Source organism: Anoplopoma fimbria, chromosome 7, assembly GCF_027596085.1.
Source record: "Anoplopoma fimbria isolate UVic2021 breed Golden Eagle Sablefish chromosome 7, Afim_UVic_2022, whole genome shotgun sequence".
Taxonomy (NCBI): Eukaryota; Metazoa; Chordata; class Actinopteri; order Perciformes; family Anoplopomatidae; genus Anoplopoma; species Anoplopoma fimbria.
Window position 1 is genome coordinate 16,634,859 of NC_072455.1, and position 144,179 is coordinate 16,779,037.

At 40.3% G+C, this 144,179-nt stretch overlaps 6 protein-coding genes across 8 annotated transcripts; all 6 read left to right on the top strand.

The window, feature by feature from the left end:
- The first annotated feature begins 4,475 nt into the window (after positions 1–4,475).
- LOC129093567 (sodium/potassium/calcium exchanger 2-like) lies at positions 4,476–40,223 on the top strand. The gene is made up of 11 exons (XM_054601620.1): positions 4,476–5,377; positions 20,432–20,480; positions 21,448–21,556; positions 24,727–24,741; positions 28,768–28,818; positions 32,181–32,279; positions 33,733–33,815; positions 38,365–38,499; positions 38,629–38,718; positions 39,108–39,274; positions 39,974–40,223. Exons 1-11 carry the CDS (start codon positions 4,476–4,478, stop codon positions 40,221–40,223), a joined length of 1,950 nt encoding a protein of 649 aa, XP_054457595.1.
- Positions 40,224–55,182: 14,959 nt separating this feature from the next.
- sepsecs (Sep (O-phosphoserine) tRNA:Sec (selenocysteine) tRNA synthase) lies at positions 55,183–64,988 on the top strand. Its single transcript, XM_054601688.1, has 12 exons — positions 55,183–55,288; positions 56,524–56,639; positions 56,727–56,881; positions 57,372–57,490; positions 58,043–58,201; positions 58,448–58,601; positions 58,707–58,809; positions 59,012–59,141; positions 59,728–59,819; positions 61,750–61,843; positions 62,046–62,136; positions 64,310–64,988. The coding sequence occupies exons 2-12, from the start codon at positions 56,526–56,528 to the stop codon at positions 64,554–64,556; spliced, it is 1,458 nt and encodes a 485-aa protein (XP_054457663.1). The 5' UTR covers positions 55,183–55,288; positions 56,524–56,525; the 3' UTR covers positions 64,557–64,988.
- A 3,521-nt stretch (positions 64,989–68,509) lies between these two features.
- lgi2a (leucine-rich repeat LGI family, member 2a) lies at positions 68,510–72,330 on the top strand. The gene is made up of 8 exons (XM_054601568.1): positions 68,510–68,712; positions 68,942–69,013; positions 69,771–69,842; positions 70,334–70,405; positions 70,678–70,749; positions 70,910–71,079; positions 71,250–71,414; positions 71,513–72,330. The coding sequence occupies exons 1-8, from the start codon at positions 68,534–68,536 to the stop codon at positions 72,328–72,330; spliced, it is 1,620 nt and encodes a 539-aa protein (XP_054457543.1). The 5' UTR covers positions 68,510–68,533.
- Positions 72,331–75,152: 2,822 nt separating this feature from the next.
- On the top strand, positions 75,153–82,931 carry LOC129093596 (serine/threonine-protein kinase/endoribonuclease IRE1-like). Of its 2 annotated transcripts, none has more exons than XM_054601661.1 (7): positions 75,153–75,206; positions 76,896–78,818; positions 78,924–79,087; positions 79,168–79,391; positions 80,163–80,292; positions 80,367–80,467; positions 82,105–82,931. In XM_054601661.1, exons 2-7 carry the CDS (start codon positions 77,321–77,323, stop codon positions 82,322–82,324), a joined length of 2,337 nt encoding a protein of 778 aa, XP_054457636.1. In that variant the 5' UTR covers positions 75,153–75,206; positions 76,896–77,320; the 3' UTR covers positions 82,325–82,931. The 2 variants fall into 2 exon arrangements, with proteins under 2 accessions (XP_054457636.1, XP_054457637.1); XM_054601662.1 differs by having other exon boundaries at positions 80,367–80,455.
- Positions 82,932–90,892: 7,961 nt separating this feature from the next.
- Positions 90,893–105,110, top strand: ccdc149a (coiled-coil domain containing 149a). The gene is made up of 12 exons (XM_054601593.1): positions 90,893–91,053; positions 92,722–92,883; positions 93,039–93,077; positions 93,855–93,962; positions 94,055–94,171; positions 95,553–95,725; positions 96,643–96,715; positions 96,889–96,973; positions 97,597–97,741; positions 98,001–98,077; positions 102,346–102,450; positions 103,914–105,110. The coding sequence occupies exons 1-12, from the start codon at positions 91,003–91,005 to the stop codon at positions 104,465–104,467; spliced, it is 1,689 nt and encodes a 562-aa protein (XP_054457568.1). The 5' UTR covers positions 90,893–91,002; the 3' UTR covers positions 104,468–105,110.
- A 6,586-nt stretch (positions 105,111–111,696) lies between these two features.
- Positions 111,697–138,106, top strand: dhx15 (DEAH (Asp-Glu-Ala-His) box helicase 15). 2 transcript variants are annotated; one of them, XM_054601206.1, is made up of 14 exons: positions 111,697–111,948; positions 113,552–113,885; positions 115,060–115,253; positions 116,432–116,591; positions 117,874–118,092; positions 122,007–122,174; positions 128,178–128,264; positions 128,653–128,802; positions 129,287–129,395; positions 133,524–133,715; positions 134,749–134,871; positions 134,955–135,145; positions 136,023–136,192; positions 137,461–138,105. In XM_054601206.1, the coding sequence occupies exons 1-14, from the start codon at positions 111,944–111,946 to the stop codon at positions 137,576–137,578; spliced, it is 2,220 nt and encodes a 739-aa protein (XP_054457181.1). In that variant the 5' UTR covers positions 111,697–111,943; the 3' UTR covers positions 137,579–138,105. The 2 variants fall into 2 exon arrangements, with proteins under 2 accessions (XP_054457181.1, XP_054457180.1); XM_054601205.1 differs by lacking the exon at positions 111,697–111,948 and adding an exon at positions 111,986–112,133 and having other exon boundaries at positions 137,461–138,106.
- The last annotated feature ends 6,073 nt before the right edge of the window (positions 138,107–144,179 follow it).

Consider the following 144,179-nt stretch of genomic DNA (forward strand, 5'->3'; position numbering starts at 1 on the left):
CCCTTCCTCCCCACCACAACCCACATGACATGCGGCCAGTCATCACTTTTAGGCTGGAAATGCAGCCAGATCAGGAGTGGTCTGTGCGGCGGGGTGGAGGAGAGGCTGCATGTGCACCGGGGGCCATTGTTGAAAAAGAGCTGACAAGGGCCTGGATGGGATCTCATTTGATAGGCAAAAATATTGACAGATCCAATTTGAAGAACTGGGGTCACAGGCGCAGAATTCATTTTATGATTATTATGTCTACCGCTCTGGTGCGTGTGCTCATACAGCTAAACATATCATTTTAAACAAATCGTTTGGATATTGTTACAGCCCTTGCCTGCTGAATAGTCGGTATATAGACTAACTTTTTAAATTTCCTGTCACATTTCCCTGAGCAAGGTGGACGCAGAAGATCAACACAACTTTAATTAATCCCTGCTTTGACTTTTGCAATCTTTTCTGTGACTCAATTCAGATAAAAAAGCCTATCGATGTGGCCATTTTCTCTTCTGTAGTCTTCGTCAAAACATTTGCACTAAAATTAATGTGAACATTAAGTATGGCTGCGACTTATGAATGTTTTCATTTCTTTTTTGTATACTTTTTATTATCATATAATCCGAGCATTCTTTTTTGGGTCTATAAAACATAAAGACATCCTACATTTATGCCTTTTAGTTTGGGTCAATCTCCTTACTTCAATTAGACCCTTCTTGCCCTCTAAACTTGTACTATTTTCAAACACCAAACCTCAAGTTTATCATGCAGGCTTTCTGTTTAAAGATTTCAAGTCTTAAGGCCAAGGTCACAGACTGATTAAATACTCATCATGAAGAATATTGTGGAATCTGTGGAATGGCCCTTAATTCAAACTTTTTTACAGATGGTTCAGTGATAAAACCTCCGTCCTTAGAGCCCTGTCTTATCATTTCAACCATCTGATCTTATTGATGATGTAGCCGGCCTACGTGTTCATTCACCAGTTCATTAACCAGTCAAATCCTTTAATCAGGACAGTCACCAGTTTGCTCCTGTGGAAAAAACTTAGGGCTGGTTGGCGAGGACGCCCAGGGGCGATAGATGTAGTGACGCAATCAAACTCAATCGCTATGAGTTGTCTTCTGGGCTTCGGAGTGTGACACATTTCACTTGCAGGTCCTGTGACAGGGAATTATGATTGACATTACACAACGGAAGTTGAGCATCCAAGGTTGAAGGGATAGTTTGACATTTCTGGAAATGTGCTCATTTGCTTTCTTGCTAAGACTAGATAAAAAGATCGATGCCACCCTCATATGTGTCTGGTAAAACAATTGTAATGATGGTAATTACAGAGGTGTCAAATTCAAACAAGTATTATTTAATTACATAGCGGAGGACATTCAATGTTTTTTATAAATACTAAGTGAAATTAAATCAGCTAATTAAGCTTGAAAACTCTGGACCAATACGAACCACAACGGATAGTCGTCACAAAACCTCTGACTATTGATAATCTGAGATAACTCAAGTCAATGCGTCGGCCTCTGTGTTTCCTGTTAGGTAACAAGAGGCAGCTACAGCTGGGAGGAGATGAGCGCAGAGGAGAGGGTGCAATCAATGAGGTCAGTGAATCATGATTTATTATACAGCGCCAGGCCATTAGTGTCACACATACTTTGTCACACTGTGTCGAGATTGCGTGTCTGCGTCTATCAAACAGAGTTTGGCCTGTAGACTAATGCTAAGTGGTTGGGGGCTTTCTTTGTCATGAGGGGGAAACGTGGCGACCCAGGGGGCTTTGGGCATGAAGGTTATGTCAGATGAAGGCTTGGTATTGGCTGACATATTCAGAAATGAAGCAAACTGGTATATGAAGCATGCGTTACCTTTTTAATTGATGTTCACTCTCCCATTTGGAAATGGAACAAAATAGGTTTTGAATATATAAATCAAGATACTGAAGGAACAGTTCAACAATTTGGGAATTGCCTAGAGTTAGATGAAAAGATTAACCTTACATCTGTTTGCTCAATATCAAGCTGAAGCCAGCCGTCGGTTAGCTTAGCTTAGCATGACTTAGCATAACTTCTAGCCTGGCTCAGTCAAATGGTAACAAAATCCACCTACAACCTCTAAAGCTCGCAAATGTACACATTGCAACTTGTTTGTTTATTCTGCATGAATACAGTTGTGGTAGTCTCCAGGAAGTCACTGCACTTGCCCAAGAAGTAGTCCCTCACAAAAACCCCTATACCCAGAAAATGTCCTTTTAACACTTTGGTTTGTGTACAGAATAAAGAAATGAGTTACAATAGATGAACTTAAGAAGTGCCGGAAGAGAGATTTTGTTTAATTTCAGACAGAGCCATAAGATAACCTGCTGCTGACTATATCTTAATATCGAACATACATGGAGATTGGTCTCAATCCCCTAGTGAAAACTGAATAACTAACATACAAATTCCCCAAAAGTAAAAAGAATATTATACTCTATCTTAAGTGAGAAGGTGAGTAATTTGTGGGAGGAAAAAAAAAAATCAATGATGCTGCTGCTTAGGTTGCACCTTCCAGTGTTATCTTTGAGAGAAGGATCCACCCCCTCTGCATATAACCTTGAAATGACCTAAGGCGTTGCCTACACAACAATCTGCAACGGAGCTGAAGCACATCCACCTGTTCTGTCATCAGAGGAATAATAATAATAATAATAATAATAATAATAAAATAATTTTAAAAATAATAAACCAGTGGAAATACTGCCTTTTAGCTGTGTAACCACGGCAACTCCTCCCTCAAAATGCAACATCACCAAAGCCCCCACCGTGTGAAGTGAGCAGGACAGGATGCGCTGGCTACCTGGCTTTATTAATAAACCGAGTAGTTCACTGGTCAGCCCAGACCAGCACAATATTCTGCTACATTTGCAAGGTATTTTCGACCAGGGGATTTTTTTTTAATTTTTAAAAAAATCTCTCATCTGAGACTGGGTGCTGCTGCTGCTGCTGCTGCGAGGTGAGCGCAGTAAGATATCTTTTTTTTTTTTTTTCCCCCCTCCTCATCCATAGCTCCTCCTCTGTCGTCGGAGAGCAGAGAGCGGTCACACATTGCTCAATGAGAGCAAGAGGGCACCGTAGAGGATTTAATTTCAACCTGCTGCTGTGCCGTGCGGCTGTTTCCTCGCCTCTGCCAAAGGTAAGGTCTGTGTCTCCGTCTGCAGCCCCACAATGTTTCGCTCCTCTCTCGGTGGAAGAGGATGCTCCAGCTGTAAAGGGCAAAGGCAGTGTTGAAGGGCAGACAGGGGGGGGGAGAGTTGTCAGTGGAGCTGCCATCTCTGACGAGCCGTTCAGCTGAAAGGCATCATTGAAAAGTCAAACAGGACAGGATGAGTGTGTGTTTTTATGTGCTTTCACCTGCAGCAGCATCGTGGCGTTTACCGTTTCCACTGACTGATGTCCGTAAACCGTCGGCCTTCATGTTTCCTGTTTTTTTTTTCCCCCCCGATTTTTAAATGCAAGTTGTCACAGTTTACAAATGAAATGGGTAAACCGGTAGAATCATGTAGCCTGAGTTGTTCTCTGTGTGTAGCTGCATCTTTTGCTTTAAAGTGTGAATTACTGAATGTAAATCACTGTATAGAGTTAATGGTATGCAGCTAATGTATTTTTTTTTACTAATGCCACATGATTTCAATTACAACTAAATGTTAAACCTTTTAATACTTTTATCCTATACTATTTTTTTTTTACCATAATACATATTTTCTCTTGATTATAGATATTTATCTCAGAGTGCAATGAGAGAATGCCATGGGGTGGTTGAAGCACCCAAGATATGCATTTTTATTTGCAGTATTTCACATTTCATAACCTTGTAACTGGGGATTTCCTGCTAGATTTAATATCTGAATATCTACATGTAGCTTTTTTTGTCAGTCGTCAGGAGTATTAACCCTGATTTATAGCCGACTTTTCCACAGCAACAATAATCATTGGTTAATATAGCTGTTGTTCATATCATGTTTTTATTTATTTTTACATTTATATAAAGAAAGGCATAAATTAATTTTCCATCACACATTTCCAGTTATTGCATTTATAACTTTATATAAAAAGAGAAAAGCAGCTACAGCACACATTTGAGACTGTGATGATTTACTTATACATGAATGAAATAATGTTTAGTTCTCTGTCGCATTTCACTTTGTAGCATCAAACTGTTTCAACTGACAAAGCAGAATCTTTCAGAATTTTGAGATGAATTTTACACTCTTCAGTTTCTTTCCTGGTTCAATTATTCATTTTTCTTCGTTCTGTTGCCATTTTCCAGCAGAGGCTAATATGAAGACATCATTTGGCAAACCAGACCCCGGAAAGAACCTACAATCTTTTCAACTCATTTGAAACTGGTGAACACACCATGCATTGTCTTCGGTAAAAAACCTGCTCCCCGCTCTCCCCTCATCCTACCCAGCCATTGAGAGTGAGGACACCACAAGCTGCACAGACATGGGTTCAGATCAACCCTGCATGGATTCCCTAGAGAGAAGGCCCACGCTGAGTGCTGCCTGTAAGCGGCAGGCCTACCGGTGTCTGCGGAAAAAGCTGAGGCCATTGCGAATCATAGGGTTTGTCCTCAGCCTGGTGGCCTTAAGTGCTGTCTCCTTCAGTGCCTTCACCTGGAGCTCAGGGGGTCTCAGTGAGCCAGTGCTCCCCCAGGAGAGTCTCCACCAGTCGGCCCCCCACAGGACTCTGCTTTCCACCCAACATCAGAGGGACCCCAATGTGTCAAACGACATGCCAATAGCCATGAAATCTTCATCAAATAGCAGCGAGGGCCAGGGGGAGTACCCTCCAGACATTTTCACCCTTGATGAGCGACGTAAAGGAGCAGTGGCCCTCCACATGTTTGGCATGATCTACATGTTCATTGCCTTAGCCATAGTGTGCGACGAGTTCTTCGTCCCAGCGCTGACAGTCATCACAGAGAAGCTGACCATTTCGGATGACGTAGCGGGTGCCACCTTCATGGCGGCAGGCGGCTCAGCCCCGGAGCTCTTCACCTCCATCATCGGCGTCTTCATCTCGCACAGCAACGTGGGCATCGGCACCATCGTGGGCTCGGCCGTCTTCAACATCCTCTTCGTGATCGGGATGTGTGCCATCTTCTCTAAGGAAATCCTCAACCTAACATGGTGGCCGCTCTTCCGCGACGTCTCCTTCTACATCATAGATCTGATCATGCTCATCATCTTCTTCCTGGATAACTTCATCTCCATGTGGGAAAGTATCACGCTGCTCTCGGCCTACGCAGCCTACGTGATCTTCATGAAGTGCAATAGCAGTGTTGAGCGCTTCGTCAAAAATTGCATGAACAAGAACCAAGTGGTAGAAGTAGAAGTACAGCCCAAGGTGAGTTGGTTTCTTGATCCATATAACTTTTCTCCCACTTCCATTCAGCACCATCTCCTCTGAAAATATAATTTTATATGAAATGTCAGACTATGAGGAAGTTACAGTAGGTGTGCAGTAATGAGTTTTGGTAATTTTGCTGATAGAACTGACCTTCCATGTCTCCCCTGGCATGGTAACACACACTCATCCCTTAACACATATCATGCAGCGGTCATGTTATTTTGATGTCAGGCTGACTGTGCCATGCTATTAATTCCATGCATTTTCTTTTGTTCTCATCAGCCTAACGAGCATTCCAAATGACTCCAGTGTCTCACAAATGTCCGGTATCTTAGATCATGCGATAAGCAACAAACATAAACTGATCATTGTCCATTCATGTGGCTTAAACGATGCTACACAGGGCTGGGCTACAGTATTCCACTGTGGGATTAATAAAACAGTCATATGTGTAATTCTGGGTTAAGCTCTACAAATTGTGTCGCGGTCTGACAACCAAATCCTTTGGCAAATCTCAAGAGCTGTTATTTTTTTCCCAGTTAAAGATTTCCCACAATAATATTGTATTTAAATAGTTGTGTAAACCACATGCAGCATGATAAGGTGAACCACATGCAGTAAATGGCTTCAGGACTGCTGTTGTAGTTGTGCTTGCTCTGTCCGTTGCTCCACATTTGCTCTCAGGAGGTTCTTCTTTATGTAAAGTATGTCGGTGCAATGTTTTAATTTTTGCTCAATACCATAAACAGGGAATACTTCATAGACAAAAAACACAGAAATCATCTTTTTACTTAAAAAACATTCCCCTCAATGACACTTGAGGGCAAAAGACACTGCAGTGCAATTTGATACCGGTGTACAGATTATCCAGACGGATTTAGATTTCTTTGTGACATGAGATGGAAATGAATTTTTGTGAAAGTTGTATTGTAAAGCTATAATTCAATCTGGATTTATTCTAAATACATAAAGGATATTTAAACGGCAGGTTTCACAATGTTGGGGGGAGAAACTCTTGCAGAAGCCAACATCGCCATTTGATTTGCAGTGTGTAAACCCAAAGGCTAAGATTAAAGCGTCTAAGCATCTAAAAATCAAGCATGAAAATAGTTATTTTCTTTAGCTCCAATTCTGCCATACTAATTTGATTGAGGGCCTCCGTGCAAGAAAAGAGTGAGAACGGAGCTGCACAGGCTGAGTGCCAGAAAACACTCAGGTGACCTTGAGCTGCAATGGATTCTGGGTACTTTTGCCAACAGGACCGCGTGTGTGTGTGTGTGTGTGTGTGTGTGTGTGTGTGTGTGTATTGGCAAAACAACTTTTGATGGGGGGACGAAAATGTGAGACAGATGAGTCGATCAAATCCCACCATCATGTCTCATCTCCTACGAGGCGTACAGCAGATTTATCCCCTCCTCTCTCTTGCATTGTGGGTAACAATCTCATGGCTGCACCTCTCGGCACCCTGCATTGAACATATAAAACATAGAATACATTGAAAAAAAGAATAAGTCGTGAGTCTAAAGCTTTTATTTTACTAAACCTAGATTGAACCTCTTTTATTTTGTAGTCTGGGTCTACTGGGTTAATAGAACTAAAAAAGGCACAAATATTATTAGAATATAATCATCTAAACACCTTTTTTTTAATCAAGCTTTGACACTTTGGGGACATGTGTATTTTAAGACACCCGTTATTTTGGGATTTAATTGGCAATTTAGCAGGCGTGTATGCGTGTGTAAATTCAAAAATGAGTAATGAAGAGTCAAGCAGGAGAGCAAGGACAAGTGTCCTGCAAAATATGATTGAGGGTCTGGTTTTCTGCTTTTTTTGTCTTTCTATTTTTAAGTGACATTCACTTCTATAGACTGCGCAGCTGTTTTATAAGTTAATTTAACTGTCATAACTGAGCTCCAAGGTGTCCTTAATCCTCCATACACCGCTGTCCAGGCATAAAGTATTGCATTGTAAGGACAATAGCGTGCTATTTGGCGCCATGCCCTTGAACTAGACATTTGATTAAAATGAGCTTCCCTGGGATTATTTCATGCATTATGATATTGGAACTTCCCCGTTGTGTGTTACATTGCCGCCATAGAGAGAAACACAGGCAGTCTGCAGCAAAAGAGAAGTGGTGTTATCCTGGCACCATTAGGATAAAGAGTGGAGGTTGCTTGGTTGGTAATTGCCAGTTGGCCATCAATAATGCTATAAATACCATGTTAAATTAAATTCTGAGCGTAACATGGTCAGCAGTGTGATGTTCTGCATTTAGCACTCCTCTGTCAATTTAGTACTGTCTGCAAACGCTGCCTTTCATCTCACAACAGAACTGCTTGTACTGCGTTCTCTTTTTTTTTTAATTGACAAGAAAAGTTTATTTTGCGAGACGTGTTTGTTCTAACATAAAAATAGCTGGCTTTGTTTTACTTATTTTCCCGAAAATAATGCCTTCGCTCCCAGGCAGAGCGTCAAATGGCGAGAGGAGGGCTTGCTTTTCCATCATTTGACAGATCAGAGTAGTCATTCTATTTTAGCCCAGGGATCAGGTGTAACATTATCAATACAACACAAAAAGAACTGTCACGTCCAGTCCGGATGCTAGGTCTATTTAAAGCCATTGTTTTACATCAGTTCAATGGTCAGCCTCATCAAATGTAATCTGCAATAATCTTTCAATCCAGTTAACAGAACCATGAATGCTCCATAAAGCCATGCACTTAGACTGACTTGGAATTACAGCAAAATAATATGGAAAAGGATTTTGCTTTCAGCACATTAAGTTTTTGACAGATGGGAGGAAGTTCAAAACTTCACATAGTTTGGGGAGTGACAGCATGTGGATTCTTCCACGCTCTTTCCATGAATCTTAATTGTGCCTGCAGTTTTTAAATCCTTATAAAATCCTTTATTAACCCCTTCCCACTGATGATGACAACTTGACACATAGTTGTAGAGCCTCAGCTCCACCACACCATGCTGAGAACTAAGAAGGATATTTTTTTTTCTCTTAATGTGACTGTTTATAAATTATACTTTAACCTGTACTAACTGATTTTATTTATTGCCCCTTGGGGTCAGCTGAAATGAGCTGTCAGCACAACATTTCAGCACATCACCTTTTTAAAGGTGCTCTGTCAACACTTTTTTCCTTAGTTTATACTGTTAGCGCTGTTAGCACTGTTAGCGACAAGCTGCCAGCTCAGGCGCCGCCATGTTGAGAGCAGCTGAGAGGCAATCAAAATTCTCCCAATCTTGTTTTATGTACCTTTTTTAAAGGTTTCATAATGTAAAAAGGGAGATTTTCATGTGTTTTTATGATAAAACAGGTCTAGGTGCCATAAATATTGTAAAAGTATAAAGTATTCAATCCACAGAGAAATGAACACAGCCGGTATTCAGAAACTGGGCCTTTTAAAAGTAGGCGTCAACAGTAACAGTAAGGCTGTGATGTCACAACTATATATTCACCAGTAGAAGGGAAGCTTAACTCAGTTTTTGCGAGGGGGGCCTTAAAGAGATGAGTGCTAAAATGGAGCATTTCAGACAGAAGGTGAATACCGGTATATTCAGACAGTTTCTATGAGGATGTGGTTTTTTTTAACATTAAAGCATGTTAACATATTCTCCTAGAAACTCAAAATACAAGTGTAAACCTAAAAATGGGCATAATATGGCAACGTTAGAAACAATTCTTTACAAATGAAGTAGACACAAAGCTTTCATTTCACATACACATAGTCATGTGATCCATTGTAAATTTAGAAATTTTCATTATAGCAGCTTTAACTATAAATTGGTAGAAATCATCAGTCGTTTTGCTAAACTCGTGTAATCCTGCTTCAGAGGTGTCAGTTCAGTTGATCCGAGTGCATGACGTGATTTATTTTATTCACCTTTTAACCCAAACAGATGTGGGAAGGATGTCTTCACCTATTAGTTCTGGTCTGATTGGTGCCTAATACCTTTGTTTACCTAATGAGTGCTTAGTTGCTGGTTAATCCCACAACAAGGGGCACTCTGCCTTAGCCCAGCAAGTTAGATTGCCACCTTTGCCACTCCGTCCCCAAGACGCAACCCTGCAGACAGGTGATCATTTCCCTGTCCTTATCTAATATTAACAGAACTAGATACTGATTTCATACTCCTGTGGACTGGACAACAGTAGCCAGTGGCTTGTCTACAAAAACATTGCAGTGTAATGTAATCCAATGCAGTATCCATGTAACAAATACTACCTTTGTGAAGTTTAATAAGTTCAGTTGGGATGATAATCTTTGAGGTTTGTCAGTTGAATGTGTGTTTGACTGCATATGCAGCGTGCTACTGTTATTCTGACACATCTGTCATGTCTGTTACCCCTCTGGATTAGTGCCAAAGGGTGACTACAGTGTCAAACATCCTGGCCCTGTACACTAGAAGGGTTTTAAGATCAACAATGGAGCATTTTTCCAGTATCACCGCAACTTAATTGTTGCATGTTGTCTTACAGTTAAACTTCATGGTTCTGTCAGTGACTTAACGGGACAGGAGTCGACTTGGACCCTTGCACAAAGGACTGATTACTGATCACTAGTATGGGCAGAGGGGCAGAAGGAGGTCACCAACGCATGATGCCTTTTCTGCCCTATCTGAACACATGTCACGCCCACACACTCCGTAAATCCTTACCACACAGACTGGAAACACTCAGTTCAAGGTCACAAAAGAGCTAGAGGCTTCTTTTTTTGCCAGCGCAAGATGGAGGAGCATGAATATCACTAGCTCTAAAACAACAAGTGTGTGTGTGTGTGTGTGTGTGTGTGTGTGTGTGTGTGTGTGTGTGTGTGTGTGTGTGTGTGTGTGTGTGTGTGTGTGTGTGTGTGTGTGTGTGTGTGTGTGTGTGTGTGTGTGTGTGTGTGTGTGTGTGTGCGCTACAGTTGGCTGTGCATGCTGATGGTGTCCCAATAAAGCATTATATACCCTTTTTCTCTTTCTGTCTTTATGAAAAAATCAGACCATTAAGTCAATCAATGGTGGCATCACAAAGCTCCACAGTGAGTTAAGAAAGGTAGCATTTCCAATTCCAATCTGTAATGCTTTTCTTTTAATAGCTATTGTAATAGATTTTACCTTCTTTTTAAAGAGCTCGGTTAGGATTGGCATTAAGTGTGATTCATTAGGAGCAGCGGTGCAGACTTGCTCTGGCTGTACACAACGTTAGTAGGGTCTTTTATCATATGCACCCTAGCCCCCTCCTCAGGACCACCTCGCCAGACTGGCCCTTGCTGATCTTGTTATCTATAGCCTCTCTCATTGTTTGCATGATGGACTGACTGGCTGATTTTGAAAATACTGGCTCCGACAGATCAGATTAGCCAGCACTTTGTGCACTTCGGTTGTATGAAAGGCGGAGAAGTGACGACCCCCTTCCACTTGTTACTATCATCGTGACACACCAAAAGTCAGTTTGTCAGCAATGATAATGATGTCATTCTGTCATTTTAAGGCGGCCACATCTGACAACACATCAGAAACAACTGTACAACTGGTTGTCGAACAGCGAATAGCATCTTTGAAATTATGCGTGATGGCATAAGAGAGAGCAAATGAAATGCAAGTAAATCAAACTGGAGCAAAAAGTCTCATATACTTGTTTCAATTAAAAGAGCTTGAAATGTATAGTCTTGGTAAGATTCCACATCCAACCACAATACTAGATGCCTGCTACCGTCAATGTGTATCGAGGCAGATGTTGGTTCTGCTGAGATGGAAGGTGCGACCTCTGATGTATTACCAAGCTATAAATAGCGTCACAGAGGCGAGATCTTCCAACAGGATTCGCTTCAAAGATCACTTACAAAGCGGGTTCTGTGCAGGGAGCAGACTGTTTGTGTTTCCTCCCTGTGAATTTAGACATCCGGGCATCAGAGCTGATGCTGTACACTTTTTGTATATTCACACAATACACCTAGTGTTTTATGCTGCAAGGGTGTTTTTTTTTAATTTTTTTATCCAGTCCAAACTGAGATAACTACCACCTCTCACACGTTAATACCAGGCTGCACTGCATGAACTCCGTCACTAGCTGTTTATTTAAGTCCTGGATGACGTGTTCATGGGATTATCTCCCATTATGACGGATGTCTACCTAATTTTCAGCAAAATCCAGATGTGCACTGCTGAACTGCTTCCAAATTATAAACTGCATCCGTTTCAGATTGCCTCTTTGGGCTTGAATGGATTTTGCGGTAATAAAAGCAGTTGTCAAGCTAATTTTTAGAAAATGCTGTTGAAATACAAATTTTACCTACAGTAAAAGTATGGTTTGTAAACATGAACAGAATGAGGGCTACCGTGGTTGAACAGTATAATTTGTAAGGTACGTGCCCTTGTCCTTGATTTGCACAGTGTATTTCTGTGAAAGCACTGAAGGTGTTCATGTTTGTATCCTTCAAAAGGAAAGTAGTTGTAGAAGTGACCATGAATGCCCAACGTTACTGAGGGGCCGATAGAAACAACAAAATAAAATCACTCTACAGTGAATGCATGAGCATAGTTTAACATGTCAGAAAGTAGGGGGAAATGGTTTTAATGATCATTTGATGCAAAGTTGAACTGTAAAAAAGCTATGCTGAACTGTCTTTGTTTATGTGGTTATCAGTGTAGTTTTAAGGTCATTTATGCATATGGGTCTGCACACACCTGTATATAACTACTCACAGAGGAGAAATGGAATCGTTTTGGCGCTTGAGCTTAGCCAGCGACAACAGAGCCACCGTCCAATGATTTAAAAATAGAAAGCCTGCGACTTTGATCCCACCATGACGATGATGAGTCCAAGTTTTATCATCCGTTCCAGCTGTGGCTCCGTGTCTAAGGAGAGCCAGTAATTAGTTTTCCTGTTTTGGAGGTTTTTCCATGCTGTTGGGAGGTTAGTCCAGTCAATGGAGATAAAGGTATCGTTCAGAATAAAGTAATGGACTAATCAAAACACACAGTGTCGGGTTTTAGGAAACTAAGGTAGAGGGCTATTGAGCCAGAGTTTCCTCTTTTACCGCCTCTCGTCTGTTGTCTACAATTATTCTGGGAGCTCTCATTGTCCTTCGCCAGCGCCCTACTTTTGTCCAAACTCAATTTAATTACATTCAATGGTTATAATCGTGAAAGCAAAGTTCTCATTTGCATCACAGGTGCTGATGGCTGCATTTTAAGGCGTCCTCGATTAGTTATTGTACTATTTGGCTTCCCCTTCCATTCTTATCAGAGTGGACAGTGGCTCTTCACTGCCTCCTCAGTGTTGTGAATGGATAGAAGGTCACCCTGTCACTTATTACAGTGTCTATGTTATTATCAAAAGATCAATGTAGTCTATTTAGAAAAACAAAATCCTAAAGCTTGTTATTTTTGCCCTAAAACCATTGTACATGCAAAGAAGAGCCATTGTGAGTCGGTCTCCTTCAGAGTCGTGAATAAAACAAAAAGACATGTGGACTTACCCATTGATATCAATGGATTTCAAGTTTATGTGCAAAAAGTCTTCATTTTATTTTTATCTTATCATTAAATGTGCACATCGATCCTGCTCTCCCTTATCACACTTAATGTGGTATAAAGGGGCTATTTCATATCTACCTATACTACAGTGCTTTAAATTTCATGATAACGCTATCGTTAGTTGTCAAGTGTGTATTGTCGATGCAGAGATTCCCATATAAGTGTAGAGCTGAAGCAATTCACTTAAGCAATTTTGATAATAGATATCGTCCAAAAAACTCAACATTTCTTGGTTTTATTGAGCAATTAATAAATAAAATAATCTGCAGATTATTCAATAATAAAAGTTGGTTTCAGCTCTCCTGTGTTCAAGTAAAAGCAGGTTGTCAGTAAAACCTCACCCTCAATCCTTCCCCTTCTGATTGTGCACGTATATGAAATGTAGTGGTGTCAATTTAAATCATTGCTCTTGGCTTTACGGGTTACCCATTGTAATTAATGATAAACTCAAGACAATAAGTCAGTATCTCTAATGCAGCAATAAACTTAATAAAATCTGCTGTGAAAAGCCAACCCTATCACACCCTTCTTTTTGTTTTTTTTGTCTTTTGTGACATGTATGAGTCATGCCATTACATAACTACAACTCCTCCTCCTCATAGCGCTCTTCACACTCAAAAACAAGGACAATGGTTAAAGGGACAAAACCCAAGTCTTCCTGCAAGTAAAGAGGGTTTCCTGAAATAGCTTACGCAGACGGTTGATGAAAGAGGCTACCTTTAATCTAGCACCAGGGAACTGACAGTGACACAAACTGCCGGATCGTTCAAAGCCGCCCGGTTTTATGGCCCACGCAGAGGGGTGGATCTCAATAGGCCCAGATCATTAAACTGTTAGTCTTTAATGCTTAGGAGGTTGTATTTTGATGTGACGTAGACAGTCTTAATAGCTCTGGCTCCAGCTTAAACTGCTGTGTTCATTTGAGGCCATTTGTATTTGATTTGTCTATTGTTTGGATTGTAGAGGTATACTAAGCAAGTATTCACATAACCAGATGTGAGGTGCGCTTATGTGGTTTTAATGCTCAAGGTAGCCATTTTATATTGCTCTAATTTGGAATGAATGTGATTATTTTCACACATATATGACCCTCAGTCAGTAGCTCAAGGTCATAAAGGTCAAGGCATACGTATTTCCAAATTTGGTATTGTCGGCCCCTGATACAAAGAAACTTGAAATTAGAGATTGTTGTTTTTTCCATTTTTCATTCAAGGGAGTGCCTGAAGGTGAAACGTTGAGGCTTGCAAGAAACTGAAAGCCTTATCGATCAAGGGCTATTTTTGAAAGCAGGGTCAAATTAGCTAATGTATCAGCACTGTAAAAGCATCATATGAAGGACATTGTCTTCCCCTATCTCGTTTGGTGTATGACACACACAAACCAGCAAGATGGAGACCGTGCGTATGGTTGGGGGTGGCCTAGGACTGGCGGGCCATACAAACTCCTTCCTGGGGGGGATGTTTGACCCTCAGCATCGGCATCGCAAAGCTGCAGCAGCAGAACATTACATCAGCTCTTAGAGATGTGGCTCATGTAATACCCATACTTTGTGAAATCCAGGGAAAGTGCTAGTCTACATATCTCACAGTTGCAGACAGACTTGACCGCACAGATAACCGCCGACAATTTTAAACCAAATCTAAGGGACTAAACTCTTAAAATAGAAGTGATTGCAATCAGACAGTCTCTAATGATCTAATGAGAAAATGCTGTGGTGCTCAGCGAATCTGCTGAAAGCCTCTCCTCCTCCTGGCTAAGAGGGCTACGACTTGTTCTGTCCATCACTGATGGACAAACGATGTATGCCCCTCAACCCAACCCCACCCCCACTCAAGCCCACCAAGGTGACCTGAAGGGCTCTATCAGCATATTACCCCATCTGCAAATGTGACTGGCTGACCTGACTGGCGAGCAGGAAGCTTCCTCTGCATACTTTCACCTCCACCTCCTCTTCCAAATATGGGTCTTCTGTGTGTGCACTTTGCCTCAGATGGGAGGTGACTGACTGCTAATCTGCTATTGGCATGAAAAGATCAAAACCGGAAAATGAATGAATGTATCAAAGGCCTGATATCGTATAACTATGTGCTATAGAGATCGTTTTTTGTCTAAAACAATAAAAAAGACATATTATTGAAACACAGAAAGTGTGAAATTAACATGGACACTGGAGTTTATTTTGACTCAATACCTCACACATTGTCCTGTTGTCCAAAAGTTTTACACAAAATTTGTATAAATCCGCAGCTGAAAATAGTACCCAACAAATGCACGATTGACTCTTGTTTGAGTAATGTTTGCTAAAAACTACTGTGCCAAGCTGGTAACAGGAAATTACTGAGCGTTTTTTATTTATTTATTTGTAAGTCATTTTCAAAGTAAAGTAATGGTAGAGTTATGGATGAACTTTCGGTTGGGTTCTTCTACTGGGATTTGTTGACCAGCCTTATCCTTTAAAATAAAAGCAATTCAAAATGGATCAGTTAGCTGGATGTTGAGACTGAAAGTACTAATGAAAATGGCTGGCATCATATGTTAAAAGTAAATCTGGAAGGTAAGCGGGTCGACTGGTTTGGGAATAAAAAAAAGAAAACTTAAATGTACATTTTGTGTGAGGCTGCACGGTGGTGTGGTGGCTAGCACTGTCACCTCGCAGCAAGAGGGGCTGGGTTCAATTCCCGGGCTTGACGGCCTTCTGTGTGGAGTTTGCATGTTCTCCCCGTGTCAGTGTGGGTTCTCTCCGGGTTCTCCGGCTTCCTCCCACAGTCCAAAGACATGCAGCTAAGGTTAATTGAAGTCACCCATAGTTGTGGATGTGAGTGTGAGTGGTTGTTTTTTTCTATATGTCAGTCCTGCGATAGACTGGCGACCTGTCCAGGGTGAACCCTGCCTTCGCCCAATGACAGATGGGATCGGCTGTCATTGGCCCCCCCCGCGCGACCCTTGACAGGATAAGCGGTGAGGGATAATGAATTAATGAATGTACATTTTGTGCATATCAAGCCCAGTGAGTGCATTAAAAGTCCCAGTTACATTTGTATTGACAGAGGAAACAGCTGTTCAGAGATTTTTTCCAACATCACCTTTAGTATGCGTACTAGAATACATGGCATATCAGGTTTAGGAAGTGTCAAAACTAGCCCAGGTTGCAGATCAAGCATGTTTACTTGGCTTTTACCTTGATTTGTATCTTGGTTTCAGTTAACAATTGTGGGCAACTGGAGCACATGTGCCTCTACTTATCAGCTCCTAGTGGATCATTTTCTGGAAAGTGCTGTGGATGCTACAGTGTATACATTTAATCTTTATAACCAATACCTGGAGAAAAAAAACAGGATTGCCCATTGGCCTAAGGGCAACTAGATTTGGACCACTGTCAGCGATTGAGTTAGTGTGGTTGCCCCTGTTGGGAACTTCATCTCTCTGTAAAATGTCTGTAAGCATCAGGAGCTGACAAGACAGTAGCACCCAGTACTGATATAGCTGAACCAAAACAAAAGACAAGAATGCAGATAAACAGGAGAGGCCAGTTAAAAAGAAATCTGGGGCAGACAGTGCTGCAGCAGGTGCACAGTGGACACACTACAGAATGTAAATCCAAGAAGAAAATAAAACTTGTTTGTTTTTTGCTAAAATCTCAAAAACAAACAACCCTGCTCAGCCTCTCATTGTTTAATGCATCTGCAGATCAAAACCAACTCTAATCCGACCGTAACAACAAACTTAATATTTGATCAGGTTTGCAGGAAGTCATTATTCTACCTCTTGTATTTACTCAGCTACAACATTACGTTGCACTTGTAAATAAATCAATTATTATTAACTGAAGAATGAATGACTTGACAATACATAACAAGACCATGGGGTTCTGTTATGGGAAATGACAAAAATCTCTTGTTCCTGAACAAACCCAGCTCCGGGTGATTACATTCACTTGCAAAAAATGACACTGCATTTTTTGTTCCTCTATTTGTCTCCCAAAAAGCCTGAGACTGATGGTTCATGGGAAGGGGGCGTAAGAGGAAGTCATTTTGGCTTAGTCCTGGTGAGCATTGCCTTGTGGGAAATCAGCGTCGTGGCAGCTCCTGTAATTAGTTCTGCTTGTTAGAAAAATGAAGGGGTTACTAATTAGCAAGTGGATGGCTTCTTGACTTGTTGTGCATCTTTTCCCTCCTTTCCTTGAAGATCATCATTATCGTCTCCAGGCAAACTGGAGAGAGGGAGAGAGAGCGAGACAGACAGGGAGGGAGAGAGAGAGAGAGAAAGATGCAGCTCTGTCATGCTGCTCAACAGTTTAGCTCACACACAATGAATCTAGATGGACAAATCTCCAAGGGTGTTCTGTCATGCTCTTACAGACAGACTCCTACTGTAAGCACATGCAGGCAAACGCCTAGAGCTGTGCAAGATTTGACTTTGCAAGTTTGCTCAACAAGCTATGCAGTGGTTTTGTCACAAATCTTCACATGCACAGGCTCACAGATGTGTGTGTATTTATAGAATATCCACATCTATTACAGTTTCAATATGTAGGAATTTATCATGCAATGTTGGTCTGTCTTAATCATTGGCTTGTGCAGGAACATTTTTCTTCACATTATCTGGTGAAAACCCATTTAAATACCATGTAAAGGGCCTGTATGGGTTTGTTTGTCACTAATAGTTGAAGTAGGGCTGGGAAATATATCAATATTATATTGACCTCATAAGATCTGAGATATCATTAGATTACAGATATTTTACCGTAATATGGCACAGGTGTTGTTTTTTCCTGGTTTTAGAGGCTACATTACAGTTAAGTGATGTAATTTTCTGAGCTTACCAGACTGTACTAGCTGTTCTATTATTTATCTTTACCCAGTCAATCATTTTATCCACATTACTGATGATTAATGATAAAAAATCTCATTTGTGAACCCTTTTTTTGCAGAATTCATATCAAACTATAACACAATGAAGATATTTCATTTTCTCAATATCTTGAAGGGTCTTGACGGGTCAATGTATTGCTTAAAAAAATTACAGTAAATGGCTAATGTAATGACAGTAGAACCTAGTGTAACAATTAGAAGCAGTGTCCCCAATGATAGTCTTTGAAATTTGATTCTGTCAGAAAACCAAGCAGCGCTAAAAGAAGGATATTAAGTGGAAGAGGAGATATGGAAAGTGGCTCATAAGATCTATAAACTGTAATGCCGATTGCTGTTATCACTATTCATTGTATATTCCGGGTATATCAAGGATTTAAGGATCAAGCACAGCTATGATTTAATCAAAATCCACCATTTGCAAACTAGAAAGTGTAAAAAAAAAAAGCTATTATTCTCCTGTGTAATTTGGCTTGGATGTAGAAGCATAAAGGAAATGCAAATCAAATTCATCCAGAAATAGATCCCTTTTGTGCACACAGATTGCTTATGAGAAGACCGATAATCCGCCACTGAGGTTTTAAAGTCAGGACTTGCAGCTCTTTGCTTCCAGCATTTCGCCAATGTGCGCATATTCCTGCGAAAGTTCCCCCTCTTTAAGCTGTTGGCAATTTGACTGGTGAAAGCGGAAGTACTTTTGCATGATGTCACACTCTGGATCGATAATTCTCCGTAACACGGGCGTTACATGCATGCGGCTGCAGAAGGGACATTTATCTCCCTCAGCTGATCCGCTTCCAAGAATGATCCTAATGTGACATTACGTAAGAACTGGAAGGCAGAGCTGCCGGTATTAGAGAACACACGAACTCCAGAGAACATACTAATCTCCCTATGTGATTATTAGTCATAATATTTAACGCTGGCTTAATGAGCGACGCACGGCTTAATCTCTATCTGGCACATTCACCTGTTCTCTCCTAACCATCCCGACTTTGCCTTTGAGGAGGGTGATAGGGAGTTAAATAGAATAATTATACCTTGAGTGTAAGATATGAAATGGGGGAAAAATGAGCTTGTGGTTTAATAGCTCTGTGTAAAATCTCAGGATTAGCTCAGTTTCTGCTACATTCTGCTAATGTATGGTAAATTATGGGCAGTTAAACATGAACAGTGGGTACTGACATCTATAATGACTACAGTGGTGAATAAAAATAACTATCCCAGGATGATCAAGTAAAGGAGAATTAGGTTTGGTTTAGTAAGTTTTAAATTTAGCTATGATCAACAAAAGATGAATATAAAATATTAATTTTGAATCTTGAAATGTGTTTTTAAGCTTTCACCCCATGAACCGGAGTTGACACCACACTCCTTTTTTCCTTCGTCGTTATCAAGAGATTTGATATTCAGTGCGGTGCAGCGTCATTTAGCATGCAAATGAATCACTGGGTTGACAAGCACGAAGGCCCTGTCTAAAAATGTCTGTTTGCCCTGAATTTTTAAACAGTTTTTTGATCAAACTTGATCATTCTTTTTGCATTTCATTTGGCATTGCTCACTTTATCGGCACACACAAGTGCCTCCACATTTCACATTTTATTTCAATTTTTCTTTTTTTGTTTGAAACCGTGTAGGCTGTGAAACAAAGCCTTGATATGCTAAGATCTGAACAAAAGCTTTGTGTTTGTTCCTGGAAACGGAGGCCTTAAGCGACTGTTATTTAACACACACACAAACACGTTTTTGGAGATGAAGAGATGAGTGCAGCTCAGTCAGGCACTTGGTGAAAGGCTTTTTGTTTCAAAAATAGATGTTACAGTATACTGCACATGCCAAATAGGCCCACTGAGAACGATGGCAGAGAGCTGAGTGAATGTGAAAAGACTGGAGTCACTTTGTTATGATCTGACACATGCCCACTCTCAGAAGCTTCACATTCAGACTGGCATCTCTGGACCTGCACGACAAAGTTTTAGAGTTTTTACACAATTCAGGTTCAAAACATGGTTTTGTTTACTTAAAGCAATATTTTTATTAAAAAAATATAATGTGCTGATTTGTAAGCCTTAGACGGCGATTGTTGGTAGATTTTGGTGCCTGTGCATAGAGCCAGACTAGCGGTTTCCTCCACTTTCCAGTCTTTGTTCTAAGCTAAGCTAACTGGTTGGAGCTCCATTAGCATTAAAGGAGTAGCAATCTTTTCAGCTAGCTCTTGAAGGTGTCTGAAGTGCATTTTCCAAAATGTCAAACCATTTTCTCCTTTTCCTAATTTTTTATTCATACTACTTTTACATTGAGTACCAATATACACCAGAAATTCAGATAAATATTGACGTCCTTTACTGAAATGAGTGGAATTGAAATGATGCTTTCAATTGAATTTCGAGGAAATTCAAATAGACAATGTAATCCTGCTCAGCTTGCAACCGACACAGTAGGCAGTCACAGCAGTGGGGAGGAATCTGTCCCTCAAGTCTTGTCTACTTACATCACAGTCAGTCATCACCATCAGTGTAAACTGTGCTGTAATGTCTCTCACTATTGTCTTTTCATCTTGTCTGTGTGGTTGCGTGCGGCATGCTTCACATCTATGTCCTGTTTTCTCTTTCTCTCCCTCTTTTTACTTCTACTTCTCTCTGTGTTGGATGAGAAGGCAATTCCTGTGACGCCAGAAGATGACGGCAAGTTGTCGGTAGGTCCTGTCTGATTGACATTCTTTCAGTCTGCTTCTGTGTTTGTCCCCGTTTCTGTGTAGACGTAGTAGCGTAACTTGTATTTCTCCCCACCATACTGTGAAGACGTGTACACTGTTATCTCTAACCTTCAGCCTCCCTGTGTGCAGAGAGTAGCTCCGTCTGTCTTCTGAAGCCTTTTCTCCACAGTTACATTTTGCACGCAGCATGCAAAAGACAACCGAGGAAGGAGCATGTGCTTAGAAAAAAATCTGACTCTTTTAATGCTTTTGTACTTCCGAAAAGCACGCCTGAGTGTTAAGTTTTCATCCGGATTGTAAAGGAAGCAGATAAAACGGAGCAGCAGAAGGAGAATCATCAGGGCCACACCGAGAAGCCACATCTTACACAAGCCCTGCCAGACTACGTGTGTCTCCCTCGCCTCCCGCTCGCACCCATATGGGCCTGTGAATTTGCACCTGACACCTCCTGTGCCTACGTGTCACCTGTGGGCGGCCAAAGGAGGACACATTCCATACAGCTGCCGCCTGACACGGAGCCTAATTTCCCACAGTTCTCAAATTCAGCTGCAACTGCTGGAGTGACCTTGGCGAGGGTTGTTTTGGGAGAAAAAACGCATATGCCACTTGAATTGTGAATGCCCGTCTCAACCCATGGGGCTTATATTTTTCAGAAACCTAGGCACTTTATGGTAGTTTTACTGGGTTGCAGGTTCCACTGATGGGTTTTATGCAAAAGAGGATTAGGGAATCATATTCCAAACAGCTTGGATTAGAAATGGCTCTGGTAAAGTGCTTACAATTGATAGATTGATGTTAAAATCATCATATGTGCTTAATGACCGGAATAAGAGCTAGTAGTTGGACCAAGGTCATTTTCTTTTTACTAGTAGGAAACGTGTACTAGTTAAAAAGTCCTACCCAAGTCAAAAGATATTTGATTGACATCTTGTTTTTCCTCTCACAGGCCAGGCCTCGTCTTCAGAGGGGAGGTAGTTCCGCCTCCCTGCACAACAGCCTGATGAGGAACAGCATTTTCCAGCTGATGATTCACACGCTGGACCCTTTAAGTGAAGGTAAGACAGTCTGCACCTAGAAAACACAACTCTTCAGTGATGAATTTCACATCTGTAAGTCTCTAACACAGGGCATACTGCACATATGTTCTTTTCACTGTCTGTAATTGTCCATTTTCAGGTTGATCTTGCCTTGAATTTTTCACCGTTCTTGTCTCTTTCATTTAAAATGACCTAAATCCTTTTTTCAGGTCTAATCGTAAATGTAAGGAAACCAAGACCTTTACTGTCAGAAAACTGTTATGGGTGCATAAAAGATGTTCATACCCTGAACCTGAGCCCACATTCTTGGCTATGAAAAACAGCGTCCATATGGTGTTTTTGGCCAAGTTTTTAATTAAGTCCACAGTCCAAATAAAAAAGTATTGGCTTCAATGCATACACAAGTACCCCGTGTTATGTACCCCTTCAAATCCAGTGTCTCCGTCATTAACATTTAGAATGTGCTTCTAGCCCTAATGTGCCCGTACTGAATTGATCCCCTTTTTTAAAAATAGTCCGTACGAGACAAGGCGAGGTTCTGTGTCAAAGCACAGCTGAGGTGGAAGATCATTTCCCTTTAATCCAAGATCAAGGCCTATTGGCTAAGCTAAAGGAAATGTAAAACAGCCGTGTCAGTGCACGACGCAGGGGATGAATATGTTAATACACAAGGGGAGGTGCAGTGTCATCCCATTCTCAACCCCTTATGAAAAGACAGGAATGAAAAATTCACATTAAAGGGGAGCAACACGGGTTTTGTGGAATTTGTTGGAGGTTTGTTTTGGCTTTCATGAAAGGTCTTTAAATTGGAAGCAGTATGTTATATTATGAATCCTTACCCTTAAAAAACAACGATTATGTTGAACGCTAATTCCTGTGGTTTTTATTTCTAAATAGAAACTATTTTGTTTCTATTTATCTACAGTGTAAATTGTTAGATTAAAAACATCATAGCCAGTGTTACTAAAGACAAAAATACCACATTGAACAAGGCCAAAGAGCCATTCATAAGTCCGAAACAATGATCAGACTAAATATTTGTACTACGGATGGATGTGATGGCATTAGCAGATGTCTGCTCCGAACTGAGGAAGCATTTCAGCTTTCTCTGAAAATTACTTTACATTCCTTGAAAGCCAAACCTAGAATGAGTCAGCTCAGGAAAGATTAATAAGCTTTGCCCGGTGGCCTTAAAGTGCCCATTAACATGCATCAAATCGTTGTTGTTGTATACTGAATCCAAGGTGTGCCGTTTTTGAGTGTATCCATCTTACCATCTCAGTGATTAAAACGTAAATCATAGTCTGCTTCAGCATGAAGGCAGCAGAAATGTGTTGATGTTCTTCCAGATTTGACTGATGAGTCTTTTGGCAAATTTCTGACTGGAAATGAATGCACTGAGGCAACAACTACAGTGTGACATGACACAATGATTGAATTAATTGCCAGAGAGAACAAAAGCAACACATCGGGCTTTATATTTTGAAAAATCTCCAGATCGCAAGTTGGAAGTTTTCACACAAACTGCAACATTTAGCAATGATATTGGTCTTTTGTACATTTTAGAATGCACTTATCTAATGTATCCTTTGTTTAGTGTGTTAAATTATATCATTCATCCATTACCGTCTGGTCTCCATAAAGGTTGGCCCCATTCTAAAAATGAGTGACCATGCTCATTGCACATTTACTGATATCAGTAATGCAAAGAAGCATTTTGTTGGTGAGTTAGCAGCGTGGAGAGAGACGAGCTGGTGCATCCGGAGGTTGTACTGCTTGTCCTTGCGTGTTCTTAAGGCTTTAAGTGTAGCTCAGCGGAAGCCGGGGGGAGCTGCCAGGACTCCATCCATACATTTTTTATAGACATTTCTCAAAATAAAGTCGTCTGTGCTTCCGTGGCAAAGGGAAAGTCAGAGGTTGTTTTGCTATTGCTGGGAACTCGATGTGTTTCACATGTTAGACTCTTCGAGTGGGCAACGTTTGTGTTTTTATGTTTTTTCCTGCCTATAATAATCAAACTTTTTGCTACTTTATTGCTCCCTTTGACAAAATAAATTAGGTTTTGAGTATTATCCTACTGCCTTTCACCCAGTAACCACAGCTGGCAGTGATACATTTAAGGTTTAATTTCTGTAAACCCTGGCAGATTATGGTTAAGGTAACATAATACTAAATACTTAATGCAGGAATAACCTTGGTTGATGTTTGTGGCTGTCTGTGAGTATGTGTGCGCGCTAGCATGTGTTTCTTCATTAAAGAAATGGACATTTTGAGAAATATGCTTGTGCGCTTTCTTCCAGAGAGTTAAATAAGAAGATTTATACCACTCTCGTACCTGTCATGCCTCCCTGAAAGAATGGGGACACAGCTGACGGAAAGTATAGTCCAATTGAAGCTGTGGTGGGGCTTTATTGTTGCGCATGGCAGGAACAGCCACTGTTTTTTTTTTTGCTCTTGGAAGACAAAAATGCCCATTAATTCTTCCCAACTCTCTAAATGCACAGCTGGTTCTGGCTGTTAGTTATTACCATACCGTTCACTCACCACGTTTGCAGGCTACTTTGCACAAAGGAGACCAGACGGGGGCTTCACGAGGGGGTTCAAGCTAGTTAATGCTAATTCTTGAAAGTTGCTTCGTTGAACATGGTGCAAAAAAAAATCTGCAGCCATGGGGCCCATAGAGCAAGCACACCTCGTACTCTGGCTCATTCACAAGAAAGAAGGAATGAAAAATAACTTTATTCAGCTTCTAGTGCATTTCACAACTTTTAGGAACTTATCTTGTTTATATTGTTCACCTCAAAAGAATGATCGCTAAGTCACAGGCGTCTTTTTCAAAATGGAAAAAGTAGTCTTTAGCCCCATGGCATCATTGATGCACCCGGATATTGCAATTTCACCGTAAGACCACTATTTAAAATTTGCCTCATATCCTAGCTCTCATGACGGTGGTATCAATCTTCTCATCTAACTCTCGGCAAGAAAGCAAAAAAGCATACATCCAAAATTATCAAATTATTTAAAGCTCAAATCATCTGTTTATTAGCAAAATATAGCATAATGGACTTTTGACTCTCATCTTAGAAGAACACCTATCAGTGATTTAATGTACACTATCACACTAAATATCACCTGGATTTATCTCTTCTCTGTTTGTCTTCCTATCTCTCTTTCTACTGTCCCCTCAGAATTTGCTGACTCTGGTGAGTTACTACTCTAATTTCTGTACCTCCCACCCCCCCCAAAATATGTTTGTTCTCATTCCAACAGCCTGGAGGAAACTCTCTTGCCCAACGTGTTCCCCTTTGTATACATCTCCCCAGCGCCGCTGTGCTGAATGTGAATTCTGTACTGTCCATCCCTGCAGACTTTCTCCTTCAAGTATTTCATTCTCTTCTGTGGATGTATTCTCCCTGGAAACCCTCTGTAACCATTTCTGCATTTTTTTCCCCATTGTCCCAAATCCTCTCTCTCCTCTTATGAACTCCTTTTAGTCCTGGTTTTGTATTATTGTGACAGGAAAAGATTTTTGTTTTTTCCTGTTGTGTTGTCCTCAAACCCCTGGTTTGTGAAGGTCATTTACCTTGCAGACCTTTAGCTAAACATGGCAGTGGTGTAGGAAGAAGATGGAGATGTCACGTGGTAGGTCTCTCAACCTGATGTTGTGCTTGGTTCATGAATTTGTGGATTGGGCAGATGGAGAAAAGTTGTGAGCTGTTTTCTCAGTCCTTCTCACATGCCCTTCGTCAGGATTCAGTCAATAAGAGCTGGACAGAGCAATTAATTCCAGCGTTTTTACATTTTTTTTTACCTCTTTGGCAATTAGCTGTTCCCACCAAATTGTTATCGATTTAAGTATTCACATGCTCCTTGGGAGATACAGTAGATTATTCAGCATCCGCATTCAGATCTACGGCTTTCTTGTTCTCATTATCGTGTATGTCCTTCAGTTCAATTATAGAGCTTCAATCCTGCATGTATTTATTTGGAGAGAACACGGTAATAGTCTGGTACAGTTAGTTCCTGGCACAAGTGCCCACATCTCTTTTTCCATCAGTGTGGAGCTACAAACAATATCACTTAGGAGCGGCATCAAATATTGAACTACAAAGAGAGATGGGGAGGGAGACGGGCAGAGTGGCTGTCTGAGCTCTCAGTGGATGGCTGAAACAAGCCTCCCAAAACAGCACTCAGAATTCAGACTGCGTGCATGCCTTTGGCTCAGGACCCTCAGTAAGAATTATCACCCTGAGATGTGAACTCTGGTGTTGAGCCTGTGCATATCCATAGCTGAGGTTGTCCTAAGTACGTATGAAATCCATACCAGAATTTAAATATAGATGAATATTTGGCCTTGTTGATTATTTCAAATACCTGACAATCTCTCACTGTTTACATACTCTGTGACGATGAAGTGCAGTACACTGGTATACATATAGCAGCACAGACCAGCTATGTCATCAGATGCTCTCCTATAGATCAATATCTCACTTAGATAGACTGGAAAGATTGCTCACAATACCAATGTGGCCTTGGGCATCTTTGTTGATGTTAGGCAATTTTTATTGAGCAGACATCAAACCAAGGGCCTCCACAGGCTGGACATAGAAAGGACAAGGTCGTTTGGGTAAACCATGATGCACCCATGTTGGCAGACAGAACACATATTGGGTAAACTGGGGGGCTACAAACGAGGTTTGTGAGTTTATTATTTTTTGAGGGTGTAACTCACACTCAAACCAGACAAAATAAATTGGTTAACTAGGAAAAATTGGGATGATTTTTCTATGCTGTGACTTTCTAATTTTTTTTAACAGCCGTTAATGATGAGAGGTAAATCCATTCATCCAGCCAGTTTGCCCCATACCGCTGCTTCTCCCTGCCAGCAGTATTGTCTGTGTGGTGACCCAGGGCCCCATTGATCACATGGTTCAATAAAGCACTCACTGTCGCTGACCTCACACCCCTTGTGCAATGGAAATATATTTACCATTCATGCAGATATAAAATATTGACATCCTGCTATAGGTTTTTATTACTTGTTTTAAGGGTACACATTTTTAGCACTACATTACATTTAATACCAACTTCAAGATCACAAAGGCATATATATATTGTTAAACACACATTTATTTTTCATATATTTGGCATTCATATTTGAATTCAGAGAAAAAAAGGTAATGTACAGTCATAATCCTACTTCCAGTATGTTATGTAACTGAGACCAGCCAACCAGAACCTATCAACCCATCATCCCCATAACTCGCATTCGTACACACATACACATGTCACACATACACATGTCACACCCCCACCCGCAACCTCTGAGCTCACCCTGCGCCGGGCGGGTGAAAGAATCAATGTTAAAAGCCTTTTTTGCTGCGGCACAGATTGTGAATTTCCCTGACACCCCAACCACCGGCAGACAGAGCGGGCATGCACACACATTCTCTAGTGCACAGCTCACTAGAGGTTTGGAGGTCGCACCGCAAGGACAAGAGGGCCCCTGGTAAACAACAACAAGCCCTGCCTCTGTCTGGTTGCAGAGAGCAAACAGACGAGTGTGCGGGCAGTGATTGTTGTTGTGGGTTAATTGCCCTCATAGCAACCTCGGTTAGAGGCCGGCCTAACAGTGATGCTGCACTTTAAAAAACCCAAATTGCCTAATCATATGGGATTGAGGCACTTGTCTGTGAGTGCAGCAGATGAGCAAGAAACACTGCAATATGATGTGTGTTCTTCTCGTTAGATTGTGTTTTCTGGGTGTCGCATTTGCCATGAGATTCTGTTCCTAATCCTCTCACATGTGAGTGGAGTGGTCGCCCACTGTTGGATATTAGTGTGAATGCATGTGGGTTTCTGGGCATCAATATCTACTCTACTTACTGTACTATACACCTACTACATGTAGAAAATCTGTGCTTGTGAAGAAAGTTAATGGGCCAGTTTACCCAAGTTACAAAAAAACATATTTCATTTACTTAATCTTTCATAAAGTATATATTTTACAAGAGCGGTCTGGCCAAAGTGGTACTGCAAAGTAGTCAACATGGAAAATAATTTACTATACATATATAGCTCAATAACATAGGACTTATAGAGCTATAAAGGAGATAGCTTGGCTATTTTTAATGTGGCATTTAAGGGCAGTGTTATAAATTCAGTTTGTCTTATAAATCATTCCAGGCGTAGTAGTATGAAAATGCAGTTTTCCTAACTTCAGAACAGGCTCTTTGTTCTCCATCACCATTATAATTCACCATGATGATTTGGTCTTGAAGAAGCTTTAAATGGGAGAAAGTATGTTTGTTGGAAGTCAACAAGAATGGCTTTAAAATGAAAAGTTACATTTGAATCTTCTTCCATATCAGCGAGGTCTATCCAAACTAAATTACAGTAATGAGTTCATGAGTCAACATTCAAAATAAATCATAAAGTAACTACCAGTTAAGTGAGAATATTTAATCACCTCTGCACTAAAAAATATATCCTCATGCTATTTAATTATGTTGAAACAGGCAGAGCAGCTTCAATCTCCAAAATCAAGCGCAGTGCGGGAGGTAGAGCCTTATGGTCCGGTATTTTATTTTCTGCTGCTTCACGTTCAGCTGTTGCTGCAGGTTTAAATTCCCGGCTAATTCATCATGCAGATGTGCTGACTTACTATTTACATAAGCACAAAGAACTGCTACAGTAAGGGAATCAAATTAATTGTTTGGGTTTCATTGTGGAAATAAAGTGCAGAATCATCAAGCCTCTGAATAAGCTTGTGTGCAGAGGAGAGGAGGACTCATCTTTTTGTTGCATGTTGACCCAGTAAATTCTCTTCTGACTTTCCTGTTCTGTTTTTTTGGTTTTTTAATATATCATTGTATGAACCTCTTATTGTTTTTTTTCTAGTATATTGACAGCCCCTTCCCTCTCCCTTTCTCTCGCAAATCTTCTCTAATAACTATCCAACCTGTGCCATTGGCAGGCTCTTCATCAGACTGACTTAATGTAAAACTATGATGTATTTTATTTGTAATTCAACACTTGCCGCTTTTTAGCACATCTGCAGTGATGACTCCGAGAGACTTTGTCTTTCTGTGTGTCACTCCTTGTGCCCGTGTGAGTGTTGGACAGTATGTGATGTAGAACCAGCGGACCTGTCTTGTTCTGTCATGTTCACTCTTTTCCTTTTCTCTGTGTTCGTTGCCTTACCCTTGTCTTTTGCTGTGATGTTGTAGAGCTTGGGACTTATGGGAAACTAAAATATTATCACTCAATGACTGAGGAAGGTAAGCCTGAAAGTTTTCAATTGATTCTTTGAGTCAGCTTCTGTCATCCCTCTTGGTTTTTCTCCATCTTAATCATTAAACAGCTCCTCCAATCCCATTTTATTTTTTGCTTGCGACATGACATACAGTTTGTTTTGTGTTTTAAGTTTGACAACTTCTCTGAGATTTCACTGATACAGTGCAAATCATGGTAGCTATGCCATTTTTTTTTTACTTATTATTTTCATTTTCATTTTTTGTCTTTTTTTTCTTCCCAGAGAATATGTACAAACATTGTGTGTTACTGTGTGTAGTGCTTCTATGGATTTTATCTATTCATTAACAAGATATTTCAAAGAAAATTGCCGTCATATGTTGCATATGTTTGACTTTGTGAGAAAGCCACTGCTTCTTTGAATTATGGGTCCGATTTTATGATAATGCAAATAAAACTACAAACACAAAGCACCACATACCGTCCCCTGAAAACACAAGGCACTAGGTTTTCTTTTTCTTTTATCTTTTAATTTTTTTTCTCTGACCCTGTTACCCATCTGCATTGTTGAGAAATACATCATCCATGCCTCAGCGCTCACTTGGAGATTCCACTTGTACCAGCAGCGGGTGCACACATGTAAGACCTACGTTGCTGAATTTGTCAAACTGGAGTGACTCATCCACCCAGTAGTTGCGTAACAGGCAGTGCTGACGGGGAGAATGAGCGGCTGTGTAACGACGGCTAGGGAAGGGCTGAACTTGGTTTTTCTCAGAGACTTGCAAATTGGAACTGTCATGGTTCTTCCTTGTTTGCCCTTAGAGCTATAGAATAGTGGCATTTCAAACCATACCCACAGGCAATATGCAGGAGTAAAAATGTGTATGACATTAGTTTTAAAATGATTACGCCATAAATTATCTGTGAAAAGAGATAAAAAATAATTCAGCCACTAGAAATCTTTATTAAACAAATGTTAGCGAGATATTTTTTTCCTAGCTGTTGTCTCTCGGTGAAAAATATCCATTGTGATGATCTGACAACTCCACAATTTAGTTCTACATAACTGCTCTCTGCCTTTACAGGTCTTTGTAGATATATTTCAGTTAACTGATTCTGAACTTCATGCTACAGTGGTTTTCTTCTTAATTCAAGAATTTCCTTTGAAACTCGTCAAAAAGACCCACCCTGCCAGTTCTATTAACAAGCAGAGACAATGATCTCACGCCCACATCTGTATAAACGAACATACGCATACACAACCCACTGACAATGACCGCTTAAGGTGAGTGATGTCAAAGCAGTGGAATGTGTGATGCCGTTTTGTCAAAATGTACAGTATACGTGTGTGTGTGTGTGTGTGTGTGTATGTCTTCTGTGAGCATGTGCGTGTGTGAAAGAGAGAGGCAAGGAGGGGTTGTGCATTGCCAAATGACAAAGAGACAACGAAATGATAGAAAGAATGGTGTTTGATAAAAAAAGACAGAGGAGCGAGAAAAACAGGAGCGATGGAGAACTGTGGAATTGGATAGAGGAGACAGAAGGAAGGCCGGCGGTGACTTGGTGTGGTTAATGATTTTGCCAGAAGGTCACAGACAGCATTGACATGGTCTGGTGGAGTATGTATCGACGCGTCACTGTGTCATGCACTGACAAATCAACCGTGCCCTCTTGAAATGAAAAAAAAATCTTTCACATTGATTACAATGGGTTGATTGGGAGTAGGTAGGACATGCATGCAGAAACTGACACGCATAGGAAGTCAGTGAAATTAAATATGGATACTTGACGCACAAGAGGTTTTACACCAAAGGGACATGATAGATGAGATCTCTAACATTGCCATCAAATATTAACATCTAATATGTATTACATGGGATTATAAAAACCTACACTGCATGAGTTTTGTGCATATGGTGCATAAGTTTCTTCTTGTGGGAGTACTGTGTTGTTGTTCGTGTGTGTGTCGTTGGGGGAATTCCAGTCACGACTCGTCATTATAAAATGGGTAGAAGTGCCTTGCGTGAGCTCACAGCTTATGCAAGCCTCAAGGTCATGGTGTTCAATTGATGACCGGTTTTAATTCAGTCTGCTGCGTCACAGCATCATCTCTCCAGTGTTATTGAGTCGATAAATTTTGTCGGCAACAATATATTCATCACCACCAGTGATTTTTTTCAAATATTGATCAAATTCTCTAACTAGCATATGTCTCTTGTGTGTTACAGTATTTCTCTTTGTCCGAGGCTTCGCACATAGCTACTTAACCTAAATTCAGGAGGCGCTTCAATAGGTTGCTGCAGGAATGAGTCCTAAAAGCTGGAAATTAGTTAGCTTTTTTGCACTTCCAGTTCCCTCTTCACAGGGTGTTTAGAATCAGTTTTTGGTTAAATGCCTGAAATAAGGTCTATGGTTAACACAAGCTTAAGAGATGTTAATTGTTTGTCCTACACTATAAAAAAAAGCCAGTTAATATCTCTCTCGAGAATGTTGAAGCTTTTACGTCTTAAAAGAGGAGGTTACTAACAAGTGGCTAAATGCTACAAACATAATCAAGCCTTCACAGCCTTGTTGTGTTTACTCATGCTTATGTGACCTTGATGTAGTTCATTTAAAGCCTGACGTTTTTTTTTACTTTTGCCGATTGTATTCATTTTTAAACAACATAAAAAGTGGTGTTCATTTGTGAAGATTATCATTCTGAACAAAACGTGTAAGTATCATAAACTTGTGTTTGCCACAGTTTACATTCTGCAATAATCTAAAATCCAATAGAAAAAACATATTGGTTTTTTGTCGGGGGAAAAAGTATGATGCTTACTTCCGGGGTTTTCCTACAAAAATACGTCATCCCTGCAGCACGCTATACAAGCAACACCAACATAGAAGCACTTTAATAAAGGTAAAATCAGGTGCTTCCTGTTTAATATTGTAATATTAAACCTATAAATGTGTTACTTCTGATATGCCATGATGCTGTCCTCAGCTAAATCTTGTGTTGCTTTTAGTTCCCAGCTAGCCTCTGACCTCTCTTGTGAGTTTCTGATCTGATATGAGAACTGGTGAACAGGAGTGAATCCGAGCTCCAGAAGGCAGATATCTTCACAAGAGATTCTCTCCCTGCTGGCTTTGCCTCCACCAAGGACCAGGACATTGCAGGATCATCAGTATATGATATGCAATGTCATATTGACTCTCTATGTTGTTTAAGCAGCAGTTTTGTGGGAAGACACCACCCTGTATGCCCTGTGCTTTTGAAATGTGACCCATCTGGGGTCAAAGGTGACAGCGAAGGAGCTCTCACTGGGAAGAGGACGAGAGGCTTTGAAGATGCTGCGGTATGCAGCCCTCTGCTTCATGTTTAACCACTGTGGCGACTCTGTTGCAGGTAAATTTCGAGAGAAGGCATCCATCCTTCACAAGATCGCTAAAAAGAAATGTCAAGTGGAGGACAGTGAGAAGGCCAATGGAGTAGCAAGCCGTTCAGGTAAAGAGCTGTGTGATGTTCCTAAAGGAATTGTTTGACATTTTGGGTGAATAAAGTTGTTCACTTTCTTGCTGAGGGTTAGATGAGAAGGTCGATACGACTCTCATGTCTGTGTGATAAATATGGAGTTACTACCAGCAGCCTGTTAGCTAAGCTTAGCATAAAGACTGGTAACAGGGGAAACAGTTAGCCTGGCTTGTCCAAATGTAACAAAATGTGCCTACCAGCACCTTTTAAAGGTCATCAATCAACATGTTATAGCAAATCTGGTTTAATACATAAAAATGAAAACAACATTTGGATGGACAGATTTCTGTCTCAATACTAAGCTATGAGATTAGTATCAATCTTCTCATCAAACTCTGGGCAAGAAAAAGAATAAGTGCATTTTCCAAAATTAGATGTTAGATGATTATTCACAAAGATCCCTTTGCTGTTTCTAAAACTTCATGAATAGGCAATACGCGGCTTAATATTCCTTATTTGTCTTTAGGATTGCCCACTGAAATAGTTAATGAGTGTCACATCCAATGTTAAACAAGCATGACATTATCAAGAACTGCCAAATTGATTGCAAGTGTTGTCTTCAAGCAGTATTTAAATCAATCTCAGTCACTGCCAAGTGTAATTTATGTGGGTTTTTTTCACTTCAAAGAGCATCGGACCAAAGGATAAACAGGAGGCAAGAGAATGCACTTTCATGGCCGCAGTGTAGTCACAACAGCAGAATCAAAGCGAGGCATTGATGTTTATCAACAAGGCAAAATTATGCTAACGGCACGACATTAACATATTACCATCTTAATCAAAATGCATGACTGGTAGAAGGCATCCTTTACTTTTCGAGCCTCACATATCGTAAAAAGGTGTCTGTAGTAAAAGAAGATTTACTGTCAGTGTAGTTTAGTGTATGATGACTGCGATTAGATCCCATCTTTATATCCCTGATATCACAGCGACCAAGCTAGGGAGTGATGTCATGTGTTGGACGACAGTGGTATCAAGTCACATTATCTATCTGAGAATCTTTCTAATTGTGTCACAACCACACTTGGATTAAAGCAATTTCCACAGCAATTATAGTGTTATCATCTGATTACATGGCTCTCGGCTCTTTGTATTTTAATAAAGGCTGTTAAGTAAGTCTGGCCTCAAATGAAATGGAGTAACGTCAGCCACCAAGATATGATGAGGGAGACGGAGGATGATAACAGCCCCGGACATGCACATAATTGTTTATACACAGAAAGATGCTCAACGTGAACAAACATTCACTGGTTACTGCTTTTTGAAGTAGCTATAGCTGTCAAATAAATGCATAAAAAAAGTGGTGGGTTGACCACTAGTAGCTGTCTCACAACAGCTAACACAAATGTCTTGCCCATTTGAGGCAATGCAAGCTGTAGTCCCTCTACATGTTTCTCACTTTAATTATCGTTTAAACTTCTCACAGATAAGAACCTTCCGAACAGCTCCAGTGTGGAAGTGGAAGTAACACCACCCATGAACGGAACAGCAGGTCAAGAGGGGGAGACGGTAAGCGACTTTTTCCCCAAAAAGAATATTTCCTATCCAACTAATGATGCCATGCTATGAAAGGGCAGAAAAACGAGAGATGGATTTCAAAGTTTGAGAGACATTTGCGGATATTGTATGCCTCTCATCTTTTTCTGTGTTCCACCTTGAGCGTGATTGATGCAAAGGTTGCATTGACTATGGCACAGGTCACTACTGCTGATAATTTCCCAGCATGCACTCGGGCGAGTCCCTCCATCTTCAGCCAGACCTGCCAAAGACCCGCCTCGTCCCACTGAGTTCTGTAATCACGCTCCTCACTCACCTGCTGCTCCCCGCCGCTGGGCGCTCGAAATGAACACACTCGCACACATGCCTCAACACACACACACACACACACACACACACACACACACACACACACACACACACACACACACACACACACACACAGTCTTTGACATGCAGCCAGGCACATAGAGCCTCCGAATGGCACCCGCAGCAGTTGTGCTGGCATGAGCGATGACGGTGGGACGAAGCAACCCGCCAGGCCAGCAGACGGTCCTGGCGTAAAAAGGGCAGCCATTCAAAGGTGTACACTGAGAGGGAGGCACGCAGAGGAAACGAGCATGTCGGTCATCCTGCTGGATTATCCCTCGCTTCATTGGCCAAGAGTAACCCCAAGACAGACTGAATCCTGCTTCCATTAAATGAGCAAAAAGTACGGTTTTCAACTTGGTTTTGGGGGCTGAAATATTTAGTCTCAGCAAAATAATTTTATCTACCATCATTTTTTACGCATATTAACTCTAGACGCCCACATTTTCCGAATATTTTTATATAGTAACAGCCCTGGCCAGAGGCGTTATGTTTTGGGTTTTGCATCCGGTCCAATCTTGTAAACCCAGTATCCTAGAAATGCCTGGAGGGAATTTTTTTCTAATTTACTGATTAGAATTTGGTGGTGAAAGGTCACTGTGACCTCACAAAACACATTTTGCGCCATAACTCAAGAATGAATTTGCTTATTATGCTAATTTCCAACAAATATAAAGTATAAAATGATAAAGTTATGACATTTTGGGCAGAGTTTATGCAAACCGCAACATGACCGGCGGAGGCATACAACCGCAAGTTGGTAATTCTAGTTCCTCAGGGCCCGAGACTAATTTCATAGGCTGTCCTTTGGATTAATCTGATGCAGTTTACCTCCTTTTAAGCTACTACACCACTGAATGATTAAAATTGAAAAATCTTTCTGCACCTAAAAAATAGATACTGTGGCACATTGACATACAGCAATCCTCCAAGGCAAGATATAGTAGAAAAATACAGCTTGGTGTTACATTACATTACATTACAGTCATTTAGCAGACGCTTTTATCCAAAGCGATTTACAGGAAGTGTATTCAACATAGGTATATGGTGTGGAAGCAAATAGGAGGCTCTCAGAATAGACTGCTTAAGATGAGACCTGATTTGCAACATGACCATGTGCTTATTGATCTATTCCACTGCACCAAGTTGTTCTCAGATTGATATATCACTCTTGGGTTAATAATAGTCTTTGCAGATAAAACTGTCATCACTCCACTGAAGCTAACAATATTTGTGCCTATAAAAATGGAGCCTAGGTAAAAACGAAGACTTTAAGATATATATTTATAGAATATTTCAGGTGGTGATTCACTGAATATGTGAAATCTGGGCCCTTATTTGCAGGCTTGATTCCCACATGCTGCTATTTGTAGAGGTCGGTCCCACAGCACACCTGTCTGTGTCAACCAGGAAGATGCTGGAAACAACTCCCACCTTCACACGCCGCCAGAGGCTCCCTAATACTAATTTTACAATTCCTCCTGGATGCCTTGGCAACCAAGATTGGGGAATGAGGGCATAGTTAAGGTCAAATTCAAATCTGCAGCAGACTTCCAGAACAATTTCCTGACTGTCTTTTTTGTCGTTAATGCTGACAGAAATGATCATATACTGCAATATTTCCCCCAACAGCAGTAATTAAAGGCTTTATTTTTTCATAAAAGCAACATTGTAAAATGCATATACACAGTATACATACATCTGGTTCTAATTGTATAATGCTTTTATCTTACAAAGATGAATGATGGGCACATTCAGGGCATGACTCACAGCAAATTGTCTTTCTGTAAAATGATATTCAGAGTTTCTGCTTTCAGCATACGTTTTGAATATGTATGAGAGCGTAAAGCTCCTGGAATCACTTCTTTAAATAACATATAGTGATCTAAAGAAAACTAACAGGAATTTGTGACTCATCCCACCTCGTCTATCACCACTAAAACGATTTGGGTAAAAAAAAACATTGTGCGTATCATGGGTTTCAGGGAGGAGAATTTCATATCCAGATGGAGCGTCAGTGTCAAAAAAATTAACTAAATAGCAGATGCCGATACTCACACCACAGCAGCTGTTACAGTAGTACACCAATTAAGAGTTATCTTCCAAAAAAGATGAATCATCCGTGTGAAAAATATATCACTTTTGATAGTGAAACTACTAAAAGAAATGAGTGTTTTGTTTCACAGATTTCACCTGTGCTGTGTGATTACCATTAACGTTTACATAGAAAAGACAAAAGTAACTTCAGATAGATGGCTGCACTCTGTCCATTCCATGATACAAAACGTTTGATCAAGCAAGTGATGCAAATGCATCAGTGTGCAGCCTTTTTGCAGCTGTGCTTATGTGCTTACTCTTTTTGTGACCATTTGGACTCTTGTAGCTTTGTTGCAACACACCAGGTGCCAGCACACACGCTTCCCCCCCAGGAAGAAAAAAAAAGCAAATGTCACGCCTCCCCTCGCAGCTCTGTGGTGCCTGGTAAAAGTCAGTGCCTTTAAGCTCGGAGTTGGCAGTGTTGCCAACTGAGCCACCACGGGGCAGGAAAGGCCCCCAAGGGGCTGGCATTTGGGAGCCAACTCAGAGAAGGGAGCACCATCTCTATGGGGTGCTTTAGCAGAGAAAGCAAGTAAAGCATAAATATATACAAATGACGTGTGCAGTGTCAGTCAGACACAGTCACCTGCATGAAGTCAACATATTCATGAAAGAGCTGCAGGGCAATTGAATATGATGCGACGCTTCCTGCCAAATAGTAGCTGTTTTTGCTATTATAATCCTGCAAACACCGTAGTGAACATTTAGTAACACTGATGGAAACCTATCATATCTTAACATCTCTAAAAAGCAGTGTATTGTTCAGAGTTGATCTTTCTGAAGCCCCAGGTTTTAGGCCTTTTAACAGACAACAATGCAGCCATCTGGATATGGAGAGGAGGAGAAATCAGAATGCTGAGTATAAGTGATGCAAGTGCTGCCTTTTGTTTGGCAGCTCTGATTACCAGGGTTACCAGGCAATACTCAACAGCAGTAGCTTTCACAGCAGGGTAAGCTACATATGATTCATGATTCATGCAGTAGCCATCTTCAAACAGGTCTGCTTCACTCTTTGGGCATGCTTAGCTCATTTGATTAAGACTTGAATGATTGTCTTTGAGAAAATGATTTACTGAGCAACATCTGTTATCAACATCTGCCCTGTTGTATGTTTTTCTGCCCAGTCTATTTCTTTGGCACCCTTTTGCTGCCTTTTTTCTTTTTTTACACCATCACTCTCAAAAGGGCAGGTGCTGGGTCATCAGACTGTTCTGCTCCGATCGGCATGTGGAGACCTGTTCTCTGCAGCTCCCCACGGCTCCGCAGCATCCTGTATAATTGGATACAAAGGGACCCAAGACCTGTTTCCGTCTCAGAAGGCTTTGTTGTTGTACCGTTAAAGTTAACAAGTACCAGAATGTTCACTTGAGAGGGTGCTTTTGCAGCGGTAGGAACAAAAGGCTAGCTGCTATCGATGAAAAGATGATTGAGTTGTCTTTCTTGCCAGGGCTTCAGTATGTGTCATATTCAGACAGTGACAGCTTATTTGACGCTGATCTGCAGAGAGGTGACAGTTTTTTGGCTCACTTGGCATTCCAGTGGCAGGTCCAATCAGACCCCGGGGGTCTGCCGGGTGCGGCCGGCATCAGCAGTCAGCAGTGATGAGCCCCTGATGACTGGAGAGGCTCAGCCCTTCAGGCTCGGTGAAATCTCCCAAATCACAGTCATCAGACTCCTCTGTCTTAAGGTCACCTCAGAGCAAAGGCATACGCACTTCCAGGTCTGGCCATCAACTTCTTCAGACCTCTGTGTTGTCTTTTCCCTGTTGAAGTGCTTGTGTTGCAAGAGTGCTGCCTACCTCTCTGGACAGTTGCTATGGAGAGGTGTATCCCAATGCGACAAATTATCAAGATCAAGGGGACACTTGGATTGTATGATATTTTTCCGACATCCCCTAGGAACATGGACAAAGCATGACTCAAATGAATGTGCTATTTGCCTCATATTTACCTGATATGAAACTAAGTTTAACTTTAGGTGATTATGGTATTTGAACCCTCAAATGTTACATGCTTTAAGTGGTATTACCAGTTCTGGTGTTTGTTTTGTAATCTATATGTAATTTCGCTCTTTGTTCTTTTGTGTCTCCTTTCAGGCTGAGGATGAGGAGGAGGAGGACCAGCCCCTGAGCCTGTCCTGGCCCGAATCCAACCGCAAGCGCCTCACCTACCTCTTAATCATACCTATCGTCCTCCCCCTGTGGCTAACGCTGCCTGACGTCAGGAAGGCGGTGTGTGAGACAGGGTTCTCCTGAGCAAAATATTTCACACAAGAACGCAAATCAGTTTTGGATGGATAAGTGTGGAGTCCATATATGCTATATTCACTATTGTCTCTCTTTTCTTCTTTTGCCTTTCAGACATCAAAGAAATTCTTCCCTGTCACCTTCCTGGGGGCAATCACCTGGATTGCGGCCTTCTCCTACCTAATGGTGTGGTGGGCTCACCAGGTACACATTTCCTAAAGATTTGCACCCTCCCTTAGAAATGACATTGTAAAATTTGAGTGGGTGTCATGTGATTTTGACAGCTGACCCAGAACATTGTAAAATCCTAACATAAGCATAATCCTTGTCAAGAAACAAAGGCAAGATGCAGTCGTCTTTTCTCTCCAGTTCCTTTTCTTGACAATTAAAATGAAACCATATTCTATAATCCACCCACTCCATAATAATCACAGCTATTTTATTTAAAACAAAGAGATTGTCAGAGCTAGAATTATGTCACTTCCATCAGCTCCCAAGCATCACAAGGAAATTAAAAATAGCCAGAACAAAAGATTAGGCTTTATTTATCCCAAAGCTTAGTTTCCTTTTTTTTTTTCTTCTTTTTTTTCCAGGTTGGAGAGACCATTGGGATTACAGAGGAGATTATGGGCCTGACTATATTAGCAGCTGGAACCTCCATCCCTGACCTCATCACCAGCGTTATTGTGGCACGCAAGGGGCTGGGTGACATGGCTGTATCCAGCTCCGTAGGCTCCAACATCTTCGACATTACCGTTGGGTACGCCATCTGAGCATGTGCATGGTCCTGCTGTGTTTAAATCCCTGTTATTCAGTATGCCATAATATGACCCTGAATCCCGAAGCCTCCTACAATTATATTATACAATGTGTGTTTGATAGATAAATCTTTTCTCCTCAAGTTTTTTGACAGTCCTTTTAATGTCAATTTTACGTGTGTAAAATTGAACATAAAAGCCATTTTCTTTCATATTTTTTTTTTATGGAGTAACATAACACGAGGTGTTGATGCACTTATGTATATGTATTATTTTAAAAGTAAATAAACAAAAGTATACCAACACGTATGAGCTGCTGCTTACAGCACTGCAGCAAGCTGATGGTTGAAACTGTACGTCAGCAATTCAGCTGCGGCCAAGTTGCGCCTTCATTTTGTTCTGTCTGAGTTATAGATTTATTGTTTTCACATTGTGCCGTGTCATATTATCTTTTTGCACATTATGTTATGCTCTGCTGAGTGTGAGCAACCTGATATTGACATGGAAACAAGTCTTAACCAGAAAAAAATTGTCTCACAAACATGTTGCCTGACCAACTTGCTTCATATTCTCATCTTCTGATATAGAAGGCATCCTGTTTAGCCATTTAAACTTGGTTTGATCCCATACAAGTCATTGTTGAGTTTAAGAACGTGATGCATAATTGCTAAAATGACTGTAAAGTGTTTGTTTTTTCGCAGACTGCCATTCCCCTGGCTCATGTGGTCCTTTACCAACGGCATGAAACCGGTGACAGTCAGCTCCAACGGCCTCTTCTGTGCCATCGTGCTCCTCTTCATCATGCTCCTCTTCGTCATCATCTCCATCGCCGCCTGCAAGTGGCGCATGAGCAAGCTGCTCGGCTTCATCATGTTCATGCTGTATTTCGTCTTCCTGGTGGTCAGCGTCATGCTGGAGGACAAGGTCATCACCTGTCCCATCTCCATCTGAGGAACTTCAAGGACCCACTTTTTTCCCCTTCGTCACCACCACAACCACCTCGACCAACACAAACATCCTTCTTGTCTGGCATCGCTCTCACCTGACCCTTGTGATCCTTTACCCCAGGAATAAAAGATGAAGAAGGAGGACTGGACAAGAGGACAATGTAAAAAATATGGAATCTACTGATATTTTCAGCTAGCGAGGGGTGGTGGGGAGGGGAAAGACCAACAAGGGCACAAGACTTCGACTTGGCTGGTTTAGCGTAGGCCTAACCTGAGTGGATTTATATTTATTATTATTATTATTATTATTAAAATGGCAGGGGGGGGGGTTATCAGCCAAATATAGAAGCATTATGCATTCCATTTAGTGTAACTAGATGAGCTGAAATCAAGACCACGTCTTGTAGGTTGAGGAGAATGACCTCCTGTGAACTCTGGGGAGAAGAACAAGAGATGTGCTCTATAAAACTTCTAATGTTAAATGCAGTGGCTGAGCTGAAATTGTGAGCGTATTTGAACACACATTTTTCAACAGACTTAAGAAGATGTCGCCAAGAGTGAATATGAGTTTGTGGATGAGGAAATTGCGGACTGTGTAGGTGAAATTTGTTTCCAGTCTGATGATATTGAGCGAAAAAGACTCTCCTGTGGGCTTTGCATGCGAGCAACAAGGGATGAAACACTCTGGGCGGACAAACTTCTCCGTTGTCATTTCTTATTTGCATATTCATAATGCGCTCAGCCTGAATGACGAGCTTAAGCTTCCCCTCTCCCCTGCCGGATGTCATCTTCACCACTGAATGTCTTTCAGAGGATTCATTTTTTAATTTTTGGATTCATTTTCATTAAATATAAGAAGTAGCACTAGATGTACTGTAGCAGTATTAGGTAATGTAGAGCCATCTCAACAATTTTCTCCTCTTTTGTTCTTTTGCAACTGAACACACGTTCTGATTGTACAGAACTTTTCATGCTTCACACGCACCGACTGACAAAGGCAAGAAAAAATAAGGCCTAATTTGAAGTTTGGCCTCTCAAAATATATGCTAGCCTTCAATATCTTTCACTGGTTGAAAAAAAAAAGGCATGAGTACTTTAGGCTCATTAACGTTCCGTAACGAAGTCAATGTCAAAATAATACATTTGAAAAAACCTTAACAGTGTTTAAGTGTCATGGTTGATTTAGATTAGTCAATGTGTAGTGCTTTGTTCACAGTAGAACTGGGCTCAACTCACCGGCTAGTCAAGCTCCTGGAGTAGTAGTTTCAAAGAGTCAACTGCATGTAAAAATACACACTTCGAGGTGAATAATACAAATCAACATTTAAGGAGTTGTATACCAAAATGTATACTTTCTCAAACATGCTTCAAAACTTCTTAATGCAATCCAGTGCTCAGTCTCTATGTAGAAAGTGTCAACATGTATGGTCAATGATATCTATCGAACTTGTGCAATTTATTTTCTAATCAAAGGTGCTTTTGTGTGCATGTGTGCAATCTGCATTTGAAGTCATCACACATTGACCATTCCCTATATTTATCTAAGAATAGAGGATATACCACCAGTATTTTGCAACTAACTGCAAGAAAAAAAAAAAGAAAAAAAACACCAAACATGTGTTTTATACTGAAAAATAGAAATCATTATCACAATCTCTCCTTAAGCTATATAGAATGTGGAAATCACAAATTTAACAGCAATATACGGTGTGTGTCGTCGTTGAGAACTGCAACACCCCCCACCCATGCATCTGTCCCTCGCTGTCCTTACTGTCCGACGTGGTCCAACAACCCACAAGAAAAAAAGTTGCCGACCATTTCTCCTAAATCTTCCCCCATCCTGTTATAGCTGGCCAGAAACACCCGCTTTACCTCAACACAGCCTCTGTACAGCAGCGTAGTAACTGTAAAATAATAGTAAATAGATTCTCTGAATGTGTGAGGATAAATGCATGCGAGGAACTTGGGCTGGTTACCCACTGACTGTACAGCTGAGCTTAGACCAGCTATATATGTTCACTTTTATGCATCGATTCAGAAAGAAACACCAAGAACTTATTGGTTATACTTTGTAAATATACACTCCTGTTTTTGCAAGAACGGAATGGTTCACACATGTATTATATTTATTTCCTTTTTTTTGTAATAGTTGATGGAAAAGGTCAATGACATGCTGGAGGCCCTTACATTTCATAGTATTATTGAGCAAAAACACAACTCAAAAGCATTTATTTTTAAGACTAATCAACATCTCATTAGAATATTTTACACTGTAAAGGTTCTGCTAAGAAAATGTAGGCTTTTAAATGCCCTATTGCTTCCTCGAGTTCAACAACAGTCGGACTAAGTGATGCTGGCACTATATTTTCTAACATCTGTTGTCAAAGATGAAGTTAATAGAAAACTATGATCCCTTGATCAACCAAACTCAAATGTTAAACTTTTACGTGTGCCCTAGTATAGTATATCTCCTTAAACAATTCCTCAACAAAGATTCTAAAAGACAATTTCAGGCCTGAAGGATGACTCATGTACTTTATGAAATTCTCCTGCACACATTTGCTAATAAACTCTTCCCTCAGAGCGCCCACACACTAACATGATAACGCCTCACCATTAGTTTCTACTTGCCCCTTCTCTTTAAAAGAAGAGTTAGACATTTTGGGAAATGCACTTTGTTGCTTTGATGCCGAGAGTTGGGTAAGAAGACTGACGCAATATTCATTCTAGTGTGGTAAACACAAAGCTAGAACCAGCACCTGCTGATCTTATCTTAGTACAAAAGTATCTGTTTATTCCATTCAAGTGTAAAATCGATACGCTTTAGTTTTAAATGGGGGTTAAGTGCAGGCCAAGCTACCTATGTCCTGCTATTTCCAGTATTTGTGCTAATTTAAGCTAACTGTCTGCTTGCGGTTGCTTCATATTTCATATTTACCATTCAGACTTGTGGCACCATTTCGTCTGACTCTCGGTAAGAAAGATGAGACGCGTAGCTCCCAAAATTGTATTGTTTAACGGGTCCAGAGATGATTTGCTACCACCACGCTCACATGTGCATCCTGTGAGTTACCTGTGCACTTCCATTGTGAAAACCCCTCCTGTCAAGAAAACAATTATTTTTTTCTTTTTCCAAAGTAAAGGAAAAACAAAAAGTAAAAGATCAAAAATCAAAAGGCAAACCGGTTTAGCATGTGAGCTAGGCATTGATTGTGATTTACCAGGGTAAGCGACCGTGAAAGTTGACCTCTAATGAACATTCTTGCACTGTAAATGTTTTCATTTTCTTGGCGTTAATGTAAGATTTATTTAAGGTGTATATATATACAGAAACAAATTAACCATATAATCTATATGTGTAAAAGAAATATGTCTCTTTATGTAAAAACACAAAGTATATAATAAAACAAATAAAGATGATTCAAATATGCAACAATGTTTTCGCTGGTTTACATTACTCTTAGTAGTGCTTTATTTCAACCCCCCTACTTTATAAGTAATTAATGGTTTATAACACACCATAGTAGAGGTGTCAGCAAAAATTACTCCTTATTTATTCATATGTGTAATTATATGGCATCAGACATGGTTACAGCCATACTGTGTTAATGTATAAATTAAACGTTTTACATGATGATTCATGGTAGGAGATACATTATCAAACACATCCTTATACCTGCTTACAACCACATTATTGCTAATGAATTCAAAAAGAACTACATTTAGTGCCTTAAACTTAAGGTTGGAGTTCGTAACTTGTGTCGCCCCCCTCTGGCAGTGAGAGTAATTACACAAACACTGTCAACACGTGCTCCATAAGAAAAATGACACATTACAATTGATGCCAATGGTTCCGAACGGTACAACATTACACTTCCTTTATTCTAAGTATTTTTTGAACGAATGAATGGATGAAAGCATATTGTGTTATATTTGCATATTGTATTTACATTGCTTTTGCTAACAATAGATAGTCCTATATACACAGCTAACAGCCATATTAAGCATCAAATTATATTATTAAGCTAGGGTGTTCGGAAGATATGTGGCCCGGTATTTACTTTGCTAACAATGGGGCTAAAGAAGCAGTCATAATCAATGATCACGTTCACTTCTCCCATTGTAGTTAATAAAATCATGGCCACACCACTAGTCTCTTAAAGGGGCAGAGCATTGGAGAAACCCATGTGACACAGAAACAGGAAACCAACCCTCAGTGGGAAGTCTCTTTTCGGAACTGTCTCTTTAAATATATATGCCAAGGTGAGCTTGCTGAATCTCCCCCACCCCTAGGAGTCTTTGCCATAACATGTACAATTGCTTATTTATGGCATGGAAAAAATGTTAATTGTTAATAATAATAGGACATTATTTTAAAAGGCATCACTGGTGCTGAGAGCTTGCCATGATGACAATATGTATGATTAATCAGCATCGTGGGATCTTGTTTGGCAAGGGCTTTAGAGTAATGGACGTTAATTTATATGTAATTGTCCCACACTTAAGCTTTAAAGTCTTATGGACAGCTTTTGTGCCCTCATCTCGCTAAGTTTAGAGGTGCATTGTAGTGCAAGGTGTGGTTGAGCTGGAAACCATTCAGCTTAGAGGCTTTCTGTAAGGCTTTTACTTTTTTATTTGAATTAAATGAGCACTCCACAAATTTTCAAAATGACATTCAGTGTCATGGTTAGTAGTACTCGAGCTGTGAAAACAGTTTCATAATGACTTATGGGTCTCTGGAGGGTGCTTTATGAAGTTTGAAAAAACAATTTGATGATGTCATCAGGGTTATCTTGGCTGTTTCTTAAAACTGAGATTTCCTCAGAAACGTAAAAATTAGGATTTGAAATAAGTGGGTATCTAGGAGGCAGTGGGGACTAATGAAAGACGGTACGGAATTACATAATGGGAATTGTTGGATTGGTGTTTTGGGGAGCTTGAGCCAAATGAGAGAATAAAAGTTAGAAAAAGTATATCTGCCTTTGCTGCATCAATGACCATTTGACCATTCTTTTTTTTAACCTCTATCTAGTACTAAAATATAAAATGATTTGAAGTACTCCTTTTCATGCAGCATTTATTGGTGTAGTGCTTTGTTCTGATTTCCAGTAATGACTAAGAATAGATGCACATTAACTGAAACGATTAATTCCTACAGCACAGGCACCTACAAATACATGAAGTCATTTTGGATGATTTTTAGCATCTTTCAAAAGTCATGCAAAAATGTATTGGGATGCACACCTGGCTTACACAATTCTTATGTAAAAATCCTCTGAATTATCCATTTAAAAGACTCTAAACACTTCCTGCAGATGTAAAATGAATACACCCCATTGTTTGTAAACCTGCGAAGTTCTTTGACTTCTCCATTGTCAGTTGTCGACTTTGTAAGAATACTTACACTGAGAGGTTTGTAATGAGGAAACAGGATTTTCACCATCAATTTTTGAACGGCGGTATCCTCAATGATGATCTCAAATAGTAATCAGCATTGTGAACAAGGACCTTTTTACAATGGCAATGATTTGCATTTCTTCTCCTGTGGCCCCTTCCTGCCTGTATGAAGACTAGTTGTGGAATAGGGCGCCCTCTTGTGATCAAACCCTGACTCTTCAATATTTTAACAATTATGATGCAATTGTGACTTTGATTCCTTCCTGATATTCCACGCACCTAAAAATCAGTTTGAAAGGTTTCTCATGAATTAAATCTCTTTTATCTTTCCTTAAAAATTGTGTCACATGTTTTTCAAGTGCTTCTACCGAGGGAAATCAGATTATATAATCTGATTTCCCTCTGATTACCTGGAAATAGACACAACAGGAGTCAGACTCATGTCTCTTTGTCCACCATGTAAGGCCCCCCTGGCATGCTTTAAATGCCAAGCCCAGTTTTGTTTTATCAAAACAAATCTAAATGGATCCCTGTTGTGAAATAAAGTGCATTAACAATGTACAGTGGATGATCCGTGAAAAAACTGAACCTTGGGTAAGTAGATGTCCGGCTCTGTGTTAACAACAACAAACAGTTTCTCATCACTGTTCATCGGCCAAATCACGACTCCCAAGGGGCAAAGGGGGCTTCAATTTAAAAAAAGGGCCACTTTCTCAATTTCCACAAACATAGAGCCCTACATAGCTAAGCTTGGAGCTCAACTTCAGGCAGCAGGTCACTCAAGGGAAGCCCTAATTAAAGCCCTTTAAGGGCCCCTGTGGCCTGACGAGTGCATCCCATCAGACATCACGTACATATCCTGGTTAAATATTGGTTCCACAAAAAGGGTAGTTTGAAGTTCAAAGCCAGAAGGGAAAGTATTATGTGGGTGACACTACGAGGGGGTAGAATTTCTGAACATGAAAAGACATGCATCGGATTCCTCAAGGTAAGGTTAATAAAATAGTTATAGTGGTAAGCAAGTCATAGCATTGTTTGTGGTGTTGGTGGTTATAATCCTTAGGGAGAAACAGACACTCTTTTTCTGCTAACTCAACCACTACATGTCCTCATAGCTTGGCCTGTTTCACCCTTAAAGGCTTGGTGAAAGCATCTGAGAGCCAGCATATAAAGCATGTGCTGTACATTCTGTGGTGTGCTACTGGCTGGAGCATATTATATATATATATATATATCAAACTGTCCAAATGAAAGAATACCCAACTTAACACTGCCAACTTTGTATTTCTAGTGAACCTAGTTAGCATAGCTTTCTAACATTGCTAATGCTTTTTTAAAAATGGTATTTCAAGTGCTCAGTCCCCGGCTAATCCTGCACACTCAATGGTGTCTTCATCCCACATCATTTAATAAGGGGGTGTCTAGCTAGCTTTAGCTGTCTCTGTTTATTGACTTCCCAAGCTCTCCAAATATCTCTAATCTTTCCTCAGGCGTGTGTCTCATTCTTCCTGGTATTCCAAGATGTTTTGATGGCAAAACAAAAGAATGCTTCCCCGTACCTTTCCCTGGAAACTTATCTAGCATGTGAACATCAATTGCAGTGAATTGCAGTGTGATGACTAAAGCCCAATCATCACTGAGGTAATTCCCACTTTTAATGTTCACCTAAACAACAAATATATCCTTCATCATCAGCTTTTGCCTAGAGAGGAGTTGTTGCAACCACTGCTCCCATGAAAGATCAAAATCCTGGAGCATTCTCTTTCTTTTTGCTGGATACACAAGACTTTTGACTTTTGGTTTGGAAGACCCAATAATACGCCTACGGTACATCTAATGAAGTCATGTAAGTGTTAGTTTAGCTACAAGTCACAGTTAAGTTTTAGATGGAACCATATACCTTTATTAAAAATTAAATCAAGAAAGGATTAAATTGAAAGTTATATTGTTATTATATTAGTATATACAGTGCTTTTATATGATACATTGTTATTATTATCATTATTATTATTATTACCATCATCATTATTATTATTATTATTATTGTTATTATTATTATTATGTTATTATTTACAACCATATTTTCATAAGTCCATGCTATTAAGAGTTGTGTGTTCCAAAGTACTATTTCCTCTCTGAAGTTAAATTGTGTTTTTAATTTCTGATATTTGCCTCCAGTGTCATGGTTACGTTTCTTGCTTTTAGTTAACAATGAAATATTAATTTCATACTTTTTACAGTCTGTCATGCTTTGCCCCCAGAATGCCACTTAATTGTAAAGTACACACATAGTGAATGTATTACTGTAAATACAAGATACACTTCCTTAATTTGCATGAAGAACATATCAGGTTGAAGTCAATTCAGGTGAATTTAGGAGGAAGGGATTACATTTCGGGAAACACAGGTACTAAAGAAGAGACTATTGTAATGTCCAACTTGACAGCAAGATGATGTCGATATTGTTTTGTAATGTACTGTTATAATGCAGCTCTAACATAAATATATATATATATATATATATATATATATATGAGCTCATCAAGTTGACTGCAAAACAATACAGATTCCTTTAAATTTGTGAGTCAGTGGCAGTTCTGGCAGAGTCTGTGGGGATTTTCCCTCTTTCCGCTCACATTTTATGACCATAGACCAACTTCACTACTTTCTAAGTAATTTGCCAACAGTTAATAAACTCCACATGTTTCTGAGGGCAAGGTTAGTAGCACCGAGGGCGGCTTGTTCGGCGAGTCAGCCTACTATCGGCCAGACTTTGCTCTGTGACTTCATCTGCTCGCTGCTACAGGGTGTGCTTGCATTTGACTCAGCAAAAAGGAAAAACGTCTCAGAGGAGGCTCAAGGCCAAAATCCTGCACACTCACTCAATCCTGTTACAAGCTTGTCTGAGGCGGACTGAGAGAATAGATTCAAAATATCTCAGAGACAGGCGAGTCATCACCAAAAGTGCCCTGTTTGGCTGTTTTTGCGGGATTTATGTGGGGAGTTATTTTTATGAAAAAAAATGGGGGAGGCCTCAGAGGACTTGAGACCATACGATGACTCACAAGAGGGTCGGTGTTGATCTGACTTATAACTGCTGCACATGTGGCTCTGTGATTCAGCTTGTCAATCGCCTGGGAGAGGGTTTTTGTCTGGAACACAGAGAAAATGATGGACAACAATTGCCATAAACACAGTGAAATGCCATTATGACATTTTAAACTGAGTCAGAAACAGTGGAATAACACCAAATAAGGAGAAAACAGAGCAGTCTGTCTAAACCTTTCTCAGCTGACCTTTCAAACTAAGCAATTCTGAAAGGTTCAAATGTCACAACTTCTGTGACATAGTGTCCCCTTAAGTTAAATGTTCCTTCATAGTCATAAGTGTGTGTTTACAGTCTATGTTTCATGTGTTGCTTGCATTTTGTTGAGTCCATCACTTTACAAATTTTTTATTTCTGCATTTTCTTATGATTAATATTTAATCTTGATTCCTAAATATCTGTTTGGTTTTTAGATCAGGCGTGAAAACATCTGTCCTGAAAAAGCCAACTTGTGATATTGGTCAGTCGCATGTTAAGTTAGATCACAACTGTTAGTCTCACCGTTAGTAGCGGTCTCCATGTTATATATCATACTGCTCTGTTGCTAACAGTTCAAAGGAGAGTCATCACCTTAATGGCACTACCTGTTTCAATAAAATCAAAATTCTTAGAACCTACAATTTCTATTTACGACGCGGTAACCATGATAAACAAATGCTTACTGTACGTAATGGAAAGGTTAACCCTGTCAAGTCCTGTAATTTAAAGTATTTGCTCTGTGGGAGTTGACAGGTGTGGCCGGTGTTGACTCCTTCGGAAGTGAGTCATCAATTGCAAAGGTGCTAAAGTCAACTTTAGGATTGTCAAATTGTTTTAAAAGAGAGAATCATGTATTGTTTATCCGCTTATATTCACACGCTTAATATCTACTCACACGGAAATTTGATATGTGCATTTAAAGATTAGATTAAACATTCCAATCAGTGATTTGGAACGTTTCTTTCCCAAAAGTTGAAACTAAGAGAACAGAATTGTCATCAGCGATGTAGTATGTTGTATGCAGAGAAGAACAGTTTTACATTTTAAATTAGAATGAAAAATGACGCTGGGTTTTACAATCTTGAGCATCTGTGGTTAGCAGTATACATATTCTTTACTTAAGTAGTTACACCAGATTCAAAATATAAAAACAGTCTTTTACAAGTAAAAGTCCTGCTCTGAAAGTATAATTTCAGTACAGAAGTATAGCAGTAAAATGTACCTAATTTATTGTAAGTAAGAGTACTTTTTTACTTTCTGCAGGCTTCTAACACTATTAGATTGTTTATATATTGTGTCTGAGTAGCATTTTACTGTTTTACTTTTAGCTACCCTATATGCTAGTTTAATCCAGTTGTTCCCAAACTGGACTCAGTTGCCTCCAAAGGGTCATAAAATCAGAAAAGGTGATTAAACTAAATTGCGATAAACATTTTTCTAACATTTCTCCAATATTTGTTTCTTTTGTGAAATAATGGATAATTGTATCTATTTGAACCTCAAATTTGAATTTAATCATTTGAGAGTTTATAGGGAAAATATGTCTTTGGTGTAGCTGCTAATGACTCAAAGACATGAGTCATGAGAAAGGACCAGCTAGACCTTGCTGTTTTGTAAAGGGTCACAAGCCTAAAAGGTTGAAATCTAGGTTTAATCTTAATTCCATTTTTTGTATGTAAAAAATCCTAATCTAAAAAGTGATTTATAACTAAAGATGTCAATGAAGTGGAGTAAAAAGAGTGGCATATTTTTCTCTGAAATAAAGTAAATGTAATAGTTACTTCCCGTGTTTGCTGGAGGGACACAGATGCTCTTTCTTCTGACTCTTCATGAATCATTGTGTAAATGACTGTATATCTGCTAAGCAATCAGTGGCACGTACAACAGCAACACTGAACATTTTTACTTAGAGGAGCTGCTAAAGCTGCTAAAGAGGTCACTCACGTAAAATGATGTTTCCTGTCCTGGATAGCCATCACTTTCTGGTCTAGACAGCTTTTGAATCATTCTGTGTGATTCACTAATGAAACGCATTCTGCAGTCATGGTTTATTTTATGTGTGGATCAGCAAGTCAGGTTTCCAGTTAACTGGGAATGGGACTTTACCATTTACACATTCATTCACTGGCTGCGGAGGCAAAATAAAACAGGGTACCACCTATTCCTCAGAAGCGATAAACATTCACAAGCACACTCACAGCAATTTGGGGTTCAGTATCAGGACACTTCCACATGTAGACTGCAGGGGCCAGGGAATTAATTGCATTATAATTTATTTTATTTGATAGGGTTAATGAAATTTGACATAGTCACAGGGAGAGTTTATAGTCTATTACTTGTTTTCAACTAATGTCCCTAGTTAGCCCCTAGTTAAATATAGAGCTCTCTATATCATAAAACCACACTGCACTACAAATATTGGCACACAATTAAATACACATCACACAAAACACCATACAGATACACTAATACACCTTTGTAAGTGACAGGACAGTAGGCCTACTTCATGGAAGTCACCCATTTAGTCAATAAATAGAAGTAGAAGCAGTGTTTCTGTATTTATGAAAATAAATACCAATTTGAGGCTCTGGCCATATGTATTTATAATATCTGTGTAGGGAATTAAACAACAGTTTCTCCAGTGATCATTTAAATGAACTCCTATGGTGTAATGTGCCCTGATAGTGATGTCTAAATAGCACCCTTGTAGACTACAAGACACATGTGGCACAGGCTTTGTTTTTTACATTTTTCAAACGTATTTCATCTTTTACTACAGAATTACTTGGGATCTTCATCGGTCCAAACAGGTTTGGACGGATTTCATCGGTCCAAACAGGTTTGGACATTTCTGCAGTCTCTCTCTCTCTCTCTCTCTCTCTCTCTCTCTCTCTCTCTCTCTCTCTCCTCGAAAGGATGCCCCCCCCCCCCTCCCCTTCAAATTTGGCCAACTAGATCCCTCGTCAGCACCCAAAGGTGCAGTAAGCCACGCCACGGCACAGCTGCACGGCCAAACCCCAAACACACCTCCTGTACTGTGAACTGCCACAGCACATCCACCCAGCACCGTCAGTAAGCTCAGCCTCTGTACAGAAGTAGGCGGTGGAGGGCAGACTTATCTCCTCAACCCTCAGCCTACTTTTTACACAGACACATGGATCTGAGGGAGCGACCGAGGGAGAGCTGGGTAAAAACACACACTGCAACAGGTAAGTGTGAGGATAAACGGAGGAAAAGACCTACAATTATTTTTGTTCACATCCACTAAATATGTTTGTTTTTCCTCGCTACTTTTGCATTTTCACTTTCTTTTTTCGCCTATTTCGAAGTTATGGTGGAGTCATACTTTTTAATGTGATCCTGGGACCAAACATAATATTATGACTCTGGACTATATATCCTTGTTTGTGAAGTTATTCTAAGGTATTTTATGACGCACAGACCTGCTGGATCAACGTGGCTCTGTTTGTCTCCTTGTTTCGGTCACTTTACGCTTCACGAGTGTAAAATGTCTTCAGTGTGAGCGTTTGTCATCCCGGCGCTCCTGAGTGGACTTTACCATCCGACCTCTATTTAAACATGGGTCCAGGAAGGAAGGCAAGATGTTGGCATAGCTGATGAGTTGAAAGCCCTGCTATGCCATCAAATTGCCATCTTTCTCTACCCTTTGCAGCAGATCCACATCTATACCTGGTTCCATTGAGACATTTTTTTCCTCCAGAAAGTCTATTTTCCCTTGTTCTTTGTAGTGGATTCATGTATGCTTGAATTGTGGCCGTTTGGAATCCTGTCCTTATATGATACATGCAAAGATCAGTTATATTGTCTTTAGGTATAACACTTGTATATAACTTTAAAGTAATCTGCCTCTGTGTGTGGAAAAATGTAGGGTTTTGTGTCACTGGGGCTGTGGGCTACTACAGGATTACAGTACTGTCAGGCTCATTACAAAATATAAAAAACATGTAAGCAGTCCTAACAAATACATTGTTGAATCTGTGTGTGAGTGATCATTTTTTTGGCTTTTTCTCATATGTTTTGGGACTAATTCAATATAAAAAAAAATCTTATTTTCATTGTGTTGTCTAAATTAATTATTTTTAAAAATATATATTTTTCAGATGCAGATATATCAGCTTAACACTAAATGTAACACTAATTCATTTTTTTGCTTACATGAAATATTGTGATATTGTAACTTTTATTTAATTTCAGCCAGACTGTCCAGCTATATTTTCGACATATGTTGCTTTACCATAATTATAACAGAATCAGGCAAACTGTGAGAAGGCTAAATGCTGCTACTGTGAAGAATAAGAACATGTTTGAGGGTTAAATACAAGCCAACCCCCTTATCCAGTGGTGGAAAGTAGCCTAACTAAGTACAATTACTCAAAAACTGTGTTTAAGTGCAACTTTCAGCTACAGGTACTTTTCTTGAGTATTTCCATTTGATGCTACTTTCTTATCCACTGCATGTCAGGGAGAAATATTGCGCTTTTTGGTACACTCCATTTTTATTTTTGATAATTAAAAAAACAACTTGTTTAAAATATTTTTTAAACAATTTGTATATTTAGAACATATGATACATTGTTATAGATGGATGTACCCAGCAGTATATACGATCAGTTAAATGTGCTCTAGATTGACCATTAAAAAGCTGCACACACATACAAGTTATATGAATCCAGCTATGTATTAAATATTGTATGACCCGGAAAAGGAGTCATTCTGCATAATGTTCACTTTTACTTTCAAAACTTTAAATACATTTTGGTTAAAGCATTTATAATTATAATAATAATAATAATAACTTTATTTATATAGCACCTTTTAATAACAGGGTTTAAAAAGTGCTTCGACAGACAAGGCAGCAAAACAGTACAATAGATGAAACATTAAAAACAATGGATAGGATAAAACTAAACTAAGAAATAAAATGAAATAACAAGTGAGAATCATTTAAATTAATAAAATGAAATAGATAAACATAAAATAGTATATGAAAATAAGATAAGATAGTAAAACCAAATAAACGAAACATAAAGCGACGACATCACATAAAAGCCATTCTGTAAAAGTGTGTTTTAAGAAGTGATTTAAAAGAGATTACTAATTTTGCAAGCCTTATTTACTCAGGCAGGTCGTTACATTTTTTCCAGGTCAGGGTGAGAGAGGATTGGTTTTATTTTGGAGTGAGTTTTATGGAGTTTTATTGTTACATAGGACATTTTTTTGCTACTTTTACTTAAGTTAAAATTGATATATTCCACCAGTACCCATGCACCATTGCCCATGTAAAGCCACACTATGGAAGTGCATTATTGTTGGTCCTCATACTATCAACCCTGTAAATGATGTAGGTTTGCAATTGTTCTCATATCCTGCAAATAATTCGAATACATTTGATCATAGAGTTTAAATGATGATATAATGTTGTATGTGTTTCTGAAGGCTTGGCAATATCAAGTGTGTATATGTACGTGGTAGTGCAATTAAATGCTATGTTTATTCATTCTCAATTAACTTATTAATAAAAACATAACTGTTTTTAAATATCAGCTAATTAATGTCTGTACAGTTCTGTTTTTTTTCTTTCAGTACACTATATATTTCTTTATTTATATATTAGATTTTTTTATTGTTTTGTTCCTTTCTGCCATTGGTTTCTGGTGAAATATAAAGAATGTTTTTCGTGATTTTTTTTAAAAATTTTTAATTAAAGCAATACAGTTTTCCTTTACTTAAAAAAAATAATTAAAATTAAAACTAGTTAATCAAAGAGATAAAACTTTCCTTTAAAGTAAATGGTGAATTTTAAACTGACTGGCTAACCCATCTATACAAGGATATTATCATGGACACTGAAAACAGTCACTGATGGTCCCATGAACAGATCTCCTAGATCATGGGACTTTTTGCCGTTATTTTTCAGGAATCATGGCTGAATCATGGTTGAGCAGAAGGATTCGTGGTTATGAATTAATCAAACCCTTGAAGTGACCATTATTATTAACTTATTTATAGTAATCTATGTGTGCACTACAAGGCGAGGCAGGATTAATGCCACTGTGCTCATGCAGAATAACACTACTGCTTTAGTCAACTATTTGATGAATTTGAGAAGTTTATGAAACCCGAGTTTTGCCCAACTGTGTGGTTACTGTTTTATTGGAATGGAAGACAATCTATAAGGAGTGGCAGCAGCACTGGGGTCAGGAGAGACATTTAAATTCAATTTAAAATAGTGTTTTTTGTTAGAAATGGGGGTGGAAATAGAAAATAGGAGGGGAATGATGAAAACTTTAGGGCTCACAGTAGCAGGGTACTAGATAACATAGATAACATGATTTAGGAAGCGTCTGACAAACCGGACCCTGTAGGAGTTAACTACCTCCAGCAGGTGGCGGTAACGCCGGAGCTGCCGTTAAACCCTACAGAAGAAGAAGAAGAAGAAGAAGAAGAAGAAGACGACGTTCGCTGACGCTCATCGCTGCTTCCTCCTCCTGTCCGCTCTCATGACAGTTTGTTTGGAGGCGGGTTGACGGTACGAAACACGGAGAGTCTCACAGGAAAGCTGTGAGGTAAGAATATATATGAATTAATATTAATATATTATTATTTATGGTCTCCTGGCTTGCAACGAACTGGGTAGAAATGTAGCTTTTCTATTACCCCTCTGCCCTGCTTTTCTGGTGCAGTAATGCAGACCATTATTTACCCCAATACATGTTGATGTTTCCACAATGTTCATGTTCATTCACTCTACAGACATGTTTTTATTATGGGTATGTCGTGACTGATAGAGCTGTGTATTATTGGACTTTCATAAGGTCGGGGGAACTCATAATAATCTGATGGAAAAAATATGTCTGTGAAAAAAAAGTGTTTAAAGTCCAAGCTTCAGAGGCCAAGATGTCCTGAGTTTTGTGTTTAACACCAAAAGCACTGGGTCTGATATTTCCCATCATGCATGCAACCAAAAACACCTTTCTTTTAGACCCCCCACCCCATTGCTGGCAAACACCCATATCATTAAATATTGGTAACCCTGACTTGTTGTAACAAATAGTCTACAAGCCCAAACTAAGCTTACCATTAATGACAGAGGTTCATCAAGAGCCACAGGAGACATTACACAACTATTTTCATTGAGTAATGAAAACTCCTCATGACCAGGCAACTGACATGACAGTCGTTGATTATATAGTAAACCCGTTTATGAACCATCTAATGAATTTGTCAGTGTGCTCTTTGTGTGACTTTTAAAATAGAAAATGTGCACAAAATGATCACCAGTATTGTTCTTTCGGACAAAAGTAGAGCCTGATGGATGCGAGATCCGTTAGGTAAATATCAAAACTAATATTTAGGAGTTTGAAACAAATGTGATAATAATATATCTGCTGAAATATTTTTTACACAAACAAATAACCTAAACATCCTCATAAGGTTCTTTTGAATTTGTTAAATAATTATCAACACATTTTACACTGAGTTGGACATTTTCACCTGAAAAATAAGCTTCCAGGTTTCTCTTTCTATCTTTGCTATTTTGGTACAACAATTTCTTACTTACAGGGCAACATATATGCCAATATCCTTGATGAGATAAAATCTGGCTATACTGAAGAGAGGAGAGGCAGATATCGGAGATGATTTTATATAATTAATCAATATAATATAATTTATGTGTTAGTCTTATATTCTAAAGATACACACTGTGAGCACAATTAAGTTAAGTATTTTTGTTTGAAATATTCCCACATGTGCCTGAGAGTTGGCAGCTTATGTTAACATGAAGCTGTTTCTTTCTCAGAGATGAACAGTGAAAACTTCAGCCTGAGTGAGAAGATAGTGTCAACATCTTACGTTCGACAGGGGAGCCAGGCACGCCGCAGCCATGAGCAGCTCATTAGACACTTACTGGAGCAGGTAAATGTCTACAGCTGCCCTCATGTTTCCTCAAGGTCACTGCAGTCACTGTAGATTCATCCACTTGGCATGTTGGTTATGTTGCAGGGTAAGTGTCCGGAGGAGGGGTGGAGTGAGAGCACCATAGAGCTCTTCCTGAATGAGCTGGCTGTGATGGACAGCAATAACTTCCTCGGCAACTGTGGTGTGGGAGAGAGGGAGGGCCGGGTGGCATCCAGCCTCGTGGCAAGACGACATTACAGGTTAAAGTTTAAAAATCATTAACGTTTGACTGGAGTCACTCTGTATAACACTTTTTTTTTTTGATCAAGCAAACAACCTAACTATAGCAAAAGCTACATTTTTTATCAGTCAGGTTTTATAGATTACGAGCCACACAACATTGGAGCCCGATCAATATTGATATTTGAGAGTTAATAAAATCTGATAACGATATACATCAGTTGTTTCTTAAAATAAGCATTTTTGATAAGGATCCCATAAATGTGGTCATTGTTAATTGTTACCAATTAATGTATTTAAGTGTGAAAGTGTGGAACAAAAATCTTAAATCAAGGTCCCTGTACTAGCTTACCAGCCAACTTAAACATTGAAACTGATTTACCTATGATGAAAAACTTGCTCTAGCCAAACAAATCTTCACTAGTGACCTGTGAAATACTATATTTGGATGCTACAAATTAAGAAAGTTGTTTTACAGTTTCTGTTTTGACATCCAGCTGTTTTATGCAGGTTGATCCATGGCATAGGTCGGTCAGGTGACATTGCTGCTATTCAGCCTAAAGCTGCAGGATCCAGTCTGCTTAACAAGCTGACCAATTCAGTGGTGTTGGACATCTTAAAGCTCTCAGGTGTGTATATCTTATCATACAAACTAAAGAACATTCAATATTTGTGCCAATTAATGTCATTTTTCTTACTTTTTAGCCACTGAACAGTTGATGTGCTTTGACTAGAAATAAGAATGGTAATCCGAAGGGGCCCCTCGAGCCCTTAAATCTTGCACTTCCATAAAGTTGGGGGATTCCCAGGAGACATATTCCAAAATAAAAGAAATTGATGCAGCAGAGTCAGATATATTCATACTTTAAGTCCCTGGTATTGGTCAGGTTCCACAAAGAAGGGATCCTACATTTCCCTTAATGCAACTCAGTGGCATCTTTCATTAGATCATTTGTAATGTCGACTACATTTTAAGTCTTAAATCCAAGCTGTGATAACTCTGATGACATCACCAGGGTTATTTATTCAAACCTTGGAAAGCTCCTTATTGAGCCACAGAAACCGATGTTTTCACAGGCTGCGTATCAGTATGGTGATAAGTGAACTGAAATTTATGTTTAAAACTGGTGACGTGTCTAAATTAAAATTATAAATGCACGGTATGTCTACCTCGATAACAGGTGTCCGGAGTGTGGCAAGCTGCTTTGTGGTTCCCATGGCAACAGGAATGAGCTTGACTCTGTGCTTCCTGACCCTTCGTCATCGACGACCCAAGGCCCGCTACATCATTTGGCCTCGCATCGACCAGAAGTCCTGTTTCAAAGCCATGATCACAGCAGGTGATGATGACAGCAATTGCCTGTCAACCTTACATTTTGTTCACAGACTACATTGTTGTTAGAAATATGGCAGCAGGTTGAAGTCCTTATTATGCGATGACAGACTAAATCTTTGCACTTTTTGTTGTCATTTTCACCCCTTATGCTAGGTAGAAGTGTGCTCATTTCTCACAGACACACACACACACACACAATTACACTTGAGGGCTTTCGCTGTCTCTTGATCATGTCTGACTGTTTCAACAGGCTTTGAACCCGTGGTGGTGGAGAATATTCTTGAGGGTGATGAGTTGCGGACAGACTTGGAAGCAGTTGAGTGCAAGATCAAAGAGCTTGGAGCTGAGAACATCCTGTGTCTTCATTCCACAACCTCCTGCTTTGCCCCGCGTGTCCCCGACAGGTAATATAAGTTTCCATTCACCCCTTGAGAAATGTTCTAGATGTTACAGTAGTAGTGATTTATAAATACCAGTAAGGATACGTCAGTAATTATCTTGTCTTACAGGCTTGAGGAACTGGCTGCTTTGTGTGCCAAACATAATATTCCCCACATAGTAAACAATGCATACGGCGTACAGTCGTCCAAATGCATGCACCTTATACAACAGGTTAGTACCTCTTATCCTCAATCCATCTCTCATTTGTCAAGCGCTAGAACACTTTGTGCTTGTCTTTACTTGGATTTGAATCGGAGCTCACCTCTGAAAAGACATTGTGTGATCTGTAAGCGTCCTCTCTGTCATCATGCACTGTACTCATTTGTTGCAGACGTGGCGGTTGCTTAATTTTTTCATGACGGTCTTTCATCAGGGGGCTCGTGTTGGGAGAATCGATGCCTTTGTCCAGAGCTTGGACAAGAACTTTATGGTTCCAGTAGGTGGTGCCATTATCGCAGGTTTTGATGAGTCCTTCATACAGGAGATAAGCAAAATGTACCCAGGTGAGTATTAACAATACTGTGGCTGAGCTACATAAAGTGAAATTATGTAGGTAATTGATTTGAATAATAAATAAGTGGATGTGTATTTCATTCGGTTTTTGTTTCTTTTTCTTTTTACTGTATCTTGTTTTATTTTATTATATTATTATTATCTCTTAAATATCTAGCACATTTACATCTACAACAGTTAAAATATGATAAGTAATATATAAGTAAACTAAAATAAGAATCTGACCAGTTATTCCATGACAGATTGTGCTTTTTTACGTTTAGTGCTACAATTGCATTTCGGTCAGAGATTTTATGTCACTCCCTAGTGTCTTGGCTCATCATGGCTATACAGTTTCAGTTTTAATTATTTTGAGCCGGACTCATGCAGACAGTTAGAGAAAACTGATACCTGGTCTGCCATAAAGACATACATGTGATGCTTCACCTTCACAGCTACTGATGCTTCTTTTCTTGTTGAAAGGTTCATGTTAGGATTGGGTTTGTATACTTATAATTAGGTGTGTTTGCACACTGCCAACTTGGTGTAGTTCCTATTGCCGCTTAACCAATTTACTTGTTGGGTTTATTTGTCCAGGTCGAGCATCGGCTTCACCTTCCCTTGACGTCCTCATTACCCTTCTCACCCTGGGAGCCAGCGGCTACAAGAAACTCCTAACAGAAAGAAAGGTGAGAGCATGCACACATCACCTTATATTGCAATATATAGTTTGTCACATGCTTCAGGTAGGGTTTGATATCTGCAGGATGCTTCCAAATGAAAAGAACGACATGGATGGGTTTAAAAACACTGCGGCAATGTGAATGTTTCTATGCGTGCTGTGTCAACATCTTTCCCCTGAGGACTGAAAAGGACAGCTTACATAAGTTGTATTGAATTGCAGTAGATCGTGTGTGTGTGTGTGTGTTGTGTGTGTGTGTGTGTGTGTGTGTGTGTGTGTGTGTGTGTGTGTGTGTGTGTGTGTGTGTGTGTGTGTGTGTGTGCGTGTGCGTGTGTGTGCGTGTGGCTCTTTCCCTGCATTCTGACTGAGGAAAGAGACTTTTAACTGCTCAGTGAGCAATGAGCTTTGTAGAGGGTGGGAGTATGCTATAGGAAGATAAAATTGATCCAGAAGTTTTAGAAAACATCCCCTGGTGGCTCCCTGGTTTAAAGCAGACTTACTCACAATGCAGCATCCCCCTCTTCAAATGGAAGGCACTGCAGCATTCTCACACCTCCAAACTGCTCTACCATAAATGCACTGTATATGTACTGGACTATATCTAATTTTCTGACATGCTCTATCGTAGAATCCCTCAAGAATACATTGCGTAATTACAACCTTGAACTAAACCCAATAATTGCATACTCCGGGACGGCATACAATACCCATAATGTGATCTGCGTGAAACCGACTCTGTAGCAGAAATATACATCTAGGAAATACCTCTGGCCTCTCGCATGAACCGAACCCATCAAGGCTTATTGATTTCTCTTGGTCTACATTATGCATAATTAATGTACAGGACCGGTTTTCCATGGTGTCTGCGGATCTGAGTGATTTCCTCACATCCCCCCACAGGGGTCAAAAGCTTTAAATAATTCAGACATTTCATCTTTTGAGATTCATTTACAGCCTCATGTAACCATTTATTTATTTATTTCGATATTGCAAAGAGCCAGAGTGTTTTTCTTTTTGGTTGATAAGGGGTTCAGTCATCACACACACGCACTTATTGTATGCAGAGTCGTAGCCGTGCACTCTCTCCACCACTTGCACCCCTCCTCTCCAGGGACAATCAAGTCACCCATTGTTATTAGAGAACAAGAGACACTTGGAGACACTTGACATCATTGGAAGGCTGTTTGTGTTTGACTCATGACAGAGAAAATATTTTCCTTCTTGATGTTTTCGAATGAGGAAAGCATGAGTCAGCAGAGTACGCAGTAGACACACACACACACACACACACACACACACACACACACACACACACACAGCAGATCCTGTAATGTGCGATGCTCCACTTGGGAATCTGGTGCTGGTAGCCAGCGACAAAAACACAGCTTTTTTTTTTATTGTTTAGCAACATCCCTGCCTGGCCTGTTCTCACATCTGTGTACATTGGCCTTATTCAGTGAACTAACACACTTCATCATTCATTCATTCATTCATTCATTCATTTTCCGTAACCTGCTTATCCAGTTCGCTTCTTCATCATATTTTAAACATGTTGATAAATAAATCTCTGGATAAAAGCCTGTGTTGCTCCTCTCCTGCCTCTCTAATTGATCCCAGAGGTGAATGAGTGCCTTCGGTGAAGGTCCTGGCCAGCGAGGGACAGAAAGGGGAAACATTGCTTGTGCTGAAAGCTTGGAAGGGAAACGCACACAGTCAGGCAAATGAGTAAAAGGGGGAAGGGAGGGGGGTTGGACGTGGACTGGTCTGCTTGCAGTCAGATTTGCCTAATAAGCAAAAAGAGCCAAGGCTGCTGCTGCTAAAATAACACCGTGGCAGAGTATGAAAGGAGGATTGTGCTACTATTTATAGTTTCACATGGCCCGCTCCCTGTAGTTCTGTCTTTCCATGCCTCTTCTCTGTGTCTACATGTCCTGCAGGAGATTTATTTGTTCCTGGCCCAGGAGCTGAAGAGTCTAGCCTCTGCACATGGGGAGAGATTGCTTCACACCCCACATAACCCCATTTCACTGGGTAAGCTCAATTAACTGGCTTTAGACCAGCAATTCTGCAGACTGTATATTCTGTCAATGTATTTTGGTTTATTTTGGGGGCTTTTTGAGTGGGGAATGCTACATTTCTGACCCTATATTTGCACACGTCTTCAATCCTGAATACTTCATTTAATCAGTTGTGTGTATTTGTGTTCATTGGGTTTGGCTCCTCTCTCCTCCAGCCATGTCTCTGGATGGTCTCCAGGCCGAGAGCAACAAGGCGGTGACTCAGCTGGGCTCCATGTTGTTCACCCGGCAAGTGTCAGGAGCCAGGTATGAAAACTTTAAAATGGGCATGGCCACAATCTGGCCTGGAAATGGGAACATGAGCTGTGTGTTGCCAAACAAAATGGCCAGAGGAAGTCAGCAATCAGCCAGATGGATCTGCTGTGTCTGGTGGAGAGGAAACTACTTTGGATGATTAGACTTCCCATCCCATCAGGGCCACGTCCCAATTTATTGACATGTTTCCATTACGACCCACAGAGCGGTGTTGTGTCCACCGGGACGGCGACACAAACAGTCAGAGCCATGTTCTCGCTCCCACTGGTAGTGCTTTTTCTGAGAGGGAGGGAGGGGGTCAATCCTTTATTGTTGCCTTCTGCCTCATGGCTGCAAAAAGTATCAACATGCTTTTTGTCATTTCCATTTTCCATTTTCCCCTTCAATGGTTTATGACCAAGCATGGGAGCCCATCTAAATATTTTAAATCCCCCAAATGAATGATTTATTTGGGTCATTATGTCATACTTGTGTCGTGTTTTTGTTTTAATGCACTTATGGCTCAATTGCATTAAAAAAACATCAAATAGCTTCCACACTTCCATCCTCCCTGATTCCTTCAGTGAGGATGTGAACGTTTTTCTCATGGCCAGAGTGCAGAGCTTACTCAAATCTTTTCTCCTTGTATCGCAGTAGCATACGTAATGAGATGCATTGACTTTTGAGATTTATGCTTCGATGACGCATCTTATGATTTATTGCAGGATATAATGCAGATTTATTTTACGTAGTATTTTCAGTGCGTGAGAGGCAGCTGGCTTATTTCACATCAACAATGTGCTATTCAACATATTATAAGAGATCCACATCTCATTACAATCCTTTTTTCTATCACAATGGATGCTCTCATGCATGGTCCCTAATAGCTAGTCAGTAATTCTTTTCAGATTAAAGTGAGTTTTAACTGTGCTGAGCGTGGGGGAAACCCTGCCAAGTTTCAGCAGCATACGTACCGTTTACAGTATTGCAGAGTTTGACCCTTTGACACCAACTGCAGCTTAAACGTGTTTCTTGCTTGAAATATCTTCCTCTGAAACACTTTCAGGTTGCAGTACGTTGAGAATACAACACTGCCTCATGTCTGTCATTTATGGTTTATCTGTTTTTTTTTCATTTGTTATATCATTCAAGGTTCTAAAGGAATTTACTTCTAGAATGAAGCTGAAGAACAACTAGCAACAGCTGACTTAAAAGTTAAACCTTTCTTGTAAGGATCTTTGTGCTCAAATGACACAATAATTCAAATGCTAACTGCTAATGTTTACCTGACCAGATCAGATGCCAGCAAATCGGACCAACTATATATATATATATATATATATATATATATATATATATATATGATATCCATTACACAAAACTTGATCTTTAAAACTCCGTAATCAATATTAACAATGCAGTTGTGATGGCTTTCAACTCTTTGTTTTGGTTCTCCGGTTTACTGTCACTACTCTCATTGTGCTTGCATTGAGATAAAAAGCTCTAAAAACCCACTGTACACCATAAAACAGACAAAGTTAGTGACAAGTAGCTGATGAAAAAAGTGGAGCCCTTATCAGCTAAAGAGCCATTCATTCCCAGAGGAGACAAAAACAGAGCTAAAAGGAGAGTGAATACTGGACTTACATTTGTCAGGAGTGCTCATTTTGCACATCTGCTAGATGTGTTAAAAAATTGTTTGGTTCACCATATTACAAATTAAACACAGAAATTGTCAGAACACAGTTCTTACTTTGAAATTCACATTCCATATGACATGAGGAATAGCATGTTCTGTATAAGTGAGGAATGATCTATGACTAAATTATTATAAGTACCGCTTTTAAGTATAAAATAGGTATTTTAAGTATGGTTAAAGAGGCCCAGAGTTGTGGGCTAGGGGGATGTTATTGAAAAGCTATGGTACATCACTAATTAGACTAGAGGTCTTTTTTTCTAATGCTTAGTTAAGTTTAGTTTGATAAATATTTTAATAGAATGACTAGGGTACTGTCTCATTACAGATTAACAGATCTACACTCTTACACTTAAAATGTTGTTGAAATGATAGTACTTGTTTTTCAAGTGAAAAGCTTAAACTTTAGCCATGTCATAGTGGTTGTTTTCTATGCTGAAATAATCCGTATTTGACCACATTGTCTCTGTTTTTCACCTATGTTTGTAGGGTAATACCGCTGGGTAAGGACCAGACTATAAGTGGACACAGGTTCCGCGGCTTTATGTCCCACTCTGAGGCGTACCCCTGTCCCTACCTTAATGCTGCCTCAGCTGTGGGCATCGCTCGGGAGGATGTGACACTGTGCATCAAAAGGCTTGACAAGTGCCTGAAGACCCTGAAGAAAGAGGGAAATGCTGCGAAAAGTAGTTCCCCGGCAGTCCCATCGTGCCAGGGGGACACTACTGGAGAATGACTGACTGAGCTGAAATAAGAACACTTTTAACAGGCAAAGTAGACAAAGTTATTTCTACTGCACTTGCTTCTTACCATCATTTGAACTGTGTGTGTGTGTGTTTGGAATGGCTCTTGCTGATGGATTATTAATCCAGATATTGTAATAAGGTCAAAGCATTGAAGCTCAGCCAGGAACAGCTGGCGATGAAACTGTGTGCAGGTGTTCATTACAAACCCAAATGACAAACTTTGATGTCACTGATTAATTCTCTACTCTGTGAAGGCTTGTCAGTACCTAATGTTAGGACAGAAGCTGCATACAAATGCATCTTGGGAGCATTGTGTTGCTCACCACTGATCTAAAGTTAGACCAAAGCATCTGCAAACACTTGCATTGTTGTCTGTATATGTTGTTAATTGTGAATTTTGGACTCAAAATAGATTAAGTATAAACCATGTAATATGGCCTTTGCTTCCAGTGTGTCATTTCTCTTAATTAAACCTTATCTAATATCTTACCTAATCTTTAGCCTGCACAGTGCAGTCATGGGATGAAATGTACAAGAAAGTAGCCAGTCTTGCAGTTTCTAAACAATGCTGGAATACTAGTAATTGTTATTCCCTTACTAATGTTAGGCAGACACATAGTTGTGCATACTTCTTGTACTTCTTGTGCTGGGAATACATTAGGCTGCTTTTCCACTCATTGATATGTGAAACATTATAGCTGTATGATGTAGTATGTTGTGCCATGTCCTTTGCAGTGTGTTGTAATGTGATACGAAAGCCGTTGAGCCATTATCTCCATTTGAAGCCAGTGTATTGGATTAGCTCATTTACTTTCAGGCTGTGGAACCGATCACAAGGTTAACATAATCAATTAAGTATGCCAAATATAGATCAGTCCTGTGTTTAGTAAAGGAAATGTTTACTGAACCTGTACTGTGTATAGCATTAACTATTTAAGAGATATGTAGTTAACTGTGAGGCTGTATTTTACTGTTCCACAGTGAAGGATGGATTTGTGTTTCAGTCAGAACTTCACTAGGGGAATCAATCTTTAATCAGGTTTTCTTCTTGGTCTTATTCCCTGCTGCTCTCCAATCTCACTCATTTGAAAGCAGAGCAGGTAGTCCCCTGAGGCAAAAAAAAAATAGACTCCTTCTAAAGCCTCACTGATTGAAGACTAATCTATATTTCGATACTGCACTGTTGTTCCAGGTTCTTCCCGTACCCTCCCCTTCATCGGCTGTGGATTATCAAGGTTGATTGTTGTTTGAAAAAGCTTGCGGCATGCGAAGTAGATGCTGCTGCATGTTCTAGTAGTTGGAACTTCCAGCTGCCATAGTTGCCGCGTCTGCCGTGCCCAGGTGTGCTTGGGTCAAGTAGAGCAAACAGTCGGCACAAGTTGTGTTTTTTTTTTTTTTTTTTTTTTTTTTCAACAGCGGTTGGTAATGCCAGTCATACTGCATGTGTAGTAGAAGCAATAGCAACAGCAGAACCTCTCCACCCAGCCGCCTTTTGAAAGTGGACTGGAGACGGATAGATAAGGGTGCTGTATCAGCACACTGTTCCCAGGTTGTACTGAACCCTTTAAATATAGTGGAAAAACACTGCTCTGCTACAGTGCAGCACTCTGAAAAGCAGCAGTAGCATATATGAAACGGCTATTTTCTCAATGTTGTTGCCTTCTTTTGCGATGGCAAAAAAACCATATCCAGTCAGAAATAAGAAATAATCAGCTGTTGAGGATTTGACTGACTTATTCTGAATGTTAAAACTGAAATTATATTTGTGACAAGAACGAATGTGGCTGCCTCTTCATATGCAGAGCTGTTGTGCAAAGTGTTCTCTTCTCCCTCCAGCTCCTGTGTCCCGTTTGCTAGGTTTCCCCTATCTTTTGCTGAGGTTGCAGTGATGCTGTGGTGAACTCTTTTTTTTTTTTTTTTTTTTTTGCTTGCCAATTTTAAAGGAACCCCCCCCTATTGATCAAGTCTGCTGCAGTGTGTAATTTAGAAAAGCGCTGCCGCTGAGAATCTTGCACACGGAATCAAAGTCATTTTTCTTATGCAATCCAGTTATCAGTGTGATCAGTGCATCAGTGTCAAGCATTCCAATACGGAAACACCTCAGGGTAATCAAAGGATAATTATTATGCCGAAATCAGGCCTCATCATGACCCAAGAAAGTGGGTTTATTATTAGAATTTAAGTTTGTCTCCAAATCTTCAAAAAAGGTAAAAAACATTTGCAGCCTCATGTTTTCCTGCAACCCAAATGATTGTTAACCTTCATCCATCATCACCAAAATAGACTGACTTTTAAATTATATCTCTTAAATCTGCACTTCAGACATTCAATCATAAGTCTAAGTGGGCCCCAGGGATGCTGCTGAATGAGAAATGGCCCTTTGCTCCTGGCTTTCAGCAGCTGCCAGGTACAGTTCAGTAATGATGGAGTGCCAGAGTGGCACAAACAGGGTCACAGATTAATGGACTTGTTACCAACAAGCCACTGTTTAGCAAACTACCAAGAGGGTCATGGATTACCAATGTGGTACCAGTAGTGACGCTGCACCTGGCTGGTATGTAGGGACCAACCTGCTGTTAGCCTTCTCAACTTCTGACTAAATATATAATCTGTGTCTTCTCCTGTAGCAATTCATATGTCAAATTAACAACAAGCTGATATGTTTGGAATATATATATATATATATATATATATATATGAAAATAAAAAGAAAACCATACAATGAAGATGCATGGAAACATAATCATTGCCAGCCTTGTTCTTCTTATTTCTGCCCCTTGATAAATGCAAATATATAAATAAATGACATCAAGTCACATTTTGCATCTTGCTTATCCAGCAGCCAAAGATCTTCAGGTAGACCAAAGGGTATATACTCTGGGTTGGCAGAACTGTGATTTGTGAAAGTGGAAAGTGAGACATGTTTCCTTATATATCATACACACTATGATGATGTAAGACTGACAATTTTCCATAAAATTGCTTGACAAACCATGAAATATTCTACCATATGATCAAAAACTGTAATTCTGATGTGTTCAAGTGTGCTTACGTTTGCTGAAAAGCCTGAAAAAGAAGGCAAGGTGTATTTTTTTTTCAATTATTAATGTCTTTGTTTCCCTCCAGTATTGTCAGTTATCTATGCATTTTGTTTACAGTGTAAAAAAATTGAATGTTGGACGATTTGATTGTTTGCAATTACCTGAATTGGGTTTCGTCTGGTTTTAAAACTGTATATGCTGCATTCTGCATAAGCGTGCAGCCAGTCAGACAGCCATTGTGTGGAGTTTAACAGCCCTACAGCTGAGCAGAGGCGCTGTCCGTGGTGCTGCAGTAGTTATGCGCCTCTCAGAGACACTATGGAGGAGGGGTACTGTATGGAAAAAAACGTGGATCACCTCTTCGCGTCTCGATCAAACGGTTTCATTAAAAAAAAAAAAACTTCCATATGATGGCCCTTTTGATTCTAAATGTTTTCAACAAATCCATTTTTGGAAAAAACACTGCTAGAAATAAATAAAATTTGGCAACAGAAATGTGCATGTGTGAATAATTGACGTCTTAGGACATTTATTTTGGAAGTCTATAAATGTATGCCACGCAATGTATCTCATAATATAATAAAACTACATGTCGATAAAAAAAAAAAAAAAATAAAAAATATATATATATATAAATAAAAAAACATGTTTCTTTAAATGCAACATTAACAGTATGTGTGACGTTTGGGTTACCAGCTCTAGTAATGACTTATTATATATTTTTTTGGTGTCGGATGTATGGTGCATGGATGTTTAACCAACAGTTACCAGTCTGGGGCTCTGACTTAATAAATAATGAAAGTGGACGGAGGGGAGCTGCAGCTGATTTGCTGATGTCAGGGAGCCAGTGCAGCATTTCATGGTGCAGGGTGGAAACGATCGGTGCTCCTCAGAGAAACCTCACACATGCACGCCCGGCAAGAAAGATGCCGCCAGCTCTCAAGATTTGGGCATTGTTTTCTGTGTCGCTCTGCTTCCTGCCTCAACCGGGTCATTTGAAGAAGGCATTCCGATGTCCTTCGACATGCAGCTGCTCCAGGGAGTCCATCATTTGCGTCGGGTCCTCCTACGTCCCGAGGATCAGCCCCAACGACATCAGCTCTCTGTGAGTAGCTCTACGCAAGATGTCTTTACTAAACACTGGGTGGTTAATACGCAGCAATATAGGCTTATTCAATTTCCATTTCTGTTGTCATGAGCTGTATTTTTTTTATTTTTTATAATGTACACCATATTGGGAAAAAAAAAAAAAAAGGCAATGCAGTCCTTTTTTTTTTCTGAGTGATCACTTTCCAGCATCTGATCTGTTCATCGTTGCTGCTTCTTCCTTTCAGGAGTATCGTCAATGGGACTTTCTCCGAGGTCAAAGAGGCTATGTTTTCTCACATGCCATCCCTCCAGCTCCTGTAAGAATACTTCAACAGCATGTGTTTCATCTGTGTTGTAAGGTTTTAGGAGTTGCCCTTACCGCCAAGAAAAAGGCGTATCTTAGAACAAAACCATGCAGATTGATTTCCAAACAAATTGGTGACTTTCAAAACTTAGATATGTCTTCAGTGTGGGTGTTTAACACGACAAACGCATCAGGCTGTGCAGCCTAAAAATGGTAGAGATCTGCCAGTCCAAAGCTGCAATACACAGAACAAACCCTTGTTCCACAGACATAATAAACTATAATCTTGGCATGTCATGTAGCATGACTTCATTAATGCTTTTAAACTGTCTGTTGTGCACTAGATACAACGAGGCAAAGTCTGTTTGGTGCACCTTAAAGCAATCCGCAGGGAAGGTTTTAAATGGACACCTGGAAATGAATAATGGAAATCTAGTCCTGATCTTTCAGTGCAGTTCCATACCATACTGTAATTACCAGAAGCCATCAATCTACTTTGTTGCTCCACTAGTGATAGCTGTGATGCCAGCAGAAACAAAGGCGTGGCAGTTATAGAGCATTTAACCAGTCTGAACATGTGATGATTTACAGCTAAATACATGTGGTTAGGTGCAACTGCTTTTCTTTCCCCTCACCGTTCTTCTTTGGCTGTATTTTGCTAACTGAATGTAAAAATCACGATCTGAAAAATTGCGTCTGTTCTTCATACAGGCATGGTACATTTGTTGGCAGCCAGCACCATTTAATGTGCATTTTATTATTCTCGACAGGCTTTTGAATTCCAACTCTCTTACAACTGTAAGGGATGATGCATTCTCAGGCCTTCCACATCTGGAGTACCTGTGAGTTCTTCATTGATTTTTTTGTTTGTTTTTGTTTTATCAAAGTAATGCAAAGACATGTAGTTGTTTTGTGTAACAGCTAAAAAAATGTTGAACACATTAAATTAATCAGTTGTAAGTGGAATAAAATGCACACTTCAATCTAACATAATGAAATAGTCTTCTAGAAGTGTTGTTATGGCCATAAGGGTTACTGTATGTTGTTGGATGTTGGTCTTTCAGAGAGTGAATGAGGCAGGAAAGTATTAACTGTACGCCCTCTAGTGGTTCAATTTGTTCCAGAAAAGATTTGCAGACAGCCAATTTCTTAAGAAAATATTACAAATCTTATCAGCCTTCTTGCAGGCACTAAAAAAATAATGTATCTATTAGAAATGATTACAATCCTCAAGATCGAACTGCACTTTTAAATACATGTATATGACTTTGTTTTCTTTCAACACGAGCTCAATACTAAATCCAACATACATTGTTGTTGTTATCTTTCACAGGTTCATTGAGAGTAATAAGTTAGAGACTGCAGCCAAATATGCCTTCAGAGGACTCAGGGACTTGACTCACTTGTAAGTTTGAACATTTAAAATCATTACCAAATACTGTTTAAACGTCTAATTTGTAATAGTTATTTTTTGAGGTGGTTTTTAAAACGGACCATTTTAAGTAATGCTAAATAGTTCACTGTTTTATTAGGATTAAGGGGAACTGTTTCAAAACTTTAAATAGTACTTTGACGTCAACACAATATGTGACTCATGTTTTCCATTTTATTGTAAAGGTGTTAGGATATTCTTAATAGGTGCCTTTTCCTGTATTGATTCTTTGCTGTTGTCTCTAGGTCTTTGGCAAACAACAACCTCAAAGCCTTGCCCAGGGACCTCTTCATTGACTTGGACTCACTGATAGAGCTGTAAGTTAGTACCTCTGTTTTCTTCTACATCATCTGTGTCAAAAAAGGTATCCACGGTCCCATGCATATCTTCTTCCTCTTCCATTTTAATCTTCAAAGGCGCCTTCTAGCTTGTCTGCTTGTCTTCTCTGCAATGACATACAGTACTCCTCTTCTGCAGGGACCTGCGAGGCAATGCCTTTGAGTGCGACTGCCGTGCCAAGTGGCTGATGACGTGGCTGAAGAACACCAATGCCACAGTGTCGGATGTTGTGTGTGCCGGGCCGGAGGACATGAAGGACAAGCGCCTCAATGATATGACCAGCCTGCACGATGAATGCATATCAACGGGTAAGCAATGCCTGAGCCAGCAGGCCTTGTCTCTATTATGAGTGGCATCAGTACCAGGCGACCTAACCGGGTCATCCATAGAAGTGTTAAGAATAGGCAAAAGTGTAGTTTTTTTTTTTTTAGTTAGTTAGTTCTTGGGGTATTTAAAATCAAAATGTGCTTTTTCACAGATTTCGTCCTCCATCAGTCCGTGGCATCTGAGTCTCTGTCTGTTGACACATTCAGCTATAAGAATGACGTCTATGTGACTATCGCTGCTCCCAGCGCTGAGAGCTGTATGGTTTTTCAATGGGACCACATAGAAATGAACTTCAGGACTTACGATAACATCACAGGTACGGCAATGCTTTCACAAACTGCCCCATAATGCCCTGGTTGAGTTTCCCCTCTTGTGTGAAATTGACCTGTTTATCTCCTTTTCACTGCCTTCCAGGGCAGTCCATTGTGGGTTGCAAGTCAGTTGTCATCCAGGATCAGGTGTTTGTCATTGTGGCTCAGCTCTTTGGTGGTTCCCACATCTACAAGTTTGATGAGGACCAAAGCAGGTTCAGCAAGTTCCAGGACATTGAGGTGTCCAAGATCTCCAAGCCCAATGACATTGAGGCATTCCAGATTGGCTCTGACTGGTTCTTTTTGATTGCGGACAGCTCTAAAGCGGGCCTGTCAACCCTCTACAAGTGGAACGATAAGGGCTTTTATTCATACCAGTCCCTGCACGAGTGGTACCGCGACACAGATGCGGAATTTTTGGACTTGGATGGGAAGGCCCACCTTATTTTGGCGAGCCGCTCACAGGTGCCTGTGATCTACCAGTGGAGCCGGAGCAACCAGAAGTTTGTCCTGCAGGGCGAGATCCCCAACATGGAGGACGTTGTGGCTGTAAAGCACTTCCGTATCAAGGGGGAACTCTACCTGGCTATGACGCGTTATATTGGGGACTCCAAAATTCTGCGTTGGGGTACCAAACAGTTTTCGGAGATCCAGGCCTTGCCCTCACGCGGCTCCATGATTCTCCAGCCGTTCTCCTTCAAAGACCGCTTCTACCTAGCCCTGGGAAGTGATTACACCTTCTCGCAGATCTATATTTGGGATGACGAGAACAAACTCTTTGATCGCTTCAAGGAGGTGTACATCCAGGCGCCGCGCTCCTTTACTGTGGTCTCCACTGACCGCAGGGACTTCATCTTCACCTCTAGCTTCAAGGGAAACACACAGATCTTTGAACACATCATCATTGACTTGAGCTTGTGAGGGGCTGTGCTTTATTGCCCTTCCCGCAATCGAACGTCTTCCACTAAAAAAAATATATTTGTGAAGGGAAAAGAAAGGACCAGAACAGAAGTAATGTTCTGTCAAATATCAATTCTTCCATATGTTTCTGTCACAAATAAGAACTTGGTTTTTAAGGTTTCCTGACTATTTCTCAATGGCCTTGCTCTCATATCTTTTCTCATAGTCTTTCAGACTTTCAGAGACCTTACCATTTCACAAAGACTGAGAGGAGGCTGGAATTCTCCTAAAAATCCAGCTGACATTCCTGAGGGTCTATTTGAAATTGAATTTGATATATTTGGATGTATTTTTCGGTTTAGTATCCCCTGTGCTTTGGGTTTTATCCCTCCAAAAATATACAACGGTACCCGACAGAAATATTGTTTTACTCATTTAGTTTTTTTCTCATTTGGGGCATCTAACAGCTGTGGTTGCTCATCTATGTGCCACTTACCTCATGTCCTCATACATGTGGTAAAGTGCAGTTTGTTGCCTTATCAGCACTGGGGTTCTGTGTTCCGATGGGCCAACAGTGCCACCCTCTGGCCGTGATAAAGTATCACACCCCTTTGCTTTTTCCATACAGGGAATGTCTTGAAAGCACAAACCTTTAATTATCTTGGCCAAGACCCCAACCCATAGGCTGCGTGGAAACTTTTACTGCAGGTTCTATAGATTGTTTAGCTCACGGTAAAAAAAAGAAAAAATGGTTTGTTGTTTCAGGAGGTGAAATATTCAGGAAAGGATATAGCTGCTGCCTTTGCAGACAAACACGAGAATAAAATAACCTTTTTGTCCAGAGGAAGGCAGATAGAAGCTCTTTTTATCTATTTATTGTTAAGGTGATGTCAGGGAAAGTAAACCTACTTGCAAGTTTGAAAAAAATAACCACAGTTGTTGAACTACTAACATAATTTAACTTCAATTTTTAGACTATAACTAGAAATAGGCTCCTCACCGCAGAAGCCGGTGGACTTAGATAAATACATTTAATAAAAGGACATCATTTGTTTGTCCAAAAATGAAGGAAAAAACGTTTATGTAAATATATTCACTGAAGTTGAGAGGCTTTTTCTGTCTGTCATTCTGTTCTTACTAATACTGAATGTTGAATTACGTGTACATAAAACATGGACTGCGATGCCACTACCTGTTTATCACACAAAAACCTGAACAGATCTCTGCACTTCAAATAAAATAACAGCTTGCAAGAGCATGACATTCAAAATAGGGTGTTTGCCAGATTCTTTTTGATGAACCTAACAAAATCTGAAGTCTAAAAGTACTTCTGCTCATTAAGTGAATGGTATTGCAAATAACGAAAAATCTGAATTTAAATATGCAAGCTTTAAAACATGCAGATTCTTTTGTATAATTTTGTTTTAAGCATATTGAATGTTACTCTGAAAATATACTGTAAATCAAAAATAAATGTGTTAAAGTATGATTGTAAGAAGTGTTTTATCATCGCCTTAACAAAAGGCCACTGGGATCCTAATGCTGCAACAATTAATATGTTTATGTGGATGGGTCAAATGAGTTGAGATTATCAAACAGCTGCAGTCCCTCTCAGTACTACGGTGCATTTTAGCACCCTTAAGCTCGAGATCAACTTCACTTCCAGATGCAGCCGGTGGGTTTTTCATTGAACAAGCTCTAAAGAGAAAATGTTTGCTACAAAAGGTAAAGAAAGAAAAATAACCACAACAAAATGATACACCTTTGGACGTTGATCAGTTATCAGATATGAACCTATATGAAAGCTTTTCTTTGTAATGTGTATGTGATAGGATGGCTTTGGGCATAGTTAATGTCACCATCTCAGTATTCTCTCACCATGTAAACCCTCATCCTCTCTCACTGGCCGGCACACACATCACCTGGCAACTCTCGTTTCATTAAGAGCTGATATATGTAGGTAGCACCGCAGGATCTCACTCTTGATAGTCTTTGTCCACTTTGGCTAGGGAACAGACTATCCTCCTGGAAGGTCAGTTTTAAAGCTGGCCGTAATTAACCCTCTTTTAAAAAAAAAAAAAAAAAAAAAAAAAAAAAAGACTTCTATTGATTATTTTTTAAAGGCAGCTGTTGTCCTGGAGCTTAACACAAGGAAAGCATTGGTAGTTGATATCCCACTGAGTTGCCTTGAATGTACATGGATTCATACTAGACCTAGCTAGAAGGTGGATGGTTCAGGGAACGTTGGTGCCAACTGGTAGGGTTTGCTAAAGTTTTTTTTCATGTGTCGTTCGATCAGGCCTCAGCCCTCTTATATGTAAATTTACATTTAAATGAATCTAGCAAATAGCAGATTATTATAACGTTTCTTAATGTGCTTTATGTAATAATGGTAGAGTAACAAAATAAATAGGAATGCTATGTGAACTATGTATTGTTAATGTGCAAACGCTACTTTCAATCACTTTCATTTATTTTATAGATAGGCCTGCCTTCCTGTATTTGCTGGTGTTCAGTTGTGTTCAGTGTCAAACCTTCACCAACAAGGAAGTGCAGAGTGTTTGTCGAACTGGCAAAACTGAGGGCAAGGTCTTCAGAGCATCCAGTAGCATGTGACTGTAAAGAAACTGTAACAACGAAGGCACTCAGGTGAGCATATCAGTATTGTTATGAACTCTTTAGGACTTTGGCGACTTGTAAACCAGACAATGTTCAAAGATACTTTTGTAAAAAAAATGAAAGAAGCATATCCACTCTCCTCCTGTGAAAACCCATCTCATCTCATCCAGCAAGCTCATGGGAGGATCAAGACAGAGGCAGACAGAAAAACAGGAAATGCCACAGCATGTTCATGACGGCTAGAATTCATTCTGCAGCGGAAACTCCACGTCGACTTTGTAAGTTAATTTTCCTACAATTCTCTAACACTTAGCAAAAAACTTTATTTTATAATTAATTAAGCCCTTCTCTTTTTCATAATCCATTCTCACGATTGTTCATTATGTCAGTTTGTTGAGTAACACAATATTTCATTGTTGTACCTACTATGAGAAAAACTTCTTAGTAGTCATTTCACAGCTGTGCACCTTCAACCCAGTGAGCATTTTTATGTTGAAAAGACGTCTAAAAGTGGTTCAAAAGTGAAAGTATAATCAGCGTCTATTGGACGTTCACGTTTAGACCACATTTCAACGTGATTTGCAATAGTGCATTTGTAATCCTCTACGTTGTGCTAATAATGTGATATCATCATTTTAGAGGCTTACTATGAAACCACATCCACATGAAACCACATCCACATGTCTCTGTTGAAAGCCAATATTTCAAATCCCGGTGAAATGTGGTCTAAACGTGAACGTCTCCAAATAGACGCTGATTATACTTTCACTTTTGAACCACGTTAGACGTCTTTTAGACATAATCCTCTTTTGAACCTCAAAATGCTCACAGTAAAATATGTACCAATTAAATACGTAGTCATCGTAACACATTAACAGTTTACATCAGGGGTGGCCAACCCGCGATTTTGGACATTGAGACATAATGTTAATTATGAATTGAATGCGGCTCTTCAATTCATATATATTCATGTCTAATTCTGATGTGGCCAGAGAGCCTATCACAAAAATGCCCGCGAAGCAGTGAACCAATCACGTTGGAGAGGGGAAAACCCCATTGTTGACAAATAGTTTCTGTCAATTTGTGTCAAGCAAAAGCCAAATGCACAGCTATGCGGAAATATTACATTACATTACAGTCATTTAGCAGACGCTTTTATCCAAAGCGACTTACAATCAGTAGTATATTACATATCATTCACCCATTCACACACTGATGACAGGCTACCATGCAAGGTGCCACCATCAGACTCTAACTAACATTCATGCAACATCCAGTCCACACCGATGGCAAGCCTTCAGGAGCAACTTGGGGTTAAGTGTCTTGCCCAAGGACACATCGAAGATGCCGTAAAAAAAAATCGAACCACCGACCCTCTGATTGGAGAACTACCTTGCTCTCCACTACGCCACAGCCGCCCCAAATATGAAGACGAACACAGGACGTTTTTAATAGAGTGGGAGAGTTTATATTTTTTTGTACAACGTAATGGCAAGCCATTCTGCCTGTCAAACTGGCCGGGCTCAAGCTACTCTCCAAAGTCCAATTCTCGTTTGCAGCCTTTGCTTGCGGAAGTTCAGAGTCTTAAATCAGTGTGTGCAAGGTGTGGCACTCTGTGCTTTAGCAAGACATATTTAAAAATATAGATATTACACGATAATACATGTTGGTACTTGACTGAGGGGTTTGTGAATCGCAGCCTTGGTGATAAAGAAAGTCACCTTTAGTTATAGACTATATGAAGCAATGTATATTGTATCTGATTTAGTTGCCCTCTGGTTTGAATTGTTCACAATGTGAACCTGACTAGATACAGTAGTGGTAAATTGAATTTCGTTCAAGCTTCATAAAGCCCTGACAAACTACACAGTTAAATGATAAAAGCATAATGAACCTTTAATTCTAGAGCTTTTGGCCGCTTGTCAAATGTTGGAACTGTAACATCACATTCTTTTTCTTTTTTACAGTTCCTCTGAGGCACAGAAATGGACATCTTTGAATCTTTCCATCTAGTCACAGCTCCGCCAACAGAAACACATCCTATAATACAGTGTATTATCAACAACGACCTCAAGAAGCTCAAAAAAACCTTAAAGGCAACAACATCAATGCAGTTTACCCATGCAGAGAGTGGAAAGACTATTTAACCCCACTGATTGCTGCTATTGTAAATCACAACAGGGACATTTTCACTTACCTTTTGCAACAAGGTGTTGACCCAAACAGTGCTTCCCAAAATGGATATACACCCTTGCATTATGTCTCAGTGTCCAAAGCCCCTGATTTTTTTGTGGAGAAGCTGCTTGAAGCAAAAGCTATTCCAAATATATGGCATCCCGGACAACCATTCACACCCGTGCAAACTGCTGCCATAAATGACAGGGATGATGTCATGAAAATGCTCCTTTCCGCTGGTGCACTGGTAACACTGTTACTCTCCAATGATCCTGAAAATAACAAAAAAATATCTCAGATGATTCATAGGCTTGCATCAAAAGGAGAAAAAATTTCCTCAAAAGTGAGATATTTTCTGGATATGGAAATGGCTGTGCAAGGGGAACCACATGAAGAAGTGTTCAAAACTTTTGACAGTCACATGCTGTTGGAGGATCCTCGGAGCCATCTGGCCATGATTGAATCACTTTTCAACGCTACTGGGAAAGATGCAGAAAAATACCGTCAGGGAAGTATTAATTGGCTGAAGGACAAGGAAAAACTGAACTCCTACATAACAGGTGCAGTCAGTCGCTTTCCAAAAATCTCCAAAGAGCATGTTATTTTGGCAATTTATAGTTTGCATACAGTTTTGTGTACAATGGAAGAGATACCAAATACGCATGTATGTGCCATGATCCCCCAACTGCTGAACCAGCTTTGCTCAGAAGACATACCTAAAACACAACTTGTTTTGCAGACACTATATGTGATAACACAGAAAACAAAAGGCACACATGGCTGGGATCCCAACTTTATTGAGAAGTTATGCAAAACAGTTGCTCCTTTTGCACAAAAACAGTACTCTAGTGACATTAGAGTATTCACATACGGCATATTTGGAAACTTGCTTTCATTTGAACATGTAGCCACCATCTTTACATCAGTGGGGATAACTTCAGTGCCCGAGGACATAATGATTTCTGCTGACATGAAGATTCAAAAAGATCTGAAAGAAGTGATCAGACGATTGAGATCTCATTTCAACACAACAAACTTGGGATGTGAGGACTCTGACGTCTTACCTGGTTTCAAGAAAAAGAAGAAGAAAAAGAAGAAGAAGAAAAAGAGGGAAAAGCAAGAAGACCCCAATGATGAAGTTTGCACTGTCGCAACCAATCCAACAGTAGCTGCTATTATGGAGTCAGTTTCAAATGTGAAGCCGTTCCACTTCAGCACCCCTTTATCATCAGAAACCCACAAATGGCATCAAATCAGCAAGAGGTGGAGAGGACAATTAGAGCTTCTGGCCAGTGATGAAAGTAGAGTGACCAGAATTGGGAGCATGATTTATGTGAATGATGCAGAATTCCGCATAGCAAAAGGAAGTGATGGTACCGAAGTCTTCTTGGGGCTGAGAGATGATGGCACTGAAGTTGCCATTAAGAGAATGTCTAAATGCAACTATCAAGTGCTGAAGAATGAGGAAGGAATTCTGCGCCTTCCAGAGCTTGATCATCAGTCTATTGTGCGATATGTTGATGCGGCGGAGGATGAGAACTTTGGATATCTTGGTCTTCAACTTTGTGAATACACCCTGGAAGAATACATTAAAAATAATGATGGTCTGCTGATGAAGAAAATTGTCTATCAGGTCCTCGAGAGTTTAAGTGTGCTTCATTGTCGAAGTCCTCCAATTCTCCACCGTGATATCAAACCACAGAATGTTTTGATAGGTAAGACAATAAAGTTAAAACATATTGAAATGATGGAATTCATTTAAAAAAAAAGAAAAGTTTAAATTGATCATTTTAATAGAGTCTACCTTATTTCTCCTATAGATGTTAACGGGAGGGCAAGACTGGCTGATTTTGGAATAAGTAGACGGTTACTCAAAGGCCAAACAACTTGTCGAACAGGCAGTGCAGGAACAAAATGCTGGATGGCCAAGGAGACTTTAGCAGAAGAATGTGACATACCATACAAGTCAAACACTGATATACAGGTTGGTTTTGCTGCTACATAAACTTAATTGATTACTTATAGAAAAATACTTCCTTAATTGCTGTTCTGTTAATTCTTAAGGTGGCAGGGATGCTGATTTACTATATCCTGTCTGGAGGACACCATCCTTTTGGTGACAAATCCTATAAATGTGAAAGCAACATTCATGACGGGATCTACACTTTGGACCATGTTCAAGATGTGGTGGCAAAGGATCTCATCGAGTCCATGATCGATGAAGAACCAAAGAAAAGACCTAAAGTGGAAGAATGCTTGAGTCATCCCTTTTTCTGGACCCCTAAATGGTAAGAAAGAAAAGCTAATTGATTGATTTAATTATTTATTATTTTCTGCGGGATGGCATTGTTATGCGTTTGTTTATTATTTGGTCTAGAGTGAAATATATCTACATACTTTGGTACAAATATTCCCTTTTCCCAGACAATTTATCTTAATCACCAGAGATTCTTTAACTTTTCATCAAGCCCAGACATGACTTTAGATTTTGGTTCAGGGTGAAATGTGTTCATACCTAATTTAATAAGGTATTCATCCTCTTGGCACCATATGTATCTGTACCAAATTCCATGGCAATCCATTTAATGGTTGCCAAGACGTTTTGATTAAAGACAGAAATGGTGGCATTGGAGGTCTGCTCGGGAGATTACCAGAATCAGTATGATTTGTCCTTTAATGGCCATGAAAGGTGTTATTACAGACTTGTCTGAACTAACCACAATCCGTCTGGAGTGGGTTCTTCTACTGGCACGACATTTTAATGAGATAATGATGTTGTACTTACAGTACACAATATAATAATAGAAATTCCTTATAGTTTTGCATTTGTGTTTATGAGTATCAATCATGCATGCTGCTTTGGCATGTGGAGAAATCCCAAACTGCCAGGCCTGTTTTGCTTTGTGAGGGTTGCTAAACTATGATTGGACAAGTGCTGTTTGGATGAGGACTTTAGTGAATGGTCAGTTTCCCTCTCTAACACCATTTTCAATCAGTGTTATATGATCTATTTCTATTCATCTTGCAATTCATATTTCCTTAAATTAACTATTTTCCAGGAGAGTTGACTACTTTAAAAAGATTGGCAACAGGGAGGAGGTGGCAAACTGTCGAAAGGCTGACCAGGATCTGGTTAGTTCATTGGAAAAATGTGCCACGGATGGAGCCTTCAAAGGATGGAGAAATAAGGTGACTACAACGTAGCAATTGTAACTTCTGTATTCCCAAATCCCAATTGTGACTGATCATTTTTGGTGTTGCAGTTTCCACTCGAGTTGGTCCAGAAGATGGATGCCAAGAACAAAGCCTACCCTGACAACACACTGGGACTGCTGCGCTTCATACGGAACATGTATGTGCACTAGTGAGTGAAACTGACACTGAAACAATAATTATAGACTTTCTTTCTTTTAATTTTTTTAAGAGAGTTTTGTGGGTCTTTTTACAATACAAAAAAGTACATTTTTAAAACACATAAGCCTTAAAGCAACAGTGTGTGAGAGTTAGTGGCATCGGGTGGTTTGTTGCAGATTGCAAAAAACTAAATACCCCTCTGCTCACCCCTCCATTACCAAGCGTGTTGGAGAACTACGGTGGCCTTCAGGTAGAGAGTTATCTTTAGGATTTTAGTACAACTGGAAGCTACTCTTATGAATACTCTGCTCTTCTACATGATTAAATAATTGCTTTTAAAAACCTATAAATTCAGAACAGAATTATAATGTTTTTTTGTATTTTAAATTACCTAAATATTGTTTCTAGAGCAGCAACAGACAAACAGACATCCTGACATCCGTCAGTATCAGTCATTCCTCCTGTCCTCTGTCCTCCTGTCCTCTGTCCTCTGTCCTCTGTCCTCTGTCCTCCTGTCCTCTGTCTTGCTGGCTGTTTTGTCACAGCCAGAAGAGAAATTTGCTGAGCTTTTGGCTGATCCTGCGCGTTGTTCTTGGGTATACATTGTGGTCGGTGTCCATTCTAGGCTGCTGTAAAAACATGGAGGTGCAAGATGGCGGACTCCGTGGAAGATATATGCAGTAGATATGAGTGACTTTTTCTAAGCTAACAAAAACACTACGATTCTTAGTTTCAGGTGATTATACACTAATGAAAACATAGTTATGAATATTATATTCCATTTCTGCCAATTAATCCCCATAAATGTTACACACCATTCCTTTAAGAAATTAACTTTTTCACATAGTATGACATTTCACTTCTTACTGATACTATGAACCTATATCCACCCTGAAAAACTGTTTTCAAATGACCAAGACATCTTGACAGTTGATTCTTGATTCTTAGTCCGGACTTTGCGACAGTTGAATCGCAGTTTCTCTCTATTTTTTTACCTCCTCTTTTCAAAGCTACATGGGAGGAGCCTAGCACATATCCAGGCAAACTCTTTTACCCTAAATAAATACAATTGCAATTATGGCAATGATTTCCATAACATAATGGGGTGTCCACTGGATACGGTGGAGGTGGTGGGAGACAGGAGGATGATGGCCAAGCTGTCATCCCTGATGAACAACACCTCTCACCCCATGCAGGACACCCTGGCAGCTCTGTGCAGCTCCTTCAGCCACCGGCTGCTTCACCCCCGGTGTGTGAAGGAGAGGTACCGCAGGTCCTTCCTTCCTGCTGCTGTCAGGTTGCACAACCAACTCTGCTCCCAGCAGACCACATGACACTAAAAACATGACAATAAAAACCTGTGCAATACAATACACTGTGCAATAATAGTTATAATAGTTTTTTCTGTCTGTAAATATAATATTTCAGTTATTGTTGTTTTTCTACTGTTTCTTATTGCCTATTTATAATACTTGTTTTTTTATTTTCATTTTTTATTTTTATCTTGTCTTTCTTCTACTATGTCTCTTGTGTGCACTTTACTCTATGCTGCTGTAAGCCTGCACATTTCCCCGCTGCGGGACTAATAAAGGATTATCTTATCTCTTATCTTATCTTATAATATGAATTATTCCTTTTCGTTTTCAGTTCCAAGGATGCAGCCCAAGTTGATGTGATGAAGTTATTTCCTGATCTCTTCGGATGTGCTTTCAAGTTTGCCAAGACTCAAGGGTGGAATTCAGAGACCCCCTTGATGGAAATGTTCCAAACAGAAGAAATCACCACCAGCTCTACAATGCTGCCAATAAGCCCCGATGAGCATCTGGGTGTCCCTGTTCAAGAGTCTCAACCCAGTGACTTAAAGTGAAGTTGACTTCACAAAGGATTAAGGACTTCTAAAATGATTTCTGTCCTATTGGCCTCAACAGAGGTTCTACCATTTTGATAAGACTGAATGTTGGCATACAAGCTCCAAAATGTACATAAAACATGGACTGCAATGCCACTAGCTGTTTGTCATACATAAATCTGAACAAATCTTCACATTTACTTTGAAAATATGAAATGTTACTACAGCTTGCAGAAGACTCCCATTCATACAATTGTGCTAGGGTTATTCTTTTTAGAGACACTTAAACTCAGAAATCTAGCTTCTGCTCTGGTATTGCAAAAAAAAAATCTTAATTAAATCATAATGGGATATTCAAGCTTTACAACATGAAGATTCTTTTGTATGCTTTTCTTTTAAGCTGATTTGAATATTACTTTAAAAAGTATACTGTATGTAAGAATATCTAAATAATTGTGTAAAAGAATCATTTTAAGATTAGTTTCATTATGTTTATATCAGGGTAATGGGACAAACTAGGTCCCATTTGAGGTCAGTGCTGTTAGCTCTGACAGCACTTTTAACGTTGTTTGTGATATTCAATTTGTCAGATGCAAGCCGCTTGGCTGCTCTCATTTTTGTATTAAACACCTTTAACAAAAGATTTGGCAAAGGGTAGTCTTGTTGGGAGAATAAGTCTTCATGCTGTACCCTTCATTACATTATGGTGTTATTTTGAACTTTTTGCTCATGGATGGCAGCCAATCCAACAGCAACTAGTCCGAACATGACATGGATGGAGCAAGACAAGACAAGAGAAGAGAAAGAGACAAGAGAAGGAGACAACACACACCACAGAGGAAGACGGAAGACGGAAGAACATTGAGCTCAGAAGCTGCTTTATTTAAGCCAACAGGGATCCTGAATAAGTTTGGATAGACTAATCGTTCTCAAAGAAGACATAACACTTCAAAATTGTAAGTTATCCTAATCGTTTTTTAATTTCTTCCAAGTCTAAGTAGTATAATAAACATAAGAAAGTTGAGCTCTGGTGTGTAGCCTGAATGAGGAATTAGGAACTTGGGCAAGATGTACTCAAACATTCATTCAAATAAGTTAAAAAAGTAAGCTTTTTTAAAGTTAAAGAAAAACATTTTACCGTTGTTGGTGGCCACAACCTGACGACAAGATGGCGCCGGGTGTCTAAGCATGACGTAGGCAGTGTCCTCATATATATCAGTGCGATATGTTTCCTTTTGCTCAAGAGTCTCTGGACAAGAACTGTACTTTTATGCCACTTGGTGAGCATTTTAGAAATGGCAAATGTTTAAATCGTCATTGAAAAATGTCAGCCCTCGCATTGATACAACAAGCAGGAAGTAACGCCGGGACTTTGTTTCTACCTATGATGCACTTTTGAGATAAAAAAAGCCATCCCAATCTCTTGTGCTGGCTTTGCTTAACATTCCAGTTAAGTATATATTTATTTATATATAACATATGGCAATGTTGATCTGTAATAAGTTAACATTAAAAATATATTGGCAAGGCCTTATTTTGTCGGCTCCATCCGGTTATGGCCGGACAAAATAAGGCCGTGCTAAACAATAACTGGTTCTAAATTAGTAAAATCACTGGGTGTTAATCAGGTTCAGAGTAAGAGGTTTGCTATCGGTACTTATGAATATAGGGAGTGAGATCCCTGTGGAAAATAGCAGCGGCACAAATCTCCTCTCTCTGTCTCTATGCCTGTCTCTGCAAGTGCAGCGAAGTTATGTTTTACTCTTAGACACACACCACCTTGGATCAGTAATGTGTGAGACAAACATCATGGCAGAGACAACAAAACGATCAAAAGTGTCTTCACATTTTACTTGAGTGAATGCTGATGACTCTCGTTGTAATAAATGCAATAAAACTCTTTCATGTAAAGGAAGTAATACCAGCAATTAATCAAAACATTTGACAAACAAGCAGAACCTAAAAATGCAGAAACGCAGTTATCAGCTGTTTGGGGACTTGCCGTCCATCCTCATCCACTGCAGTTAACGTTAGCGATGCCATATGGAGTTTGCTAATAGGAATAGTCTAATAAATGAAAGCTAATCACTTGCTAATTGTTTAGCTGCAAATGTATTTTAAAGATTTTTGAACTTGTATAGCTGCTTAAGAATGACTATTTGTTAACATACAAGAATAATCAAACAATGTCAATGCTTTGCGTAATTGTCCTTTTTTCTCACAATATTATCAAAAAGAACCGATGAGTATCCATATGAAACCATACAAATAATAGTTTGCTTCAAACACAAGAGTGAAGATATAATAACCAAACTCATCAATACCGGCCATAGTGAAATAATTATTTTTGTAATAGCTCTATAGCTGGTAGTCTGAAGCTTTGCATAGCATCATATGTTTAACAGTAACCTCATGCTTTCGTCTTTTCACAGAAACTCTGAAGCAAAGAAGGAAATATCATCAAACAGTTTTGGAAGTCATCCCAAAAAACCCGCATTGCACTATAATGGAAAGTAGAATTGACAACAACCTGCAAGGCCTCATTAATTTACCAAAGGGCAACATTAATGACGTTTACCCAAGCAAAAAGTGGAATGACTATATAACCCCGCTTATTGATGCTATTGTAAGTCACAAGGAGGATATTTTTTCTGTCTTACTGCAAAATAGTGCAGACCCAAACAAGGTGTCACAAAATGGCTGGACACCTTTGCATTACGTCTCTCTATCCAATGCACCACTTGATTTTGTGACAAAACTGCTGGAAGAAAAAGCTGATCCCAACGGATGTGATCCCAACGAACAAAAGTCGTTGACGCCACTGCAAACTGCTGCCACCCAAAACAGGGCCGATATCGTAAAGAAGCTCATATCTGCTGGTGCACTGGTAACAATCTTACCTGTAACTGTTCCTGAACATATTACTCACAACAGATTCATATCTCAGACGGTGCATCGCCTTGCAGAGGAAGGAGATGAATTAAGCTCCAAAATCGGACCTTTTCTGGACATAGAAATTGCTGTGCGAGGGGGACCACCTGAAGAAGTGTTCAAAACCTTAGACGCTCATATGCTGTTGGAGAATCCTCAGACCCATCTGATTATGATTGAAGTCCTTTGTAATGTAACTGGAAAAGATGCAGAAAAATACCGCCAGGGAAGTGTGAAATGGCTGAAGGACACAAAAAATCTGAACTCCTACATTACAGGTGCAGTCAGTCGCTTTCCAAACATCCCCCTCAGATATGCACATCGGGCAATTATTACTTTATATTCAGTTTTTTGCTCAATGGAAGACATCCCAAATGAGCAAGCACTTGCTATAATCCCCCAACTACTGAACCAGCTTCGTGCAAAAGAGAGACGGGATATATGTGAAGTCACTCTTCAAACACTTAATCTGATAACACAGAAAATAAAAGACACAAACAGCTGGGATCCCAACTTTATGGAGAAGTTATGCAAAACAGTCACTCCGTTTGTGTGTAAAGACTACTCCCATGATATTAGAGGCTTCGTATCTGGCATCTTTAAAAACGTACTTTCAGTTCAACATGCTGTTAACATCTTAGGTATGACAATTCTTAAAGATGATAAAGAAGTGCTCAGACGATTAGAAAAGCATTTCTGCAAACAGACCTTGGAATGTGAAGATGAAACAGACTTAACCAGATCTGAGTACAGGACTGACCAGCAAGAAAGTCCAAATGACCCAGCACCACCTCCTGTTGCAGAATCTGGTCAAACTTCAAATGTGATACCCATCCAACCTGGTACATCAAAAAAACCAAGGAAATGGCTTCCAATCAGCAAGAGGTGGAGAGGACAATTAGAGAAGCTTCAGGGCATTGATGAAAGTAGAGTGACCAGAATTGGGAGCATGTTTTATGTGAATGATGCAGAATTCCACATAGCACAGGGAAGTGATGGTACCGAAGTCTTCTTGGGGCTGAGAGATGATGGCACTGAAGTTGCCATTAAGAGAATCCCTATATTCAACTATGAAGAAGAGCGGAAAAATGAGGAAGAAATAATTCTGCGCCTTCCAGAGCTTGATCATCCATTCATTTTGCGTTATGTTGATGGGTCGGAGGATGAGCACTTTAAATATCTTGGTCTTCAACTTTGTGAATACACCCTGGAAGAATACATCAAATATCCCAATCAAATACCAAAGGAAGATCAAAACAAGCTTGTCCGTCAGGTCCTCGAGAGTTTAAGTGTGCTCCATTGTCATAGTCCTCTAATTCTCCACCGGGATCTCAAACCACAGAATGTTTTGATAGGTAAGACAATTTCAAAAATGTATACTTTAACCTGTAATTCACAATCTGAAAATCAAAGTGTACAAAAATATTTAAATTATTATTCTCATATATGATGTTGTTCACTGAATCAATTAACACCATTTGTCCTGCAGATGTTACAGGACGGGTAAGATTAGCTGATTTTGGCATAAGCAGACGGTTACCCGCAGGCCAGACAACGTATCGCTCTGGAAGAGCAGGAACAAAATGCTGGATGGCCAAGGAGACTTTAGAAGGAGGAGCTGACACACACTACAAGACAAGCACTGACATACAGGTTAGTGCTTCTGCTATATGAATTTTCTTGAATGTTAAGTAAAGAGTATTTCAATAACATAACTGGCATGTTACCTTTTAAGGTGGCAGGGATGCTGATTTATTATATCCTGTCTGGAGGACAACATCCTTTTGGTGAAAAACACCAACCTATTGACGACAAACCCGATGAATGTGAGAGCAACATTCATGAAGGGATCTACACTTTGGACCATGTTCAAGATGTGGTGGCAAAGGATCTCATCGAGTCCATGATTGATGAAGTACCAACGAAAAGACCTGAAGTGAAAGAATGCTTGAGTCATTCCTTCTTCTGGACTGATTACAGGTAGAATCGCTTTGATTAATGCCAAATAATTAAGATTAATTTAACTTATTTGCTATTATATTTAATGTTTTTTAGCTTGCATAGAATTAACGAGACCTAGTCTACAGCCACACTAGGGTGCCTGTTAGGCTGCCCTTAAAAGCACAGTGATGCTTTCATCTAAATGCTAACATCAGCCTATAAACATGCTGATGCTTAGCAAGTATAATTGTCATGGCCACTATCTTAGTTTTGCACTCCAGCATGCTAATACTTGCTAATTATATACACACATATTTTAAATTATAGTTTAGGATGATGGCATTTGGCCAGAAACCAAGTGTTGGGCGAACTGAAAATTTTGACTTGATGATGGCACTAGAGAAAAAAGTCGGTCTCATTAGGATTCATACTTTGGGCACAATTAATGCACGTAGAAACTATCACAGCAATCCATCCAATAATTCCTGAGATATTACAACCTAAACCAAGGTGGTGGACTGGCTTATTTTAGTCATGATCGTCTTGTGTTGTTTTATGTTAATTTTCTTCAATTGCTGTTATTTCCCTATCAGTATATTTCCAATGCCTTTCTATTTCACCATTTTTTTTGCAAAATGATATGACAAAAAGGGTTAACTTGTTTATATATCTTGCCAAACATCCACCCTTAACGTAGGCTGCATTTAATTTTTCAGGAAAGAAGAATTCTTGAGAAAGATTGGAAACCAGAAGGAGGTGGCAACATATAGAGATGCTGACCAGGAATTAATTTCTTCGCTGGAGGAACATGTTGGGAAAGGATCATTTGAACAGTGGAAAAATAAGGTGATTTCAACATCACCATTTTAGTATTTATTTGGAACCCCACCAGTTTGTATTCCTAAAGTCCACTTCATCACTAAGTATTATGTTTTGCATTACAGATTCCAGAGCTGGTCCAGAAGTTTGACTCTAAGAAGAAACCCTTCTCTGAAAATGTGTTGGGATTGTTGCGCTTCAAACGTAACCTCCATCAGCACCAGTAAGTTAAACTGAATAAAAAAAGATGAAGGGCCTTGATATGTCAAGAATATACTCACCCTCAACATCCTATTTTCCCAATTCATTCTCTCTCTATTCTTTTGGTGGAAGGAATGAAAGTGTTCACAGTGACTCAAAGACATTATTTCTGGAAAGAGACGTAGATATTGACTTTTTCAATTGTAACTTTTCATTCCCCTGAGCTCCACAAACTAAATTCTTCTTTATTGTATTGTGTTGAAGGTAAAAACTGCAAAGTGAGAGAAAATGCTCAGAAGACTGAGCTTTTGTCATTTTGTTAAGTCATATTTTTTGGAACATTAAGGATTATGGAAGTATGTGTTAAATTAATTTAACATATTTATTGAATATTTTCACTGTTTTGCTGGTTGCTTCGTACACTCTTAATGACATATCCCTTTACTTTAACATTGATCTACATCACACCCATCTCCTCGGCCACATCAGTTTTTGCCAATGTCTGACTTGGTTTTTGTTTTTACAAAACAAAATCCAAACAAAATAGTCCTTGTTCTAATATTTGCTTTTCTAAAAGCAATTACTGGGTCATCGTACCTTTTTAGGCCTTTAAAAACTATTTTCAAGCCAAAATGTTGGGAACCAATGGTTATACTGTGGATGACTGTCAGGGATACAATCTAATTGTATTGTAATCTTTCTGTTTGCAGTGTCCAGGACGAGGCCGGAGTTGATTGGATGGGGACCTTTCCTTGTCTCTTTGGGTGTGTTTACACATTTGCCAAAAGCAAAGGGTGGAATTCTGAGATACCCCTGAAGGAAATGTTTATAACAGAGTTGTTTCTAAGAGACGGCGACACCACCAGAGTTGGAATGCCACCCAAAAAGCATGGAGAGCATCTCTCCCTCCCAGTTCAAGAATCTCAATCCACTTTTACTAAGCCAACTGCTAATTCCCACTAGGCTTGACACCGCCGTCGTTCAATTTAGTGGCATCTCTACTTGGACGTAAAGGAGGCCTACCACCACTGAGTTGATTTTAATGCACAGCAGCAAAAATGAAATGAGACCTGGTGCTGTGTGGTTGTAAATGTGTGCCAAAAATTCACTTCCTTATTTTGTCATTGTTTGACTCTAACACACTATTAAAGGCAGTGAATCAATCAGTGTGCTGCAGTCCATTTATTTCCCTTCAAAATAAACTGTATTGCAAAAAGTAAAAACCTGCAAGCCTCTAGATATTGGAGGCCTGGCTCTTCCAGACTTTCAATGTTATTATCCAGGTAATGCAGAACTCTGGTCCAGTGGCAGATTGTCTACCCTGAGAGACCCTGCAAGGCTGCCTGTATCACAACTCAAGCCGGCTCGTAGTCATTCTGACCCCTTTATGGTGTTGACCTTGGCCTTTTTTTTTTACTATGCGTAAACTTTTACCATACCTGCTAGCCTTTGAGTTGTGCTTCTGGGTTCAAGCCTGTTATTCTCTGAGCCTTCTTAATATATACATTTTTGTTTGCAGGAAAGATCCTTACTATCTTTCCAATTAAAGGTAATGTAATGATCAGTGTTTCCCTAAAAAAAATGGTATTGGATAAGAAAGCATTTGGTTTCGTGGAAAGAATGGTCTTAACCCCTGTCTACCCTTACCAGACTTTTCCCCCATCCAAATCAGATTTGATGAATGAAAGAATTGGGAAAATATCTTTTGGTTGCAACTTCAACAGATATCATGTTTAAAGCACTTAAATGTACCCAGTCATGTTTATTAAAGCAAGGCACCAGTTAAATTCGAAATAAAGTGATTAATCTATTACACTGTTCTCAGGTGAAACTTAATTCAATATTTCCATCAGTGCCTCCTGTATGTGTTAAGTATAAGTCCTGTGAGGATTCCCTAGGTCCCAAACTCTGTCCCAAACTCCAAAAGTTCTGGTTGGAGGTGTCTCAGTCAGTGGTACTCAGATGAACATAATATGGTTCACCCCAGGTTCAGAAATTGCCATTTGAAGTATGCCATCAAATTATTGCTATGATAATCTTAAGTAACATTTTATTTTTTTATATTTGAGTGAGTGGTATTGCAATTTTGCAGAACATAATGGAATATGCAAGCTTTACAAAATACAGATTATCTTGCATGTCGAATATTCTCAGAAAATACTGCAAATTTAAACTTTAGTATCCCAATCAATATGTTTATACTTTTATATTATATATTAATAATACATGATTATAAGATGTGTTTTGTCATGTTTTTGCTATCGTTATGGCACAATGTCAGTCATGTATAATTTCCCCCCATTCTCAATGCACTCAACATGTTAATATCCTTTGTACCATAATACAGGGTGAGAATTGAAAGCCAGTTCAATAATGCTAAATAGAATATTTTGTACGTAACTTGTATTTCATTAAAAGTTCTATTTATTTTCCTCCCAAAGATTTATTTTCCTCCCAAATATGATCACAGATACATTTCTTACAAGGACTTCGTGCTTTTATTCTGAAAGATTTTCTCTTTAATTGATCAATTAACGCTTGTTCTTCTTGAGGAGCGCTCATGTTTATATCAACTTACAAATAGTGTAGGTTATCCGTCGTTTCATTTGCAATCAGAATTGCTCAAAACAATTTATTTTCAAGGTCATACCGGAAATTGTATCTTTTTTCCCCTCCACTCTCATCCATGCGACTTGACAGCAGAGGCAAAAACGTGACGTTGCAGCAGGATAAACAAACGCAGCTTTTGGGCAGAGACGGAGAGGCAAACTGTAGTCTGACATTCTCTAAACACACCTCGGACCATGCAGTCTTCTAAGAGGAGCGAGGGTGACTGGCAGGGGCTCGTCAGCGAGGTAAGTGAACGGCGCAGACCGTGAACAGCTGTTGCAGAGACGGACGGACGTCACCGACGCTCCCGGTGTGCTGGCTTCACTGACCGGGGAGCTGTTTGGCATCACACAGAACCGCCATACCCTGACTAGTTCGGCTTTTGCTACGTATGTTAAACATGAACTGAACGGCTGAGCTTGCGTGATATTCTGTCAGGCCGACAGCATCACAACGCCGCATCCCAGCATGCAGCGACACTCCTGCACACCCCCTCTTAAACCAGTATGGTGTTCACATACGGTAGACCAGACATATAAATACAAGACCCCGTGGGACTGAATTGAACTTTACATGTTAACATTGTGTTCAAACCTACTGAGTAAGACTCTTAATGTGAGTCTTTAACTGTAAAGTTCATATACGGTAGACCAGACATATATAAGACTGTATTCAACTTTACATGTTAACAGTGTATTCAAACCTACTGAGTAAGACTGTATTCAACTTTACATGTTAACATTGTATTCAAACCTACTGAGTAAGTCTATAGCTGTAAAGTTCATATACGGTAGACCAGACATATATAAGACTGTATTCAACTTTACATGTTAACATTGTATTCAAACCGACTGAGTAAGTCTCTTAATGCAAGTCTTTAACTGTAAAGTTCATATACTTTAGACCAGACATATACAAGACTGTATTCAACTTTACATGTTAACAGTGTATTCAAACCTACTGAGTAAGACTCTTTAATTAACCATATATTAACCCGTAATGTAAGCCTATAACTGGAACGTTAAAATACAAATGTATTCACAGGAGTGTTATCAACAAAATAAACTTTTAGAAACTCAACAGTAATACCAAAAAGAAGTTCAATAACGCCATCAACAGCTCTTTAATGTGGAGACCCACAAACCCCAAAGGATTTGCTGCTTTTCTTTTGTAATACTAAATTGCATACAGTACCAGTCAAAAGTTTGGACACACCTCATTCAATGGTTTTTCTATATTTTTATTTTCATTTTTTTCTACATTGTAGATCAATACTGAAGACATCCAAACTGTGAAGGAACACATATGGAATTATGTGGTAAACAAACAAATGCTCAACAAACCAGAATAGGTTTTATATTTTAGATTCTTCAAAGTAGTTGAATGAGAAGGTGTGTCCAAACTTTTGACTGGTTACTGTATGTTCAGATTTTAGATTGAGGAGCACAGAACAAACGAACAATCTATGCAGTGAGAAAAATAGATGCCTCAATTATTAATCATTAGTTGCAGCTTTACATATTTGAATAAACATGGTCGAGCCACAAATTCTACAAGCGTTACTGCACACTACCTCTGCACATTCAGCTCTGCAGCTGCTCTTTAATTTGGTTATGGGCGGGTGTGACAGCTATCAAGGTTTACTCTGTTCCCTCTGCTCTGTCTTATCTACACGTTAAACACTTGTAGTGTGTGTTTTTCCACCATCCTGGCCTGTTGGCAATTATAAAGCCAAGAACAAACTGAATGATTCACTTGGTGTTATGGTAGATGGATATGATATACAGGGGTAGACCTGTGGTCCCCTGGATTTAACACGGAGCTAGATGACTTACAATAAACTGTATCCACGATAAGGCATCTCATAATACCGCGGCTCTCTGTTCCGTCCTTGTGTGCCGTGTTTGTTTTAGTTCCTGGTGTGTAAGCGCAAGCTGGAGAGCAAGAAGGAGGCCCTGCTCATTCTGTCCAAGGAGCTGGATACCTGTCAGCAGGAGAGAGACCAGTACAAGCTGATGGCCAACCAGCTGAGGGAACGCCACCAGGGACTCAAGAAAAAGTACAGGGAACTCATTGTGAGTGGTTCAAACTTTTCAAGGTGATGTTGATTTGTCTGTGCACACTATGCAAATTGTTTGTTATTAGCTAAGCAGTCAGACCATTAAAGGGTAATGTTTAACGGCATGATGACAAATAATATTTTGATTATGTAACTCTTTTCATATTTTAGGATGGTGACCCCTCTTTGCCACCAGAAAAACGCAATCAAGTAAGTTGTATTTGCCTACGTAGTTTATAAGTATTTGCCTACATTATATAACAGGGTACATTTTATGTTGTGGTGGAATCAAACTGCTCCCTCCCCTTTGTTATGTTGATTTAATTAGGTGAGGATAACCTCGGGCACATGACTTCACATCAAATACAGATCACATGCCCACACAGCTTGCAGACTTCTTATGATATGTCAACAGTAAAAAGACGCCCCATTTACCAGAATATTTTAGTTATCATCATTTTTATGGTATTTGGGCCTTCTAGAAGTCCTGTAGGACTCTGCCTGGTGGTGCTTTCAAGGACGCTGTGACAACGAGAATTTAAGAGTTGGCTGCTGAACTGCATTATAAAAAGGACTCTTGCTGAATAGAGGGCAAACACCAATATTGTGAAAAGGATAATGCTGACATGCACATGAGATCACTTTTTATATTGAGTAAATAATGTGATTCTTCTACATTAGATTATTGAGAATTATTTTGTCTTTTTTGATAACTCTATTTATTATATGTCTCATGTGTTTGATGGTGCACGTCCAATTTGAAAACTGTTAATAAAAAAAGTTGACAGCTGTGTCTGCATGTTAACAGTTGTTCCTGAGTATGTTTCCTTGAGCTGAAAAAGAAAGACGCACAGTGCTACCTTAATCGAAAGGGTTTTACTGGTGGATCTGGACCTTCTCCTTGATGGATCAAGTGGCCTTTCAGTAGCTGTTTTGCAATTAATGGATGTTCATTTCATTTCTCCTTCTTCTCCGCATTCTCCTCAGGTGAACCTGGCTCAGCTGTTGAGAGACTCGAGGGAACGAGCCAAACAGCTAGCTGAGGAGGTGAAGGAGCTGACTCAGAGACTTAACGAGGCCCAGGGGGACAACAAGGTGAGGTTACCTGTAGCAGCACACGCACACGAGCTTGACCCCTCCTCGCTCAGTCCAAACGGTGAATTTAACATGTTTCTTTCTTTCTGCAGCTCCTGAGAATGACCATCACTCGACAGAGGCTGGGGGATGAGGAGGTGGGGGCACGCCATTTCCCCGCCCACGAACGGGAGGATCTAGTTCGCCAGCTTGAGAGAGCAGGGCTACAGGTTGATGCATTTTTTGGGGGGGGGTTTTCCGTCAAAAATTCAAAAGCAGCTTAAATTGAGATGATCTCACGTCATATTCAAACATGTACTGTGCATTTACAATGACATATGATCACAGGTAAATTATTAAGCTATTTAAAACATAAATACAGTTTATTTTTTGGTCTCAACCTGTTAGAAACAAAGACAAAGGGCTTTTCCCAAATTGCCACTTTGTTCTACATCCAACAATTAGCCTGATATGACCGCAGGGACTTCTTCAGGGGCCCAGGAAATATAGGAACTTAAGGTGCTTTCACACATCTAGTTAAGTTGTACTGGACCAAGGAAACAATTTATACATGATACATAGTTGCATTTTAGTTCAGGCCCGGTTCCTGTGTTTGTTTCTAAAACCTATACAAATTAATAAAAACTTAACTCAAACTTAATCAGAGAAAATACCAAGACTAACCTGAAAGGCGTTGACTTTTGCAAATAGCCTACATGGCCTTATACAGACCAATAATAAGTTTGGTTTCGGTTTTATTAGGAGTTTAGCTTTTGAAATCATGCTAAAATCACAAAATTGCTGCTATCATAAAATCCTTTGTTTTTAACGTTTGCTTTCGCGCCACAATCGATCTGCACCGGAGTCTGCTTGGAAGCGGACCGAGAACCACCTTTTCAAGCAATCTCAGTTCCACTGTTTGGTCCACACCAGGGCTTAATTGTCAGCTTACACAACAGCCCGAATGAACTGTGCTAACCAGTTCATCCGGGCTAGTTTTAAGTTAGTTTTAACTCAGCAAATTGGATGGTCATCCTTTTGTGTTAAAAGCAATAACAACATAATAACTGTGTTATTTACTCATTTATATAAATGTTTTTTTAATCTGTTATTGGAATAATTTGCACAATCTTTACTGTTCATTAGATGTAGTGGAAACTCTAAATGGGGTGCACAAAAGGGACTTTTAGTTCCTGGTTAACAAACACAGCCTCATTAGTTAATAATACAATTCCTTTACATTTCCATTGTTCATTGGGGGCATACCTCACTTTTTCTAGTCTGGAAATATTCTCACCCCACTACAACTGTTGCTCTCTACAGTTACATAAACACAGTGCAGTAAATACTGCCATGAAGCTTTCAACGTGCTGGTGCTCTATTGTATTTTATTCAAACAAAACAATACTTTCCCTCCTTCAACTGGGCTGTTGAGGTATTCCTGAACAAGAAATTTTATGGTGGAGTCGTTTAAAACTTTCGACGTGGTTTCACAGTGCGGAGCTCCTAAATTGCTAAAAGATAGTGTCTGCACTCTCAGCAGATTCTTCTTTATTAAACAAAGCTTTAAGTTATCTTACACATAGTTTTTGCCTTGCTGCTTTTTTCTAGATGGAAGAGATGGAGCACAACATGAAGGCTCTGACGGACGAGCTGCAGGACGTGAAGGCGGAGCGCAGTGTGTTCAGGGAGAAGACCTACCGACTCAACGTGGAGCTCAACCACATCTTGGGTAACCGTGAGGCACGCATCATCGATGTGGATGCCCTCTGCATGGAGAACAGGCAAGTGGGACAAAGAAGCAGATACCCAGTACACAGAACTACCTCTGATGGTTTCAAGTCCGTTCCACTTCTAGTGTTCTAAAACTTCTCTTCTCTTTTGTTCCTCTTTCTGATGCTTTACTGGTTGTAAACAAATCTTTGTTGAAGAATCATACTGTTGGGGGAATATGGGATAAACAAATTATCTGGCTAAAGCAGAAAAATATAAAACGTATAGAAGTCAAGACATTTTAGATGCGTTTTATTGTGATTCTTGATCTATATTTCTGTAGTTAGCATTACGCTCTTCCAGGTTTGTGATACACTATACAAAAATGAGCCATTTTAAACTCTAAATTTCATTCTTTTTTTTTTTTCTAACATGCTTTTTAATAAAGGGGAAAAAAAGGTATGAGCAGGCCAAAGGCCCATTTAAAATATCGTTGGTACCCTTTGCGTAGTAGTTGCACCCTTTCTAGTCAGTAAACATGAAGAACATTTTCCTGAAAACTTGCTTCGACAGCGAATTTCACGATGCAACATTACCTATGTACACTGAGTTTTTGTTGATGTTAAGTAAGTGAGGGGTATTCTTTTTTTAGTTTGCTAAGATTTAAACCAATAACCCAAAAATGTAGATTGACTGTTAGTGAAAATGATCATGGGAGAGGGTTTACATTAATAGTATAACATTGTGTGTAAATACTGTACTATAAATACTTTTTTAGTCTCAAAACTGATACCTGGGCTTTGGGTTTTGGCCCACACAGAGTACTGATCTGATACCAGTGTTTATATATATATATGTTTAAATAATCATGTGTATGATTGTCTTCAACTTAAAACTATTAGTGTCTTGCATGTAATCTGCGCCTCATTAATCGTGTAATATGTGCTTTGGCTCTCCTGATTTATTGTTTTGATCGTTGTTACTGTAGGTATTTGCATGAGCGTTTCAGCCAACTTCAAGAGGAGGTGAACCTGCTGAAATCCAACATCATGAAGTACAAGGTGCAGATGGAACGCTTCTGATTTCGGGGCTTTATGAATCCTGAACAATTGATTTGTCTTCTCTATAAGTTTGTATTCTTATGCGTATGCACTAAAAGTAAAACTTTACTTTAAATTGTTCATCAAGGATGGCATGGTGAGCTTTCTTCTCTTGTTTCCCCCCCTCCCCACAGACAGCTCTTGAGAGGAGGAAAAACTCCAGCACATATGGGAAATCAAACAGCAGTCCCCTCACTGGAGTCCTCTCAGCCAAACATGGTGAGAACTCAAACTGTTCAGCTCACTTTGAAAACTCAGACATCACCTCAGTTTTATGTCATGTAAAGTAGATGTTGATCAGATAAACTCTTCAACTGATTCTTTCTTCAGTATAACAAATCAGTTTCTTAAAAAGGCCCTTGGTTTCTTGCCGTGTCTCAGTGCTTTATTTAATAACTCATTTTTTGCCGATGCTTCAAGCCGCCGCCCGGACACCAGCTGGGCTACTAATTGTATTCTGAGTGGTGGAGAGCACCACTGGCAGGGAAATGAGCCTGCCAAGATGACTGACAGTTGCTGGCAGAAGCAGCACAGTGGGCTCCGGAGTTAAAGATAGGAGGGTGTTACTAGTAGACAGCTGTTTCTAACCCTCCATCTCTGCCTCGCTCTTGTCATGCTGTTTTCCCCTGTCTCATGTTGAATCACCCTCTCTTTAATACATTATCTTAAGTTTTGTGAAAGTTTTATCGGAGCATTATTGGCATGTTCTAGAAAAGTACCACATATTATCGTTGATGGCGTCGTTAGCTCGTGTGGCTTCAAATATAAAATGCTTTCTCACTCCTTTTTGTTCTCTCCTTTTCCTTTGATACCCTATTTTTTCTCTCCCTCTCCCTTTTTAGTCCAAGAGTTGCTCCTGGAAGAGCAGGGCTGCAGCCTGCCAGCCACGCCCCAGTCCATCTCTGACCTCAAGTCCCTGGCCACGGCTCTGCTGGAGACCATCCATGAGAAGAACCTGGTCATCCAGCACCAGAGGCACACCAACAGGTATTGAAATGCTACATTACAGCGATGTCAGGGGAAGCCTTGCCTGTTTCTCCGCTGACTGCAAGGACTTCTTCATACGGCTCAACTTTTGAATTCATCCTCCTGGCACACAAGCAGAGTGTTTGCATACCTGTTCTGAAAATCCTCCTCCACCTCAAAGGCAAACACTGAGCTGTGACACAGGAATACACGCACACACACACACACACACACTAGTCATCAGTCCCAAGTAACCTGATCCTTTGTATTTGGTCTACAGGATCCTTGGAAACAGAGTAGCAGATTTGGAAAGGAAGCTGAAGACGTTGGAGGTTTCTGGACTCTGGAGTCTTCCAGGTGGGTCTCAAGACCACGTGTTAAAGCTTCCACAAAATACATACTTAAGCTCTTACACATTGGCGCTTCCTTACTGAAGTCCTGAAATCATTTTAATCCGACATCAAATACAATCCACTTATAAAACAAATTCAAAATAATGACAGTTATTAATATATAGAGAATATGAAAACAAACAAATGGTGATGCATTCTCTCTTATTTAACACTATTCTTCCATGGCACAGTTATTTTTCAGATAAATTATGTTGATTTGTGTGTCAAATAATCATAATTTAACCATTATGTACATTTTTGGAATTTTCTGAGTAATCCAGCAAGTAAAACGTGATTCTCAAGAATATGGAATTAGAGCAAAGTTGGTAAAACTAACAGCTGCTATTTGTTGCTATAAAGCTGTTACATATGATCTGAACTTTTCTCTTCCTCGCCGTAAGGTAACGGCATCAGCCTCAACCTCTGTTTGTATCCACTCTTGGGAAGCATATTTGCATGTGCTTTGACCGGGTTGGTACTGAACTCAAAAAAGACCACACCATTAGCAAACATGAGCCTTGGACTATCGGCGTGTTTGTAGGTGTTAACCAGTTTAACCAGTGTCAACTGTCTCATATCTGTCCTTTTTATAATCGAGAATTTGCTAAATAAATTGGAGAAGAGACCTGCTTTTCCTTACATTAACCCTCTCTTACGCTGCATTTGATTCTCTTTTTTTATCATTTATATTTTTACATTATTACAAATATTTTCTCTAATTGCTCTAGCTAGCAAACTTGTTACTCTGTCTTTTTCTTTATCTAAATACATTAAGGAGGTTTTATGTTGATAACGTTGTGCTTTTCTCTCTCTTCTCTGGCTGCGACTCAGGCTTGACCTACCGCATATCCGTGGGAATTGGGAGTATGTATTCCTTCTGCCCCACTTAGCCCATCCATGCCCTCCACTATGTTACGCCAGGACAAATCTGGGCAGACGCCCAGTAAGCGTGTCACCTCATGCCCACCGTTTACAATGTGTTGACTCCATTGACCACCCGCTCATGTGTCTGTTCATGAAACCATTGACTGGAGCAGGCTGTCTGAGTATCAAACACTCATCCTTTTGGTCTAGTGGATCCGTCTGCGAAAAAAATGTTGGGTTTGTAAATGTTTTCAGGGCAGGAGAGACTTTGTTAATGCAGCACACTGATTTCTTCTGGGTTCATTTCAAAATGTGCTCAGATTTTGAATCATAAATCATGTGAGACAAAGACTGAAGGCTGTCATAGCATAGAGAGGTTCATGATGCAGACTCGGTAGTCAGGGAAAGGAGAACTAGATGTGACCAACAGACCATGTTATTTTTCTGGCAGTGGAGGCAACCCAATACAGTGTTTTTATGATAGGAGAGGGAACATTTATAGTGAAATATGCTCTTAATACTGCAGATATTATAATTATATTATATAAAACATTCTTGGCAGACAGTGGAGAAAAGCTCATTTAAATTGAGGAGCAAAATGTAATTCAAATTTAAAAAAGCTTGCATCTGTATCCATGCATTATTAAATAAACATAGTTCTATAAATTAAATATTTTAACAACCACTGCATTCATAGCAGACCTTACATTTTGCTACGACTTTTGCCAGCTGTTCCCCGCCTTTTAAAAAAAAAAAAGACTCATCCTCAGAGCAGCAAAACCAAACAAAAATGTGATCTACCGTATGTGAACTGCATCAAAATGTTCTATCCCAAACAACATTTGCAATCTGAAAAGAACTTCCAAAAGCAAGCACGAGACCAGACGGTCCACCTAGTAAATAGTTCCCTGCTTTTCCCACTGGAGGGAGATGTTGTGCCGTGTATGAAGCAAATTGAGAGGTGGAGAGACTGGGGCTGGATGGAGGTGCCCTGTCATGAGACCGTCATTCTCACCGCCATAAAACTGACAAGCATCCATTACTGAAAATGATTGCCCACATTACAAACACATTTAGGGGAATGTGCCGTTATTAGGGAATTTGTAGGCGAGGGGCCCAGAGTGCCTGACGACCACGCTGTCCACCACAGTTAGGGAGACAGAAATATAGAGAGAGATGTGAGCGTCTGTGGCCTTGATGTGATATGAAGTTGGGCTGATGGATATTAAAGGCAAACAGGATAGGATGGAGGGCCTTGGCTGCCTGTCTGAGGCCCGGAGAACGCTAGAGGTGACTACGTTGTCTCCGGATGAAAGAGAGCCCAAAACAATAACAATGACATGGATGCAGTGAGTCAGATAAAGTTGTGATTGATATATCAGTCCTCCAGTCCACCTGACCCCCACATGGTGATTGAGTGCAAGCTGAAATGTAACACAGCAAGTGAAACCTGTCAGTGTGCATCAGCTATTGACAAAACAAAAACAGTGGGGTATACAAAATGCTGCCATATAGCTTTGTTTTGGGCCATTGACAGACTGTTTCCAGTTGAGAAGAAGGCATTTCCTTGTCACTCTTGAGCTAGACAGCACTGCATCTCTGTGGAGGGTTTAACCATGTGGCTGTTTGACAGACATCTATTGTTTTCTCTCGTTATTTGTGATATAGAGGATATGATCTGGTATATTGGAGCATTATATAATGCAGAAGAGTCTGTCATCTTTGCAGGATGGGTGCCAACGCATAAACAGTGTGTTATGTGTGTGGTGAGGAGATGGATAGATGGCTGGACAGGACCTGTCAGGTTTTAAGGCAGTCACTGGTGCCTCCTGCCTCCTCCTGAGCTGCCTGGCTCCTGGAGACACACTGCTGTGCTCAGTAAACAACACCACCTTATTATTGGCTTTCAAAGGCAGTCTGCAGAACTCCTCTAAGCCCCCTCTCTCAAAACTTGATGACACGTCTAAAAGCTCCAGACCAGCTATCTGAGCTTCATGGAGAAGATATTGGCCTCTGATGAGGTGCTGATTCTATTGTCTTTTGACAACCGTTGGGCGATACGTCAAAATTAAACATTCATTTTTTTTCACAAAATGAATACAACTGCAAGTGGAGTTAGAGTTTTTTTAGGTGAAGTTATGATTTAGCAATATATCTTGAGATCACAGACAATCATTGGAGAATTTTCTCAACTGATATTGATTAGTCGATATCTCTGGTTGTGTTTTGTAGTGGGCAGCCACTTAAATGTCATAAGTGGCTATATGAAATAATTTTATGATTAAGAGTAAGAGAAACACGGCTACAAGTCTACTTCCATGCTAGTGGCTCTGTTAGCGATACTTCAAGCTATATGCTAACATGTTCACAGTGGCATTGCTAACATGCTGATGTTTTGCATGTTTACCATCTATGCTGAGAGTGTTTGCATCCTAACACTATTTCTATAGCCATAAACACAATTGACAGCTCAATCTGATGGTAATGTCATTAGTTTTACAGGTCATTTGGTCATAAACCAAAGTACGACACAAATTGAAATGTTTGACCTGGGATCAGCAAAGTTATTATAAATCCCCCTGAGGGTGCATTACTGTTTATACCAAAGTGCATGGCAGTCCATCCAACAGTTGTTGAGCCATTTCAATCACAACAATCTGACATAATGATTAAAACCACTCTCTCCATTAAAGGAACTTTTTAGACAATCTGCAACTTTGTAGCTTCTCTCGATGCCCCCGGTTGGTATGAAGAAGCCTGGGGATCCAAACAGCCCCCACCCACTGCTATCACTCACTGTTCCCACATCAGTGTCAACACTGAGCATCCATAACAATATGGACTGCCTTCATAACAATATGGTCTCCGTTCGCCATTCATGATTCTCACGCATCGTGTCACCCAGTCATCCATTTTCTCATTCTTCTGTTTGTTTTTGTGCTTCACACTTGAATGGTCAGAGAAACAGGCCTATTCAGGGGGTTTCTGTGAAGGCAAAAGGCTGATGTGCACACTTACAGGCTTGTGTGTATTCACATGTCTATGTGAATACAGTTTTGGGTGTGTATTAGTGATGTCTGGTTTATAGTGCACCGTCTCCTTTGAGTAGCATATGGTGTCAGCCTAAGAGGCGTGCAGCCATCACTAATGAAGACAGATGACAGGGAACCGAAGCCACTTCCTGTGAGCACTGCAATGCATACGTGCGTGTATGTTTGTCCACACAACGCAGCACCATACATGTGCTTGGATGAGCTTCATCCAATCCTAACATGCAAAAAGTCTTCATACCGCTTACTTTGTCTTTTTGCTGTGATTGGGATGCGACAGTAACGGGGAGTGTTTTGTTCCTTGTTTGGGGTCTTACAGGGAATCGGGACAATATCACAATGAGTGAAAATCTTCAACCGGAGCTTCATCCAACACGTGCCACATCTCAGCCTAACATGCAGCCCAGAGTGCAGCCACCCAAAGGTGAGTGTGCAAATGTGTGTAACTGTTTTCTCCAGCCCATTGATAAGAGAACCCACAGCTAAAGGCACAAACCCTGTAATTAGCCGCCTCGTGCTATACACTCCTTGCTATCTTCCACGTTTAACCCAAGTCCTTTCCCGTCCCGCCCCCACTCCTCTCTGCTACTCATTGGTGCAAGCTGCCCAAATGCCATGGCATTTTGGAAATGTGAAGCAAATTCTCGCCCGCTGACATTCAGAAACTTCTGCCGTGTTCCCTTTGAAAGGGGTTTGGGGACGGGGGGGCCATAAATATGGATGCCAGTTCAAGTAATGTTGCTTTCTTCCCGGGTGTTTTTGTGTGTGTGTGTGTGAGTGTGTGAAAAGGTGCTTGAGACTCTATGTGCAGTCTTTAACCTTTTTGCCTGCACATCCACAAATATGGGTCAGTAATCCCCAAAGTGAGAACATATTTTGGTGAAGGAGCAGAACTAAGCTGTTGCTATTGCCGAGATGCGGGGCGTCACACTTGTCTTGCGTCCCCTTGTCTGGGGGCACTGCTGCTATATTTAGCCTGTTGCCATGGAAGCACTTCAGTCACATAAGTAATTGAAATAACTTTCTGCATTGACACAGTAGTCCAAAAGAGGAAAGCTTTCCTTGTGTTTTCCTTAGAAAGTGTTTTTCAACATATTTTAATTTTCTCACAAAAAAAGATATGATAGAAATAATTAAAGGACTGACTGGCATGACTTTATAGACCATAGTTTATCGGCATCCTTAGTTTATATTGGCTGTTCAATTACTTACTGTGACACCAGTTCTGTTCGTTGTACTTAATAATACGTCTTTTGTTACTGACTATCATTGTTTTGTGTTTTATATGCTCTTTTTTTTGCCCCTTAAAATTCATTGTAAATTCTGGCTGAAATGGAATGCTGCATCTCAGTTAGAGTTTTTGTTATTAATATTATAATTGAAAAGGAAAATTGACATGCAACAATTTTGACAATAACAAGTTATTGAAGTTATTTACCGAGCAAAAATGACAATCAATAAAGTTGTACTATCATATGTTGGTCAAACAAAATACCCTATTAATAATGTCGGCTTAATGTCAGCTTTGGCACTGGGCAATAGTGATGGGAATTTTTCACTACCTTCTGACACTTCATAGACTCAATGATTTATCGATTAATTGAAAAAGTAATTAGTGGATTCATCAACAATGAATATTGTTTGTCTCCGGACAGAAGGAGTTGAAGTAGATGCAGCAGAAGGTACTTTTGTTGTTGTTTTTGGCAGCTTTGTTCTTGGAGGTTGATCATGCTGAAGTTGCCAGATAACACTAATCAGAGGCCATCTGACTTCACAATTCCTTCAGAGGAACAGAATAGGGCAAAAGTACTAATTTTCTGAAGGATCTATGGCCTCGGATCAAATGAGTAATTACAATGACCACTTGTCTCATCTTCTCTCTCCCAGTTGTGTCAGACGACCGAAATTCACATGAATCGTCGTGGGAATGCCTCGCTGTTGGAAGCGACCTTGGCACAGATGGCGTCAGAAGGGAAGACGCACCTGCACTGCTCAACAGCCTGGAGCCTCCAGTGGGGGTGGAGACGAATGGGATTGACAGGAGAGGGGGAGAAATCGTGACCCTGACAGATAACGAAGCCGCCTTAGAGCTGGAGGAGGGACAGAGTCCAGTGGAAGAGGCGGGGCATGAGGTAGAAGGGGTTGAGGACGAAGAACTGGGCTCCACGGTGGAGGAAGGAGAAGAGGCGGCTCTGGCTCTGGGTGTCACGTCCACTGAATCAGACCATCCATGGCTTCCAAATGAGCAAGCCTCTGTAGATCATTCGGAGGCGGGCCATCAGCCCTGCAAATCCCAGAACGATAGGTCCAATCACGAGCCTGAACATGCAGAAGCCTCACTATCAACTCCAGAGAACCATTCCACAGAGGTGTTGAATACAGAAAGGTGGGACATCATAGCACTGCGGAGCGACACTTGTCACAGTGACAACTTGGCATGATCTCACGGCACTGAAAGACCTAAAATCCTAGTCCTTGTCACTCTTGCTGATAATTGCATTAATCGTCCCTTGTTACATTCACACAGCGTGGCCACCGTTCACAAGCTCCCTGTTCCACCTCGCAGCTCTGTTTCAGTCAATAAAACACAGAGAGAAAACACTTTTTCAGCCGCCGTTGACGGAGCCGGAGGTGCACTTTGTATCTAGACAGGCTCGTTGCTGCGCAGGAACAGGCAATCGTGAAATCAATGGAGTTGCAAACTTCATGCCCTACAGGAAGAATTTAGCTAGGGAAATAACAGATATGGCAGCCTCAACTCCTGTGCCCCATATTCCCTTCTTCCTTTCCCCTGCGATCAGATAATCCCAATTGTTTGCTTTCTTCATCTTCCAAAGGGATGCCGATAAACAGAGTGCTGCATTTTGTTGTTACTCTCATAGGGGGTCCAAATTGACTAACCAAAACGTGTGAGGCATGTGTTGTAAATATGTATAAATCAATAATATTATTATTTATGATTCTATCAATGTATATTCATCTGTATGGGTGAATCTTACTGATAAGTCCGTTTTTTTTTTTCCATATTTATGTTCATTTTGAAGTTGATATTTGGATGAGACTACATGTGCCTTATATGTGGAACTACTGTATTTACTGATATTTATTAATACAAATGGATGATTCCGCAATACGACCTGTCTTGAAGTGTTGGTCTTTTCCGACCCATGAACATACACAACAAAAAATATCTGCTTTGTCTAGTGCAGTGACTCCCAACCAGGGGTACTTGTACCACAGGATATACTTTAAAAGTAATGGTTAGGATAGTTTAATTTAAGTAATAGCTGAATGGTGAAATAGCTTAAAAAGTCATAAAGATAAAATAGTTAGATGGCTAAAATAGGTTGATAAAAATAGCCTAGTTAATAAATGGTTAGAACAACAATCAATGGCTAAAAATGGATTTAAAATAGACTTACCTAAGTTTAAATGTATGATTGAAACGATATCCACTTTAAATAACTATTTAACTGTAACATTGTCAATGAAACGGTGTTGAGTTCATCTGCTCTGGGTATGTTGGGAATCCACGACATTGAAAGTTTTTGATTGTTATTTGTATCAGCTTTCACACACAGATGAGGTTTGTTTGATAGTAATGTTCTGAACCAGAAAATGAGCCCATATCCGCAGAAAATCTCTCTGACTAATTTCTTTTAGATTTCACAAGGTTGGTCTCTCATTAATTCTAAATGCAGCAGTCTCAGTCTTTTGATTGTTTTAGAGATTAGAGGAGCTTAACTTGATTCTCTTCTTTCTAGCCTTGGGAGAGAATTGTTCTGGCATCACAAATGAGTTGTTCAAAATCATGAACAATATTCAAATATTATTTTAATTGAATTAAAGTATCAATCTTTGGACAGATATTTATTGTATCTGTCACCGTTTGGGGTTTTGTTGATGTCCAAATAAATTTGTTTCTGTTCGATACACATAAATATCCAAACACACACGCTAAGTGTCTAAGTATGGTCGTATAACGTTACAAAAAATGTTATAGACACTAAACGTTTTACAGCATTGTAATATGGATGCACCGACACACCCATTTTGTCTAGCAGCCCACTGTGCATTGAGAATCAGTGGTGAGGCCTCCTCTTCCTGCATGCAGGTGACAGCTGGCCTCTCCAGGCAAACACAGTGTCAAAGCCAGAATCCATGAACTGCTTATTCTGCAGAAGGCCACTTGCTATTTTTAATCTCTGACACAAAATAGAGCCGAAGAGAGAGGAAGAATTCAAGCTCGGGAGCTACAGTGTGGTGTGTACCCAGTGTCGGCCCGGTGCCAGGCAGCTGATTTGGCACACTGAGTGTTTTTTTTCTCCCAATGAGTTTTTTAAGTTTATAAACCAGATGGAGTCTGAACTAATGGAATTGCAAGATGATACCAGCTTGCATAGGGTTCTTCATAAAGTCGTTGAAGATTTTTTTCTATTTTTGCATGCGTAAGGAAGCCTTTAGAGAAATTACTGAGCTTTGCATATCTGTTAACAAAGAAAGAACACTATAGTGAGATGCATTGTCTGATTTAAGGAACATATGGGAAGAAAGAGTCACGGTTGTGGGCCAGTTATAGGTGGGAATAGTGCAAATAGTGATTTTAAGCTCCAATGAATGCATTTCTAGTTAGTTTAGGCTTAAAAGAAAAAAAACAGGAGGACAAGGCAAGACTCAGGTTCAGATAGTAGAGAGAAAATATGTGGCGGTGTATTGCTTGCTTTATCAATAATTACTTGAATTACCTCATATTACCACACAAACAAACATTATGAAACTACTAAATGTAAATGAGCTGTTACTCACCAAAGATTCAGAGACTTGTCACAAGGCTGAAAGATTCTCCAGACCCCAGAGAGCAAAAGAGAATGGTTGAGAGCTGTTGAAGCCAATCATCACCACTACAGATAAAATGAGGCTACAGTACAGCAGCTAGCCAACGCCGAAAACTAATCTTAGCCCCCTTATCTGTGACGGCGACATCCCCCACTTGAGGGCAAGACAAAAATAAAATAATAATTGCATTGTAAAGTGCTTTGATTGGCCCCATGCTGCTTGGATCACTCAGGTGTGTGTTTGGCCCTCCATATTCATGCTTCAAAGAGAGATCAAGGGGAGGAATCATTTGTACGCGTGTTCATGTCCTTTTGTAGCTTTGTACCTTCATGTTTTATATGTTGAGATGGATTGTACCGTATCATATATACCACTCATCTTATCACAGTATCAACCGACTTTGTTCTGATCCCTATCCGCGCCCCCCCAGTTATCTTACCCTGGAGCCTGGATAGCGGGAGAGACCAGTCGGGTCACAGCGATGCTCACTGGCTCTAATAAGTGTGACCAGGGAGGCTTTGACATCCCATCATCTCTGGATCCTCCAAAGGTTTGAGGGATAGGGGTGGACAGGGGCATGTGGAGCCAGCAGTTTCCACACCAACCACTCAGGAGGGTTAATTACTATACCAACCAGATGCCTCTTCCAGTGATGGTCAGTGCCCTTATGATCCACACTTCATTCGCTCACCTTGCTTCTTTTTTACGCCTACCTGTGTTTTATCATGTGGTGCCTCCGAGACGCAGAGCCCTGCAGGACTTGCTCCCCGGGTGCTGCGATTTGAGGAGTGTAACTTTCTGCTCTGTTGCTGACAATGCTGTTAATATCTGAGATAATAGAGGAAAGTGAAGGGAGAAAAAAACAACAGGCAAAACATGTCAATCATCTTTTCCCGCTTGTTTCATGTGGAGATAATGATTCTAATGTATCAGAGACACGATATGCATAACTGCATCATTTGCTCGGTTTGCATTTTCATATGGACTCGGTAACTCTGCAATTACTGTGTGGATTTTCTCATCACTTCAGCTGTCAAACATGAATATAGGATAGGCAGTTGATAGGTAAATTCAGTCTCTGCTCCATTTTATGAAGGCTATGTAGATGTAGTCTTAAGGTACAAACAGTGATGTTGTCCTCCAATACAGGCTTTGCATCCCTTGAAAGATTTGGGTTGTTGATAGATTTTTATGTCTTATTCACACTCAAACAGTTTAGATTAAAGAAATAGTTCAACATTTACAGAAATAAACAGATTTTGTTTTCTTGCTTATTTAGATGAGTAGATTGATATCACTCTCATATCTGTATGCTAAAACTACAGCCAGTTAGCTTAGCGTAAACCCTGGACTCAGTAGGAAACACCTAGCCTGGCAGTGTCTCAAGCCAATATTTGACATTATTCTTTAACCCCATCATGGAGTCCAAAACATATGAAGTTCGAAAATGGAAGCGTAGAAACAACTATTTGCCTTTTAACACTGGGCTGGACTATTTCTTAGCAGGATTCTCTGCTGGTTTCTTGCCCAGCTTCATGGTGACGATAAAGCTCTGGACAGAGGGCTATATATGTTTCAAGTCACATCATCACAGATATGAGGGAGGTATACATATTCTCATTTAACTCAGGATGAAAGCTTCTAGTATTCGCTAAAATGTCAAACTATTCCTGTAAAGCAACATCAAACTGGCATGTAGGGGAACAGTTGTTTAAATTCCAGAAATATTGTAAATACAGTGGAACTGCATCAGCCCTCATATAAATATAGAAGTTTTATTTTACCACAGAATACTGGCTGCCTTGCCGCTGCCTGTTGTTCTTCGTCCCTTGTGACCTTCCTCGGTAGTTTCCACATTTCCGACAGGCAAAACTAAAACTAATTGCAACAAAAACAACATGGCTCCGAAGGCCCTGCTGGCCAGCAAGGCCAGCAAAGTCGCAGGATGTTGGAGAAGAGTGAGCTTGTGGACGGCCGATAAGCAGAAAGGCCACGCCTGGGGTCAGCACGTAGCCACGGCGTACAGTCAGATCTCTATTAAGATAGAAGATGGTGGGCCAGGGTGATAAGAGCTGACAGGACCTGATGTGATATCAGTGATGGGGTAACAGCTGCAGATTGCTACCTTTCCCTTACCAACAGGAGAATCAGGGTTGGGCCAGAGTATTCTGGGCATTGGTATAATGAGGTAGTCCTTAATTATCTGTCCCTTTCTGGTTGCTTTGTGTCTCTTTGTAGTTGTTTTTAACGGTTGGTTGATTTTGCATGTCTATGTGGTCATTTTGTGTCTCTTTAGGTGACATTTTGCAGTCTCAGGTGCTGTATTTTAATGAAATGTTACTGTACTGTAGATGTGCAGCCGTGCTACGAACAAAAACAAATTAAAGGAAACAAATGTTGGGAAAGGTTTTGGTTTGCAGCAACTTAATATTGACTGTTGAAAATAACTTCAAGCAAGATCAGGATAAAAAAACTATCAAGACATTCCTATTTTAAATGAGCTATTTTCACTTCAAACAGAGTTGTGGGCCCAGGGGCCTCTCGGACCCCTTAGCTTGTTGGGTTCAGTTATCCATTCATGCTCCAATATTGTATGTAATTATTATAGAGGCATAGAAACATCCCTTCTAGATCATATATTCTAACTTATTGCCATCTTTAAACCTATTTTGTGTTCAGTTCTTCAAAGCTGGGGGTTGCAGTTTCAGTTAATGTAGCAATATTCCAAATGATTAGTCCCCAGCGTTAGTAATGTCCATACTCTCACTGCCAGCTCTGAGGCTGTGTTTGCCAGAGCTATTTCATACAGCGTTTTGACTGCTATTTAATAGCCTGTGAAAGCGAGACATACAGAAAAGTGTGTGTGTGGTGTGGGGGGGGGGGGGGGGGGACGACGACGACGACGACGACTGTATTTTAAATTATCCTTGCATATTTGAGAATTATGACATTGTTGTAAAGTTGACGTCTCCTTAACCATCACCATCAATCCCCCAGCTATAAGCAATGAGCCATTTGCCATTATGCAGCTTGTTAGCAATGTCCAGGCTGTGTAATTACCTGTGTCAACGGCAATGATTGTCTTCAGTGACAGATTATTCATCACTTTATAATTGTCGAGGTTGAAAGAAGGATTTCTAGCTCTTCTAGCAGAGCTGAGAAGTAAAAATGTCCATGCTCAACACTTTTTCTGGTTGTACCTTTCAGACTGGATCAAGTGTGTCTGCAGAGTCCTGTAAAGTACAGTCTTGATAAAACAAGAAAATACTTATTTCTATTCTTACCCGAAGGAAATTTAAAATGTAGCCAGCATTATCTGAAAACATTAAAATGAACTTAGAAATAAAAAATACTTTGAAAAACTCCATACATCACTACAAATGGCATTCATCAGTCACAAACACATTTCTTTAGTGTGGCAATGGGAAAATTCTCAAACATTGTGATTTCAGTACTTAATAAGTAGTTCTATATCAGATGGACCTGTGTTTCTCTGTAGTTGTCTGCCTAATTCCTACATATAGTACAAATAATTGATAACACTGCTTGAACCTAGTAAGTGGTTCAGTTACAGACTACTATCTCATATGTGAAGGGCTAATGAAATGGATTCAGTTAATCAGTGGTTTAATAACAGTAAATGTGGGTACCAATACTGCCTGTAGCAGCAAAGAACAAGCTTTTAAAGGAAAATGTATGAAGAGGAAGAGAAGAAAATTTGACCAATAACGTCACTGGATCATTCAAAATGTAATGGTATGTATTCATCCGTTTTGTATGTTCTCAGACGTCAGTGTTTGCAATATTAATTGCTGTATGAAATATTTAAATATTAAAAAAATAAAATAATAATTATATGAGATGCACTCAAATTACTAATTCATTCTTTTAATTGCTTTTGTTGCTTCGTATTGCAGTTATACTCTGCACATTATAATTCAGATCACATAATTACTATTTATTAGAAAAGCAGAATAGATTGTGTGTTCATTCTCATCCGCACAGTGACGCCATGGTGCGGGTCCTTAAATATGGAGGACGAAAAATGACATAAGTATAAATAAATAAATAAATAAATAAATAAATAAATAATATAAATAAATACAGGAATAATAAAAATAAATAGTAAATGCTTTTATAAATGTAAAAATAAATCAAGGAAAATATTAATAAATGCATAAATAAACAGCATTGAATATCGACCGATCACACTCCTGTAACCAATCCCGCTTTAGACAGAGGTTAAGACCTTCCACCTCATTAGCATACAGACACAGAAATAAATAAATGTAAGTGAAAAGAAATGTAGAAATAAATGTAGGATATGTATTTATTCATGTCCTGTTTGATTATTAACTTTGATTTATTTATCTATAGATTAATGTATTCATTTCATATTTATTTTAGCATTTACTTATTTATTTATACTTTTATTTATTTATTTCAGTATTTATTTAAGCATTTATTTATTACTGTATTTATTTAAGCATTTATTTATTACTGTATTTATTTATACAATTATTTATTTATTTAAGCATTTATTTATTACTGTATTTATTTAAGCATTTATTTATTTATTTATTCCTGTATTTACTTATACAATTATTTATGCATTTATTTCATTTTTCGTCCTCCATACTTAAAGGGAGTCCCCAGCAACGGTGGTGTGTATAGCTTTCAAAGCATTCAAAACTTTATATATATATATATATATATATATATGCTGAGCTCACTATTCTGATCATCTCAATAACAACGAGACTGCTTGAGACAAAACACAGACCTTCCTGCACTGCAGTGACTGGAGCTGTGGACTGAAGGGGGGGGGGGGGGGGAACAGTCGTGCGTGTGTGCGTGTGTACGCGCAGTTTGGCGGGCACATCATCATCATCATCATCAGCCCGACCGAGAGGCAGCAGCAGACCTCCCACATCATCCCCAAACCACTGCATTGTGGCGTTCACGGACAGCACCATGTGCACGGCTCAGTAAAGCCAGTAGTTTTCTTTTTTCTATGCACAGTGCACACCGGGGCTTCACAGTAAATCACCCGCTTTCGAGTCATTTCGTCAAGGATAAAGATGAGGTAAGAGCTTCCGGTCGCCATTTTGCTGGTGTTTTTTTTTTGGGGGGGGTGTAAAATCTGCATGGGAAAGAAAATCAGCTCCTAAAGCTGCTGTTTGGACGGACAACCGGTGGCAGCATGTTCAAGCGACATCGTTTAGATATAGGTGATGATTGTTCACCGGGTAAAAGGAGGCCTGCGGACGGGTATGTCACCGAAAAAGCGGCCAGCCGGTCACGTGTTTGTGATTTCTGCCGGCTGTTTTTGTTGTTGTCCCGTTTCTAGCTAGCTAGCCGTGCTAACGTTAAACTCGTCTGAAGTTTAGATGGCGAGTTAGCACCGACTGTGATGGACATGTGTGACTGTTATAATGGCGGTAGTATCAACACACTGCATGGGGTTGTTTTAGGACGACACGGTGGCGCAATGGTCCGTGTGGCGTTAGCTACGTTAGCTAACCTAGCTAGCAAACAGGTCCACACGTGGCTACATGCTAGCCAGTGCTAGCTCAGGCGCTGTGTCTGAAATGGAAACGGATACGCGCACTTCACGAGCCAAAGCCCACATGTCGTTATGAGCTGTTAGCTGTTCTGACATGTGGCTTTTACAGCATTTTGAAGGGAAGCTCAACAACGAGCTACTAGGCAGGCTAATGTTAGCCGTTTAGCGGAAATGAGATACCCCATGTTAGATGTCACTGCTATGTCTGCCATTACAGTCCCAAGTCGGTCAGTCGACTTTAGCTGCGACGTCAAGCTCCCCCTGGGGACATTACAGGACTGCTGAGGGCTCATGTGGGTCGGATAGGCCTGAAGAAGTTGGAGGACCTAGGTTGAAGCGTCCCATTGCTTGTCAGTCAAAGTCACAGAGAGCCCTCTCAGGGGTCACTGCCTTACAAATGTACCCAAAGGGACGACATTGAATGGATTGCATGCATCAAGTCAATGTCCAAACAATAGAGCCTACAAACATGCTGCAGCTTTCCCATCGTCAAGGACATGAATGCTAGAGAGGCTTGGTGTTGAGGTTTCAGACTAGATGATGCACCTCTCTGAGTCATGCGTGGCCTCGTTTTTGTAGTCAGGCCCTTCCTGTTGCACAATACACAACTGTCATTGACACATTTAGACAAAACTCAATAGTGATTAGTGGTAAAAAATAGATATAGTTTTGATGCTAGACTACTGTACAAACATGAACCACATTAACACCTCTGCTGTGCCACAGCTTTACTCACACACTCTCTGTCCAAATCATTTCAGGATATTAATGGTTCACATTCTGCTCTGAAGGCATTAAATGCGTGTTTCTGCAATAGGAGGACACACTTGTGGATTGTGCAGTTTTTTCATGACCCATGCATGCTTTTTGCAACACAGAATAAGAATGTGCAGTTACCTTTTCATTCAGTTTCAAGAAACATGTTTGACTTGGACTAATTCTATGTTGTGCATTGTATGTTAGGTTTAATCTTTTTCATTTCTAGAGCAACACTGTTTCAAGTGTATGTTCGGGTGTGTACGTGGATTTCTAAGTTTTGTCACATTACTTTGGTGTGTTTAGTGGACGAGTTTGTGTGACAATGCTTCATCAAATCTTAACTTCATGCATCTTCCTCTCACAGGCGTGACCGGGACAGAGATCGCGATGAACGGTCGAGGGACAGGGACCGGGACCGACCTCGAGAGCGTGACTGGGACAGAGAGGTGAAGTCCCCCGCGGTCCCCGCCAACCTAGCTGCAGGTAGCGCAGGCAGCGCAGGCTTCATTAAGCCAAACCCTATTCAGCAGCAGATCAACCCTTACACCAACCTGCCCCACACGCCACGCTACTATGACATCCTGAAGAAGCGGCTGCAGCTGCCTGTCTGGGAGTACAGAGAGCGCTTCACTGAAATCCTGATGCGTAACCAGTCTTTTGTGCTGGTGGGAGAGACCGGCTCTGGAAAAACCACACAGGTACAAAGCAGAATGTTTTGGGTTTTTACAATTCCAGCACATAAAGATGCATTCCTGTTGTCAGTTGCCCCATAAAACAGTCATTAATGATTAATTGACTAAAATGTGTGAAATTAAATTGAAATCAAGACATATTATTGGTTTAATAATACTATTAAAAAAAAAACAGGATGCAAAGATAAGGGGGATGCATTTTAAACAGTTCCTCTGTGGAGCTCATTCACAGTGTGTGGTTGTTGAGCTGATTTAAAGTTCTTTAAAGAGCTGGGTTGTGAGAAGATTTGAGTTGATCACTGGTTGAGCCTAAGCAGTCTCCTGAGGGGAATACAAACTGTCTACAAACGCTTCTTAAAGTATTTGGTGTAATTTATATGCTACCCATTCATTATGCATTTTGGAACAGACCTTCATAGACTGCTTAGTTTGGGGTCACATCTAAATACATACAAAACATGCTCACCAAGGTATGAGCTACATTTATGGATCTTTAAGGATTTCCTTTGTGTTTATGGAACATAAAATTAATGGTATTTTAGAGAGAATGTTTAGTATTTTAATCAGGGAAACAATGTTTTAAAACAAAAAATATACTGCATTAACTCTTAATGCAAATGCATCTTAAATTATTGTCATGTACGAATGAGGTAGCATACAGGCTTTCCACTAAAAATATTCCACTGATTAGGGTCAGGCCCTGTGAGCACTAATAACATATTTTTACACTATCCTTGAAATGGTTGTCTTCCAAACCTGTCATCCGCATTTTTTTTATTCTTCTCATTGGATGACATTTCAAAGACTGGTAAGATTTGAATCATCTCTAAATGGCAGTCATCTGAAACCTCAAGCTTAATAGAGTGGAAGTAAGAAACTCTTCGTTTGGAGCCTCTCTCAGTGAGCTGCTTCTCTGTGTTTAAACTCTGAGCAAGAACATGTGGTCAGTGAAAATGTTGACAGGTATCACTTTCATAGGTACTTGTTTTTCAGGACATGGTAAACCGTAGTGATGCACTTCCAAGAAGTAGTACTATAAAAATCTTATTTCCATAAAATATTTATTGGCTGGTAGACCCACTGATTATCCTCCTACCCCATCTGCCCTGCATTCCTGTGATGTCTTTTATACGCTGCCCCTTTGGCTCAAGCACAACCTGGCTTGTCTGCTTTCTCCCAGATACCTCAGTGGTGTGGGGACATGGTGCGGTCGATGCCGGGATCAAAGAGAGCAGTGGCCTGCACCCAGCCCAGGAGGGTAGCGGCCATGAGCGTCGCCCAGAGGGTTGCTGATGAGATGGATGTCATGCTGGGCCAAGAGGTGGGCTACTCCATCAGGTTTGAGGACTGCAGCTCTGCCAAGACAGTACTCAAGTAAGAAAGCTAGTTACAAATATTCCCCTCATGTCTCTTATGTTCTAAAGAATGTATGGCAAAAGCTGCGTTTCCACCAAGAAGTAAATGTTAATTTAATCCCGGGATTACTTTTCAATGATCTAAAAGCTTCCTTCAGCCCATCTTTGCTTGCAGTTCAGTGTGTTTGTCCGTTTCCTCCAAAAACACGTGAATTCTTTTTTTTTTTACTGCTGCAAAGCATTTATGGATGCATGGTGGTTGTAAGGAAAGGAAACTAAGAGCGTCCGTCTCCACAGTTTATCATCTGTTGAGGGTTTGATGGGTATTTATTTGTGCTTTCACTGCCGTAAAAGAAAGCAGAAATGAGTTTTTTCCTCTCGTTCACAGCACTTTCTCTCTTTTACCGCACAATCTCGCTCTTTTTTTTTCTCTGTCATTTTTTGGGAAGCCGACAACAAAGCTTAACTTTACTTTTGATTGTATCAAACACAAAAATGCATGCACAGGTCTTTAAATGATACTTGAGTAATTCCTTGTTTTATGAACCAAGCGGTACGCAAGTTGAACAGTGCTGTGTGTGTTTGACCAATCAGCGATGGTCATCCCTGCAAATCCAACCCTGAATGTTCCTGTACTTAGAAAGCACTAACCCATGACCAGGGGCTTCTTGGAAGGGCAAAATGTCCCGGGCAATTTAGACCCTGGTTCCTGCTGTCAAAACACAATTCATTCCTAAAAAGTTCCTCTAGTTCCTGGGGATACTTCCTATGGACAGAAAGGAGCTATACCTACAGCTGTATTGGTTGAATATTAGTAGCCTATTAGCTTAACAGGAACCTTGTACAAGTGAGAATATAAACTAATACAACAGACTAATTGGTTGCTCAAAACTGACCTGGCCATAATTTCTGACTTTTATTTTCTTGATCCCCGTAAACGTAAGTTTTTCAGTTAATAGATGATTAAATTGTCTGATGCTTGACGGACTTGCTTTAAAGGATAGATTTCAATTTTCTCAAATCCATCTTGATTTCTATACTTCCTCCCTCTTAGTTTATATTCTGAACACAGCAGTTTGAAGGTGGAATTTGTCCGTAGGGGAATGCTGTGCTCATTACGTTAAATTTAAACAGGGTTTTAATCACATAATGCCATTGTGTATGCTGATAAAGCCTGCATGTCTTTGATTCGTCCAGGTACATGACAGATGGAATGTTGCTGCGGGAGGCCATGAATGATCCTCTGCTGGAGCGCTATGGTGTCATCATATTGGACGAGGCACACGAACGCACATTAGCTACAGATATCCTCATGGGAGTCCTCAAGGAGGTGGTCCGCCAGAGGGCTGACCTCAAGGTAAAAAATAAGCGTTTTTTTTTTTCTTCCTTTTAACGATCTCAGTTTCAGGATTAGGTATTGCAATCCTTTGATAGCAGGTGGATTCATTTAGTAAAGGTAATGCATGTTTCTAAATCTTAATGCGACTATCTAAGTATATTCACAGTTTATTCAGTTTTATAGTTTAATTTACTTTTGACAGTAGTCTGATTTGTTTCCAGAAATATCTCCCACTTAATGCCTTTAATACACTGTTAAAGCCCTAAACATGACTTCCTGCAGGGTAAATTCACTGACAGACGGTGTTTATGTCCCTCGACTGTCACCTCCCTTTTGTCACATTTTCTCCTGACAGTGTCCCTGTGTCTGACAGCTGGGTATCTGTTGAGGAAAGAGAAATGTTGCTCTTGGGCTCAGAAATGCACTTCTATTCTGCACCGCAGCACTGGTGGAGATTGCTCGTAGTGTCAGCCCAATTTTAGGCCAATCAACCGGGGGGAGAATGGCAATGTGTCGGTGTGGATGGGAGCGTACAGGCAGGCGGAGGTTTTATAGGCAGACCGTGCCAGACATCACTCTCATAAAGCAGATGGATAATGACTAGTTGTTTGTCGGCGTGGAATCAAAGGTTAGATTGTTGTTCGTGGACTGTTAAATGAGGTCTAGGTTATCGCGAATGATCATCCACCCACACCCCTCTATCTCCTTCATCCCTATCCCCATCCAAATCTGAAAGTTTAATTTGCCTTGATTAAGAGCAATTATGATGTCTCGCAGAGCGTAAAGCGAAATGCCGAGACACTGGCCCCTGAAAATGTTTGAGATTGAAAAATGGGAGACGCGTTTCCCATCAGAATCCTAATGCGCCTCATCTAATGGCTCTGGAGAGAACATTGTGTACCCAACATCAGGAACAAGGACTGTCATAGCTCTGTGTAGGTCAGTGACTCGGCGTGTAATGCCAAGTTCTACACCATAGACACCGTCTTGGGTGCGGGCCAGCGCTCTCACCCTAGCTTCTGATTCGGAACATTATTCATCCTGTATAGCTTCTTACTCTTCATCTATTCTGTATTTGGGTGCAACCTTATCCACTAAGTATGTGTCCTTATCCTCAATTATCATCAAGCCATATAAAATGTTATATAATTCTACACTTGAGTGCTCACTCCCATAATCACCACGGTCATTTACACTCTGCTGTCTTAACTTTTAGTTTTAACTTTCCTTTCAGCGCTTTTATGAATACATTGTCCCTCACAGACTTGGCCCTTCTATTTCCATGCCCTTGTCTGTCCAGGTGATCGTGATGAGTGCCACGCTCGATGCCGGCAAGTTCCAGGTGTACTTTGACAGCTGCCCACTGCTAACTATCCCCGGACGCACGCATCCCGTGGAGATTTTCTACACGCCCGAGCCAGAGCGGGACTACCTGGAAGCTGCCATCCGCACAGTGATCCAGATCCACATGTGTGAGGTGGATGAAGGGGACGTTCTGCTCTTCCTCACTGGACAAGAGGTACAACTCCACAGGTTTTTAATGAGATATATTTTAAGGATTGTACTACAAAAGCCAGGTTTTTTAATAGAGATGCACCAATTGCTGTTTTTCTTGGCAGTACAATTTTCTCTTCTTTTTTTGGATTCCAAAGTCTTACCTGCCTAGTCTGAATTTCATTCTAAGGAACTCTAACTGACAGCAAGTTTTAAGGCTAACTTTTTCACCAACATCCTAAAAAAATACTTTAACCATCCTGAAGTCTAAATGTTATCTTTTATTATCTGTGTGTGTGAGAGAGAGAGCGAGCGAGAGAGTAAGTATTTACCTTCCCTCCCAAATACTAATTTGTACTGAATAGCTCTTGAACGCATCAGTTTCAACCTCTGTTGACCTTAGCTCAGTTATTAGCCAGACCGTCAAAAGGAAAGGCTCAGAATCCCTATCTCCAATTGTTCTGATTATTGTCCCCCCCAAATATTATACCGATAAGCCGTTCTCCGGCTATAGCAGATCAGTTGAAAACCATCCTGTTTTGATCAATAGCAGGTTATCAATTATTGATCAATCGTTTGGTTTCTTCTGGTAAACGTCTAGACTTAAAAATGATGGAAAGTTATGCCCATCACAATTTTCTATAGCCTAAAATTTGATTTTCAAACAGCCTTTTTCTCTCAAAACACAAATGTAGTCAGTCTGTCAGTCAATTAACGACTGATTTATCAACTTATCTTTACAGCACTAAATACATGTATATTGTTGTTGTTTTTTTGTCCAAACTAACAAGGTTTTAAACTTGTACAAAGGTTTTATACATCTCCAAAGTTAGGACTGTGTGTATTAATCTAATAACATAGATGAATTACTCACACACATGGTGTCATGAGCCCACTCGTGCACTCTCAGCACAGGATATTATTAATCCTCAGTTTGATAGATGTTGATGCACGTGAGCTTGCCTGCCTAGGAAACCACCAGGATTTGCACAGTGGAGAAAAAAAAAAAAAAAAAAAACTAGGAGTGACCCACATTCTGCCCTTCCCACAAATCTCTGAAATTAAGTCATTTATTATTTTTTTCCCTCCCTGCAAATGTTGTCCACTGATGTGTAATAGAGGGCAGGGTTCATGCCCAAAATGATGAATTTGGTCACAGCAGGGTACACACACACACACACACGCACACACACACACACACGCACATGCGCGCACACACGCACCGGAAAGCACCAACAAATGTTTCAATGTCCTGATCACTGGACAGGAGAAGCCTGTCAGAGCCAACAGTTCCTGTTCTGTATGATTATTCTCTCGGCAATCTAACAAAATGGTGTTGGAGACCATGTGATTAGAAGTGGTTGTAAAGCAGTAAAGTAATAAGTTTAGCAACTGAAGTGAATACAGCACAAATTGCTCTGGAGATATAAAATGCCATGTTGGAAATAAGTATTAACTCTTTTGTAACACAGTATCATTTTTTCATCTGTGCAAACTCTCATGTAGTTTGTCTTTCCGGCTTCCCCAATCACATCTTGTGACATGTTGTTTATTAGCAGTAATTATTTGTCACTCAACATCAACTTGACTGTGGCAGCACACCTACGTCAGTTTTCATTTGCCAAAGCAGGATCAATATGCGGCTTGTTACGAAGGGGATAAAGTCATTGGAGGGCATGGTGTTTGAAGTGGTCTCCTTCGAGGGCTGGTAATTGATTTCAGATTTAGTGGTATCCCAGCTGCTCGGATCGCTACAAACGCTGATAGTCACTCTAGTGAATGTGCAGAAAAGTCTGGGACATTTGCAAGCAATGTGTTGAACATTTCTCATGCAGTTAAATGTAATTTGTTGATTTATATTCCACCCCCTCCCGCACTGTGTCAAGCTAAGGCATTACTGAGAGCACTCCCACGTTGGGTTCATTATCACCCCCTCTTAATTGGGTTAAAGAAGTTAATGTGTGGTAGGTCTGGCAGAGATGGGTGTTCAAAGGGTGCTGCAGCACGCCCCTAGAGCGCTTCTTAACCTCTTCAGTCTCCCAGCAACTTTGATGTAGACTAATGATTGGGAGGCAGATCCATGGCAAAGCCATAGACTCTTTTTATCTGACTGTTTAATTCATAACAGACGAAAGCAAGAAGCACAGGACTCTCTTCCTCTCTCCTCCACAGTTTTTCGGTGAGATATGTTGCTCCAACAAACAAATAGAACTGAAGCACCAACTCCAAACAAGAAAGTTGAAACTTATCACAGCTGTTGAGCAAAGATAAGTCCTAATAGTTAAGCTTCCCCCTCAGCAGCTAACATCAAAACATGGGGATGCGTGGGGGGGGGGTTGTTTGCACGTCAAGAGGAGTGCCTAAATGTGTCGGTTATTAGCTTGGCTGTAGATTTTCGCTACTGGGGTCGCAGGGAGAGCTAGTGGACAGGTTCCCAACACTGGCCAACTGCCCCCTATGTACACACGGACACACACGCATGCGCACACACACATGCGCACACACACATGCACACACACTGTCTTGATGTCCCTAAGGGACAGACAGCCAGCTTGCTTCCAGCGCTTTGGCAAAGAGGTCCCTTTTTTTCTCCATGGCAGCTGCTGCATCCAGAGGCTTGATAGGCTATTAATACCCAGGCTAATTTTACCAATCCATTCAGATTTACAGTTTTCCACTTGTCAGTGTGTTGATTTAGAGGTACATGGCCATCAGCAGGGTCTGACTTAATGCGATGAACAAGGGGACAACCGGGCTAATAACTCACTTGCAGTCCAGAAGGAAAACAGGAAATCGCACCGCCGGACTTTCTCATGTCAAGGCCAGTGTTACTGCCTTCACACAGTGGTACAAATTAAGAACGCTTCAGTCATGCTTAAACTAATTTCAGCACAGTATGCTTTTAGAGGAGAAAACAAAAATATCTAAGAAGTTTTGTGGGTTGGTTTGTTAGCCTACTAAATAATAAGTGTGCATGAGGAGTCTTTAAGCATCGGGATAATTAATTTGGTTCCTGTTCATCACCGCTTTATGACTTCTCTTTTGGAAGAAAATAAATTGCTGCATTGCTCCCATGGGCCTGCAGGTGGTGCAACAGTATAGGCTGTAACGTACCACATATAGTAACTGCTCCTTCATAAGGACTTACTGATTGTTGTTAGCAAAACAAAGGAAATGGTTCTTAACAGCGGGAATTACTTGGAAAATGAAAAGCTGTTATATGTTGTTTTAGACCATACCAGAAACCACCTAAGACCTTCAAGTATGATGATCAAAAACCTGTACGTGTGTATACTGTCAGGTAACATAATACACGTTTGTACAAGCTAATGAGTTCTGAGCTAGGGCGCCTGTGGAATATGTAGGCATATTTAGTACATTTAATAGTGTATTCCAACAGGCCCCTAGAGACGAGGCTCTAACCCTGTGCTCACTATCATGCTTTCTTATTCCTGGCGCTACTCAGGTCCTCTGTCTGTCTGCCAGCCCACCGGCTCTAGAACGTTCAGCTTCACTAAACTGATCTGCCATGATTTGCCGCTGGTTATGCATCAGTGCTGCAGTCTCATCTCACATTCCCCTCTACAATGCTGCACTGTGGAATAATGAACCCCGTTTGAGTGTGCGTGCGTGCATGTGCGTGTGCGCGTGCACCTCCATGTTTTCCATGATTGCTGCATTTGACAACAGAGCCACAGGGAGCTCGGCAAAGCATACTGCAGTCCAGGTTTAATTTCCTCCGTCAGATGGAGCGATAGTTAGAACAAATGTACTGTAGCAGGGAACCACGGTTTTCCCCCGGCCGCCTCCCCGCACCGCCCTCTATCATCCAGATTCCCCTCCATTGTTCATCCAGTTGTTGTTCGGAAGCTGTTTAATTAACCTGTTCCCACACACACAGGTGACGCCTGGATTAATTGTTGCACTTGCGTCTTTCAGGAAATTGACGAAGCCTGCAAGCGGATCAAGAGGGAGGTCGACGACCTGGGCCCTGAAGTCGGTGATATCAAGATCATCCCGCTGTACTCCACACTGCCTCCACAGCAGCAGCAGAGGATCTTTGAACCACCCCCACCCAATAAACCAAGTGGTGCCATCGGAAGAAAGGTATAACTGCCTTGTTGCTGCAAAAACACTCAGAGGGGGAGGAGAGAAAATGAGTGGGTTTGGTGTAAAAAGGCCAGATGGGGAATAAGGTGGGCAAAGGATGAGAGCTGGAAGGTAGGAACTGGGACTTTTTTCCCCCCTTTCTCAGCTTTAGCGCAGAACTGACTCACACAACATATGCTGCTTTTGTCAGCATGCGATTTCTCTGCTCTAAATTATAACTGGGGTATTACTCACGCCTTCTGAGCCTGAGGAAAGCACTGCATTCTCAGTCATTTTTATCTTTCCACTGCATTTGCACAGGCCACGCTGCTGCTCCGAGAGGAGGCCGTAGACCTCTGCCGTCTGCAGCAACGTGCACCACACACTTTATGAGAGCGGATCCAAAACAAGAGTTTTCTTGCCGTTCTTCCTCAATCACTTAATCTCAGAGGAGTGGATGATCCTCTTATTGATACAGACACGAGACAATTCCTCTCTTTTGTGTGACAGTTTCTATTCAGATGGGCTCATCACCAGAGTAGCAGCACCACCTGCGCTGCCACACTGTTGGCTAGGGATCTGACAGAATATCAGAATATCAACACTGCCAGTGAATGAGCAGACATTCACCCCCAGCATCTGATAGGGGACAGTGTTGATGAATGACTCATTGCTACAACCCCTCTAATTGAGACCGATCAGGCTGCAGTGGTATGAGCAGTGAAAATATTTATGGAGTTTTAAAGCTAAACACATTATGATACTGTAAAAAAAACAAAAAACACTCAATTCAAACTGGATTTTTGGGAGCATACGATTCCTTGAAATGGGATTTTTTTCATGAATTAATAATGCTTTATTAATCACGTTTTTTGTAAATATTTTAAACCCCATAAAATAGGGATCCCGTGTGTGTGTTCAAGTTAATATGTACAGTGAGGCACAGGCTGAGGGTTTCACCACAAGGTTTCGATCAAAGATTTGACACACTTGCACCACCGCAGTTTAATGGTTTTGTCTCTTCCAGCTTTCTGCTTGAATGATGTGCTTGTTTGTGTGTATGAGCTGCACAGGATAAGAGGCTAAGCATTGTTCCTCGTTTAATTAGCCAGTGTTGGATAAGATATTTTTTTAAAGTCAGTGTTTGCCTCTGCTGTTCAAAGAGATGTTGTCATGAAAGTGGACCCTAGTTGCGTAGGGACAGATTTGAATATTACGCAGCTCTTGCGATTGTACCTGCAAGGCCCTGTAAGTTCACTTACATTCATCTGATGGGATATAACTAGGTGGAAATTTTTATTTTTTTATTGGCAGCACACTTTCCTCTTGGTGAACATCTTGCAGCAACATCCTCCTGATTCCTATGAGTGAAGTTATTACAGGAAATAAGGTGAATTCAGTGACAGTGTAACCTCTGAACTGTCAAGCAAGGCACCACTTCAGCTTGAATTCAGCCTCTGAACAGCACAGTTGATGCCCCTTTTTATCCCCCTCAAGATCACCATTTGAAAAATGTAGAGATGTCGTCCAAGCCAGCCCAAGAGGAAGTAGCGAAAAAGAATTAAGGTTTGCGACGGATGCCGCCACGCATGCTAACGACTGTATTAGGCACCCCTCAATTAACATAAAGCACTTGCTCGTCATTGCTCTATTTCGGCAGTAAAGCCACTGATCTTCTATTTTTGAACAGTTTAATCATTTAAGCCAAGGCAGCAATTGACTAATTACAAACAAAGACTATAATCTCACTTTCTCAAAGATTGTCTCTAACAAATGTGCCGTGATGAGTGTTGGGTTTGTTTTTTAACATTGTCACGTTTGAAACATTCGCCTCAAATGTCACTCGTGATTCCGCCACGTATCCGTTTCAATGAGCTTTGGATTTGGGTGCGTGGATGCTGCTCAACGCACGCTCTCCGTTTTTCCCAGTCTGTGGAAGAAGGCTTTATTTGTCAACAAGGCTGTGCTGTGAAAGATGGCCCCACGTTAGCCATAGTACTTACTCTCCTGCAGGTAATAACCCAGAAATAACATGCAGAGATGATGCTCTAATGATATTACTGATAAAGAAGCCAGGATTATCCAGTGCAGCAACAGACTGGAAGGAGCCAGCCTGCGTTCAGTGTAATGGCCCTAGCCCGGATAATCCTTCAGAATCAATGCAGTCAATGAGGCCACCCATATGATCATGAAATGTGAGAGGTTGTCATGTGTGGCATCTGCTGGAGCACTGACTGTGTCCCAACACGCAGGACAGTGGCAACCTCTCCTAGTCCATTTGTAAAGCGGACTTTGATGCATTTCATGCCTCTCAGTCCTTGCTGGGACATTTGTCGCTGGCATATAGTGCCCGTCATGAGACACCCGTCTTTTTTTTATATTTGGACAGCCACTTTAATTTCAGTCTGCCACAGTGTGGCTAATAGGTTTTGCAAAAATGTAATTCCTCTGTAACTTTGGGCCACTGAGGGCCTTTTTTCCCTCAGCAGAAACTTGACCCGTTCCCTGAAGCTTCACATAAACTAATCTTTTAGGAACCTTTTGAGTCTTTGACACTCGGTTTTTCATTGTATATTTAAACCTGGGACATGTCAGATATATATATATATAAATATATATGCCATTTGAAGGGCAAAAGCAGGACCTGGCAAGTCATGTCCTGTGCTGTTTGGTAGGAGATTAAAGTAAGCGCTTGTGGGACCGACAACATGTGAACGTCGTCCAGCTAGTCAAACCATTTCAGTTTTTTCCTGTTTATTTCACTGCACACATAGTCATCTTTTAGGTTTTCTATAATGGTTTCATCTACAGATTTGTTTCCCTGCACTGTTTGGCATGAATGTTGTTTCTCCATTTGTGCCAGGCACTAGGAAAGCTATTTTTCTTCACCTTTTTCGTACCGAGCAGCTCACTCCAGCTTCCAATGGTTTCCTTGAGAGTTCTCCATTGTTGTTATTATTTAATGTTGCTTGTCCTGTTTGATACTGATGCAGTAGTAAAATTATGGTTATCGTGTTTTTTTGTAGTCCTCTTCACTGAGATGTGAAGACACATCTGCCTGACCAATCATGGTTGCCAGCACTGCTGAAATACTTTGATTAAGAGTTATTAGAAATTATGTTTCAGGAACACGTCTCTTAAGCAGATGGAGAAGAGTGGAAACAAAAGCAGTATAATGGCTAAACACATCCTTACATTTCACTTTGTTTTTTTTACTGCTAAGCTGTTGTTGTTTTTTTTGACAGCCCATATTATCAGCATCTGTCTATCAAAATTAATCAACTCACATTTGTCATGGGGTGCTCATGTCAATCCGATCTAGACAGCCATTCATCCAAGAAATACACGAAAAACCCAACCATTTGCCAGATACTGCTGTCTGATCAGTTTCATACAGGCGTTTATTACCATCTCCTCATTCCTCTGCTTGAATACTAAGGGGAATGTGTCTTTCGACAGGTGAATTACCCGAGGTCAAGGTCTGAATGAGTGGAAAAAGGCCCTCCCTGGCATTAATAACTAAACACTCAGGCATTCTCAGGCTCGAGAGAAATCCTCACTTAAAAGGTGGGATTTAAAAAGTCTGTAAGGCTCGCAGCTTGAAGACGGCTGAAGAGGCACAGCTACAAAGGAAGTATGTCAAGTGTGCAAAATTGGTTCTGTGGACCAGTATCGGCTATGAATACAGAGAAATAGTTGGTTTATGTGCTTGGCATTTTATGATGAGGACTACCGGGACAGCAGACGCGATACCACTAAATAATGCTTAGGTTTGCCCGCAGCTTGTTCCTGTCTTGGTTAGATGTTGAGCAAGTTAGCAAAGGAAAGATATTGATGTGTGGAGAGGTATTTTTCAAAACACCCTCTTGCATATTAAACTATGACAGTGGAGTGGAAGTTGCCAGTAGAGTGGGCTATGATCCGGCCACCTCAGTCTCGAGCGCTATGATGACTCTAAAAGGTATTTCTGTCCAGTCTGTTTAAACTGTTATGTAAGGGGTACTCGCCCTAGCGGCGGTCAAGGTTCGCATGAGAGCAGCTGCAAATCTGTCTTCCTCTCCTCATCCCTCCTCCCGCTGTTTGTGTATATGCTGACAGCAAGAGACCCATAGGGTGGTGTGACTCTTTTTCTTTTTTTTTTTTTTTTTTTTTTAAACTCGGATTCAACTGTCAGACAGCCTTGCTATAGGGGATAATTGTAATAGAAAAAGATCTGAGACTGGGAGATGGTGCTGGTCTTGTTCTCCTTTTCACTTGTTTTTCCTACATTTCTGTACCAAGACACTTAACAATGACATCTGCCCTGATGCTCAACTGTACTCCCATACCAGAGTATGTGTTAGCCTGCTTTAAAATGTATGGAATCTTTATTAAACTTGAGACCTTTCCGTATGGCCAGAACTGTCACATGTTACACAACCAGTGCCTCATTTTGAAAACTTAGATGGACTGACATTATTAAGTGGTAATTAGGACATAACACTTATTATACAATGCCACTTAAACAGTTCAGGGCTGCTTTTCAGCACACGTTGGTGTGAAGCACTGTGTTTTCCTTTTTAGTGACAATTGCTGCTTTATCCCAGTGAATGAGGAAAAAATAGCAGTAATAAATCGATTGCATGAAGAAATATTTGCCATATTCTTCAGTGATAAGACAAAGTTCAGTAAAAGTAACATGGCTGTAACTCCAGCTCTATAACGATGCATAGCCTACAGTCACTCTATATCACAAAGTGAATGAACGAATGTAAACACAGTTACCGTGGGGAATACATATAATTAAAGCACAATGCGGCCTGATCGCAGTACGTCCAACAAGTGATCTGGTGGTGGCATCGACAGGGGAAATCAGTGCTGAGCTCTAAATCAAAACCTACCCCGTCAGTGTTTTCATATCTATGACAGGACTTTGTTAACCCTTTGCATCAGAATGAATCCAGCTTTACATTTGGTGGGTCTTTTTTACTTCTTTATGTATTGTGTGCTCTGAGTTCACTAACAAATCCAAATGTAGGGTTTCATTGTTACACTTCTGCCTTTTATTTTAAACGTATCACCCATGTCTTGTCTCACTAGTTTTTATATGAACTGGATGTGCTCATACATACATGTTTCTATGCTTTTGTTTCAGTACTACATGCTGCAATAGAGGTCCTCTGTTGGTGTTGGGAATTAAGTAGTGACTGTCAAATCTCGCCTGTTTACTATGGATATATTATAACACATTTCCAGTGTTCAAATATTTTGTAAATATTTCAAACTGAACACAATGCAACCATTGCAGTGGCAAGAAAAGATGCTTGGTTGAAAGCAGTAACCACTGTAGAGCAAAAAGTAACTATTTTCTGTGATTTAAAAAATAAATAAAAATTCCATGAGAGGGAAGCTGACATCTCGACAAAAGCAGCATGCTGAGGACATTCAGACGGAACCCCTGACCTCGACACACACACACACACACACACACACACACACACACACACACACACACACACAATCACATAACCCCAAAAGGCCAGATGTAATGCATTTGGATGGAACACTGAACACCAAGCCAGCTCTCACTAAAAATACGTTGATAGGACATTGAACCTGATTGCAGAAACGATTGTGGTACTTCCCTGTTGGGTTGCATTAGGCAGCGTGTGTGCAGTGCCCTGTAGTGGCAGCTCTGCAAGCTTCTACAGTCAACTGGCTCACTCAGGCAATGTTTTTCAAGTAAAAGCAAAGCACACATCTGCACTTGTTTTTCACTATTACTCATGCTTAAGAAGGACTATGATTTGTGAACTGCTCCACTGTAGGAAAGCACTTTGTGATTGTTTTCTAGTGGAACTACCTAAATTGATTTCTGCTGTGTTCTCTGTATTTAAAGCTTGCGTGTTCAAATGTATTTCCTAAAAACAAGTGATGACTAAAAATATTTGAATGTAAAGTCTAGTACCCGGTCTTGTGAGTCCCGTCCCCCCCCAACCCTGGGTGGATCATTTCCTTACTCATCCCTTCTCATTTCCCCAGGTTGTCGTGTCCACAAACATCGCCGAGACGTCGCTGACCATTGACGGCGTGGTGTTTGTGATTGATCCTGGATTTGCCAAGCAAAAGGTTAGCTTCCCCCTCTTCTCCCCACCTACCGCCCATCTTCTCCCACCACTCTTTATCTGCTGTGATCATCTGCGTCTGTTGCCTGAGAATCCCCAGATAAACACAGCAGTGCACACCTGACAGCGGCAAAGATGGAAAAGCCAGTTATTTATTCCTCTGACATTTCACCAGCCCGGAGCCAAGTCGTACGCAGGCTGCCAATAGAGATTCTATATGCATTATGGTGGATTGTGTGTCTGTCTGCTTTATACTTAGTAGATTAGGGGTGTTAGTATGCATGTAATTCCCTTTTTTCTTTTCTTTTTACCTTTTTTAAATAGCAACATCATTGTAGTTTTTACAATTTTTTTACTTACCTGAAAATCATCTTCCCCCCCTTTCCTATCAGGTGTATAATCCACGTATCAGAGTGGAATCCCTTTTGGTAACAGCCATCAGCAAGGCCTCGGCCCAGCAGAGGGCGGGGAGGGCTGGAAGGACACGCCCAGGAAAGTGTTTCCGCCTTTACACAGAGAAAGCTTACAAGACAGAAATGCAGGTAAGAACAGATGCAGTCTGAAAATGGTCAGATATTCTATGAGGTGTTTGTTTCTTACATTCTTCAATGCTACAAGCACTTTGTATTCCCCCATAGCAGTCCCCTAGCTGGAAAAGAGCCATATTATGCAATATTTGCACTTGGAATCCATTATTCCCAGTTCAGCTGAATTAAAATTCCAAGAGGTTGGTGCTAAACCACACTACCTCCACCCTTCTTCATAACCTATGTTAACGAAACCGCCACCTTGTGACAAATGAGCCTGCGGAGACCCAGCTCTCCACTTTAACAGGATAATTCTTTCACGTCACGCTGAGTGGCAAGGGGAATTTTTCAAACAAGTTAAATAGCCCTTCAAATGCCCTAGACTCCCGGTCTCAGTTCAAGTTGGCATATGAGCAACGCATGAGGAGATAATAAGCACCAAGACTAATTCATAATGAATTGTTCCTTGGGTTTGTCTTGTTCGTCTTAACTGGCATAGGACAACACGTATCCAGAGATTCTGAGGTCTAATCTGGGCTCCGTGGTGCTGCAGTTGAAGAAACTGGGTATTGACGACCTGGTGCACTTTGACTTCATGGACCCACCAGGTTAGTATGATATTTCTTCTTGTTTGCTCATGAAGACACATCTGTATTTTTAACAGGGGTTCTTGCGGTCATGAAAATTTTGGGAAAGTCATTGAAATTTGCTTCACAAATACCTGTTGAATTATGTATACGTGGTTCAGTTAAGATCAACTAAGAATGATCTATATTGGTTAAATAATATTTAAATGTCAGTCAGGTCACTGAACGTTTAGTTGTTCTCTGCTTGGTGTGGCGTCAGACTAACCTGAGTTGCAGCCTGTACATTCGTGTGAAACAAAAAAACTTAATTACTTTATATTACTTTGCATTCGGCCCCATAAAGATGTATGAATCTCTGCATTGGAAAAAAAAAGGTTACTATATTACATTACATTAGTCATTTAGCAGACGCTTTTATCCAAAGCGACTTACAGGAAGTGTATTCAACATAGGTATTCAAGAGAACTACTAGTCACCAGAAGTCATAAGTGCATCTCCTTTCTTAAACAAGCATCTAAAAGCATAAACCAGAGCAAAAGTATAGTGCAGAGGCAAATTACTACGAAAACAATAAGTGCAACAACTAATACGAATGCAATAAGTGCAACAAACTAATACGAATGCAATAAGTGCTACGAGGAAGGCTCAGGGTAGTACTTCCTGAAGAGGTGAGTTTTCAGCCTGCGCCGAAAGATGGGCAGCGACTCTGCTGTCCTGACGTCAGTGGGGAGTTCATTCCACCACTGTGGGGCCAGGACAGAAAAAAGCTGTGACCGGGTGGATCGGCCGCAGGGACCTCTGAGCGACGGGCGACCAGTCGCCCGAGGCAGCAGAGCGAAGTGGTCGGGCGGGGGTGTAGGGCTTGACCATGGCCTGGAGATAGGAAGGAGCTGTTCCTTTCACTGCCCTGTAGGCTAGCACCAGAGTCTGTAACTGGATGCGAGCTCTTACAGGGAGCCAGTGTAGAGAACGTTCAAGAAGTTCATTAGACCAAACCCCATATTTGACATTATATATGGTTTGCATTGTTTTATCCATGGCCATACGTTCTGTAATTACCTCTCTGTATACTGTAGTACTTTACATTGTTGTCGGCGGACTCTAGGTCTGGATAACATGCAGCATGTGATTCAGTTTTTCCTGTATTTGATTTTGGAAAACTATTCAAGCGTCGTGGAGTTTGAAAATCCAATTGTGTTTGCGATTGTTATTGATTGTCTCGTTATTAAAACTACGTGAGAGATGTCTGGCTGCACTGTGTACAAACACACCAGTCGCTCTTCCTCAAATATCAAATAACATTGAGCTCTTGATTTTGATCAGTGACATCTGAATCTAAAAGTCCCATTACAAACTGCTATTAAATCTTCATTTCGTTGAACTGTGGTTGTTTCATGTACAATATCAAATCTGGGTTGGCTGTGTCACATGGGAGCTTGGGGAAAACGACAGAGCAAAGATAAAATGATCTTGGCAGATATCAAATACTGCATAGTGAATGTTTGGAGATTTGACTATAAGCGCTCTGACAGACATGGATTACACAGTGGTGTTATGCGGTTTGAAGTTCAGTTGAATCATGCTGGATGTAGGCCAAAAAAAAAAAAAAAAAAACCAGACATGGAACTCTCCTGGAGAGTGTGTGTTCCCGCGGAGACCACCCCTCCTTTCCCTATCCTTATCCCCACACCTCCCTCCCCCCTTTTCTCACCATAATATAGTTTTCATCTCACCTCTGAGATTAAACCCATCTCTCCCCGTCCGCTGTGGCAAACGCCATTTTGAGAATGAAATTGGTTACATCAATAGCTGCACTATCACCTCGGCTATTGCCTTCCCTTTATATTCCTCCAGTGAAACGTGACTGACCTCCACCGCCACCCCCACATTTCTCACAAAACGCAGGAGTAAGCGTCAACATGTGGGATTGGCCTTGTCTGCTGAGTCTAAGTGGGAACAGTGGGGTGAAGGGAAAGGGGAGGATTATCTTTTATTTATTTGATCCACTCATGGCAGAAGGTTGCTCCTAACTAGCTCCTGAGCACGGAGGAAGCCGAAGCTAGTTTCTGTGCAACGGACGAAGTCTGCTTTGAGTCTGTGAGGGTTCCTGGATAGGAGCCTTATAGCATCGAGTTACACTGGATCAATTTTGATACGCTGTGTCAAAGGCCCACCGCCGAGTTAATGGACAGGTCAGAGAATCGTCCAGAGTCATGAATCAAAGGATGAAACAATAACACTACATGAGTTTTAAGATACCTTTAATTTAGTTTTTTGGAGTGGATAAGTCAACATTCTAGTAATTGTCACAATCAAATCCCCCTGGTTTGAAGATGTACATAATGGCAGCATATCTTTTATTGTTGTTCCTTGATGTTTTAAATTTCAAGTCAAATGCATTTGATTTAGGTATCATCTCCCCGATGATCAGCAGCGTCAGGTCCCAAAGCCAGGGGCTTTTTTCAATTTCAGCTTGTCCGTATTCTCAATGGGAGAGTTGAGTTTCCTTTTACTGTGGAATGCTCAAATATCTCGTTTATTTCTCTCTTCGCCCTCCTCGCTCACTTAACACAGGAGCGATGGCGCGAGCAAGCCAACCAAATAGAAAATCCAAAAGAAATCAGTAGCGATTTACACAAGGACGTGGCTGGGTGGGATTCATTTGCCTTGTGACATTTCCAGAGAAGTACCTTTTCGAAGCCGATGTGGTTTAATGTACCTTTAGCCTTTCGTCTTATTGATTTGGCCCTTGGTTAATATATCGGATTCTTGTGTGTTGAGGGAGTCGATGTTTACTTTCTGATGAGCCGCCTTGTGTATATATTGAATTTCCACACTGGTTCATCATGCTAGCAGTACTTGGAAATCTGATTTTCACCTTTTTGTTTAGCCCGACACAAGCCATTGGTGTGGTAAGTAATGTGGCCGGCACTCACTTTGTGTTTTTATAAAAAAAAAAAAAAAAAAAAAAAAAAAAGTAGCTTTGATGCCCCAAATCAATATTTCTTAATCATAAAAAAATGCCTCCCTGCTGTTTTAAATTGAATTTTTTGGGAGCACTTGAGAGAAATGAAAGTGAACGAGCACCGCAGCCGGTGCTTGGAGCTAATTTTCAGTTAACATGCAACTGGTCATTAGGCTTCAGCTCTCGGGAGCCAAAGGTCAATAATTGCATCTGGAGGAAAAAAATCTTTTAACCAAACGGTGGAAGCCTTTTGTGTTGGAGCATTAAGTAGAAAGTTCCCCTGTAATTGCATTAGTTGTTTAGGATTGCCTGAGCTGAGGATGAAAAATGAGCTCTGCCATGATTACTTCTCCGCTAAGTTTCTGCCTTGCGTAACTCTGGTCATCACACCTAGAGAGCCGTCTCATTTTGATTGACCTCATGCTCTCTGCCACCAAGCAGCATCCCGTTTTACTGTCTCTGTCTTCTATTGAATATCTGAGTAAAGCAGGTGCTGGAACTGTGGTGTTTTATCAGCTGGATTACTCTTAAGTCAAATGTGGTTGCTCAGGCTGCAAATCCCCTCCTTTTATTGAGACAACAAGCAAGTTTATGTATTAGCCAACCACAGCTGAATAACATGACAAAGAATCAAAATTCCCCTTTAAATAATTTCATTCATTGTGTTCTTTGGACATTGAGTATTTAATTAGATTTTGTAGTAAATAAGGCATGCTTTTTAATGCTGGACCAGCCAAATTTGACATGGTTCTTAAAGCAAAATGTGTCAGATCATCCTTGAAATCGTTTAGATTGATCTATATGTTTAATGCCATAGTAGACAAATGTATTATTTCGTGTAACTGTGAAAATACAAAAACCTAACAAGGGCTGCGATTTATGATTATTTTTTTTATTGAATAATTTGCCAGTTGTTTTCTTAATCAATTGCCCATTATAATAATCCAAGCCCAAGGTGACTCCTTCAAATGTCTTGTTTTTATCTGGCCAACAATCTCAAACAAGTACATCAATCTATTTGGAAATACATGTGTTTGAAAAGGTCCCAAATGATTCTCAAGTTTTTTTGCTGTGATGATAAAATGACAGTTTTGTAAATTGTTCTATCGCTGTCACCTGCGTGTATTGCCCCATGGGCTTGGAACATCGTTAATGGTCCATCGCTCCCATCCTGTCCTCACCAGCCCCAGAGACCCTGATGCGAGCCCTGGAGTTGCTGAACTACCTGGCGGCGCTCAATGACGACGGTGACCTGACAGAGCTGGGCTCCATGATGGCGGAGTTCCCCCTGGACCCCCAGCTGGCCAAGATGGTCATCGCCAGCTGTGAATTCAACTGTTCAAACGAGATCCTCTCCATCACTGCCATGTTGTCAGGTAATGCTCAGGGCTGGCTAAATGTGTGGGTCTGAGCTGCTACCCTTTCCTGTGCCCATGGGCCGTTGTTCAGAAATGACCAGTGAGCTTAAAGGAAATATACAGAGCAGCTTCTGTGAACTCCCTTTATTGTGTTTGCATTCTTTGACTCTGTTTTAGTTTTGCCCTCATAATCAAATTTTACTTACAACTGACTTAATCTGTATGAACATTAGTCAAGTAGAGCTCAGAAGTTGAAAACTACCCAGTATAAATCCACCTATTGAACTTAACTACAAAGCAAGTAGGGGATAAAGTCAGTGGTGTCAGCTATTATTTGTAAGGAATGGGGAGAAAGTACATGTCTGTACAAAATGTATAGGTGTAGCTGGAGCAGCACCAGCATGCTACAGCAGTAATTGCACTTTAGGCTTGCCAAAGCAGAATGCTGCTCATTGAGATGAATCTTGACGCCTTTGAAGGGAGTGCGAGGGTCTTTGAGAGTGGGGAAATGGATTTAACTAGCTCTTTGGACGTGGTGTGCACTTAAAGCAGGTGTTTCAGGACGGCATTTTTTTTTTCTTTTTTTTTGGCTGAGTTCATTAGAGTAAGCAGCGAGAGTACACCTGAGACTGGTGCCGCCACAGCAACCAACCATGAGGCCCAATAAACACAGCTTTTACCCATTAAAGCCACAATTAAGCAGGTTTGACATTAAGCAATCCAGAGAAAGTTCACCGAGGGGAGACGGCAGAACCCAAGTCCTCTGGATGAACTCTTTGCCACTGATTTATTGTCTCAGTATAGCATCTGTAAAATGGGTGTCACATGTTAGCTATATCTTGTACAAAGCCATACTGCAGTGCATCAGAGCGGAGAAACCCATCCTTCTCCCCTTCTCTTTGACCCTCATCTTCTCCACCATAAACACTTACACTGTGCCCTGTGAAGTGCTCTGTGCCTCTCTTGAGCTGAGGCCTTGTTCCTGTCTGTGGGATTTGCTTAACTTATCCCTATGGGCGGCTGTGTTGGGGCCTATACCAACCTTGTTTAGTCCCACAGTGCTTCGTCCGACCCACGGAGGCTAAGAAGTTGGCCGACGAATCCAAGATGCGCTTCGCCCACATCGACGGGGATCACATGACGCTGCTCAACGTCTACCACGCCTTTAAACAAAGTGAGCGCCGCTTTAATGCACATTGAATAGTTTAACATTGGCTTTATTCGTTCTTAACCCTGAATTGCTCTCGTCTCACACAGACCACGACTCCACCCAGTGGTGTTATGAGAACTTCGTCAACTACCGCTCGCTGATGTCGGCAGACAACGTACGCTCGCAGTTGTCCAGGATCATGGACCGCTTCAGCCTGCCGAGGCGGAGCACCGAGTTCAACAGCAGAGACTACTACACCAACATCCGTCGTGCGTTAGTCACTGGCTTCTTCATGCAGGTCAGTCACATCAGGGTCCCATGTTGAAGCTCCCACAGGAGCATATTGTGTTAGTATTATTCAATGGCAGTGTATGTTTTGAGCTTGCTACCATAGCTATTTTGTGTTTTTCTACTTTCTCTTTGTAAATGCATCATTAAAGCCAGATATTTTTTGCCATTTGTGCAAAGGCAGTAATTATATCCAGCTCCAGTGCTATTCCGATGCTCAGTGAAGTTTTCCCTTGTTGAGTTTGATCATTTGAAAAATTGTTGTACTGACAAAAAATGCACCCGAGATGTTAATTGTAATGGATGACCACCTTTTTAAAGTGCACACATGCACGCACAGAGACGCTTGCTTTAAACACATAAAAAGAAATAAAGTCAATTTGCTCCTCGTGTAAGGAAACAAAGGGTATTTCACAAGAAGCCATTTATAGGGCTACCTAAAACAAGCAACCTGACAAGTTGAATTATGGTGTTAATATTTAAATATTTGTCAACATTAACCTTTATCTTGGAGACAAATTTGCGGTTCACGTTGGAGCTTTCACCGCATTTGTGAAACCATGTCTTTGTTGGGAAAGGCCTTTATTGAGACTGATTGCCTTGGTTAATCACAACAGCCACTGCAGCTCTACCTAGCATCTCAAATAGTAGGGAAAATCACTCACTGCCTGCTTAAAAACAAGTTTGCAGCATCAGGCTGCTTTTCTATAAACAACACTTGTTATTACATAATGAGATTTTGATTGGTCTGTATAGTTAAATTCCAGTCGGACAATAAATTAACCACAAATTCCGGATATATATGGTTTCTTATTCCTGTATTTCTCTGTGTACTGGTTTTGTTCGTTACTGGCATTGATCCTCTTCCCTCTCTGTGGTGCGAACAGGTCGCTCACCTGGAACGCACCGGCCATTACCTGACAGCGAAGGACAACCAAGTCGTTCAGCTGCACCCCTCCACTGTGCTGGACCACAAGCCGGAATGGGTGCTTTACAACGAGTTTGTGCTCACAACCAAGAATTACATCCGCACGTGCACTGACATCAAACCAGAATGGTAAGTTTCAGTTGCAGCTGCGTTTCTGATAGGAATGATATGCTGTAAAGATGGTCATCAGAAAGAAATGTTACATTTAATTGCAAAATGTGGTTGAAGTGTTTCCATTTTTCACTCGCTGTGGTTGTGTTAGCTTGACTAATGGATAAAGTTATTTTTTCATGATCCCTTTTATTTTTTTGTCTTATAATATCCTGGATTTCTGCATCAAATCACTTGTTGTGTTTTGGGCAAAGAAATCGTATTTATATTATATGATTCAAAAGCTTCAAAGAGATTTAATTTTTTTCTTTTTGAATTGCGTCTGTACCTCTGTTAAGCATGTTGTGGGAGGACATTTTTGGACAATTTAATCTAATGCTGAAACACCCACACCTGTTGTCCTCTGCGTAAACCCGATCAGGGTTAGCCGCTGTCCTCTTTCTCGCACCATGGGAGCGCCACATTAGCAGAGCAGCAGCAGCTTCAGCGCTCCGTCTGTGTCCACACCCGGTGAATTCAGCCACTGTATTTAGTGTCACCATCGTTTTGGCAGTGCTCGGAGCCCAACCGGGGTTAACGTTAGTCGGCATCATGTGTAGCCGTCTGATGAAAATCAACGGCCAAAATGTGCATTTCTAAAAAGTTCCAAAAATATAAATTTATATATAGAATATTAAATAGCCTAATATTGTGTCACCTATAATATATGTTGCTAAGACAACTTGAATATAGCTATATTATACAAAAGTTTGCAAATATCTCCCCCCAAGGTCCACTAGCATTTGTTTTAAATTAGACTGAAAGCTTCTACTGAGGTTTTCTAATGAAGCTTTGGATGTCTATCATTATATTTGACTTTTTTTCGGCCCCAGTGAAAATATTGTTTGTGAAAGGCTAAACACCAATAAATATGGAGTGAAACACAATGCTTCATTAGATAAAAACCATATGACAACAAAGGTTTATTAATTAAAGTTAATTAAAGCTTAAAGTTAGCCTTTACCCATTTTATTTCTTTCTTCCCATGTAGTGTGCCGGAGTACAGAGCCAACACAGTATTATGAGTTTTAACTTCTTTTGTCTAAGTCCTCACCATTGTAGGCTTGTTTGCACACACTTGTACTGCAGTACACTGACTTCTGCGTTTCTCTTACCCCCGTGTGACCTTTGACAGTTTGGTAACAAATTTGAGCTTGCACCTCGTGAATATGGAAGAACAGCGCTCTCCCACAAGTAAACACTGAAGACAATTTTTGTGACTAATGTTTACTCGCTTTCTTTCCTAGGCTGGTGAAAATATCCCCGCAGTACTATGAGATGGGTAACTTCCCCCAGTGTGAAGCAAAGAGACAGTTGGAGCGTATCATTGCAAAAATCTCATCAAAGGAGTTCACTCAGTACTAAGAAGGTTTGCATGTGCTGCAACGACATCCTCAGTATCTGTACAAAGTAAAAACCTGAACTTATTTTTTAATTCCACCGACAACCTAATTTTGAAATCCATTTTTGTCTTGCTGTGTGTGATGTATTTCATGATGACTGATGAAATGTGTCCTTTGAGGGCCGTAATGTAACATTTTTTTGAAGCCCAGAAGGTTGAGCACTACCAGAAATGGACTGTAAATGACCGGTTATCAGGAATATAGTCATAACCATTCTGTTTAAAGCATGATATGTCATGTTAATTTCAACATTCCCCTTAAAGACATCCATGCTATAAGTCACAGCTCAGGAGTCTTTGCTGTTGTCTTGCTACTACAGCTGAAACGTCATAAGTCCATGGTAGCTTTGGATTGAATATAATTTATACTGTGTTTTGATGCAGGCATAATGTATTGTTCTCTTGTCATGGAGATACTAAGAGGGGGCACTTTGGTCACATTTCCTGTCGCTGTTCAACTTAATAAAAACAAGTTTACAATAAAACATTTTCCCAGTGTCAGCATTAAAAATAACAGGATAACCGGCGCAGAGCCTTTTACTTAACCTTCACACACACACACACACACACACACACACACACACACACACACACACACACACACACACACACACACACACACAAAACAGAGCAAGCACGTTTTGACCTGCCAAATCCAGCTCGTTTCCTGGCTCTTCAGGGAAGTTAAATCGTCTTACTGGGATATTGATAGCTTCAGAAACAGTTGGGAGTGAGGGGGAATGTTAATTACAAATGTTTCGGAAGAAGATCGGTGTGAAATCCCCGCTGTGCCGGAGCCTGTTCTGGCTGTACTGCTTTGTGTCAGTGCCTCTGTAATATGGAAGGTAAAGCTTGCAGTTTGGGAGAAGCATGAATTTGTGGTGATTTAGAACATAACAAGAATAACGGGCAGGGACAAAACTTGAATGTGTGTTTTAGTTTTACTTTAGTCAAACCCCAGCTATCGGGTTAGACTTAAAATGAAGTGTCCGACACCAAGCTTATAAGAAGTCCTTAGAAACGAGTGAAGTTGGAGGAGCTCCGATAAACTTTCTTGGAAGGCTTTCCCCTCTCATTCTGTGGGTCAACAACTTAAACGAGGCAAGCAGCCTGTGAGTGGCGGAGCGTGAATTCCACAAAGAGTCTGAGTTACCGGACTCATGAGGGGCCTGTTAAGGTCTAGGGGGGTGGGGTGGGGGAGCTTTCCCTGAGCACGGGTAAGAAGAACACTTGGGGAGCATCCTGGTTTTCTTGAACCACCCCTAAGGATTTCTCTGTGCTACTTGGCAGCTGCCAGTTAATAGTGTGTAAGTCTTGAAGTTTTCAAGTGAAACACCACTCCACTTTAGACATTAAAGGAGCACTCCACCCCGTCCACAGTTAATAGCTCATTTCAGTCAGTAGCAGTACTCCATACCTTGTGGAAACAATTGTTTAAGGTCTTCTGAGACTCTGATCAAAGTCTGAGGGGAAAAAACCCCCACAATGGCATCACTTAGGCATTTTAGCTCAGTCTTGGAGACGTGATGTAATATTTTCAGATATCCTGCATTACAAATAAATGGTGTGGTGTTTGAAAAATGTGGATGTTTATGAAGCAGGAATGATCAAGGTATGGCCTCTGCTTCATTGTCTTTTTATTCAAAAGGCCCTCAAGCTTTTTAAAGCTTTATAATGCATTTTCTGAAACATTTTGTCTCACATTTAATTAGGTGAACATTTGTACATATTAATGTCTATTTACATGTGAACAACAACTAGTACAGCGCCTTCTGTGGCCTCTGCAACCTTTTCCTAACCTCAGCTTGAGGCTAGTGACTCAAGCGACATTAGCCAACAGGAGCATTATGCACCCAAACATCCGACCAAACTGTTGGTGCTTGTGTTGGATTGTGGGTAATGTATGCACCAAGGTTTGACAAGGAAGAAGAATGCATGGAATTAAAAAGCCTCTGGTTCTGCTGCATCGATATATATTTGCGTGTGGCTGAAAACGTTTTCCAAGTGCGATGCAAAAATTTGTGGATTGTGCCAATTTCTGACTAGCGTTCCCAAAACCTAAATATATCCAGTTTACTACGTAAGATAAGAAAAGCCCCTGCAAATGTTCACATTTGATGAGCGGAATGTGGCAGATGTTTGGCATTTCTGCTCGAAAATGACAAAAGTGATTAAAATTGTTGAAGTCAATTCATTTTCCGTCCATTTCTCTCTATGTGGAAAGATATTGAAGCACAAAAAATGCATTATTATTTTATCAACTAAGTTTGAGCTAAACTCCGTGTAAAGATAAATGTATATCAAAGTCCCCATTTTGTTTTTAGAGCTCTCTTAAGTTTTAAAAAGCAACTTTCTGTACTGCTTCTTATCCAGACTTTTCTTCTGTTCGGGTAGCCTTTATGATAGCATAACCTTGCCTTCCTCTGTTCTGCATCTTAACTTTACATCAATTGTAGGAGAACATACACAACACTGACCTGAGGATAGAGGCAGAAATTAACCTGTCAGCATTTTTACCAATCTCTATAGTGTCTGGCAGTAGGCAGGCGGAGATACAAGACCTGCTAAGGGAGTTTTAAATTAAGCCCGCAGATTGTGTAATATGCTAAGTCAGGAAATAAGCATGTGTGCTTTAATATTTTTTGGACTGTTGGGAGACAAGTTTTATAAGTGGATGGCCTTTTGCTTGGGAACGTACACAAAATGGTGCCGGAGAGATTAGTCTCTCTCCAAAGTGAAGCCAATAGAAAACCCATTAGTTTGAGCTGATGTGGAAATTATATGGAATTGATCCTGAGGTTAGAACAGTTTTTCTTGCTCAATACTTACCATTGATTCACGCTGCCATGATTACAAATGAAAATCATAATGTCTCCAAGTTGTAAGTGTCTGATATGAGGACACATGCTTATGCATGCAGACCTACATCTTGTCCTAATCATACAGTATATCGGTAGTATAGTCCTACACAGGAATCCTTAGATATTATTATTAAAACTTGAATTCTGACAGAGTTGGAATGAGTTTTGGAGTTTTGTTTCGCTGTTCAAGCTGAAAACTTATTTGAGGTCAGGGTATAATGTACATTTTCTTGCGCAGCTGTTCACAACCCACCCATCCTTGCACCCTGGGCTGATAAGAGGCCATTTTATGTGTCTCTTTGACAGTAACTCAACAAAAGTAGCAAACACAAACAAATACCAGACAGGTATTGTTCAGCTTGTTTCCAAACAGTGTGAATCACCACCTCGCTACAGCTCAATCTCCAGCCTCCCACAGAGTCCAGTATGGTGCCTCATCATCATTTGAGGCCGTGGGTAGGGAAGTTTATTGCAGAACACCTCAGCGTTTCAGGAAATCCATCGCCCCCACCCAGTCCTCCTCCCATCACCACGCCGGTCCTTTCAACCCGCCGACGCAGCCACCAATCGGAGCCGAGACAGGTGTCTTATCTCCATCACGCAGCACAAGCACAGCCAATCTTCCAGGAAGATGGCGACTGGAATGTGACAAATCCATCTGTCCTGGTTTGAATTTGTATGCTAATTTGAAGTAATAGCCCCTCTGGTGACAGTGCAAGGGAACAATTCAATCATGCCATCTATGACAGTTGCTTTCCAGCCTTCTCTGTGATATGGGAGTATATGCACGTACCGCCGGGTTAGGCTTGATAAATTGGTTATGTAGGGGAGATGTGGCATGTAGACTGCATGTTTAAAAATGGGCTGCCAGTTTTGAAATGAATCACGCGACTACTTGAAGGCACCTGTGCAGAATGTGCGGCCACTACCTGTCAGCAGAAGGGAGGAACAACATTTGATTTGACCTCATTTATTTCCCCCTCGGCGCGGCCGGGTCGGTGGCCGTCCTGAACTTTCACCCAATTTCCCTGCAGCAGCCTTCATGAGATACGTGAAAATACCCCCACATAAAATCACACTAACACAATTGTTACATTGTCACACTGAATTATCTCGTGCTGTTGATTTGATTCCGCGAAAAAAAGCTTTCATGTGTCACTGTGCAGAAGAAGAAAACTGATCAGAGAAAGCTCAAGGAAGATGCAGGAAACAAGTGCAGGAACGAGCTGAGCTGTGCCATACATTTAGAAAGAAGCCAGCTATACGATTTGTGATCTCTCTCTCGTGCCTTGGCACTCCCCTGCACTGTGTAAATGTATGGCACTCCATAATCTTTAAATTAATCTACAGCACAGGACAGATTATGGACGATGGTGACAGATAAGGCTAAAGAACAAACCGCTCTTCATTTTGCTTGCATCATTACTTTTTCTTCTACAGATCAGGGCTTGCTTTCTTTTAAAGAACTGAGTTGGTTTACCACATTTTTCCCCTTTAATGCATTTTCATTAAAATATGCAACACAACAATCCAAAATTGTAAAATCACTCAGACCTTCAACTGTTGCAGAAAGCTCAAAGCTTTGTAAAATCCTTTATTTATTGCTACTCAAAGGCAAGGGAATGTAATGTATTTTTTATTCCACAAATGTAGTATTGACACCGCTAACGAGCCTCGTGAGAATTAAGAAGATGAAATATGTAGGCTGTGTTCTGGTCAATCACCATGGGGGACATTCACTGTCATTCTGTCTCTCCGTACTCTCACTACTGCAGTGAATTCTTGACAATTTCTTCAGAAAAAAGAAAAGAAAATGCGCTGCGCCAATTGACCACACTTCAAACGGGTGCAGATCATGCGTGGCAAACATGTCTGATCAAACAAGGAGGCCAGCAAAGAAGACTGATGAACAAAAAGGCCCGTCTAACTGCACGGCTCTCACATAACAATAAACGGTGTGCTAAAAGACAGCTCTCCAAATGAGCTCTGCTAGCAGCCCTCCTTCTACAGTTTGCAGGGAGCTGAAAGATTTTCTGTGCTCAGCATGGCTGCACGTGGTTAACAAATTCTGTAGAACAATATTGTACTGCTTTTTGGTTCCGTTTTCCACAATGCTTAACAATTGCACCAACGGTTGACACTCTGTACTCAATCAGCTAGTTTTTTTTCTTAAGTTGTGCAAATATAATTCAGTTTTAATCAGGCAGGCTTTTCATTTTACTTCATCATAATGGGCTTGATTAAAAATCACGCCTCATAGTTTATCATAGTCTAAGTCACTTATAAAACCTTTAAAACACAATCAAACACTACATTCAAGGCAGCATTTAAAAGGCAAACTCAATAAATATGTGCTCCAACTAAAATATTTAGCATCTGTGGAACAATTCCATCACTACAAATGAAGTCCAAAAGTTTCTTCAACCCAGTGAAAGTCTTCCTCCCGATGGTTCTACTTAAATCTGGACAGATTCTACAGTAAAACCAACCTTTAGTTTTAGCCTGATAGGCTAGTGAGGTCCATGTATGCAGTTTGTATACTCATATGCCACAATTCTTATAATGATTATGCATTTCTGACCTTGGCACATTTTTCTGTCACTAATTAATTTGCTCCCTGTGCTTTGTATTGCTCTATTTCAGTGGCACCTGATCTGGGAATAACTTTATGCAAATAAGCCTCTGGCTTTATCTCTGGTGCAATGGGCTGTTTTATTTTGCGCTGTCAAATAAGGATGGTTAGTAAAATCAGAAGAGAACTGGGGTACGGAGCATTAAAGGTTCTTAAAGTGGGTTTCAAGAAGTGATAGGAAGTTATAGTGTACTTGTTTTCTGAATTATAGGTTGAACATTTGAACTTTTGTTGTATTATTTCATTTTTATTAAATGCCCTGCACATGCATGTTGTTTTCACGTATTCTATCTGACTAGACGTCTTCTCAGGCTGAAGCTAGGCAGAATGGGATTTGCATAATCTCACCACTCTCTCTGTACTAATGCTAGGAATGATTAAGGTGTTGCCACACAGCAACAGGTGCAGCACATGGAACAGGAGAGTGAGGGAGATGTCAATCAAAAAAGTTTGAATCTGGGTGTTAACATGACTGTGAAACTTAAATTAGATTCTGGTTGTGTTACTTTTTTCAATTTGAAATAAACCTAAAAACATTTCAAAGTAAAGTGATTCAATTTACCTTGGTGTTTTAGTCCTTTGCATTTGGAATTTCAGAGCTGAAAGTTTTGCATGATTGTCTTCCATTATGGTCGAACACACTCCTTTCCCAGCTAAGTTTGATTCAAGGTATATTTACTGTTATGACAATAAAGTTAGCTGAACTCTATTATTATTATTATTATAATTATGATATCTGATTTTGTATATTCTGGCTCTTTCAGGGAATGTGCAGGACATTTTGCTGGATATCCCACAATGCATTACTCCACATTTTACAATTATGTCATTTTCAGTTCAGCAGCAGGTCAGTTAGCATGCAAAAATGATAGCTAATTATTGCAATTGGGTGTTCAAAATGTCCATGTAGGACTATAAACTATTGAGTGTAGCAGGGGAAAGTGAGTTAGTGAAAAAAGCATTGATTTTAGGCCAGCACAGGACAGCTCGTCTCACCAGGTGCATTTAATTAGAACAAAGCTAATTGTTCACGAAAACGTCATGTATTGTGTAGAGATAACAACACCAACA

Excerpts from the sequence above, each read along its gene's own strand:
- LOC129093567 (XM_054601620.1), top strand. The coding sequence starts at position 4,476 with ATGGGTTCAGATCAACCCTGCATGGATTCCCTAGAGAGAAGGCCCACG. Across the intron at positions 28,819-32,180 it reads TCACTCAATGACTGAGGAAG|GTAAATTTCGAGAGAAGGCA; the intron begins GTAAGCCTGAAA and ends ACTCTGTTGCAG. Across the intron at positions 32,280-33,732 it reads TGGAGTAGCAAGCCGTTCAG|ATAAGAACCTTCCGAACAGC; the intron begins GTAAAGAGCTGT and ends AACTTCTCACAG.
- dhx15 (XM_054601205.1), top strand. The coding sequence starts at position 112,066 with ATGTTCAAGCGACATCGTTTAGATATAGGTGATGATTGTTCACCGGGT. Across the intron at positions 118,093-122,006 it reads TCTTCCTCACTGGACAAGAG|GAAATTGACGAAGCCTGCAA; the intron begins GTACAACTCCAC and ends TGCGTCTTTCAG. Across the intron at positions 136,193-137,460 it reads ACTGACATCAAACCAGAATG|GCTGGTGAAAATATCCCCGC; the intron begins GTAAGTTTCAGT and ends TTTCTTTCCTAG.
- LOC129093596 (XM_054601661.1), top strand. The coding sequence starts at position 77,321 with ATGAAAATGCTCCTTTCCGCTGGTGCACTGGTAACACTGTTACTCTCC. Across the intron at positions 79,088-79,167 it reads AGTCAAACACTGATATACAG|GTGGCAGGGATGCTGATTTA; the intron begins GTTGGTTTTGCT and ends TTAATTCTTAAG. Across the intron at positions 80,468-82,104 it reads CGGAACATGTATGTGCACTA|TTCCAAGGATGCAGCCCAAG; the intron begins GTGAGTGAAACT and ends TTTCGTTTTCAG.
- lgi2a (XM_054601568.1), top strand. The coding sequence starts at position 68,534 with ATGCCGCCAGCTCTCAAGATTTGGGCATTGTTTTCTGTGTCGCTCTGC. Across the intron at positions 69,014-69,770 it reads ATGCCATCCCTCCAGCTCCT|GCTTTTGAATTCCAACTCTC; the intron begins GTAAGAATACTT and ends TATTCTCGACAG. Across the intron at positions 70,750-70,909 it reads TTGGACTCACTGATAGAGCT|GGACCTGCGAGGCAATGCCT; the intron begins GTAAGTTAGTAC and ends CCTCTTCTGCAG.
- sepsecs (XM_054601688.1), top strand. The coding sequence starts at position 56,526 with ATGAACAGTGAAAACTTCAGCCTGAGTGAGAAGATAGTGTCAACATCT. Across the intron at positions 58,202-58,447 it reads CAAAGCCATGATCACAGCAG|GCTTTGAACCCGTGGTGGTG; the intron begins GTGATGATGACA and ends CTGTTTCAACAG. Across the intron at positions 58,602-58,706 it reads GCCCCGCGTGTCCCCGACAG|GCTTGAGGAACTGGCTGCTT; the intron begins GTAATATAAGTT and ends CTTGTCTTACAG.
- ccdc149a (XM_054601593.1), top strand. The coding sequence starts at position 91,003 with ATGCAGTCTTCTAAGAGGAGCGAGGGTGACTGGCAGGGGCTCGTCAGC. Across the intron at positions 91,054-92,721 it reads GGCAGGGGCTCGTCAGCGAG|TTCCTGGTGTGTAAGCGCAA; the intron begins GTAAGTGAACGG and ends TGTTTGTTTTAG. Across the intron at positions 94,172-95,552 it reads TTGAGAGAGCAGGGCTACAG|ATGGAAGAGATGGAGCACAA; the intron begins GTTGATGCATTT and ends GCTTTTTTCTAG.